We start from the raw sequence: 144,179 nt of genomic DNA on the forward strand, positions 1-144,179 counted from the left end.
CTGGTCTTATACACATGAGACCTAAGAACCTGGGGCTCTAATACCATTTTTCATGACCTGAATTTGGGTATGAGGGAACTTATCCTTTCCCACCAAATAAGTCAGCCTAAAATCCAATAATTACAAAAAATAAATGCGAAAACAGTTTAAATAGATAGATAAATATACAAAAGCAAAAGACTTAGTCAACTACAATAGCCCCAAAGGACTGGTTGTTACATGTACAAGTCGTTAATATAACAGAAATGAAAATAAGTACAAGTCGCAATGTCTTTGTCACTCAAATAGAACAAAGCATAAAAAAAGGGACAAAGAGATTGCCAGCATCGAACAATTACCTCTCAAGTCTCTTCAGAAGGCCTCAGCAAGCCAACTAACAAAATGAAATAAATCTAATATACACTAGAACTCCTTTCACCCCAAACTAAACCTCCTCAACTACAATCTATATAAAAATTAGCCCAATCTATACTACACAGGTTTATATAGCACATAGATCAACAATAGCTCATCAGCATCACCGAATAAGTTATATCATATCAAGCATATTAATCACAAAAATATAAGGGGCATATACACAACTTCACAATGACAGATAAGATGCAATATGATGTGATGTCACGTAAAGTGATGCATATCTGCTTTAATGATACACATCTGTTATATAGCAGGCCAAAACCAATGGGAGCGTACAAGGATCATGTATCCGTCGAAACTATTTTCCATTGACATCATCATTAATAGCCGGAACTATTTTCTATTGGCATCGCCGGAACCATTTCCCATTGACATAAGTATCAATCCACCAAAACCATTTTCCATCAGTATAAGTATCAATCCACCAAAACCATTTTCTATCGGGATAGCCATCAATCGAGTCTCATCACAGTGTTCTAGAACTAATACAAATAAACATATTCACACAAATAATGAGATAACTATAGTGTCCACAGTCACAACCCAACTCATATCAATGCAATTCATGTCACACTATCAATAGTATATCAACATCAACAACTATATTATTTATATCATTAAAAGTCATCAAGTCTCCATTTCATTACCTCTTTATCACAATTAGGATTAATCGGTGAGCAAGTATGTCCAAGTCAATTCCCTCCTTTCTTCCCTCTCGACAAGGAACTTATCTAGAGAAATTCATTTTCTCATACTTAAACTGCTATAGACAAGAAATAAAAGCCTACGAGCATAATGCTTATCGTTTAGCAGGTATGTAGACTCTTTTGAGAGGCAAAGAATAGCTATCTTTCAGAAAGAACAAGAGCAGCAAACCTTTTTAGTACTACCAGACTCAAGGCGAAGAGGGATATACTAGAAAGAATCAATAGGAGGGTTAAAGCACTTGCTTCGTCCATAGCCCGAAAATTTTTCCTAGCGTAGACTCTATGTCCATCTTTCTTATGTGGGGCTTGATATAAGACCTCTACAATTTGAAAGGCGCACCCAACTACTAAGCATAACATCATCCATTTTCGCTAGGCACAACACCTGCGGCTAATACAAAAATAACATAATCCCCAATCCTATAGCTCTGCAAATGACAGTTTCATCAAGTTCATAATCACATTTTGTCTATCATAGCATTTCATCAAGTTCAAGTCAAGGAGTTTACATTTCCGATCAACTTCATAGAACACATAGTCCTTTTATTACCCCGATCTTTCATTAAGCATAATTCATATGATTATAATCACAAGCCATATTCTTGTTATTCCCCAACACATACACGAAAGCAAGTTCAAGTAATCTACAAGATTTACAGAGTTTTAGAAGTTCACTTGCCTTAATCGATAATCGATCAATCACTAACTTGAGCCTTCCCTTTTCGAATAGAGTTTGAAATACCACAATCTATCCAAATAGGGATTCACAATCAAAATATAAAACAAACAACACCAAAAATATGAAATTCAGGTAAAACAGTCAAAATGGCTCAAAATTTTTATTCCAAAAATGGGGTTCAAATTCGGAAATTTTGGATGAAAATGATTCACAAAGAATTTGGAACTCATTAGCAAAACCATTTCAAAAATGGAGTACAAAACAGTCTGTAATCACCCTTTTAAGAAATTTGAAGTTCTCAAAGAAATTCCCAAAATTTGGGGTCCAAAATCCTTAATTCGAAGTCATAATCATCATATAAACGATGTGTAATGTATATTTTAGGTTAATAACACTTACCCAATCCAATAGCCTCAAAAAATTACTTCATAAATCGCCTAATCGAGTTTTCAAAGTCAAAATGGAGAAATGGACCAAAACCCCAACTAAGCCCTCTCAGATGTCGCAAAAGCAACACAGGCGTCATTTTTGCTACCATCATTTTTGCGACCACAGGGTCGCTTAAGCGAAGCCCGCAAAAATACTAAATTCAATATTTTGAACTGAAATCTCAGTAATTTTTCACAAGTCACAAAGTCTTTGAATCGACCCTCGGGATTCGTTCAGAATCCTTCACACACAAACCATATATGTTATCATACTAAATTCAATATTTTGAACTTACTAGAATCGTTGGAATTCAAATTTGAGTTCTCCTTGACCCAAAATCCAACAAGTCACCAAGAAACTAACTTTAAGACTAAAAGAGACCAAAATGCACTCAGAGCTTCCGAAAAATACACAGAAAATTTACCTAGACCTAAAATCATCCACCGAATCCAACGGAGTTGTTGTAATTCAATTCTGAGCATCTAGACGCCGAATGTTGACCAAAGTCAACTCTAAACTCAAAAACTCAATCATTTCCAACTTAGGACCTCAAATCCTCAATATAACCCCGAATATGATTCTGTCAACTCTCCTAGACTAAATTTCACATTTCAAAGCTGATGGAATTGACAGAATTATATTTCGAGTCTCAAAACTCTAAATGACATTGAATACCACTATTTGACAACTTAAGCCTTCAAAACTCAAATCTTTCCAAAAATCTTAACTTTTCACATAATTTCATGAAACCAATTTCAAATACTGATCAAACATAACTCGGGGCAACTAACGGGAGAGGTAAACTGATTATTTTATAAAAAATTATCAAAAATGACCATTAGGATCATTACATACTTTTACCATTTCTCATTATTTTTATTTTAATTTAAGTCATATTCTTGCATTCATTATCATCATCTTTTTTTGTATTTCTTTATTTCCTTTAGTTAATAGCTGTAAAGATTATACATGAATTATACATGATCAACAATTGACAATAAATTCTCCCCTTTTGATAATTCCTTGTGTTTCTGTTTCAGTTGAAAATTTTTTATTGAAAAATTTGACGAAATAAGCATGTTGACACCGGATGAAGTACAAAAAATAATTCAAGTTTTAAAAAAGATTATCAATGTCGACAAAAAAAGTTTTTATCATAATAAATCATCCAAATCAACGAAAAAGAATATAAACCAATGATTCATTTGTAAAAAAAGGTCAGGTGAGATACCAAACAATATTATTTTGAGATACAATATTTATTTATATCATTTAAATGGATATATCATTTTAACATCAATGGATACATTTTGATAAATCTGTTATTCATATATATAATTTTATTGATTGATGTGGGGCACACATGCAAAGCACGTATACTAAACTAGTATACTATATTAAAAGCATGTAGGTCCTTAGAAATATTGATTGAACTTTTTACCCTTCGTTAAAAAGATTCTACAATAGACAAAACTGCCAGTTACTATTTTCCTCAAATTATTAATTAATTATCTTTAAAATATTTAAAATTAAGGAGTCCTAAAATATATGGTAAGAGAAAAATATGTAGTCAAATGAATGGAATTTAGTTTTTGATTAAACTACACATATGATGATCAATCATGTTATAATTCAACTTTCTTGCCATAACACCTTGTTTGTACGGTTGTTACCCATTGTATTGTATTGCATTGTTAGCTTAAATACAATATTTATTTTGATTGTCAATGACCGATTCTGTGTGATCGCGTCGTTATTTTAATATTTCTTTTATCTTTATTTATTATATAATAATTTTATTTTAGACTTTACCTTACATTTTTAAAGTAGCTCTATCACGTTCCCTACTTTTATTGTAAGTTTATTATTCAAATTGTTGATGTGTGACATTATGTAACTATATAGAACGATACAATCTATCCAAACAGTGTATTCATTAAAAGATAACAGTACAATACAATACAACATAATACAATACAGTATGATAAATTATGAAACAATATGTAACAACCATCCTAACAGAGTGTACGAGTTTCAATTAAAATCGAAGTTGATTAACTTAATCATGATTTTACATATTCTTGAGTTTCAAAAACATTATACAATTTGACATGAAAAGGAACTCTTTAAACCACCTTTTATACATTGGCGTATTCACTGCCAATATATTTTCATTTAGCTATTCTTCAATTTTTCCTTTATATATATATATATATATATATATATATATAACATGCTTTACATGTTACTCTCTATCAATTATCATACAAAAAAGAACTTTGATGTCTAATTCATAGTCCAATCCCGACATCGACTCGAGACTCGACCCCGACAACCGACCTCAACATCCAACACCTGAATTGAGACTCTACTTTCAAACCAAGACTTGACCCTGACTCCCAACCCATTTCTCGATCCAACACTTGTTCCAAGACTCGACCCGAGATCCAACACTTGTTACTCCTAAAATATATTCTAAATAAATAAAATTTAGATTGGAAGGACTATAAAAGTGTCAGATTCAATACGTAACCAAAGATTTGAATTTAAAATTAAGAAAAAATTTAGATATAGAAAAGCTAAAACTTGTCTACTTTCTCCATGAAATAAGCCTCTCTAGGAGCATTACGATCTGCAGCTCAAATGGTCCCTTATGAAGTCTCCATTGGTTTTATTCTTTTGTGGAACATCAGAATTTAGGTGCATCTGAGCACATAGCCCCTCTCAATAAAATCCCAGAAATGGGAGGGTGGCTGAGAGGGTAGTTGCAGTCAGAGATTGGTTACCTCTTGCTACGAACACCCAGACTAGTTCTCCACCACGGAATAATGAGGTTTTTTCATTTATCGATACCTATTTTTGTTTCTTTCTTTCGAAAACTTATGAGATGCTATTTTTTCAGAAAGTCCGACTCTTCAATCGAAAAAAAGATGGTTGTGTGCTAGTTGAATGGTAAAACACAAGCTTAACATGTCTTTCTTTATCTTTTTCATATCTAAAAGTCTTTGTCGAGTTGATTGGCATCATTCGCTCCTTTCTGTCCTTTCATTGTCCGCCTCCGCCCAAACAGATACACACTAACCCACCTAAAATAAGGTAAAAGTCTTCTTTCTAACCATTTGTATTAGACTCCTTTCTTCATTCAAATGCTCGTAGACGAAAGAGACCTTTCTTTGCTCCTGTCGGCTGGATCAGTCAATGTCCCCATGTGTAAGGCCCTTTCCTAAAAGAGGTCGAATCATTCTTGTTCCATTCATACTACTGTTGGCTTATATGATATGTCTAGCGGCTGGTAAATCCTACCCAATATCGAAATTGGATTGAATATTTCCTCGATTTCCGAGAAGGGTTTCAATGGCGATCGAATTCCTTTCTTCTGCTAAACTGAACGAAGACTCTTTCTCCTACCTCTGTACCTATTGCACTGATATCTTCTCTTTCACTCTCTTTCTTCATTCAGTAAAGGTAAGATTGATTCATTTCTACGCAGTTTGAAATTATAACCTTCAAGCCCTTAAGCGAAAGACGATCTCATTTAGATCATGAGCTGGCACAAAAAAAGCAAGAAAATGACTTTTACAATATCAACGATTAGTACCGGTGAATGGGATGGGGATAGAAAAAAGAGAGGTTTTTGTCATTTGTGGATCAACGCAATAATTCACGAAAGTCGGTTTCTTACTTGTGCAAAGAAACTCTTTCTTGGCAACTTAGACAACTTGGAACTGTTCGGAACTGTTCTACCACTGCAGGGCCCAATCATACTCAAAAGAAGAGTTAACTTGGTATTCCAAAGGCGAATGTACTATACCTTTGTGTCCATTTATAGCTCTTGGATTGGAGGATATTTTTTGAAAAAATTGTTGCTCTAATTAATTTCTAGCCAATTTAGATAAATAATATTGAAGATGAGGATGTGGAGGTAGGATGTTAGATGGTGGGGATAAGGGCAATAGGGATGGGAGTGGGGGTGGGGTGGAGGTGAATATGAGATGTGTTGAGAGTTGGGGAGGACATAATCAATATAAAACTGTCTAAATTAATGTGCATACTCACACTCACTGAATTAAATAGTTTTTTTTATAAATTACTAAATTAGTAAGTGACTATATTCTTTGAGCAATTTTTTTCTTCCTATTATTGATTGATGCGACACAAATATATATATAATATAAAAGTATGAATATAAATGATGATTGATCAAAATATCCACTAAAAGCTGATTTACTTATTTGCCATTTTAAGTTAAAATTTCCTCCATCTAAGAAATTACTAATGGGTATAAATATAATTTTGTACTAGGATTAAACAAAACATATTTCTATTAGGACTAAGTTTATTGCAGGATACATATTATCCTATTAATACTAGAGGCTTAACATTAAATCTATTTCAAGTAAACTATGAATAGGGAAATTCTACACGTTTTATAATATTGGTTGACCAAAGTATCCATTAAATATTGAACGACTTTTAAATTCTTAATGAGTAAATATTTAGTAGTTATAACTTTAATTAATTTCAAAGTCCTATGTATTTGCATAATACTTAAATATAAATTCCCCTCCCCTCCCCCGAAGTTGTATCGAAAAATCAGTTACACACTTAAATTATCATGGCGACATATTACACACCTAAACTACCTAAAAGTGAATTTAACCCCTCCTCCCCGAAACGTCTAACACCACTCTCATTATATGTGGTGTATTACACTCGCTGTCATGTCAAAAATTATAATTTTTTCTTTTCTTTTCTTTATTAATTAACTTTTCTTTTATTAACTATATTTTATACTAATTAACTCATAACTAATTATTAACCACGCATTCGATTTTTTATATTCTTTTCTTTTCTTTTCTTTTATTAACTATATTTATACTAATTAACTCCTAATTAATTTTTAACCACCCATCCAAAATTTTTATATTTTTATTTTATTTTTTTTATTGATTAACTTTTCTTTTATTAACTATATTTTATACTAATTAACTCCTAATTAATTATTAACCACCCATCCGACCCCCGACCCCCCCCCCCCCCCTAACCCCAATCATCTTCTCCACCAAAATGGAGAGAAAAATTCTTCTTCTTCTTAATAGATTTTGAAAGGAAAGAAATCAAGATTCAAAATGGGGAGTAAATGGAGATGGGTGTGAAGAAGAAGAGGATAGGTGGGTGTGAAGAAGAAAGGACGTGGGGGTGGGGTGATTTTGTTTTTTTTAATTTTTTTACTTTAATGGGTTTTGAAAGAAAAAAAGTAAATGTGAAGAAGAAGAGAGTAGGTGGGTGTGAAGAAGAAAGGATGTGGGGGTGTGGCGATTTTATTTTTTTAATTTTTTTACTTTAATTTTAGTTGTCTGATGCGCCCTTTTTTTTATTTTTTTTGCCACGTCAGTTGTAGGGGGTAATAAATTCACTTTTATGTAGTTTAGGTGTGTAATAGGTCGCCATTATAGTTTAAATGTGTAGTTGACTTTTCGGTACAACTTCAGGGGGGAATTTTTGTCCTAGGTCTGAAGTTGGGATCGGATCCTAGATCGGAAGCAAGTCGGGTGTCAGGGTCAGATCTCGATTTGCAAGTTAGGTCTAAGGTCTAATGTCGGGGTCCAATATCTGAGTTAAAAGTCGGGTCGGGTCAGTAGTCGAAACTCGAGATTGAGTCTCGTGTCAAATGTCAGGATTGAGTGGGGTCAGATCCCCATTCGAAAGTCGAGTGTAGGGTTGAATCTCAGGTTGGAAGTCGAGTCCCGATTCGAAATTCGGTTTAGGTCCTAGGTCGGGAGTTGGTGTCAGAAGTTTTGTCCCAGATCAATGTCGGGTGTCAAGTGTCGAGGTAGAATGACGGGGTTGAGTTTCGAGTTGGGTCCAGGGTGGAATGTCGAATCGAATCTTGGTCAGAAGTCAGGTCTTGGATCAAGACTTAGGACAAGTGTTAGATCGGGTCCTGAGTTGGGAGTCGGGGTCGAATCTTGGTTCGAAAATTGAGTCCTGATACCAAACGTCCTGCGAGCCTCCGAGAAACCTAGTTGATTCAGGTTCCAATTCTTACCAATCTATCATCTTGCTCCTTCACCAAACTTTACCAAGCATGGTTCACAAGTTTAGGTAAGGAACCTTCTTTCAAATTTTGGCTAAATAAAAGTGTAATGTTCAATTATCTCAATATAATTAATTGATGATGTAACAAAAGAATTTCTATTTCTATTATACTAAAAGTGGGAAGCTTCAAAGTGTAAAGTTGAATTATCATTTTACCCTTATACTATATCAAAATGTTATAAAACATCTAATTAAATAAATATTAAATAGTAAAATTTCTATAGTATTTTTGAGTTAGTATACATGTGAGTAAATTAAATAGAAAAAAAATACAAAACAATAATTACCCCTTTGAATAGATACATGTACGTGTTTCATCTTCCAAAATTCATATTCATATTTAAAAAAATTGTCTTTAATTTATTTTAATACTTGACGTTTCAGTTTTGAATTTGAATCTTCATATTCCAAAACTGCATAATTCTTTCCCTACAAATTTCTCTTTTAAATGTCGCATATGGATGGATGGTAGTCAAAAAAAAATGTCACATATTGCTTATTTCACTTTGGTAATAGTATCCCCCCACAAATGTCACTTCTTTATTTTACTTTGGTAGTAGTATCCACCCACAGATGTCTTCCTTATGGTCAACGTTTCCCATTTTTTCTATTTAGAAAGAAAAGAAGAAAGATAAGACCTACCACATCTGAAGCAAACATATTATTGAAGTCCACACATTTTCTAGATAATAAAATCAAGCATCAGAGGTACAAAAGGAGGCTGTGGGGGTGGATCTGCATGTAACCATCTTCAGCACCTGATAAAATTTGATTTAAGTAAAAATAAAACAGTCATAATGGACATGTATAAATACACATACTCTTCTGACTTCTATTATCACTAATCAGAATCTTAAATTCAAGAAGAAAAGGAAAACAAAAGAAGATACAACACAAAATCAAACAGTTCCTTATCACAACTTTCTCCCCTTTTTTCCATCTGAATAAAGAAATTATTCCTCATAGATACACATGCCAGACTTTGGAATCACTTCTGCTTAGCCTTCCCAAATCCTTTAATCTTGCCCTTTACTTCCTACTGTTTCCTCTTTCCATATCAATCTGTAGTCATGGGTTGACTGATGCAGCACCTGAAACGGGCCTTTCTGACCTTTGTCAAGATCTCTGTTTCTGCAGCCTCGAGCATTCTGACCACCTGAGAGAAGGGTGGTCTATTGTCAGGGTTACCATCCCAGCAGCAAGTCATGATTTCACCCAGGACAGGCAAACAATCACTGGGGATAGTTGGACGGACACCTTTGTTGACAACTGCAAAAGCTGCCTGCACAGCAGTCATGTTCTGGAAGGGAAGCATCCCCGTTAGGAGCTCCCACAGAACAATGCCAAAACTATAAACATCAACTTTTTGTGTGTACGGTCGGTGCTGGATCATCTCCCTGCAAAACACAGTAAAATGCATTCAAATATCCCACAATAGCACACACATGCTAAACCACAACTAGGAGCATGATCTTTCTCTTTTGCAACAGGAATAATGAAGTCATATTGCAAGAAGAAACAAAAACATGCAATTCAGAAAGTATTGCTAAGATGTGAATACTGCCAAAAAAAATTGCTAAGATGTGAATATATAGTTTTTCAGGGGAAATGTGACAGATTGTTTCTTTTTCCAAATAACCTAAAATCAAATTTTGAATATACAAAAATTGGATGTGATTCCAAGGGTGGCCACACATGCCAAGATACGAGCCTTATTCGACATGAAGACTGCAACTTGGCAAGTTCCCATCTATTTTCCTCAAGTCATGCATGCTACTCATCTACACGCTACTCAGTCCTCTCACTGGAAATAATTGCATTGAAAAATCTTGTGCCATCAAAGCAAAGTGGTCCGTCTCAACTGCAACAGAACACTTATACATCACCAGAGACTATATACGTCCATTCTTATCACAAGCATTTTGACACTATCTTCTTCAACTAAATGTCGGAAAATATTGTCCAATTGGAAATGAAAAACTTCATCTGTCGTATTTCTTTGACAAATGCAAGCTTAATCACAGGCATTTGGTGAGTGTACTATAGGCACTGACAAACACCATCTTCTTTGACTAAATGTCGGAAAAAGGTTGTCCAATTGGAAATGAAAAACTTCATTTGTCAGATTTCTCAAACAAATGCATGCTTAATCTCCAATCTCCTTGGTTTTAAAAAAATGTAATTTCATCTCACAAGACAAATTTCATCACCTATATTGTGTAGAAAGCTAAGACCAAGGAAATTTAGCACACAATTGTATCCTATAGATATATTTATAGATACTCTTCTTAAAACTTAATGATGAAATGAATCTCCAGCCGATGGAAAAGGATACAACTCTATCTTTCAATCTCTTTTTGTAATGACCTTGAGGGTGATTTTCGTAAATTTGTACAAAACACGCGTGAACAGTAACACTCGTGAACAGTAACACGCGTGAACAGTAACTTTTTGGGCAGAAAATGCCCCTTTCTTCTCATTTCAATATTTTTCAACATTTGTTTGAGTTCTTGAACTCCTTGAGGTGATTTGAGAAGAGATTTTCGAGGCAAAGTGTTGGGTAAGTGATTTTTGACCTAAAACCTTCCTTTTTCATTAAGTTTTTGACGATTTTAACTCTTAAATTTTAGTTTCAAACCCCAAAAATCCTTGTTTCTTCCCTAATCCGAATTTAAGGAAAATTGTGATTTCCAACTCGTTTTGAGCTCTATTTTTATGGGTTTTTCAACCATGAGTTCCTTATTACCAATAGAATGGGATTGTTCAATAAATTTACAGATTTGACCCTTTTCGAAAATAGTTAATTTTTGGACCATTTTACCCCCGGTTCCGAAACCTATCAATATGGGTGTCATTGGACTCCTTGTGACGTGTATGTTTCATTGTTGATAGTGGGTTGTCATTCCGAGCGCTGAATTCGAGAGTTACTTGTCCGGTGGAGGTATTCGAGTGCGGTTTCGGCAATTGAGGTAGGTTTGGCTATCTTTCTTTGAGATTGAGATGGGGTAATTAATCATTCATATGTTATAGACTTTGGGATGGGGTTGTAGTATGAGTTGAGAATGTTATATATATTATGATGTCCGTGTGGAGGCTTATTTATTAATGTGTTGCCGTGACGGGGTTTATTTGTATTACATAGCCCGTGTGGGGGCCTTATTTGTTATCTTATTTGCTTTGAGAGCATGTGAATTATGATTTGCCTAAGAGAGAGGCTTGAGTATATTATTTGACTTGTGATGCCGCCTGAGAGATTGAGTTGGGGGTTTTGAGCATACTTGAGTATTGAAATATTGTTGAGAAAGGGGTGAATATTTAAATGAAAGTGTGTTCTTCCCGTTACTATTTATTGAGGGTGAATATCATGTGTAGGTTAAGTTTTGAGAACTTTGAACATTATACCACATGTGAGTTGATTATTACTTCCATGCATATGTGTTTTGATGCATTCATCCTCATTCATCACATCATGAAACATGGGAAGTTGAGAAATATGGAAATTCTTTTTGAGAAAGAAAATGAAACACCTTTAAACCTTTGTATCTTGAGTCCCTGACCGAGGCAGTTTTCCGGTAGGGTAGTGGATGCATTGTGATCCCAACCTTTGTATCTTGAGTCCCTGACCGAGGTAGTTTTCCGGCAGGGTAGTGGATGCATTGTGATCCCTTGACCACGAGGAGGTGGCAAGGATAATGAGATATTGTGATTGAGGTATATGGTCTGCGAGACCCCCATGGGTCCTGCTTGGTAGCACAGCTCAGCAGGTGTATACGACAGGCTGTGCGACAGTCTTGATTCCACCGTACCACCACATCATTGCATCATCATATTGCATTGCATTGCATTGACATTTGTGCTGCTTGAATTATTTGATTAATTGTGATTATGAGTTGTTATTATACTTTATTCGTGCCACTATATATATAAACTGGCGGCACCGATGCCGAAGTGGGACTTTTCTATATGCAGGTGGAAGCGTTCCTTAGTTTATTTCATAGGTTTGATTAATTCCTTATACTCAGTCAGCTAAAACCTACTGAGTACATGTGAATTGTACTCACCCCTACTTCTGTGTCCCTTTTTGATGCAGATACTAGTCGGGGTACCCCACGTGGCAGTTAATATTCTAGCGGATTGTGTAATTCTCAGATTAGTGGTGAGGTCCCAGAATTCGGATCGTCACTAGTCTATCTTTATTTTTCAGTCTTTTGTATCATTCAGAGACTTATGTTGTATCTTCAGATTCGAACCTTGTATTAGATGCTCTTTATACTTATGACACCAGGTTTTGGGATAATTTCTTCATTGTTTTTTTTCTTTTTATTTAAATCGTGGAATCACTTTCCCCTTTGGGAGTCTTGTATGAATTTTATTTTTAGGGTTACACATCAGATTGGGTTTTGAGATGTGTGCCATCATGACCTCAGTTTTTGGGTCGTGACAATTGGTATCAGAGCACTAGGTTCACCGGTCTTATAAGTTAAAGAGCAGGGTGTCTAGTAGAGTCTTGCGGATCGGTACGTAGACGTCCGTACTTATCTTCGAGAGGCTACAAGATACTTAATAGGAGAATTTTTTTCTTTTTACTCCCTTCGTGCGATTTATTCATATCAAGTGTTGTATACCTCTGATCTATTCCTTCTGCGCAGATGGTGAGGACTAGAGCCACAATTACTGAGGGTGAGGCTGCACCTGCTGCTCAAGCCCCAGTACGCGGGCGAGGTAGAGGACGTGGTGGAGTCAGGGGACGAGGCCGAGCAAGGGGAGCGGCACCTGCTCGTGGACGAGCTAGAGAGCTATCACCTGAGCCCATGTATGAGCATGAGGATGACTTAGAGCAGAAGACTGAGGAGGAGAGGCCATCCCAGCCTCCTGTGGTTCCCGATAGTACTCCGATGCTTCAAGAGCTATTGGTTCGATTATTGGCTAGACTGGATGGTGCTCCTACCTCTGGTATTATTTCAGGTACTATAGGTTCTCCTATCACAGTTGGTGCTACACCGCCAGTTCAGGGGCCTAGTGTAGGATTTCAGACTCCTGGTTCATCTTCAATGCCTTCTATTGCACCTCCGAGATTTGCAGCTCCGCCAGTTTCTGCTAATGCTGCCATGTCGGTAGCTGAGCAGAAGAGTTTTGAGAGGTTCGTTCGATTGGCACCTCCAAGGTTTGATGGTAAAGCCGGAGAGAAAGCCTATGACTTTTTGACTGAGTGTCAAGATAGGTTGTTCAACCTAGGCATTTTAGAGGCACATGGAGTTGCTTACACTTCATATCAATTTGCGGGAGTGGCCAAAGAATGGTGGAGGTCAGTTCTTGCTCGTAGACCTATTGGTTCTCCTATGATGAGTTGGGAACAGTTTACTGAGGTGTTCCTTGAGAGATTTGTGCCATATAGCCTTCGTGATCAGCGTAGGGATGAGTTTGACAGACTGGAGCAGGGCTCCTTATCTGTATCTGAGTACGAGACTCGCTTCCATGAGTTATCTCGTTATGCTATGTCGAGTATTCCCACCGAATTCGAGCGGATTCGCAAACTAGTGAAGGGATTCGCCGGTTATCTCCAGGAGGCTACAGCCTCTCTTGTATTGTCTGGGGGTACGTTTCAGAGTATTATTGATCATGCCAGGATGATAGAGAGTATCCGACGTGCTAGACAGGGCGGGGCCAAGAGGTTCCGTCGGCAGGGTCAATTCAGCGATCATTCCTCCAAGGGTAGAGAATATTCGGGTTCAGGAACCCATGGTTATCAGGGCAGACCAGTCCAGGCAGCTATTCAGGGTTCTTCGAGCTCCGGAGGTCGTTTTGACAATTCTAGTTATTCCCCACGGAGTTCAGGTCCTCGAGGTTGTTATGTGTGTGATGAGTTTGGGCATAAGGCCCAAGATTGCCCCAAACGTGCTCCTTCTAATGGACGGCCTGGGGCACCAGTTGTTCATTCTATAGATGCTCCAACTATTCGAGGTTCTTCGCAGAATACTAGAGGTGGCACCCATGGTGCTAGGGGTAGAGTACGAGGTGGTGCTCGTGGTGGTTCGCAGGCTAAGGGTGACCGTCAGTTATGCTATGCTATACCGGGTAGATATGAGGCAGAAGCCTCTGATGCAGTTATTACAGGTATTGTTCCAGTTTGCCATCGTTCTGCTTCAGTATTATTTGACCCAGGGTCTACCTATTCTTATGTGTCGAATTATTTTGATGTGGGTATTGATTATGTGAGTGAGTCCCTTATTGTGCCTATTACTATTTCTACCCCAATAGGTGAATCTTTAGTAGTGGATCGGGTATACAAGGGATGTTTGGTGATATTTTCGGGTAGAGAGACCCGTGCAGACTTGATTTTATTAGACATGCTTGATTTTGATGTGATACTGGGTATGGACTGGTTATCTCCTTATCATGCTATATTAGATTGTTATGCAAAGACCGTGACCTTAGCTTATCCCGGTTTACCTAGCTTAGTATGGAAGGGTAATTCGAGTTCATACCCTAAGGGGGTGATATCTTATATTCGTGCTCGTCGCTTGATGGATAAGGGTTGTTTGTCTTATTTGGCTCATGTACGTGATCTCACCACGGAGTCATCTCATATAGAGACTACGAGGGTGGTGAGAGAGTTTATGGATGTATTTCCTACAGACTTGCCGGGAGTTCCTCCTGATCGTGATATCGATTTTGTGATTGATTTGGAGCATGACACTAAACCCATCTCTATTTCTCCTTATCGGATGGCTCCGGCAGAATTGAAAGAGTTGAAAGAACAATTGGAAGATTTATTGAAGAAAGGGTTTATTAGACCTAGTGTATCACCGTGGGGTGCACCGGTTTTATTTGTGAAGAAGAAAGATGGTACTATGAGGATGTGTATTGACTATCGACAGTTGAACAAAGTCACTATCAAGAACAAGTATCCTCTCCCTCGCATTGATGATTTATTTGACCAGCTTCAAGGTGCATCGGTGTTCTCAAAGATTGATTTGAGGTCGGGTTACCATCAGTTGAGAGTTCGAGAATCTGACATCCCGAAGACTGCATTCAGGACTCGTTATGGGCATTATGAGTTTGTGGTTATGTCCTTCGGGTTGACTAATGCCCCGGCTGCTTTTATGGAGTTGATGAACCGGGTATTTCGACCTTATTTGGACTCGTTTGTGATTGTGTTTATTGATGACATCTTGGTTTATTCCAAGAATGAGGCGGATCATGTTAGGCACCTGAGGACAGTCCTTCAGAGATTGAGAGAGGAGAAGTTGTATGCAAAATTCTCCAAATGTGAGTTTTGGCTTGAGTCCGTGACATTCTTGGGTCATATAGTGACCAAGGATGGTATTATGGTTGATCCAGCCAAAGTTGCAGCGGTTCGTGATTGGGTTAGGCCTACTTCGGTTACCGAGATTCGGAGTTTTATTGGGTTGGCAGGCTACTATCGTCGGTTTGTTCAAGGATTCTCTTCTATTGCAGCCCCATTGACTAGGCTAACTCAAAAGACCGTGGCATTTCAGTGGACTGATGAGTGTGAGGCGAGCTTTCAAAAGCTCAAGGAATTATTGACTTCAGCACCTATTCTAGCCTTACCCGAGGAGGGCGTGGCATTTATTGTGTTTTGTGATGCTTCGGGAGTCGGCTTGGGTGGTGTATTGATGCAAAAAGGTAAGTTATAGCTTATGCTTCTCGACAGTTGAAGGTACATGAGAAGAACTATCCTACCCACGACTTAGAGTTAGCAGCAGTGGTGTTTGTTCTGAAGTTGTGGAGGCATTATCTCTATGGAGTGCATTGCGAGGTCTATACTGACCACCGTAGCCTTAAGTATATCTTTTCTCAGCCGAATCTGAACATGCGGCAGCGTAGGTGGTTAGAGTTATTGAAAGACTATGACATTACCATACTTTATCATCCGGGCAAAGCTAATGTGGTAGCGGATGCCCTGAGTCGCAAAGCATCTAGCATGGGTAGTTTGGCCTTTCTTAAGGCTGTGGAGAGGCCTTTGGCGTTGGAGGTTCAGTCATTGGCTAGACAGTTGGTCCGACTGGATATTTCTACACATCATGGTATTTTGGCATTTGTGGAGGCTAGGTCTACTTTGATGGACCAGATTCGTACACACCAGTTTGAAGATGAAAAGTTGAGGGCCATTCGAGACAAAGTGTTGAGTGGTGAAGCAAAATCAGCCTCTCTTGATCAGGAAGGAGTTTTGAGGATTAATGGTCGCATTTGTGTGCCCAAGGTTAGTGAATGGGTACGTATGATATTAGAGGAGGCTCATTGTTCCAAGTATTCGATTCACCCGGGAGTGGCAAAGATGTTTCATGACTTGAAACAACATTATTGGTGGTGTGGCATGAAGAGAGACATTATTGATTTTGTGGCTAAGTGTCTAAATTGCCAACAAGTGAAGTATGAGCATCAGAAACCGGGTGGTCCTATGCAAAGGATGCCCATTCCTGAGTGGAAATGGGAGCGTATCACTATGGACTTCGTGTCTGGATTACCCATGGCATTGGGTAAGTATGACTCTGTCTGGGTGATTGTGGATCGATTGACCAAATCAGCCCATTTCCTTCCGGTGAAGACTAGCTACAATGCGGATCAGTTAGCTAGGATCTATCTTCGTGAGATTGTTAGGCTGCATGGGGTGCCTATCTCTATTGTATCGGATCGGGGTTCAGTGTTCACCTCTCACTTTTGGAAGGCATTACAGCGTGGTTTGGGTACGCGACTAGAGATGAGTTCAGCATTTCATCCCCAAACCGATGGTCAGTCTGAACGGACTATTCAGGTGTTGGAGGATATGCTTAGGGCCTGTGTGATTGATTTTGGTGCCCGATGGGACCAACACTTGCCCTTAGCAGAGTTTGCCTATAATAACAGTTATCACTCCAGCATTCAAATGGCACCATTTGAGGCATTGTATGGTTGTAGGTGTCGATCACCCATTGGATGGTTTGATTCTGTTGCGGTTGATGCATTGGATACTGACTTACTTAGGGATGCTGTGGAGCGGGTACGTTTGATTCAGGATCGACTATTGACAGCTCAGAGTCGTCAGAAGAGTTATGCTGATAGGAGGGTTCGTCCCTTAGAGTTCATGGTGGGTGATTGCGTGTGGCTTAAAATATCGCCCATGAAGGGTGTGATGAGGTTCGGAAAGAAGGGCAAGCTTAGCCCAAGGTTTGTTGGCCCGTTTGAAATCCTGAGGAGAGTAGGTGGAGTGGCGTATAAGTTGGCCTTACCCCCTAAATTGTCAGCTGTCCATCCGGTGTTTCATGTTTCCATGCTTCGCAAGTACATACCGGATGAGTCTCATGTGATTTCTTATGATGCGGTAGAGTTGAGTCCGGATTTGACTTATGAGGAGGAGCCGACAGTTATTCTAGATAGGCGGCTTCGTAGACTCAGGACCAAGGAGGTCGCTTCGGTCAAGGTGCAGTGGCAGCATCGGCCTGCTGAGGAGGCGACTTGGGAGTTAGAGTCTGATATGCAGGCTCGATACCCTCAGCTTTTTGAGACCCCAGGTACTTTATTTTATCTTATGTTCGAGGACGAACATCCTTTTTAGTGGTGGATATTGTAATGACCTTGAGGGTGATTTTCGTAAATTTGTACAAAACACGCGTGAACAGTAACACTCGTGAACAGTAACACGCGTGAACAGTAACTTTTTGGGCAGAAAATGCCCCTTTCTTCTCATTTCAATATTTTTCAACATTTGTTTGAGTTCTTGAACTCCTTGAGGTGATTTGAGAAGAGATTTTCGAGGCAAAGTGTTGGGTAAGTGATTTTTGACCTAAAACCTTCCTTTTTCATTAAGTTTTTGACGATTTTAACTCTTAAATTTTAGTTTCAAACCCCAAAAATCCTTGTTTCTTCCCTAATCCGAATTTAAGGAAAATTGTGATTTCCAACTCGTTTTGAGCTCTATTTTTATGGGTTTTTCAACCATGAGTTCCTTATTACCAATAGAATGGGATTGTTCAATAAATTTACAGATTTGACCCTTTTCGAAAATAGTTAATTTTTGGACCATTTTACCCCCGGTTCCGAAACCTATCAATATGGGTGTCATTGGACTCCTTGTGACGTGTATGTTTCATTGTTGATAGTGGGTTGTCATTCCGAGCGCTGAATTCGAGAGTTACTTGTCCGGTGGAGGTATTCGAGTGCGGTTTCGGCAATTGAGGTAGGTTTGGCTATCTTTCTTTGAGATTGAGATGGGGTAATTAATCATTCATATGTTATAGACTTTGGGATGGGGTTGTAGTATGAGTTGAGAATGTTATATATATTATGATGTCCGTGTGGAGGCTTATTTATTAATGTGTTGCCGTGACGGGGTTTATTTGTATTACATAGCCCGTGTGGGGGCCTTATTTGTTATCTTATTTGCTTTGAGAGCATGTGAATTATGATTTGCCTAAGAGAGAGGCTTGAGTATATTATTTGACTTGTGATGCCGCCTGAGAGATTGAGTTGGGGGTTTTGAGCATACTTGAGTATTGAAATATTGTTGAGAAAGGGGTGAATATTTAAATGAAAGTGTGTTCTTCCCGTTACTATTTATTGAGGGTGAATATCATGTGTAGGTTAAGTTTTGAGAACTTTGAACATTATACCACATGTGAGTTGATTATTACTTCCATGCATATGTGTTTTGATGCATTCATCCTCATTCATCACATCATGAAACATGGGAAGTTGAGAAATATGGAAATTCTTTTTGAGAAAGAAAATGAAACACCTTTAAACCTTTGTATCTTGAGTCCCTGACCGAGGCAGTTTTCCGGTAGGGTAGTGGATGCATTGTGATCCCAACCTTTGTATCTTGAGTCCCTGACCGAGGTAGTTTTCCGGCAGGGTAGTGGATGCATTGTGATCCCTTGACCACGAGGAGGTGGCAAGGATAATGAGATATTGTGATTGAGGTATATGGTCTGCGAGACCCCCATGGGTCCTGCTTGGTAGCACAGCTCAGCAGGTGTATACGACAGGCTGTGCGACAGTCTTGATTCCACCGTACCACCACATCATTGCATCATCATATTGCATTGCATTGCATTGACATTTGTGCTGCTTGAATTATTTGATTAATTGTGATTATGAGTTGTTATTATACTTTATTCGTGCCACTATATATATAAACTGGCGGCACCGATGCCGAAGTGGGACTTTTCTATATGCAGGTGGAAGCGTTCCTTAGTTTATTTCATAGGTTTGATTAATTCCTTATACTCAGTCAGCTAAAACCTACTGAGTACATGTGAATTGTACTCACCCCTACTTCTGTGTCCCTTTTTGATGCAGATACTAGTCGGGGTACCCCACGTGGCAGTTAATATTCTAGCGGATTGTGTAATTCTCAGATTAGTGGTGAGGTCCCAGAATTCGGATCGTCACTAGTCTATCTTTATTTTTCAGTCTTTTGTATCATTCAGAGACTTATGTTGTATCTTCAGATTCGAACCTTGTATTAGATGCTCTTTATACTTATGACACCAGGTTTTGGGATAATTTCTTCATTGTTTTTTTTCTTTTTATTTAAATCGTGGAATCACTTTCCCCTTTGGGAGTCTTGTATGAATTTTATTTTTAGGGTTACACATCAGATTGGGTTTTGAGATGTGTGCCATCATGACCTCAGTTTTTGGGTCGTGACACTTTTCATCCTGGATTGCTCATCTAACTAAGGTGCACACCCTAACTGCCGCATCAAGCCCGAGAAAGAAAATAATAAGCTAACATAAGGAATATCTTTTTATTTTTTTGTAAAGGCTAATACGAATGATATTTTAAAGGCTCTAAACCATGATAAGTTCACATGTCTTCTGGTCTGTTAAAATATAGCAACATGTTAACTAAGTTTCCAATTGAAAAGGCACCTAAGTAGTACTGACCCCATAAACAATCAATCAAACAACTAGCTTAATCTCAAACAAAGATGGGTTGGCCATATGGATTGGCAACCACTATGCTCTATTGAGGCCCAAATTGAAGTGAACATTTTGTTTCTGTCATTAAAACTTTACCATAGTAATCAAACAGGGGTGTTAGTAATTTTACTTGTTCTTTATGTTCTAATTTCATGATTATAAAGTTCATCTGACAATGCTAAAGCTGTCAAGTACGCAAATGCATTAATCAACACATGACACTACAGTGTACCCATACATACAGAAGTGTAATTTCTTGGTAGACAAAGTTAGAATATTCTTACATATGTGCATCTGTACCTTCCATATTCTTGTCTGTTTTTCATATGAATGTACACGCATGCTAGATCAGCCTATCTAAATCCTTTAAAAGATTTGATGCATATGCTTTTAAGCATATGACACCAACCAAAAGTACTCTTTCGAAATCAGGTGAGTCAAAGGTCAGGAGCTCAATCAAAACTAGCTACACTTCTCTCTCAGCCTGCCTGCTATCCGGTGACAAACTTATTCTTCAGCAAATGGAGGTTGAGTGGATTTGTTCAGCTTTTCGTGTAAAATAATTTACCTTAGCCTACAAAAAATTGTCAACCGCAGAAGATGTCACCACCCTTTGACGGCCACAACCATGAACAAGAATGAAAAGTCTTGGCTACAAGGTCTCCTCTGCTGATTTCGGAGATGAACGCCAGGATGTGGTCATCAGCATTCCAGCATGTTTCCTGTCCCATCTACAGTTAGTACGCTGGTAAGAGCAAGAGCAACTAATGAAGGACTTCCTACAGGATGGAACAAATGGTGACAGGAAAAATATCCAAAAATGGATAGAGAAGATGACGACCACTTGGATGTACAAGGACCTGATGTTTGCAGGTTAAAAACCTTTTAACCAATCCTAATAAGGAGAAACTATGGAAAATGTGACCCTTGCAAGATATGACTGTTGTAGGCAATGATGGTTATCGGACAAGTAGTCCACCTCATATGGGTTAAGTGAGAGGATGGGATGACAAGATTCGAAGGAGTCGCCAAGATTTATTGTTTCTGCAACTGGAAATGGTAGATGAGATCTTTTTGGCTGCACGTACAGTGCAGAGGTTTTACTCTGAAGGAGAGTGCCCCAACTTACTCTCCACGCCACTACTGATATTATCACTACAAGAGCTGAAACTATCAAAAAGTGAGGCAGACCAAGTGTCCCGTGATGTACCTTTTAGGAGAGCTATCCAGTATTGCATTGGAATGACATTGATGGTTTCCTAAAGAAGTTAAGGAGCAAGCAATAAATATATTCCTCAATGAATCATAGTTAGATGTCTGCTTGCGGTGTAAGGGCAAAGCCAATATGGAAATAGTACACAAGTATAACGCACCTAATAAGGTGGCATTCTTTACATAATGTGCCATGTGAGTTTTGAAAAGTGGTAAGTGCAAAAAAGTGATATGGTCCATATGGCTTCAAGGGAAAAACTGAGAAATGAATCACATACTTCTTTGAAGTGATGTGCACAATTCACCAAAAAAATCAAAATACAAAATATATATAATTTAGTTATCATTTATCAAAGTGCAATTAAAGTAACTAATTTGAGCATCCTATGTACAATCATGTCAATGTTAATCTAACTACTCAAAGTTGAGATTCAATGAACCGATGGCTCCAGTTCCAAAAAAAAATAAAATGAACTGATGGCTTCTCATTGGGATTACTATGTGCATCATTGCTTGAATCACATACTTCTCTGAAGCGCATGGCTTCACCAATGATGCGACATTTGATTTCTAGACCTAATTATAAAAACTAAACATAGGTGCAGCTTCACCAGGTAAATCTGAAGCTGGTCACCCATATCCAGACACAGTTTGCACCTACTTTTGCCCATTCAGGAGCTTCCCACAAGCATTGGACCTTCTCAAAATCTTGAGAGAAAAAATATCCTAGAAAAGATCTACAAGGAATTACAGGCTCTATTTCAGTCATCCACATCCCCGTAACCTTCCATAAGTAGCATCAAAACCAGAAATTTCAATAGGACTTGAACTAAAAAACTCAATGTACTCTCAATAGCCATATTCAGGACACAATCTCAATGCAAAAGATAGTGGATAATGCTAGTCAATCTCAACGTGTTTGATCTTCTCATGAAATACTGGATTTGATGCATAATGTCAATAAAACTAGAGTGATAAATTCCTGAATTGCAGTGTTGAACTTCCCAACCCAAGCTTGAGAAGATTGTTTCAGACCATAGAGTGACTTACACAATCAACATACAAAGCTACCAAACTTCCCCTGAGCAACAAAACTAGGCGGTTGCTCCATGTAAACTTCTTCATAGTGCAGCGGTCGCCGAAAAGTGCTCAAAATATGGTATAAAATATATGGATCGTCTTGGAATCAATAGACAAGTCGGACATTAAACAAGAAAGTCACAGTAAAACTGGTCGGAACATACTCATGCGTCGGAGCATTAGATTTGATGGTTGAAAGTGGTCACAATCTAAGAAATAAAATTATATGGATAGGGTCAGAATGATGGCACGATCCTATTGAGAAAGAGAATTATATGGGTAGTGTCGAAATAATGGCACAACCCTATTGGAAAATAGAAATTATATGGGTAGGGTCGGAGTGATAGCACGACCCTACTGAAAAAGAGAAATTATATGGGTAGGGTCGGAATGATGGCACGACCCTACACAAACAAGAAAGTAGTCACCGAAAAGATGACACGGTGCTATGCAAATCGGATATGAAAAGGTCTTCAAGGGAGGGATGGAACGGTGCTACACAAATTGGATATGAGAAAGTAATCACTGAAAAGATGGCATGATGCTACACAAATAAGTTATGAGAAAGTAGTCATCGGAATGATGCATAGTGATTTCTTTGTTCCCTTATTTTCTCACCAATGCTCTGATACCATGTGAGAAATATTGGAGAAGAATATTATTGAATTGTGTATCTACATTATTACACATAATAGACACTACAATACAATCATTTACCAAGTAGGACACTATATACTATTCCTATTCCTATTACTATTACTATTTCTATTCTAAGTAGAATTGTATATACCTATTCCTATTCTAACAATTACACAAGTTGAATTTTTCCCAATCTACTCTTCTTATTGTTTGAAATAGGGCAAGGAGAACAAACTAACCTTGGAGCACAAGGTGTGGCCGACTGGTCAATGAAGTGGTGCAAAACTTGGAAACCAAGGTTTAGAAAAAAACACTATGTGATGTCTTCCTATTTGCATCTGCCTAAGCCTTAGTAGACCAAGTTATTTGGTACCTGTATTGGCGGGAGGTAGCAGGTACCTGGTGAATATTCGGGTGCGCTCTAGCTGGCCCGCTCACCACGTTATAAAAAGAAACACTAATTTTGGAGCTAATTTTGTCCAATTTTAAGTTAAGTATGAGGGATGATACACCAAAAGAATAAGTTGAATCACTTAAGCTGAAGTGGCTACAACTACCAAACAGAAATGGTTAACATTTCTCAGTTTGATTATTTATTGTCTGAGCACCATGAACAATTTATTATCAGATAGATCGGCCAGATGAAATAAAAGCCAAAGAATGGCATAGGAGGGAACAGAACATGAGAGAAAAATATATGGTTAAGCCAAAAAATATATGATTAACTTTAACCCTTTAAAATTTAAAACAAAGGTGAAAGGTGAGCTTCTGTATACTGTTCTAACTAGAACACTCCATAAATGCGCATGAGCGTGAATTATGGTTCATCTCTACACATCTTGAAAACAAATTCCATGAGCTAGACTGAGTTAAGCACACTAAAACCCACAAAAAAAGAGTCATTTTGACATTTCTAGCAAGAGGCTAAAATAACAAAGTTTAAGGATTGAACTTTTTGGAGGTAGCCAGCATTATGCTGAGGTAATACAGATCTTAAACCCATAACTTTTTTTCCCCAGGGGTTAGCTCAATTGGCAAAGGATGAGGGATTTGTGTCTTAGGACACAAGTATGAGCCCTTAGCTAAACGAATTAAGACCGATTTCTAAGAGGGGGAAGATAGAGCAGAGTGGTGGGTCCATGATCCCGTCATCACCGAGTTTCGAAAGCTCCGGTTGGCTCAAAGTTTTGGTGATGATAGGCTATAAATACTGTTTTTTAGTTATTCTTCGCCTACTATGTACTACATTTTAATTGATTTTGAGCTAATATATGATTAATTTATACTCATTACGTGTATTTTGTTGTGTAGGACGTATTCCCGAGCTAAAGAACGAGTTTTGAGCTAAAACAAGTCGCGTTCGAGGAGAGAAAGCACAAGCGAAAACACATGAAAATTGATGAACAAGTAGTTTTTGGCCGTGCGTGCCACACCGCGCGCTTGCCTTCCTACCGAGTTTGGGTGTCAACCCACCCAGAATCCAAGGTCCTCGAAATTTTTGTTGGCGCGACGCGCCACACCCTGCACTTGGCCAAAATTTGAGAGATTTTTCAGATTGTTTTGTTCGGGGATATTTTCATCCGAAACTTTCAAGAAATACTATAAATACTAAGACAACACGTTTTTTAGGACTTTTGCCCTAGCAAGCATTGGAGGAGCAGAGAAGAGTAGAAGCGCTCGAATTCATTACTTTCCATCACGATTTGATTCAATACAGAAGCTTGGATCAATCGGCAGTTGTAATGTTTTCTAGTTCTTATTCTTCGATGTTCTTTTATTCTATTATGGAGTAGTTTTCTTATAGGGTTTTGACAGACATGATGTATTGATTGATGTTTTTAGATTTGATTCTTGTTTAATATCTTGAACTCATGGATAGTAATTTTAATTGATTGTTGAGATATTCTTGAATGCTTTAATTGGAAGAGGAAGTGTTCTATGATTATCTTTATATAAACCTGATTTAGCTCAAGTTGAACGTTTCTATTGAGTAATCGAACGAGGCTCTTGAATAATTTATCCTAAGTTATAAGTTGACGATATTCGTGAGAAATCATCTGAAGATCTATTTATATCTATAGTTTTTGCACATTCTTGGGGCTTGCATTAGTTCAAACTTGTGGAATCTGAGTTAATTGCTAAAATCCTCCATTTGTCTTGTCTATTATCCTACTTCTCCTATTGATAGTAACCATTGCTTTCATTATAAATTGTCATTAATTATGTTTGTATGTTGATAATCGTGGTTTATAACCACAACAAACTCAAGTTTTTATCCCACAAATAATAGTTAGCAAACTCGGTTGATTCATTGTTTGTACCAATCCCAGTGGAGACGATCTAAATACTATACTACCTTTGAAAATTATGTTGTGTTTTGCGCTAGCCAATTGACTCCAGACAAGTTAAGAGGAGGAGGGTAGAGGGGTGGGCCCACCATCCCCAAGTTTCGAAAGTTCTATTGGCCCAAAGGTTTGAGGGTAGAGGGGCGGGGCGGTTCCATCATCCCTGATTTTGGAGAGCTCAGGTTGGCTCAAGACAGATTTCTCAATCATCAGGAAAAAAATTAAATCCATCACTTTTTCACTTTAAATTTTATCTTTAGGCAATGCAGGTGCAGTTATATTTAGATCATTAAATAGAAGATATAGTACCTGGAGTTATGTGCAAATTAGATATAGAAAAGGCATTTGACCACCTAAATTGGAGTTTCTTGTTGAACACTCACAGGCAATTGGGATTTAGAAGTGGGTGGCTTAAATGGATAGAATTTTGTATTAAAACTACCAGGTTCTCCATTCTGATAAACCTGCAAGTTTTTAAAGTGAAAATTAAATCCATCAATTTTTCACTACAATTTAGGTGACTCACTTATTATATGTTGATGACACTGTCGTTTTCTGTGAAGCTGAACAAGAACAAATTTGCTACCTAAGGGTGATTCTGGTGATCTTCGAAGCTTGCCCTGGGTTGAAGGTCAACCGGAGGAAAAGCAATATTTTTCCAGTTAAAGGGGTGCAGAAAATTCAGTCTCTGGCAGATATTTATTTTGAAGTGCAGGATAGAGGAGTTGCCCACAATTTATTTGGGAATGTCATTGGGTGCTTAACACAAAGCTGTGAATATATGGGATGGAATAAGAAAGAAAACAGAAAAAGACTAGCTCTTTGGAAATCACAATAACTTTCCCTGGGAGGTAAAGTTGTTTTGTTCAATGCAGTCCTAGATTCTTTGCCAACATATGTAATGCCTTTATTTCCCAATCCTGGTGAGGTGGTGAAAATCTTAGACAAGTTGAGGAGGGTTTTCTTGTGGCAAGGAAGCAAGACTGACAAGAGTTTTAACCTGGTAAAATGGAGAACAGTTCAGCAAAGCAAGAGTTTTGGAGGTCTGGAAGTGAGGAACCTAAAGCTTCAAAATAACAGTTTACTTATGAAATGACTATGGAGATTTAGTCAAGAAAATCAGTCCTTGTGAAGGAGATTATCCTTCATAAGTATGTTCCGGAGGGGCAGTGGTGCACTAATAAAGTGACTAATACCTGTAATACCCCGAAAGTTGAAAAGTTGGAAAACAGGGTTTAAAGGAAGTTTCCCAGAGTTGCAGCTTTTGGGGGCCCTTCACAAGCCGTGGAAGGGACCATGGGCCATGAAAGGTTGCCGTAGTGGAGCCCTAGAAGTTTGAGGATCAAGGGAAGGATCTACGACAGGGTTTACGGGGCGTGGTGGACTCCACAGACCGTAAACCCATCCGTGAACTCGACTCCCCAAGACCCATAAGTTGGGTGAGGACCACGACCCATGGAGAGAACCACGAGCCATAGTGGTCCCCGTGGAAACAACCCCTTCCAAGCCCAGTCGACACTCCTGACCACGACCATCACCACGGACCGTGGTGACTTTCACAGGTCGTGTTGACCTACCGTCCAGGTGACTTCATTCAGTTAAGTTGAGAGGTGTTTTAGAGCCCGTTTGGATGGACTTAAAAAAAGTAACTTTTATGTATGAAGTGCTTTTAGAACTTTGAAGTGCTGAAAGTTATTTTTATAAATAAGCAGTTGAGTGTTTGGATAAAATTGCTTATGATGTGAATTTTAGGGTTAAAAGAATAAAAAAAGGTAGTTTGGGAATTTAGTTAAAATATAAGGGATATAAAAGTAATTTCTATGGTCAAAGAAAATGACTTTAAGCACTTTGGAAAAAAAAAGTTAGAAATCCTAACTTTTCATTTTTGACTGACTTTAAGAACTTTATAGCTTAAAGTCAGCATTAGGCAAACACGTCCAAAAGCTAAAAAGGGACTTTAAGTTGGTTTTGACCAACTTAAAGTCAATCCAAACGGGCTCTTAGTCTTTTCCCTATTGTCTCATCAATGTATTTGGACAGTTTTGGGTTAAATCATGTTCTATTAACTACCCTAAACCCTCTTAACTCTCTCACTCTCACCCTAACACCCAAATCACAAAACCTTCTCTCTAAAGTTCTTTCTCAAAAGTTTTCTTCTTCCTCGAGCAAGTTTCAAGGGTTTCAAGCTCAAGTCTCCAATTCAAGTGCAATTTAGGGCTTCTAAAGTCTAAGGCATGTGGGAATTCATCCATGGATCCTTCCATCCATGGAGTCCCAAGGTTTTACTTCAATTCTCTTTATGAATTTTCCTTCTAAAGCCCTAATTCTTATGATATTGCGTTGGGTCTTCTCAACTATGATATATTTCATTGTTATTGATCTAATTATGCACAATTTACATTACATTGCATGATTTCAAGTTGATTTTCCTTAGCCCATGTCATATGTTATTTTCAAATATGATTTCACAGATTTATAATCATGATTTATAAAGAATTTCTATGACTGGTTATCAAGGACTTATTAATGTCTCATGAAAGTAATGAATGATGATGAACTATGATTCCAATGATGCTTCAAGCAAAGTATAAAGGTTGTGATAGATTTTCCTCACACACTCATGTTAATAATGATGAATGAGCTACTCTTATGATTATTTTATAATGTTGATTTTGGTATCTATTATAGCCTTTCCTAATGATGTTAGTGCCTATATTTCCATGATTCCGTTGAAATAATGACTAAGCACCGAAAGGACTTTAAAGTGGGGTTCCGTCCGGAAGCTCAAGTAGTTTCCCAAGGAAATCCTCGTAGCAACCTTTAGTCCCTAACTACGTTGCCCGCGTAGGTGTTTTTTCCAATATGACCAGGCTAGTGGATCCACAAATAGCTCAAAGTTAAAGAAATATTTATAACGGAGTCTACCTTGGCAAAGTAGCCTCCCCCTTCTCGGTGTGGAAGTACATCGGATTCTGTGTTATAGCTTGCACGGTCTTATATTTCGGTTAAAGGTCTTATCCCACACAAAGGTATATGATATGATATAAGTCCTCATTATGTTTTATGATGCATTGACCACATGATTATGATATTATTCAAATATTTTTAAGGTTTTACTCATGTTTTAAGATATTGGTCATGCATCCCACCTTCATATTGATTATGCCCTATTTTCATTGTTCATGCATACTTCTCACATGCTTAGTGCATTCCATGTACTAACACATACTTTTTGCCTACATTGTGTCATAATGTAGGGAATGATGATCACCGCGCACCTCCCACTCGTAGCTAGAGTTGAGCTTTACTTTCTCAGTGTTGGTGAGTTCTCATGTTTCGAGGACGAGACATTCATCTTTCATCATTCTTATGACTTTTATCTTTACTTTGGGTGAGTTAGGAGCTTGTTTTATGTCCCCATCTAGATTAGTAGAGGCATGTTCAATGTCCATAGAGTCTATGTCGTCTTTCCATTTGAAACTTATTATCTTTTTGAGACTATTCATGTTGAGACTTACTTCCGCATCTATGATTTTAGCTTTATTGCTTTGTTTACCTGATGAATACTCATGTACGATATGCTAAGAGGCTTGGTTGGGGTCATTCGGGATTCTAATCGTTGTGTCACACCTAGGGCCTAGCTTGGGTTGTGACAATACCTAAGGGGTTGGGGTTCGGAAATCTATCAGGAATCTCTGGATGACTCTCAAGTTTAACACTAAAGTTAGAGTTGGTAGGAGAGATAGGGTACTCTTTTGGAAAGAGGACTGGAGTGGTCATGGAATCCCTTTTCCCTGGACTGTTTTCAATAAGCTTGAATACTGGATGCAGCATACAAGAAATGTGGTCCCCTCGAGGGTGGAACCTGACTTTTAGAAGAATCCTAAATGATTGAAAAATACCATGGGTAGAAGAACTTCTAAGCCTAATAGGAAACTTCCCGAGCACTAATATGGATCCAGAAAAACTCATTTGGGGGGCCCACAATGATGGAATATTCACTATTAACAGGGTACACAAAAGGGGCTCGAGTGAAATTGCAGGCAGCTCAACTGGATCTTGGAATACTATATGGAAGAGTGTGGCTCCTAATAAAGTGAAATGCTTCACTTGGCCAGTAGCTAGGAAAGCATTCTTGACACATGAGGCATTACAAAAAAGGGGATTCAACATAGCATCCAGCTGCCTCCTATGCAAGTAGGCACTAGAAACCAACAAACACATCTTCATGCATTGCAACGTAACAACACAAGTTTGGACTATGTTCATTTCCATTGCTGGAATCAACTGGATCATGCCACACTGCAGACTTGCTTAGCTGTTGGACCAGAAGAGGGGGAAGCAAAATCCAGAAAAGATGGTGGAGGACAGTCCCAGCTTGCATCTACTGGACCATTTGGAAGGAGAGGAATCAGAGGATCTTTGAAGGTAAAGAATCATTTATTCAGAAGATTAAGTGGAAATTATTACTTCAATAGGTTTTTGGTGTAAATAACAGAGTATAGAAGAGGAAATCCAATTAGTGGATTTTATAGGCTCCTTGTAAGTATCTTTCTTTTCCTTTTCGGTAAACTTTTTGGAGGTGGCAATATAACCTTAATGCTGAAGAATACGATTTACCAATTTCAAAAAAAAAAAAGATATAGTGCAAAGCAAATGTTCAGTCAATATCATGTTGGAACATAAAAATATCTTACTGATACTATTTCTCTATTCTCTTTGATAAATTAAAGGGAATTGTATAGCAAACACAAGTATAGAAAACATTTGAATGTATTCTATGAAAAGAAGAAAACCAAAACCATAAAAGAATCTTGGAACAGCCGAAGTAGCTCCGTGTTATGGTTAATATTTAACATTTTGAAAAGAAAAAAAAAACTTTGTATTATGGTTTTGCCAAAAGACCAGGCTAGAATAAGACAGACACATTTTTTTTGAGAAAGGAAACAGTAAATAAGACAATCACATCTAATGAAGCTGCCAAAGGGTTAGAGGCTTACGGAGCCATCCAGCGGTATGTTCCAGTCTCTGGTGTCATTCCTTCTGTCTGCACCTCAATACGAGCAACCCCAAAGTCCGCAATCTTGATTGATTTATCAGCAGCAATTAGTAGGTTGTCAGATTTCAGGTCACGATGTATCAGATTCAGGCCATGCACATATTCCATACCCCTTGCCACATCCAAGGCCTGCTTCACTGCTAACTTCAAGGGCACAGATCGATTTTGTCGCCTAGTGAGAAATTGACGAACTGATCCTCCTTTAGCATATTCAGTGACAATACACCACACCATGGGTTTACGGCATGCACCAATAAACCGAACAATATTTGGATGTTTCAACCTTGCCAACATCATAACTTCCTGTTGAAACTGTTGCTCCATCAAGTGAGCCCTCTCAAGATCATTATCTGGCCTCTCTAGAAGCTTGATAGCAACATCCTCACCATTGTAAGTTCCCTTGTAGAGTTTCCCAAAAGCCCCTTGAGCAAAAGCTGGCCCCATGTTGAGCTTCCTCAAATCAATTGTCCACTCATCATAATTCTCAAGCCCATTGGTAGGAAATCGAGAATCCATTAAAGCTTTAGCTAGGGCATCGTCACTCAACCCATGAGAAGCTTTGCTCTTATTTACACTAGCTGCAACCGAATAGTTATTGTGGACACGCTTAAGACCCTGATGGTTTAAAATACGAGTGTGCGAATCATTTGATCCAACACTGCTGTTATCCATGGACATTGCAACTGAACCTCCACCATTGCTCATCTGCAAGCTCCCATAACTGTCAATTGACATGTTTGATCCCTCACCAAGTTTATGGTAAAAATTTTGTGTGAGGCCATAATGATCATGACTTTCATTCAAGTCTATAAGTCCTGCAAACTTCGGAGCCTCCAACATTTCCTGTCAAACCAACTGCAGCAAAAAAACTATAGGTTCTTTCGCATGAGGATTTGTAAGTCAAACTTTAACAGTCCACAACCCTGTAGAAAAAATATGAACTATCAGAACACAATAAAAAGAAGAGGAGAAAAAAACTAAACAAAAATTAATTTCAAATGAAGACATAGAAGAGAAGCTTGTTGAAAAAGGAAAATTGTCCTCAACGTTGGTTCGTTTGATGCCTTTAAATTAGCTAAATGACTCGGTAATTAAGATTACTTCCCTCTTGTCCTTTTTATCCGTCATTTAAAATCTGTAAATGTAATTAATGAGTACATGTTTTCATGGAGCAGTAAGGGTATAAACGGCAAAAAGAGATTACATTTGGACCATTATTTTGCTGTTTGGGGCTAAAGTGAATTTGTTGAGAAAGGAGAGAATAAAAACTTTGTTGAATTACAAGAAGAAAAACCTTGTGAAGCCTGAAACATCTGAAACAAAATTACCCACATATATATCAACTAAAAATTAACTGTAAAAAGAAGTGAATTTGTTGAGAAGAGAAGAAGAAAACACAGACAGACCCACCCAAATGTACGAAGTTCCATTTCTCCTTATCTCCCCAAAAGATGAGATGAAGGGGGTTTAATCGTAATTTACAAAAAAATAGCGTCGTCAATTTGTAGCTCAGGTTTGAAAGAAGACAAGGTAGATAGTTGAAGCAGAAGCAGGCAAAACAAAGCTATAGAATTTAGCAACCTGAAAAACCCCTAAAAATCAAGAAATTAGGTGATATATGTATAGGAAAAAAAAAAGAGTAAAATAACCTGGATCTAGTAGACTTGACTTTGATAATTTAGAGATATGGTATGGTATGGTATAAATTCCCAAAACAGACTGATCGACTGAAAAGATGTAAAAAAAAAAAAAAAAAAAGTCTCCGCAGCGGCAGCAGCAGTTGAGAAGGACGTCGAAGAGAAAGAGGGAGTAAATGAATGAATTGTTAGCCTTTTCCAGTCAATCTTGTTTGTTTGGTCTCTGGTTTTGTTTTGTTGTAGTATAGTTTTTCCAGCCCGAGGCGACTCTTACCTTCACTCTTCTGTCCTTGCATACCCATTTGCTTGGGGTCTACCTTCATCTAAACTCCAGCATTAAAAAAGTCATTCGATAATATTAAAATATGTTATATTACCTATCTTCACATTATTTCTTATATTTTGTTTCTATTTATATCATTATTACAAACTAAGTACGTTTTTTATTTTACTCTAATTTAATTTTTTTTGAAGTCAAATTTTTAATTAATGAACATGAATTAATTTATTTTGATTAATTAATTTCATCGATAGACATAAATTATTTACTTAGTTTCTCTATGTTGCTCAAATATATATATTTTCAAGGCTAATAACTCACAAGGATAAAATGGGAAGAATAATGTCATTTATGTATTGATTTTATGAAATGACAAATATTAAGAATCATCTATTTTTAGTCTAGACAACCTATAAATAGGAACGGATGGAGTATTTGATTTGATGTATTAAAAATAGCAAATCTTACATAACTTCTATAAAAAAAAAAATTGTGTACAAAAACACACTCTACATTCTTTAGCTTTGATAAATGAGAAATGTTTTTTCTAGTGGGATTTGAGGGATAGTTGTTTCATTAATCGATTTAATGCATGTTTTGAAATTTTTTGTATTATTAATGGGTTGTTTGTATTGGGTTTTTTTAAATAGCTTATAAGTTAAAAGTCATAAGTTTGGAATACCCAACTTTTGACTTTTCGCTTCTTCTTTTTTATACTTTTTTAGCTTTAAAGTACTTCTTGTCTTTCTCAAACACTTCCAAAAATAAGAGATTAAAAGTCAAAAGCTACTTGAAATAAGTCAATCCAAACATCCCTTAATACATGAAAACTCATGGTAATAGTAATATTGATGTGTCATGATTTTATGACACTTTCGATGCTTAAAGCTTGAAAATGATGTATGTTCTTTAGCGAGTTTTAGTAGATTTGATGTGTTTTTACTGTGCAAGAAACATTATTCGAAAGCTATGTAAAGAAAAGAAGAGGCAAAATGGGCAAATACATATTTTCACGTCTGTCATCCACAAGCTCGTGGATCTGATACTGCAAGAATGTTGAGTTCCACTGTAACACCCTGTGTGTGCAGAGTGTTAAATTATCCCGTTGGAGGCTTACTATCCTAATTTTAGAGTTTTACATTGTTTGTTTAGGCGAGGTCAATGAATTTATATAAAATTGAGAAAGTAAAGTTGAAAATGAGAATTGACTATAGTGAAATGTTTTTACAAAATGTTCCTAGATACTCTTCACATGAAGATATATCTAGGGTATTTACGGTTGTTCATTGTTTCATATCAAGAGCTTACGAGCTTAAAATTGAGAAGTTTTATTGTAACCTCGCTCTTGTTCAAAAACATCAAAAAAAAATAAATTTGATAAATATATAGTTTTAGTTTCTTCATAAAATGCCTCAAATACTTATTAAAAATTATTTAGTTATGATATATTTGTGCATGAATAATTTTATAGAATTTTTATAATTTATTGATATTTTAACAAAGATAATAAGTATAGTTATGTCACAAAATTATTATTATTATATAAGGTAGGTTTCATTCGAAATAATTTTCTATTAATTATGTTATATTCAAAAAGTTATATATATTTTATCACTAGTTTATGCAATTTCGAAATTGCTAGAAAGACCCTCTGTGAAGAGCATTGGAATGTCAGCTGATCTTGCTCCTCGACTTCATTGTATTATTATCGTGCTTATAGCATTGTGAAGTATGTTTGAAAGTTAAAGTTATTTTTCATCGAGTTTCATATTCCTGCTGTCTATTAGTGAGCTACTGTCCTAAAACATTTAGGCTGAAATGTGGAGAATTATTACATTATAGCTAAGGGATTGTTAAGCCATTATTTCTTGTCAAAAACTTTTACGAAAATGTTATTTGAAAATGATACTCATACTAAATTTTGTACTCTATTCTTTTGGTTATATACTTGTCCAACCACCTTGTTTCTAAAGGATCATACTATTACCAACTTGGAGTTGTTGATAATAAATCAAGTCAGGCACGTCAATCTCCTTTTGAGTTCCTAAATGATTAATGTTCTAAGTTGAAGTCGAGTCAAGAATTTCGAGTCTATTATGACTTTTATAGGCCTAAAAGTTCGTACGAAAGTTAAATAAAGTTATATTAAGATTCTTTAAGCACCTTAAGCACTTTATGAACATCTTCAAATTTAAGTTACCTTTCTAGTCGAGTTGAGTGTTCAACTCTATTTTGAAAGTATATGAGGTTCTACGAGGCATTAATATTCTATACGAAAGTGGTTACGATATAGTGAGAATAAGAGTACAAATGAGCCAAGAGTGGCTAAGTTCTTCTTATGGTCTACTATATGCATTCAAAGTTCATATCATACACGGCATGTTATGCATGGACTTCAAGCTATAATCGGAGGTAAGGAACCAATTTTTTTGGAAGACTGTATATATTGTACAGATGGCCACATGTTTGAAATATGATACCGAATAGCTATCGGAAGAGACCGCCATTGCTAGCATTTGGTTGGGTATGTCATGCATTTATATATATACATATATACATATATATATATATATATATATTCATGACATGCAATTATACGAGCATACCATGCATATTTGATTACTATGAGGCCAAATGTTAGTCATGGATACTATCAGAGTTTGAGTTTCAGTTGGTATCTCTATTACCCTTTTTTTACCGCAGCTATTTATAATTTCACTTTTCACCTTACATACTAGTACATTTTCATTCGTTCTGACGTCCTATTGCCTGGAGACGCTACATTCGTGCTGAAGGTTCAAACAGAGGTCCTGATCAGCCTTTGCAGTAGGGGTGTGGTCTCAGCTGAGGATTGGTAAACTTTATTCTTCCGAGAGTTATTGGTTGTCCGTAGATTTTGCATACTTGAGTTTTGTATATAATTTGTGGTATCATTGGGGCCTTTTTCCAACCAGTTGAGTTGCATTATTCATAGAGACTTGTGGACATACTTTGTTGGGTCTTTTCAGCTTTTATGTATAGCCTTGTCAGCTTATTATATATATGATTTTAAATGCAGCCTTGTCGACTTGCTAGTTCTTTATCAATCCAGTTGGCCTTGTCGGCCCTTTCAGTATATTATTGATGTTGTTGTGACCTCATCGATCCTATCATCTAATTGTTTCAATAGTTTATTATGGTGGCCTTGTCGGTCCTCGTTGTTCTCTTTCTTTTATGTTTCAGTGGCTAGCTCGGTCAAATAAGGTATCGGATACCAATTGCACTTCACCTAATTTGGGGCGTGACATCCACGATCGGCAGCCACGAGCCGTGGAATCATCCACGAGTCGTAGGTCCTGTTCGTGAAAAATAGATCAAATAAGAGGCAAAATATTTGAGTTTCACGAGTCACCTCTATGAATCATGGAGTCATCCATGGCCCATCAATTATGTCTATGAAAGTTTTCAAGTTCTCTTCTCCTTGTTTGATTAAGAAAGGTTTTGTAATGTCGGTAAATGTCCTTTTTATATTTTCTTTTACACTTTACGTTTTATTATTGACTACAGAAGTATTAGACAAGAAATTCATATTTTGTTCTTGATTTTTGAGAGGAAACACTTCATTGATTCTTGATTGTTGATTCTAATTTGTTAATTCAAGATTTCAAATTTTTAATGTTCATCTTGCCAGTACATGATCGTGATTTCTTCATTATTTCTTGATTTTTCTCGTACAAATATGAGTAGCTAAATCTACAACTATGATTGTGAGAATCATGACAAATTAACAAAGTAGATAAAGTATTTAGTGATTCTTGATTGTTGATTCTAATTTGTTAATTCAATATTTCAAATTTTTAATGTTCATCTTGCCAGTACATGATCGTGATTTCTTCATTATTTCTTGATTTTTCTCGTACAAATATGAGTAGCTAAATCTATAACTATGATTGTGAGAATCATGACAAATTAACAAAATAGATAAAGTATTTAGTGATTCTTGAATGGTGTTTATACATGTATTGTATCTCCCTTCAGATTGATTATTTTTTAATAGTTACAAATGTTAGAATTCGTCTTATTCTTATTTGTTAGACCAAAGAGATAACAAATAGATATGGAGATTATACAATAGAGAATTAAGGCTATCAACCCTCATCTAATAGCTTGATCTTATCCGAAAATAGATAATTGGGGATTAAAGGTACGTGTTAGTAAAGCAAACACCCGTAGTGTAATGACCCTCCAGGTCATTTTTGCCTTAATGCCTTCTTTTCATCATTTAGAGTTTTCCTGTAGCGACCTCAAGTCATTTATGACTTTCTAGCATAGACTGTTCAGTTGCATGGTCATTTATTTGGGTTTTAGACCCGTTTCCCTATTTTGGAACTTTTGAGATTTGAAAAATTGATTTTGGTCATAAAATTAGGTAAACGATCTCATAATGAAATTCTAATGGTTCCATCAACTCTGGAATGACCAAATTAGGCTGGTGGCATGGTCGGCATGAGTATCAAGGTATTTGGTGCGATTTTGGGGACATTTGGTGTTTTAGTCTTTGAAATTTGGCTTAAGATTGACTTTGGTCAACATTCTTAGAAATGCGATCGGTTGAAAATTCTTGAGCGCGGTTAGTTCATAAATGTCACGTTTGGTCTAGAATGACCATTCATTTGCCTCTCGAGACTTTCAGTCTAATCCTGAGGCCCATTGTTGAACTTAACTTAAAATGGAACTTGGTGTGGGACCTACTTTTCATTAAATGACCTCGTATAGAAATTTTGAATGCGCCATTGAATCCAGAATGTCAAATTTAGTGGCTCGCATAGAGTCGAGAACCTCATCAGAGACTTGGATAATGCCAAAATTCCATGTTGCAGCAATTGTTGGTACAGGTGACTTTCTTCATTTCTTTCGTAAAGAAGCCTTTCCAATTGCGAAGGGTCAATGTGCATGGTATTCGCGATCGTGTGGCCCTTGGCTGCGATCGCAAAGGAGAGTTGACTGAGAGTTAACCCAGTTGGTCATCGCGATCGCGAGACCTGACCTTCGCGCTTGCGATTGTCATTTTTGGGGACGGACATGATCGCGACATGTGTCCCCATGATCGCGAGCAATTGTGCCTGGTCTTTATATAAAAAACTAGACACAATCAACACTTAGTCCCAAACTTTAAATAGCCATATCTTTAGTTGTGGAGGTCCAGATAGAGTGATTCAAAGCTTGGAAGGTGAATAATTCCTAGAAGAATGTGTGGGTGACTTCCAAAAGAGTTGGAGACTCGTCTTTTGAGGTAAAAAGGGGCCTGTAACTACTGCCATAGTTGTAGTTGAGCTTAAAATTATAATTTTCTTGCATGTCTTGGTTCCCATTGTTTCGATCCTTGAATTATGTTCCATTTTGGAACACAAGCTCGAGGAAGTATTTAGAACCTTTTCACGGAGTCAATTCTAAAATTACTAAAGCGGGTCCCACATTCCCTTTTTACCTTCAAAATTGGTCCATTTTTTTAATTTGATAATTTTGATGTCAAAACAATCGTATTAACGTTGTGTACCTATATTTGATAGTGTTACATCGTTCAAAGGCTTTTGGGAAGGGGAATCCTCCAATTCTATGATTTTGAAGCATGCGTGATCGACCTACAGGTAGCCTACGACTTTCCATTCCTTAGATTGAGCTTTATTATGTGAATGTTTGTTAATTAGTTGGAATTTGGGTTGGGTAGCTATTGAATCATGTTTAGACGTTTAGAGATCATGTTTTAGTCTAATTCCGGGGTTTATCGGGTACTTGTGAGCATACTACTTGCATTTTATTAATCATCCATGCCTTGTGGTTTATGTGAATACATGGTTCTTGTTTATTTGGAGAATTTTTGGCCTTAGTCTAGGTTTGACTAGTGCTTGCCTTAGAAATACATGATTCGGACTTGATAGGCCTTAGTTTTTCCCCGACGTCGCTTCAGTCGTCTTAGGTCCTTGTAGACTAATGTATAGCAGTTATGACTCTGATAGTTTGAGCCTTAGCTAGGCGATATGTTTGCTCCGACGATATTCTGTTCTTACTATCCCAATTATATGGCTTTACGAGTTTTGACAACACCACAGTGTTTCATTTTGCGATTCAAGATTGGTTTGGGGTTTAACTTAGATGGGTTAATTGATTGGATAGGTGTGGGAGGCATTCCACGAAGATCAATGACTATTGACCATTGGGAGCACTTGTAGTAACTACATTGGCACTTTTGTCGGGTATCCGAATTCAAGCTCCGGCCTCGCCACATTGTCACTTTGAAAGAGCATCTGGTTAGAGGTCCGGCCTCGATCATTCGGATCCTTATAAAGAGCATCTAGTTAGAGGTATGGCCTCAATTACTTAACACTTCTGATCATTTACTTGATACTTTCGATGAGCATCTGGTTAGAGGTCCAACCTCTGTTTTGTCAGATTCTACTAGTTTGGTTGAGGTTCTGGTTCTACATTCTTTGGTCTGGGGTTCTCAAATTTAGTTCTTGGTATTATAGCTATTCTTTGTACTCGTCGGGCTTATGAGGGTCTGTTCGGGTTTTATTTAAACTTGCGCACGAGTTTACCTTCTGGGATTATGGGGGTCCAGCTAGGTGTAGTTATCTTGTAGTTTACTTTAGTTAGGATCTTTTCTACACTCGTGTGCATTTCAGTACTTTACTTTATACTTTTGATCTTGACCTTTGATCTGTCATATTCCTTCTTTTCATATTGCGTTTACTTTTCAAGCTCAGTCGATCTATGATGTCTACTGGGTGCCTATTGTCTTGGTACTCATACTATACTCTATATTTATTTTCGTGATGTAAGTCCAATCACGAGTGGCCAGCGTTGATTCGAGCTTGCAGTAGTCTAATTCGAAGATAGGGGTGACCACTTGGAAATTTGTATTGATCCAGTCTCTATCTATTTATATTTATATATATTTGACTAATTTTTTTGTTTTTGAGACAAGTCTTATTTTTGTGGTCCACTTTTGGGACCTGTACTATTTATATAGTTAGCTTTGTACTTGTGACTTCCAAGTTCTAGGAGGGATCATTTTTTATATATATTTTGGCTCATTTCTGTCTTGTATATGTTAGAATTGCTTATTCTTGTTTAGTTTCTACTCTTAAACTCATTACTTTCTATTATGGACTGGCTTACCTACTAGTAGGTTATAGTAGGTGCGATCATGACTCGAGAAATTAGGTCGTGACATTTTGACATTAAAATTATCAAATTCGGAGATGGGCCAATTTTGGACTCAAAAATAGGAATATGGGACCTGCTCTTATAATTCTGAAAATGACTCCATGAAAAGGTTCTAAATACTTCCCCGAACTTGTGTTCTAAAATGGAACACAATTTGGCGCTCGGAACAGCAGGAACCAAGACATGTAAGAAAATCACAATTTTAGGCTCAATTACAACTATGGCAGCAGTTATAGGCTGTTCGGAAGGGGAAATCTCTGGTTCTATGATTTTGTAGTGCGCATGATCGGGCTATAGGTAGGCTGGGGTTCCCATTCCTTAAATTGAGCTTGATTATGTGAATGTTTATTGTTTAGTTGGAATTTGGGTTGGGTAGCTATTGAATCGTGCTTAGACATTTAGAAATCATGTTTTAGGATAATTCCGGGTTTTATCGGGTACTTGTAAGGATGCTACTTGCCTTTGTTGATCATCTATGCCTTATGGTTTATGTGAATACGTTGTTTTTTTGTTTATTTGGAGCATGTTTGGCCTTAGTCTAGGTTTGACTAGTGCTTGCCTTAAAAATGCATAATTTAGACTCGATAGGCCTTAGCTTTGCCCTAGCGTCACTTCGACCGGCTTAGATCCTTGTAGATTGATGTAGCAGACTTGAATCTGATAGTTTGATCCTTATTTAGGTGGTACGCTTGATCCGATGATATGTTATTCTTACTTTCCTAATTCTACGGCTTTACGAGTTTCGATGACAACACCACATTCCATTTTGCGATTCAAGATTGGTTTGGGGTTAAGCTCAGATGGGTTAATATATTGGCTAGGTGTGGGCGGCGTTCCATGGATATCAGTGACTATTAACCATTGGGAGCACTTGCAGCAACTATATTGGCACTTTTGTCGGGCATCCAGATTCAAGCTTCAGCCTCAAGCACGTTGACCCTTCAAAAACAATCTGATTAAAGTCCTACCTTGATCATTCGAATCCTTATAAAGAGAATCCAATTAGAGGTCAGGCCTCAGTTACTTGACACTTCTGATCAGTTACTTGATACTTCTGGGGAGCATTCAATTAGAGGTCCGACCTCCGCTTTGTTTGATTCTACTAGTTCGATTGAGGTTCTGGTTCTATATTCTTTTATCTTGGGTTCTTAGATTCAGTTGTTGGTAGTTATAGCTATTCTATGTACTCATCGGGTTTATGGGGTTCTGTTCAGATTTTTGTTTGAACTTACGCACGAGTGTACCTTTTAGGGTTATGGGGGTCCAACTAGGTATAGTTAGCTTGTAATTTACTTTAGTTAGGATCTTTTCTACACTCGTGTGCATTTATTACTTTAGTTTAGACTTCTTCTCTTGAACTTTGTTCTATCCAATTCTTTTTTTTCATATTGCTTTTACTTTTCAAGGTCAGTCGGCCTATGATGCCTACTGGTGTCTATTGTCTTTGTACTCATACTACACTCTACTTCTGTTTTGTGATGTAGGTCCGAGCACGAGTAAACATCGTTGATTCGATCTTGAAGCAGTTTGATCCAGAGACTGGGTTAGCACTTAGCGTTTTATATTGATCCACTCTCCATATATATATATATATATATATATATATATATATATTTGACTAGTTTGTTTTTGAGAAAAGTCTTGTTTCTGTGGTCTACTTTTGGACTTGTACTCTTTATTTGGTCAGCTTTGTACTTGTGACTTCCAGGTTCTAGGAGGGATAAATATTTATATATATATATTATATATATATATATTGGCTCATTTTCGCTTATTTGTCTTGTATATCTTATAATTACTTATTCTTGTTTAGTTTCTACCCTTAAACTCATTACTTGTTGTTTCGGGTTATGAGTTGGCTTATCTACTAGTGGGTTATAGTATGTGCCATCATGACTCGACAAAATGGGTCATGACAAGTTGATATCAGAGCCCAGGTTCACCGGTCTCACTTGTACAGAGCTAACATCTAGTAGAGTCCTGCAGATCGGTGTAGAGATGTTCATAACTTATCCTCGGGAAGCTACAAGATGTCGTTAGGAAGATTTTCCTTCTTTGTCTCTCATAGTGTCTGTCTTATTTGTTCCTTGAAACCTTACTTGTTGCACTCAAGAGGAAGAAACTTATAATATCGTAGCCGCTCATGGTTATTTTGGCCGATTGATCTTCCAATATGCTAGTTTCAACAACTCTGGCTCGCACGCATGGCACAATGGCTAGGGATAATGCATCCGAGTTCGCTAATAGAGCCCTAGCTAGAGGTAGAGGCTGACCTAGAGGTCATGCGAGGGCTGAAGCACGGCCTATTAAAGAGAGGAGACTCCGAAGCCCAAAGAGGAGCCTTAGGCAACATTTGTACCTCCAAAGTTGGTGGGGACAGGACCAGCCCAGCCACCATCCACACCAGTTACAACTCTAAAGTTCATGTCATGTCCGCCCATATTTTAGCGTCATAAGTGAGATGAGGCAGACACCTGCTCAAGCTCTATCCCAGTACTGCAGGGTTAGCCTACAGTAGTGGCCCCAAGATTTTCAGCCACTACTAGCTCACGCGGTTGCACAATTGGATTTAAATAATAGGGTTATGCCACTGCGCAAGCAGAAGATGCTTGGGTATTTCAGAACTATCACCGCCGATGTTTACTAGGCTATTAAGGAGGACAACCATGAGTTCTTGACTATATTCCAAGAGCAGTTTCAGTCTTTACGCCTTGTGGAGTCGACAGAAGCCAACTTCACTGCACATCAGTTTGACAGGCTAGCTAGGTAGTGGTGGCGCTCGTACTTGCATTCTAGTCCAGCTGGGTCGCCTTCTATATATTAGGACGAGTTTTCAAAGGCTGTCTTAGCCTATTTCATACTACGGAGTATCAGGGACATGCTTTATGACCATTTCTCTAGGTTGGAGTAGGGCTCCATGACCATCTTAGAGTACGAGGTGAGGTTCTATGAGTTGTCCCATTATGCCATCATGATCTTACCCACAAAGGAGGAGAGAGTCTATTGCTTCGTGTATGGGTTCCGATACAGACTGAGGGTTGACACAGAGCATCTAGCTTCAGCAGGCCTTCATTTTTTGATATGGTCAACCATGCTCGATCCATGGATCATATTCATCATGAGGCCCAGGTGGTAGCGATAAGAGGGCTCGCTACCAGGACACTTACAGTGGGTCGCAGACTCAAGGAACTGACTCTTGTGATAGGTCCCACCAGAGATGCTCCAGCAGGGTCAGTCCAGCCGGCCTGTTCAGGTAGCATTACCTACTTTTAAGGGCAGCTTACATCAGTACGGTGGTCCTAGAACGGGTCAGAGTTAGAGGGGACCAAATGCGGGTTCTTCAGGATGTGGTGGCCATATTCTTACAGGTCGATCTTTTTATGGTTGTTATAACTGCGACACCTTAGACCATTGGTCCAAAGAGTGCCCCTGACAAGGGCGAGGGGCGATTGTACCAGCTCCCCCAGTAGCTAGACTAGTGACAGCAGTTCCTCCTCTATATAGAGGCGGTGGTCAGGACTAAGATCATCAGGGTAGCCTACAAAGTGCTAGAGTTAGAGTAAGAGGAGACAGGTCAGGTGGTAGATCAGAGGTACTAGGCATATGTGCTCAGGGTAATTTCTACGTACCCCCAGCAAGGGTAGAGGCTGAGGCATCCGATGATGTCATTATAGGCACATTTCAATTATGCCACCAGCCTGCCATATGTTTATTTGATCGAGGTTCCACATTTTCATATGTATCTGTCTATTATGCTCCAAGGTTGGGAATAAGGTCAGAGTCCTTGTTAGACCCTCTTCATGTTTTGACCCTGGTGGGTGAGTTTTTAGTAGTGGATCAGGTGTTGCGGTCTTGCTTAGTGACCATACAGGGTTATGATACTAGAGTTGATCTTTTTATGCTAGATATAGTAGATTTTGATGTGATTCTGGGCATGGACTGGTTATCTCCTTACCATGCGGTCTTGGATTGCTACGCTAAGATCGTTACCTTAGCCATGCCTAGTATTCCTCTGGTATTGTGGCAGGGTGCTTACAATCACACATAGATGGGGATTATCTCTTCTATGCAGGCTCGATAATTGGTTGCTTGGGTTTTAACTTACTTGGCCTATGTGCGAGATGTTAGTAGAGAGGGCCCTTTAGTTGACTCAGTCTATATGGTTAAAGATTATGCAGATGTGTTCCTTACGGATCTACCTGGCCTTCCCCTACAGCGTGATATTGATTTTTCCATAGACTTAGAGCTAGGCACCCGTCCTATTTCTATTCCACCCTATCAGATTACACCTGCAGAGCTCAAGGAGCTCATTGTTAAACTTGAGAACCTCTTAGGTAACCGAGTGTGTCTTCATGGGGTGCTCTTGTTCTGTTTGTGGAGAAAAAGGATGGGACTATAAGGATGTGCATTGACTACAAGCAACTGAACAAGGTGACAATGAAGAACCGTTACACCATGCCTCACATTGATGATTTATTTGATCAGCTTTAGGGTCCCGCGGTGTTTTCTAAGATTGAATTGAGATCCAGTTACGATCAGCTGAGGATTAGGGCAGCGGACATCCCTACGATCGCATTTAGGACTTATTACAGCCACTATGAGTTCCTTGTGATGTCTTTTAGCTTGACTAATTCCCCTACTGCCTTCATGGACTTGATGACTCAGGTATTCAGGCCATACCTTGATTCATTTGTCATTGTTTTCATTGATGACATATTGGTATAGTTGCGGAGCCAGAGTGAGCATGAGCAACATTTGAGGATAGTGCTTTAGACTTTGAGAGATCAACGACTTTATGCCAAGTTCACAAAGTGCAAGTTTTGGATTGAGTCCGTAGCACTCTTGGGGCACGTGGTGTCGAAGGAGGATATTATGGTTGATTCGGCAAATATTGAGGCTATTCGTGATTGGGACAAGCCCACTTCTATTACTGAGGTTCGTAACTTCGTCGGGTTAGCGAGTTACTACAAACGGTTTGTTGAGGGCTTTACTATTATTGCAACCCCATTGACTCGATTGAATCGCCAAGATGTTCCTTTTGTGTGGACGAAGGAGTGTGAGATAAGCTTTTGGATGCTCAAGGAGTTGCTTACCACCGCTCTTATTATGACTCTTCGAGTTGAGGGAGAGATATTCATTGTATATTGTGACACATTTGACGTTGCTTTAGGTTATGTATTGATGCAGCGAGGCTAGGTTATAGCTTATGCATCGAGGCAACTTAAGTTGTATGAGCGCAACTACCCCACCCAAACATTGGATTTGGCGACGGTATTTTTCGAGCTTAAGATCTGGAGGCACTATCTATATGGAGTTCGTTGTGAGATCTACACTAATCACAACAGCCTTCAGTACATTATGAGCTAGAGGGATTTGAGGCAGCGCCAATAGATTAAGCTCCTAAAGGACTATGTCCTCTCTATTCTCTACCATTCGGGCAAGGCAAATATAGTAGCAGATGCCTTAAGCCGAAAGGAAGTGAGTATGGGTAGCCTAGCCTTTCTTTCTATTTCAGAGCGACTGTTGGCTTTGGACATCCAGTTTTTATCTAATTGTATGATTCGACTTGATATTTCATATTCTAGATGGGTATTCGTGATGTGTCGTGTATTTACGACACTTTTGACGCTCAAAATAGTGAATTAGTGTGCTTTACAAGTATGTTTCTATAGATATGATGTGCATTTTGTTTGATTTGGAGAAAATTAGAGTTGCGTATGGTTTTTGGACTGATCGACAAGTTTGTTGTGAAAAGTGGTTCCTAGCTGTGTAATTATGTATTAGTTAATTTGTTAAAGGTTAGTTAGTTGGTTAGTTCCAAATGTTAGTTGAATGCAGTTTGTCACAAGTTTCTTAGTGATAATGGGAGGTGTCAATGACAGCTTGAGATGCCAGCTTGCACTCTGGATCGATTATATATATAGATGAGATATTTCTCATTCTTAGCTATGCTCAATGAATGAGATCAGAAAATTCCCAAATTCTATCCTCTTCAATTCTCTTACTGTTTTCATTATGGCATCAGAGCACTGAATCTATGTAATTCAGATTCATAGTTCCTTCGAAGCTTCCACCAATGACAGAGCTTGAGGAAGTATGGATCCAACATCAAGAGAAAATACTACAATTGGAGTTTCATCTGATACTCTTTGATGCGATAGAGAAAAATTACAATCATCCCCTGTATCTACATCCATCGGGCACTCCGGGTAGTGTACTGACTTCAATTCACCTCACAGGAACTAAAAACTACTTGTTATGAAGCAGATCCATGATGATCAATCTAAGTGCAAAAAGAAAGCTAGGTTTTGTCCTTGCAGCATGTCGCAGGTCTGATTATAAGCCTGAATTGGAAGAGCAATGGGAAAAATGCAATTTTTCCTTGCATGGATCATGAATACTATATCCAAGGAGCTACTGAGTGATATTGTATATTCTTCAGATGCAACAATGGTCTGGGGAGATCTGAATGAGCGATGCAATAAAGTTGATGGATCTGGGAGTTATCAACTTCATCCTAAAATCTGTACACTTCATCAAGGTAATTTGACAGTGTCAGGGTATTTAACTAAGCTACGTCTTCTATGGGATGAATTTGATGCATTAAACCTACTTGTAATTGTGACAAATCTAGGATTTATGTTGATCATTTACTATTCCTGCATTTATGTGCTTTTCTGATGGGGTTGAATGAAGTATATAGTCATGCACGCAGTCAGATTCTTATGATGAATCCTCTACCTAGTGGAAGTAAGGACTATGCCATGATAACCGCTGATGAAAGCCAGCATGTGACTGCTGGATCTAGAATTAGTGGAGATGTTCATGAGTCAAAGGCTTTGTATGCTGGAAAAAGCAATTATTATACGGAGAAGGAACTTAATTCATCTGGAAGAGACCAATCAATACATGGAGAAGGAAGCTAATTCAATGATGTATTTTTAGCAGAGGAAAAGGTACTTATGACAATACAGGAAGTAATTCTCATGATTCAATGACATTATACAATGGAAGAGGTGGATATACAAGTGCAGGAAATGGTAACTACAACTCAAAACAGAAGAAAATTTGGCATTTAGTTTGTGACTATTGCAAGCTGCATGGTCACACTAAAGATATATGCTACAGGCTTATTAGTTATTTAGCTGATTGGAAATTTAAGAAGGAGGTTAGACCAGGTCCAGGTGTGATGAATGCAGGGAGAGAGATGGCAAACCATGCCTATGCTGAAAGGGGCACTAGAGATGAATTTGGACCTATGAATGCAGTTCAAGGATCAACTGATGGATCTTGTAAATCTGATGGTATTATGCAGATGCAGCAAGGAGGATATGTATCCCAAATATTAACAACACAACTAACATTTACCCCTAATCAATACAATAAGATCCTGCAAATGATTGACAATAAGACACTGTAGAGAATGAGACAAGCACAGAAGGTACTCCTATCACTGTTTTATCAGTAAGTGACATTGAAACACAAGATTGTATCAATTTAAAAGGAAAAGAGGGATGGATAATTGATTTAGGAGCAGCATGCCATATGACTTCTAAACTTAGTAACTTAGATGACGTATCAAATTCTAATAAAAGTGTAGGCAGAAAAGTGCATCTTCCTAATGGTCAAACTACGTTAGTAACTCACACTGGTACTTCTAGGCTACCACCTGGTGATATCTTAAATAATGTGCTGGTGGTTTCTGATTTCAAATTTGATTTACTATTAGTGTCTCCATTGACTAGACAACTAAAATATTCTGTGAATTGTTTCCTTGAGTTTTTAGTGTGTTCAAGGCCTCTTCAATGGAAGGATGAAGGGGATTGGTAAGGAAAGGGAAGGCCTTTACTATTTTCCCAGTCATCTTCCATAAAAGGTCAGACATGTGGAACAAAGTTTTCTGGGGCATACTGTGGCACAAAGAGAATAACATTGCATAACAGACTTGGTCATCCCTAAGTGAAGGTATTAAGACAACTATCCTTGATTAGGAAACATGTAGATGAAGATATGTGTAATAAATGACCAGTTTGCCCTCTTGCTAAGCAAACTAGACTTCCTTTTCCTTTAAGCATGTCCAGACCTAGTGTTGTTTTTGACTTGATACATTTAGATGTATGGGGACCATATAGAGTTCCTATCCATGCTGGGTACGGATTCTTCTTGACAATTATTGATGATCATTCAAGAATGACTTGGCTGTTTCTAATGAAATTCAAAAGTGATGTGCTTATCATTCTTAAGTGTTTCCTTACTTTGGTTCAGAATCAATTTAATAAGTCTGTTAAGAAGATTAGATCATATAGATTGAATTTTTTAGTAAAGATTGTAGATCATTATTTGAGTCTTTGGAAATTGTTCATGAGAGTAGTTCATGGAGTGGTTGAAAGAAAATACAAAAAATATTCTTGAAGTGGCCAGGGCTCTTAGATTTCAAAGTTCTATCCCAATCATATTTTGGGGAGAATGTGTTCTAGCTGCTGTTTATCTGATCAATAGGATGCCTACTCCAGTCCTGCTAGGACAATCACCTTATGCAATTTTTCATGAACACCAACCTAGCCTGACTCGCCTAAGGACAATTGGCTGCTTATGTTATGCCACCAAAGCTGTCAAAGATGACAAGTTCTCACCAAGAGCTGATGCTTGTGTATTGATGGGATACCCACTTCTCAAAAGGGGTACATTGTCTATAGCTTGAGCCAAAGCAAGTTATTAGTGAACAGGGATGTTATCTTCAAGGAAGAGATCTATCAATTTGCTCAAAAAGTGAGGCACCCTGAAGCATTATTTTCCCAAATCCACTGTTGGATACAAGTGATTGTGGGGACACACCTCCTGTGGTTACAGAGAACACAAAAGCATTATCAGACCTTGTTCATCCAATGCATGAACATGAGGTTATGACTGAACAAGTTCTGCATGAACAAGAAGCTACTGCATTGGAAGATGCATCAAATCCTTTTGCAATCTTAACTGTCCAGAGAACTAGGCAGTCCACCAGTAGATCCAATCCACCAGTATGGCTGAAAGATTTTGTCACTCAGGTCACTGATTCTGACCATCCTTACTTTATGGAAAATTACATTTCTTATCATCGCTTATCTCCAAGTTATCAAGCTTTTATCAGTGGTTTCTCTAGGGAGATTGAACCTAAGTGCTATGAAGATGCTATTAAGGACCCTAGATGGGTAGTAGCCATGCAACATGAGATCAAAGCCTTGGAGGAAAATGGGACTAGGCAAATAGTGAAGTTACTTGAAAAGAAGTATGCAATAGGTTGCAAATGGGTATTTAAGATAAAGTACAAGGCTGATGGACAAATTGATAGATTCAAGGCTAGTCTTGTAGCCAAGGGTTATAGCCAAATAGAAGGTATTGATTACGAAGAAACCTTTGCCCCAGTAGTTAATATGGTCACTGTAAGATCTATTATTACCTTGGCAGCTGTTGAAAATTGGAAGATATTTTAAATGGATGTGTTTAATGCATTCCTACAAGGTGACTTATATGAAGAAATATATATGGAGATCCCTAAAGGATTTTTCAGTCCAGAGAAGCATCATGTATGCAATCTTGGCAAGTCCTTGTATGGCCTCAAACAAGCATCTAGACAGTGGAATGTCAAACTCACTAAAGCACTTTGCCATTCAGGCTATGTTCAAAGTCATTTGAACTATTCACTGTTTACTAAAAGAAGCACCACTGATTTGTCATTGTGTTAGTATATATTGATGATTTATTAATCACAGGGAGTGATCCTACACTAGTTCAGGCTACCAAACAAGTGTTACATAATAACTTCAAAATCAAAGACTTGGATGAAGTAAGATATTTTTTGGGGATTGAATTCTGCAGATCCAACACTGGTATAGTAATGAACCAGAAGAAGTATGCTTCTGAGCTTGTTTCAAAAGTTGGGCTTGCAGGGGCACAACCAGTTTTCACCCCTTTGGAATGCAATGTGAAACTTACCTTAGCAGCTTACGACAGTAGTAATGGTGATATGTTATTTCCTGATGTCAGCATCAAAGAATGGTTGGTAAACTGCTATATCTGACTAACACAAGGCCTGATATTGCCTTTGTTGTCCAGACATTGAGTTAGTACATGCAACAACCTAAGTTCTCACATTGACATGTAGCTTTGAGGGTGATTAAGTACATCAAGGGCAATCCAGGATTGGGATTACTTATGAGCTCAAAAATGGATCCCACTTTGACTGGCTATTGTGATGCAGATTAGGCTGCTTGTCCCAGCACAAGAAGGTCAGTTACTGGGTACCTACTCAAGTTTGGGGGTTTATTGATCTCTAGGAAATCCAAGAAACAAAACACAGTGTCCAAAAGTTCTACAGAAGCAGAATATAGAAGTTTGGCTACATTAACTGCAGACGTAGTACGGGTCACTAGTTTGTTTAAGGAGTTGAGGGTGGCTTTACACACACCTACTGTTATTCATTGTGACAGCAAAGCAGCCATCCAGATTGCTGCAAATCCTGTTTTCCATGAGAGGACCAAGCATATCGAGATTGATTGCCATTTCATTCGAGAAAAGATTCAACAAAGCCTAATCAAAACTAATTACATCAACACTAAAGACCAACAGGCTGATCTGCTAACTAAGGCTCTTGGTCAATCTCAACATGATTTTCTTCTAGCCAAGCTTGGAGTTCTGAATGTCTTCAGTATATCCATCTTGAAGGCGAGTATTGAAGATAGTGGTTCCTAGCTGTGTAATTATGTATTAGTTAATTTGTTAAAGGTTAGTTAGTTGGTTAGTTCCAAATGTTAGTTGAATGCAGTTTGTCACAAGTTTCTTAGTGATAATGGGAGGTGTCAATGACAGCTTGAGATGCCAGCTTGCACTCTGGATCGATTATATATATAGATGAGATATTTCTCATTCTTAGCTATGCTCAATGAATGAGATCAGAAAATTCCCAAATTCTATCCTCTTCAATTCTCTTACTATTTTCACTAGAATCTGCTAATGACCTTCCAGGACAGTCATTTTCGAGTCAATGAAGTCGCGTGAACAGTATGTACAAGGCACATTGGCAACAACTCCTCTTATGCAATTTGATTTTTTGAATAATCATCACATCAGACAATCAAATGCAAAAGGTAGGTACTCATCCATACTAAAAATGATATCAACTTCTTTTCCTCTACAATGTGTAGAGAAAACTTCAATACAAGTAAAATGAAATAATTGTCCAAACATTTAGACAACAAGAGTATCAATTAGTTCCCTACCCTTTGTCTCTACTGAGAAGAGCACAACACTGGCTGCTGATAAAACTACAACTGCTTCAAAAGATATGATTGCAGCAATCTGATGGCCACCCTCTTACCTATTGCACCACAACGATAGGAGAAAGCATGGCCCCTATTTTTCCCACAGAAGTTGAAACTCCAATACCAGTTGACCTTACAAACGTTGGATATATCTGCATACAAGACGTTAAAATGACAAACTGAAGTCTCTACAGGAATGGCATAGGTTTTGAGCAACATTTGCTTCTAGTGAGCCAATGGCAACTAAAATTCAGCTTAACTTTAGCAATTAAATATTAAAGAAGCATCTCGGAAAGTTACTCTGCACTAAAATTAGGAAATCAAGAATGGAACCTTATTATACAGTAAGTCTCAAATCACATTGCTAAAGTGGCAGAATCAACTTGTGTAGTAGTTGACAACATGTTTTGGTAGACTCTCCAAACGCCTATGGCATCACTTAGTAGAATTCTTACACCCCTTAGCCAATAAAAACTTGGCGAAGACGCCAAGAAGAAACTTTACGAAAGGATGTCAAAAAGTGGCCTTTACCTCATAACTTTTTCTTTTTCTTTTCTCTTCACTGATTAAGAAGCGGAAAACAAAAATGATTTACATGAACTAGATCCATTACAATATTATTTGTTTAATAATACACATACACACATTTCAACCTCGGCACCAATGCTAAGATTACTCAATTTAGAGCTTCATCTTTTGTCAAATTAGAACTCCCTTCTAGTCAATGAGATATAGTTGTTTAACAACTAAGAAGAGAGTTGCGTCCTAATTTGCTAACATTTCCACTCTTATCTCAAAATTCAATACATGCATCTGGCTTGCGTTCTAGATGTTAGAGGCCTAAGAGCAACGGGAAAGCTTTAAGCTTCTTCGAATAAATGAAACATAATCTTGAAGTTAACTTTCTTATATATACATCAAGTTTGACTGGATGGAAACAGGAATGAGTAAATATGTCTAGAAACTGCATTATTATAAGGAATGATATTTACCTCTCGACAATAGACGCTCACAATGACGAAGCTTCCCGAAATGGAAGTACGAGCACCAAATAACAAGGAAGTAGTCAAAGCAGGCGGTTGAGGAACAAGAAGAGCTAAAAGGAAAAGGAAGTTTAAAGTACACATAAGTGTCATACTGAATTTCCGACCAATTTTCTCCACCATTACAGATGCTAAAAGAGCTCCAGGGATCTCTGAGAGACAAAAATAAGATAACATAGATTTTACAACTTGTAACTTTTTGATTAGTTGAGACGAATTTGATGGAAGTAAAGGAAGATTGTTTTACCTGCAAGACTATTGATGAGCACATTCGTATAAAGGCTCTGATCATCGTTCGTGTGCAAATCAATTGATGAATGTTGACATCGTTTACCACTGAACAGAGAGGTCAGCAATATTATGCCATAATATGAGTAGCAATTTCCAATATAAACCACCCATATGAGGAGGGTATTTCTACATAATAAAAGGGCAGCCCGGTGCACTAAAGCTCTCGCTATGCGCGGGGTCCGGGGAAGAGTATTTCTACATAATGCGGGGGACAAAAGCACAAGTAAGGATAAGAAGCCTGATTTAACACTTGAGATTTTGTTTTTTCCAGGAGAAAGCAAATTCTCAGTCAGTTGAGAAGAGACAAGCTTTCCAGGGGGGAGTTGTGTCTTATTCACCACAGCTATTTTCTTCAAAATATCATAGGCATTGCTTGTTCTACCTATGGCACACAGATATCTAGGAGATTCTACTGTAAATACAAATTAAAAAAATGTTGCAAATGATGGTATGGATGATAAATCCAGTAACCACCTCCAACCCAATCTTGGCATAATCATCTGCAACGTAAACACAATGAGAATGCCATAAGTTTTTCAATGTTCCGTGATCTTGATAGTGGCACATGACCTCAGTGAAATTCTTAATTTAATGTCGTTTTCTTAGCAAGCACATTCATGTATGAGTATGTATAAATTAGCAGAAAATTACAAAATAATATATATTTTAGAAAAGAATTGTACATAGAAATTATACGAAGTGACTTACTTCCACGACAAAATGGGTTCAAGATTTCTTAGTTATAACTTCAAGCATAGACATACATGCTATATGTAGATTAAATATACATACTAGGATCTTGAACATGAGAATATAACATAAAATTGTCATTAGAACCCTACCTGACACGGAAGACATTATTGCAGGAGAGATGAACAAGGAATACTTTTGATAAATTGATTTCTTTCCCCTTTCCCTTTCTGACGTCACAGTGGCTTGAGTGATGGAAAAATCCTATGGAGGCAGTAACCCTATTGGATAGAGAGGACCAATTTATAAGGTTTTAATGTGGAAACAGAAGATTATCACATTATACAGTCGGGAGTATTTAGACGCGATGATTAAATGGAAAAACAAAAAGAGTTGCATTAGTAAAGATAAGAAGATGATTAGACTCTGTGTGCTGCAAAAGTACTAATACAAGCACTGCACATAGCCAGACTTAACACTAGTATTCTAGAAAGCAAGGCAAGTGAGCTAACATATGGTTGCACTAGAGACCAAATAAGGAAAAGAAAAGGATATATGTAATGTACCAGTGCTAATAAAGCCTCAAGTATTGTTCCAATTGTCCAAAAACCTGTACAGAGAATCATCCACATGCCCCTGTTTTGTGAAGGCATAAATTCAAGAAACCAAGATCCATAAACAGGTCCACCACCAACTCCAAATCCAACCATCATACGCACAGCAAGCAACCAATTATAATTTGGAGAAAAGGTACTGAGAGCTGCACATACTGCAGTCACTATTGCTATACTTAGAAGACTGTTCCTGTTAACAAATAATGAAACTAGATCAAAATTGAGTGTTCCCAGATTATTATTTCTTTGATAAAAAGCTTGTATATTTTGAATAAATTTTTGCCTTCTTCCATAACAGTCTATGATGAAGCCCCAAAAAATAGCTCCGATAAGCATGCCAGCAAAAACGACAGTAGTCATAAGACTTTCTTGAGTAGGAGAAAGAGCCCATTGGGACCTTAGAGCAGGTCCTACAAAAGAGAGAATCATAGTCTCCGCTGCTTCAGCAATAGAACCAAGACCTGCATAACACATGGTCATATACTGAAATTTACCAATTCCAACTGTTGTGAGTGCTTCATCCAATGTGTACACAGGAACATCTTCCACCTCTTTCTCTGTTGCCATCTCTATCCAGAAAAAAACTAGTGTTCGCGCGAGTGAAAGGAAAAAAAGGAACACAGCTCTTTTATTATGAATGATAAAAAATACAAGATTTTGTGAATACAAACATAACCAAAGTTCTGTATATCTCTTTTAGAAGATGTAAGACTTTATGGATACGGACATAATAAAAGATCAATGCAAGATTTTGTGGATACAGACAGATATACAAAAATTCGGAATACATACCTGTAAGATTTTGTGAATCTAGAAGGGTATTTTTTGACATATTTTTTGGTGCTCTAATAAATGAATACATAAATTACAAAAATCTGAATAGAAGTTGTATGTATAAATGAAGACAAGATTCTATGAATACATTGTATTTCTCTGCTCTTTAAAACAGTCATAGAATACACATCAACAAGAATTCTAATTCGTAGCTACTGTTCAATTATTACATGCTCGTATCACTTTATTCATCCGCTCTAATGACTATATTAACACATATAATCTTGATGGGTACAATCACGATAAGTTGTATGAACTCACTTAATTTCGTTGTATCAATGCATACAATCACGATAGACTGTATTCTCTCTCAAATTATGTGCAAGAAGAATTAGGCTTGTCTACACATGAAAAAGAGTTGCTGGCTCTTTTGATTGGACAATTACTTCTCAGGACGGAAAAGGAGAAAAAATATGCAACTATAAGGAAAAGGTTTAAAAATACTCTTTATCCATCTTTTGATTTAAAAATATCCTTCTACTCACCTTTTTGATCTAAAAATACCCTTTCATCCACCTTTTTAATTAACTATAACCCTAACAATCCTCTTTTTATTTTTTATTTTTTAAAAGTATTTATTATGTGTCATTTTTCTTATTTGATGAAATAAAAATCCCACCTCCTCTAATTTTTTATACCTCTTCAAATTTCAATACCCCCATTTTTTTTTAAAAATATCTAATAGTTTTTTATTTCTATAGCTTTTTCTTTTCATTTTTTTATAAAGTTTGTTTTGGGATTATGAAGAGAGATATTATTTTGATTTGGATAAATTATGAGAAAAACTATAAAAAATAGTTTTTTTATTTGCTTTAGTTTTTTTATGGTCATCAAGCATGTGTATTGTTTTGGTTTGAATAAATTATGACTAAACTCGAAAAACTGATTTAATTTTTTTTTACTTATATGTATTATTACAAGATAGTTTGACAATAACTATCTTGTAATAAAAAAAATTATTTATTTATTTTTAACTATCTTGTAATAACTAATTTAGTTTAAAATATTTTTTTACTATCTTGTAATAACTAAAAAATAATTTAGTTATACGTATAACTAATTTTTTTTAGTTATTTTATTTATATGTATTGTACAAAATAAGTATTATTAAACAACAAAGAAAAATCAAGTCAAGAACTAAAAAAAATCTATTTTTTTCTGGTTAACCGGATAAAAAAATCCTAGTCTTATTTGGAGGGGGGGGAGAGTCTTGAAGAGGTATACTGTTTTTGGCTTAAATTACACCTAATAGACCAATTGTGAAACTATTTACCCAAATTGGACCCAACCCAAGCTATTTATCCTTAATAGACTCATGACCCAAAATATTTACCCTTTTACCCCGCTATTTTTCTTTTAATTTCACGCATGACGTCATGTTGACGTCAATATCACTGGTTCTCTTTGATACCATTAGAGTATATTATATTCTAATGGTATCAAACAGTTTCTTCTTGATACTATGAGAGTATAATATACTCTGATGGTATCAAGTAGTTTTGCTAAAGCACTGTCTCTTCCTTCTTGATACCATGAGAGTATATATACTCTCATGGTATCAAACGTGTATTTATGTCAGTGCCCCTTCTCTTGTTCCTCTTTGATACCATCAGGGTATATTATACTCATATACTCTGATGGTATCAAACAATTTATCAAACAGTTTCTTGTTGATACCATCAGAGTATACTCTGATGGTATCAAGAAGGAAAAGACAGTGCTTCAGAACTGTCTGATACGATCAGAGTATATTATATACTCTCATGGTATCAAATGCATGAAATAGTTAAAAATAAGGGGTATGAAAGTAATGGGATATCCAATGGTAAATGGTTTCCTTTTTTGGGGGTATAACAATAATTATCCCTAGATAAATTATGAATTTTTTTTTAGTGGAGGTAGGATTTTTATTTCATCCAATAAGAAAATGACACATGATAAATAATTATAAAAAATGAAAAGAGGATTGTTAGTTTCAAGGGTTATAGTTAGCCAAAAAGGTGGATAGAAGGGTATTTTTAGATTAGAATGTTATTTTTAGACTAAAAGGTGGATGAAGGGTATTTTAAAACTTTTTTCTATTGTTCAGAGGTATTTTTGACCCTTTTCCGATCTCAGGACATATCACTTCAGTTTGGGAAAAATGAACTCGTGTTTTAATTCGCATGAACGTGACTACTTGGTCATCAATTCAAGACCAAGTTGTCGCAAATTATGGTGGCTGCTGCAGTAAACAAGGACCAGGAGGAGGAAGGTGAAGTACAGGACATGCTGAAGAGGAAAATGAGGTTATGGAGCAGGCAAAAGAGTCAATAAACATCGTGTTTTCCAGGGTTCCTATTTAGAAATTTTTAAAAGTGAACTTTTTGCACAATCTTTTGGTCACTGAACATTAAATATCACAGGATTGAAGTGCATCAACTGATTCATGCATGTGTAAATCCAAAAAGTGCAAGAAATATTTTCCAAACCAGACAATCACCAAGACTTTTTTGCAACAAAAACTAACATTTTATCTAGTAAAAGGCGTACTTCTATGCAAGTTGATTTTTTGAATAATAGCACATCACACTAGCGAAGGCAAAAGATAGGTACACATCCACACACCTGCAGCTCAAGCAACTTTGGCTTCTAATGAGCCAATGGTCCCTGAAAATCCCGCATAACTTTAGCACTTAACAATTAAAAAGATGCATCTCGGAAGGTTACTCTGCATCAAAATCACCTCATTATATAATAAGTCTCAATCAGATTTCCGAAGTAGCAGAATCAACATGTGTAGTAGTTAACAACATGCATTGATAGACTCTTCATGACAACAGAAAATTGGTGAAGAGGCCAACACAATACTTCATGACAAGATGTCACAAAAGAGTCCTTTACCTCATAATTTTCTTTTTTTCTTCACACTGATTAAGAACCAGAAAACGCAAATGATTCACATGAACTATATGCATTACAATATTAATTTGTTTAAGAGTACACACACACATTTCAACATCAGTACCAATGCTAAAATGAACCATTTTAGAACTCCATTGTCATTTGTCAAATTAGAAGAAGAGAGCTGCAGTCCTAATTCGCTCACATTTCCTCTTTTTTTTCTTCAAATTCAGTACATGAGCCTGGCTTCAGAGTGAGGTGGTTCCAAATATATACTACTCTATATGTTAGAAGAGTAAAAACAACTAGAAAGTTTTTAGGTTCTTCAAGCAAATGAAACATACTCTTGATATCTTGAGGTTGACTTTCTTATATATGCAATAAGTTTGATTGGATGGAAATACGGGTGTAAAAATGAGGCACAATACAGGTAACCCGCCCAAACTTTTATGAGTTGGACTCAAGATAATTTGTATTGGTCCAATCTCAACTCGTTCAAGTTTTAACCATTTTAAAAGAATCTTCAATTGAGTCCAACTTAATTTTCAATGTCAACCCGTTTTAAGACTCTTTATTTGCATTGGTGTAATGTATGTTCTCATATTAAATGTATGAATTACTATTTATTTTATATCTTTTAGTATTAATTTATCTATTTGTAAATTTTTATTTTTATTTTTTTGAGTTGAAATTCAAATTGTAGTTATAAAAAATAAATAATAATATGTTAAAATTATTGAGATTAAGAGGGTCAAATTGGGTGGGTCATGACCCAACCCGAATTTTAACTCATTTGAGCCCAAAGTAAATTTGGGCGGGTCATGGTCCAATTCAATTTTTATTTCAACCCATTTTAATATTTTTAATTTCAATCCAACCCGTCCATTTGACACCGCTAGATGGAATCATGAAAGAGTTTTCATGCCTAGAGAAGTTGTGTGATAATAAGAAATTGATGGCTACCTCTCGACAATAGACTTCCACAATGAGGAGTCTTCCCGAGATGAAAGCACGAGCACCAAATAGCAAGGCAGTACTCAAAGCAGGCAGTTGAGGTGCAAAAAGTGGTAAAAGGAATATCAAGTATAGAGCATACATAAGCGCCTACTGGATTTATGACCAACTTTCTCCACCATTATAGCTGATAAAAGAATCCTAGGGATCTCTGAAAACCAAATTAAGTAATTTAGATTTTACAACTTGTTATTGGATCAATGCTAAGTGAAAGACAATTATTTAATAATTAGTTGAGGCGAATATCATTAAAGCAAATGAAATTTGTTTTACCTGCAAGAATATTGATGAACACATTTGTATAAAGGCTCTGATCATCGTTCATGTGCAAAGCAATTGACGAGTGTTGACATTGTCCACTGCTAAACAGAGAGGTCAGCAATGTAAAGGAATTTCCAATATAAACCACCCATATGAGGAGGGTATTTCTACGTAATGCGGGGGGAAAAGCAATAGTAAGGATGAGAAGCCTGATATAACACTTGAGATTTTGTTTTTTCCAGGAGAAAGCAATTCCTCAGTCAGTTGAAAGAGACAAGCTTTCCAGGGGGGAGTTGCGTCTTATTCACCAAAGCTATTTTGTTCAAAATATCACAGGCGTCACTTGTTCTACCTATGACACACAGATATCTAGGAGATTCTATTGTAAATACAAATAACAGAAGTGCTGCAAATGATGGTATGGATGATAAAGCCAGCAGCCACCTCCAACCAAATATTGATAGTGGTACACAATTATATTATATGATATTATGGAAGAATTTTGATAACAACGATTACTGTTTTGTCTACACGGTACTATTTGAGAGGTCAATAATACCATCACACTCAATTGAGATCACACGGCCCTTAAAAGTTAGAACAAAGAAAAATGCTTACAGTGTGAAGAAGCGGATGGTAAATTGTGTTGGCTAAGATATGTCAATAGTCTTACCTGCTTGCAGTGAAGAATTCATACTAGTTACTTCGACTGCTCCTGTTTCTCAATGAGGAAAGAGAAGATTATTACATTATTGTATTGGTGAAATATGGTGAAAGGGTATTTCCGCCTTGGGTTATGGGAAGTAACTCATAAGTCGCCTTCAATCAGCCAGGTTACCAAAAAGACACTTTCTGGAGGGAGATGACCAGTTGTCAAAATGTTGGACACATTGCCACTCAGAATAGCTGCCACAGACATGATTCAAATGATCGGGGCAGTCGATGCCTTTGATAACGTTAAAGCTCTGAGATTTAAAGGATCACACTCAATCCCATTAAGAGTCCATGATCTCCACACAAATAACGATGGAAATGTGCATAGGGAGGGATAGGGAAGTCAGTTAATGTAACCTATCCTATAAGACCCCCATCATCCCCTGATTGTATCACATCTGATTTTTCACCCGAATACTGAAAGCTCTCTATTTTTGCTTGGTAAAGTGCAATCATCCAACGTTTTTCTTCAGCGATCTTTGTCACTGTTCTCAAGAGACTGAATAAGAATTTCTCTTTTGTTACTAACTTCTTCGATTATTGTTTATTAGTTCATTCATTATCTTTCTTACAGTTTCATTTACAGCTTCCTATTTTAATCACATAATAATCAGGGATTTCACTCCATTCCTTTAAAGATAATGGGACGTGTGTTTGTATAAATAAGGACATGTTTATGTATGGTTAGATAAATGCGATATCAGGAAATATTTTGATGTAAATGATCATTTGGTCATGTAGTTTGAGTACATCACAAATATTGTGGTGTATTTTATTATGAACTATCCAAGGAGAGAAGAAAGGAATATTATCATGCGTATTGTAAATCAAGCTCAGAACAATATAAATATAAAGAGAAAGAGGCAAGAAATGTAGATGAAGGAGATAACTTAGCTTCTATTCAAGTGACAATCCTATTTATAGTTTGACAAATCAGTCCAAAAAGTCACTATATTAAATGTTATACATTCTTATCCAAAAACCTAGGAAATATGTATAAGATTAACTAAATAGACAATCCACACATTTAATGTATTTATAACACAAACATAACTAATACAAATATTATTAATACAAGTATTATTTAGGACCTCTAATTCTAGTCACATACTATTTTCAATGAAGCGGACGAAACTTGAATGAATGAAAAGTCTTTGTTAGAGCCCGTTTGGATTGGCTTAAAAAAATAACTTTAATGTATGAAGTGCTGAAAGTTATTTTTATAAATAAGCAGTTGAGTGTTTGGATAAAAGTGCTTATGATGTGAATTTTAGGGTTAAAAGAATAAAAAAGGTAGTTTGAGAATTTAGTTAAAATATAAGGGATATAAAGGTAATTTCCATGGTAAAAAAAATGACTTTAAGCATTTTGAAAAAAAACTAAAAAGGGGTTTAAGTTGGTTTTGACCAACTTAAATTCAATCCGGGCAAGTTGCAACTGCTAATGCCACCCACAATTTGCCAACACCTCCTTTTTTTGTGGTCAATCAGATTTCTTCTTTTTCTTTTTTCCATTATTAATGGCTGGGTAAGGACCCCATGAGCAGGAACAGGTGTCTTATTAAATTCAAACACGAAACTGAAATTAACTATTCTGATTTGTCTCCATGAAAGAAGATACAACAGAAGGAATTAAACGTGTTTATTTGAACTCACATGGAGGCAACATCCTAGATTTACGAAGAAAACCCATATTTCATTGACTCGAATTTGGTGGGCTGGAGATGGCATACACACTGGATGAAGCTCTTACAGCTTTGGGTTTTGGCAAATTCCAATATTTGGTATTGGGTTATGCAGGTCTTGGATCCATGGTGGATGCTGTTGAAGTTATGATTCTTTCTTTTATTGGACCAGCTGTTAAGTCTCAATGGGGACTTTCTTCTACACAAGAAACTCTTATTACTACTGTTGTTTTTGCTGGCATGCTTATCGGAGCTTACTTCTGGGGCATTCTTGCTGACAACTATGGAAGAAGGCAACCCCTATTTTCCCTTTTATCGGATTTACTGAAAAACTTTATGCTTTTCTTGTGAATAATCCTATTGAGCTGTAGATTCCTTAATTGTTCTTTGGTTTAAGTTTGTCATATTTCGATGATTATACACTTTGATTTTCCATCACCAGGAAATGTCTTCTGATTGTGGCAATAGTGACAACTCTATGTGCATTTCTGAGTTCCTTTTCTCCAAACTATATATCACTGCTCATTCTTCGTATGCTGGTTGGAACTGGTTTGGGTGGTGGGCCTGTATATGGATCTTGGTTTCTAGAATTCGTGCCTTCTCAAAATAGGGGCATATGGATGGTTATCTATTCGACTTTTTGGACAATTGGAACAATACTTGAGGCTTTATTGGCTATGGTACATCCTTTGCTTGTGTATTTACCTTACAAAGAAAAGTAGAAACTGGTACATCCTTTGCTGTTCTTATGCCCTATCTATTGTGAAATCGTTCTCCTCTTCTCGGGATTTTAACAAGATATGATTTGTGAATAAAATAAGAATTAGAAGACACTGAAACTTGTTTCTATATTTAATTCTTGTCTATTACATGCTACTAAGTTGGACTTATACACAGAGATATTGTGTTCTACATGGATTGTATATGTAACAATCCTTCTAGCTCTCTTACACGTACAGGTTAATTGTTAGGTTTAGACTAGAGAATTGCTAATTAACCTGGGTTTCTTACATCCCCTCTCAAGCTGGTGGTTGGATGAGCAATTACACCCAGCTTGGTTCGAAGTAGCTGAAACTGATGTTTGGGCAGTGGTTTGGTGAAGATATGTCGGCAATTTGCTGATGCAACGGAACAAACTTGGTTCTCACCTAGCTCCCTAGACGACTTTCTCGTGGATAAAGTGATAATCAAGCTCGACATACTTCGTACGAGTGTGCAACACTGGATTAGCCGATAAATGCAAGGCACTAATGTTGTCCGTGAACAACATGGGAGGTCGAGGCAGGGAAATGCCAATGTCTTGCAATAAGTAACTGATCCAAGTTAGGTTGGCATCTAAAGAGGCCAACGAGCGATATTCAACTTCGGCGCTTGACTTGGCAGTGCGTTGCTTCTTTAATGACCAGAGAAAACAGAAATGCCAGTAGTAGAGCGCCTAGTGATGGGACAACCAGCCCAATCTGCATCAGAGAAGCCGACCAAGTTAAGAGAGGATTGAGCAGAAATTCGCAGACCTAGGTGTGAAGTTCCAAAAATGTAGCGAAGTATGAGTTTAATCCCAGCCCAATGAACCTCAGTAAGATGCTGCATGAATGGCAAAACAAGTTCACTGCATGGGAGATTTCTGGTCGAGTTAATGTGAGGTGCTTAAGTGCACCAACAATGCTGCAATAGTCATAGGGATCAACCGGATTACCACCCTAGCCATGAAGCTGATGCTTTTACTTTTGAGATAGAGGAGTGGGATGAGCCTGAGAAGCTAGCATATTTGTGCGTTGAAGTATGAAAGTAGCATACTTATGCTGACTAAGGAAAAGCCATCCTTGTCATGATGAACTTCAGGCCAAGGGAAAAAACGAAGGAGCCCCAAGTCTTTCATAGAAAAATGTGATTGTAGCTTGCAATTGTTGCAAATAAGAGCAGACAACATGAAGGAGTTACTGCCATTTAAAATGTCATCCATGTAGAGGAGCAAGATTGTACCTTCGAACCGAATGAAGAACAAATAGTGAAAATATGATTTGCTGTAAAGAAAGACAACATGTAATAGATACGAGCTGAACTTGTGCTTAGATGAGCTTCAATTAGGATGGAATAGCAAGTCTTAGGATCCGTCTTCTTACTTTCCCCTATGTCTATGTACAGACTTCCACAATGACTAGAAGCCTATCATCTGTATGTGGAACATATAGACAATGTCTTTAGATTAAGGAATGTATCAGTAACCATTCTCAAATGCATGTAGGAACACGTTTATAAGTGAGTAAGATCCATTTTGTGCATAATAAAGTGAATATTACACTTTTCGAAAGTATAAAGCGGAAAGAATAATATATCTCTCTTTTTAATAAGTGAAATAGGAGTAGGATGATCGTGTGACTCATCTAATACTTGGTGGAAGTCAATGGAAGCTGAACAGAGAATAACAGAGGAAAAAGGAACAATGTCAAGTCACAAAAAGTCTTTTTTCTGTCCACTGTTACTTTTCATCTTCTTTTAAATATGAATAATTGACACTATGCCTTTTGGGTGCCTCATTGACACTTTGCCACTAATATCCATGGGTCAAGTAAGATTTAAGAGATTTTGGAATCAAGGTATAAGCATCTTCTGAATGGAAATCTTCACTTGCAAAGACAGTCCATATAAAACAATAACTTGTCCATATCTGTTTGCATTCTTTTGAAGGGTTTGCTTAAAAAAATGAGATACACACCTACATTTATATATACAAGGTATATGCATTTCACTTCTTTTTTCTTGTTTTTTTTCCTCTTTCATCTTTGATTTATTTGAAGTATTTTCTAGTAACAGTTCTAATCTTATCTCAATTTCCAGTTCTCTAAAAACTTCTTGTAAAATTGTTCTGTCGTCTCAATAGGACTTAAAAAAAGAAAAAAACAGGTCTCAAATCCCTAACAGAACTTAATTCAAAGAAACGACAAGGGGGGTTGAGAAAAGTTTCACTCAGATTACTTTAGAACATTTCTCCTAAATTGGTCTGACTGCCCTAGAATTCGAGGAGCTCAACCAGAACATAGACGACTGGAAGTGCATAGAAGGTGATGGACCAGATAAGCTGTGATTGGTCACTTACTCCCACTCATTTTTCGTGGTTCTGTAGTCTTCAGTAAAGAATGATTAGGTTATAACTAAGAATTCTCTTACTTGATTATTATCTCACTTCATCGGATATCATTTTCTGTAGTTTTTTATCGTTGATAGTTTGTAGCGCTCCCTAACAGTTAGTAATTAATGAGAAAAATAAAAAACAAAGTAGAGTCTGTATCTTACCATATTTGTAAATATTGGAAAAACTTATGTTGGTATTTCTTACAGATTATCATGCCAAGATTAGGTTGGAGGTGGTTATTGGCTTTATCGTCTATACCATCATTTGCAGCACTTCTCTTGTACATTTTTACAGTAGAGTCTCCTAGATATCTATGTGCCGAAGGTAGAATAAGTGATGCACATGATATTTTGAGGAAAATAGCTGTTGTCAATCAGACAAAACTTCCCCCTGGAGTGCTTGTTTCTGATCAAGTGATGGAGCTGGATGAGGAAGAGGAATTGCTTGGGCCAAGAGCAAACAAAATCTTCAATTTTAAGACAGGATTGTCTTCATCCCTGATGCTACTATCCCCAAATTTACTACGAATTACCCTCCTCATGTGGATGGTTTATTTTGGAAATTCGTTCGCCTATTATGGCATTATATTGCTGACATCACAGTTTAGCACTGGGGAAAATAGATGCTTCTCAGTTGCTTTGCATGTGAAAAATGATACAAGCCTCTATACAGACGTGTTCATCACTAGCCTTGCTGGTACTTTTACTTTCATTTTCTTGTGCAAATTGCGATTCAATTATTTCTTCTCAGCTCCCATTGACTTAATTACAATTTGTAAATCTAAGTTTTTCTTTGTCTTTCAGAGCTCCCTGGGCTTCTTATTTCAGCTGTAGTGGTGGAGAAAGTTGGTCGGAAAGTTTCAATGGCACTGATGTATGTCTTGGGGTCCCTATTCCTTTTTCCGCTTGTTGTACCTCAGAATGAGGCCTTAACAACAGCATTGCTATTTGGAGCTCGTATCTGGTTCATAGGGACCTTCACCCTTGCTGGCGTCTATTGTCCAGAGGTGTCACTCCTTACCTTCTTGAAGCACTTCTTTCTTCTTTCATTCTTAGCTTCATCGCACTGACTTGTTCAATTTCTTGACATGGCAACTTATTTTGGTCCTTTCCAGTCAAAACTTGATAGATATTCCTTGTCTTTCATGTATTCAATTGAACAGAGAATTTTGACTTCTACCTTTCACATATTAAAAAGTTGACTTTGTAAGATTTCTTTCTCCACTGAAACTTTTTATTTGTTTGACATGGCAAACAACATTTATGTTCATTATTGGGCATCTTAAACTGTTAACTGCATGTATCTTCTTTATGTCTCCATTCCCCTCTCCCTCCCCCTCCCCCCCTCTCTCTTTTGCGCATCGTCTTGTTTTATATGGGTGCATAGCCTTGCAAACCAAATTAATTTTTGGACATTAGGGCTGGCTTCCTTATTTATGTAGCCGTTGCATGTATTTTTACAGATATTTGATTGAATTAGCATAGAGTTCTAAAGAGACAACTGAATATGGTTTGCTAAAGCTGATCAGTTTTAGCAATCTTGTCACAATTTAAGAACCATTCACCTTTTCATATATAAACTATCAATATCATAGTGGATCTTCTTCTGGTAAATACATTGAGTTTTCAGGTTTGTAATGAGGAATAAAATGTAGATTAGTCCAATTTCCAAGCACTTTTAGCTTTGAGGTTCTCTTGTCCTGTTCTACCTGTTCTTCTTTGGTGGCTGAGATACATTTGATAGGGTGAGAGGATCAAGTTACTCCTTCCATAGCCTTGTTTGGAGTGTCAGTATAAAGATGTTAAACATCTAATTTTGGCATTTTAGCATAACAAAGTAGATTCTTGTCTAAAATAGTAGATTGGAACAAATTGACCCTTGGGACAAAAATACAGCTGGGAGAATTTTATATTGGGAGGCTAAAGTTGTCATTTTGACATCTTTTCTGCAGATTTATCCAACTTCAGTGAGATCAACTGGTTGTGGAGTTGCAAGTGCTGTGGGGAGAATTGCAGGGATGGTATCTCCTATAGTTGCAGTGCAATTGGTTAGAGGTTGCCACCAGATGGCTGCAATCATTTTATTTGAAGTGGTTATAATTTTATCAGCAATTAATGTTCTGCTCTTTCCAGTTGAGACAAAGGGGCGTGAACTTGTTGATCATGTCTCTTTGTAGGAAACTGTACACCAATTAGTAGTAGTTATGTTAATGTGCTCTCCACATTGGAGAGAAATCTATTGAAGATGCAGCTCTCTAAGTCATGTTGGTACAGCATGCATGTTAGAACTACAGTGTAAAGGTAATTTCAACTTTAACGTGGCAAATTCCGTTAATCATGTAAGATCTTATATTATTGATATATATATAAGCTAAAACTGTTAGTAATATTAATTGCCAAAACAAATCTCCATCCAAGGAAAGCTTACCATTATTTATCGTAGACTAAATAACTTTGAACCTTCCATCTCTTCATCAGTGGAAACTGAAAAATTAATTAAATGAAATGACCTTGATCTTAGCAAGATAAATTCTAGATTAGCTATGGCTGGAATCAGATTATCAAATGGGAACAATAAACCTTCAAGAGAGAGGTAGGCAGATAACATTTAAAGAAATTATGGAATAGGATATGGGAAAAACTGGTTAAACTGCATTAACTCATCAAATTTACCCAAAAGAAAAGAATGGTTCGAGTGTTTTCCTCCAGTTATACGAAGGGCTCTTCATAGGAGCCAACATGGACTGCATCAGGCAGCCTTTGCTATCATCTAAAGGGAGTAAAGTTCACATTGCTTTTGTAAATTGTAATCAATGGTATCATTTGTTGATATGCACACAGTATTAAGGCATGCACTGAGCACAATCACAACAGTTATTAGCTACTAACAAGAAAAAATAAGACTTGATGGTCCAGAGCAAAATCTCAGCTGTAATAATACTGGTAGGTGAAAATTTACAAGCAAAGACAGTACCATATGATTTAGACCTAGCTATTCTACCTATCTTGCCTATGCTCTCTAGTCCAGTGTTGCATAAGACAGCTCCATTGGCTCAACAGAGTTCTTTTTGTTTGGCTCAGCAGATTTTCCCGCCATCTAAGGGGTTATCATACTTGACGAAACTAACTCGCATTTTCAAGGCACGCCACCACAAAACTCTCAGTTGATCTTAGGCTTGGCTCTTCTAGGCTTTAGCACAAACCAAAGAACAACGAAAACAACTAGGAAAGCAGGTATTGTTGTCATGTCAAACTCGACCTTAACTTCCCTTTGACGGGTGCAATGTATTGGATGGAGACTGGCTAGAGTTGTATCAACATAATTTACAAACCTGCATAAGAGGAGACTTTTAGCAAACAGATTTATAAAACAAATATGTTAAGTGAAAAGTGAAACTTTTGGATGCCAAATGCAAGTTGCTTAATACTCCAAATGCAGTGAAACACAGTATTCTATTATCTCAAATTGGTTTTCACATGTACAAGTGCAACACCAACAATAAGGGTGTCTAGTGATTATCGTCACAATATCAGCCACATAACAAATGACAGATGCTAACCCTTTTGATGCATCCTCTAAGGTATAGAGAAGTCTCAAGGCATCCAGATAATGCAGCTCCCCACTGACAGTTGATATCTGCGAGGGACCCATAATATGGAATAAATTGGTCTGGAAAATGTTTCATAAACAAGCTGAATTTAAGACAACAAAAGCCAACACATATCAAACTAATTCTTGCAAATATCATTCTAGCTTAAGCAGAAAATGCAGATCAATGAGATTGAAATAAGAAACAAATCATTCTACCAAGCTTAAAATGATAGTGCACTAGGTGTTATTTATCTGGAAAAAAGATAGTGCAACAGGTGTTTGGCAAAAATATTTGTGTATATAGTACTTATTAAGAATTGGTGAAAACTGTAAAGCACTTACTCTTCTCCACAAGCTAACAACATAGTTGTATTTGTTCACCAACTCACGCTCGTGGGTTTTAAAGAGCTTAAAAGTCTGTTCAGCTGTTCCAGATTAAGGATCCACAGAGAATCTGATAAATGGCCAATTACCAAACTTATATGAAAAAACATCAGCAACAAATGAAGAAAGTTTGAAACTAGTGGTCCACTGTCCAAACCAACGAAAAAGAAAAGCTAAAACCTATTATACCCAAAGGACCTATTGACCAACCTGAAATTTTAGACAGACATTTCCATCTTCAAATATTGAGATAAGTTCCCATGTCGTGAGACGGCTAGGACCAAAGAAGTATTCGCAATGACAGTCGCCATTCAAAAAGAGAAATAAATCTTTTATGCACTCTGCCGAAGACAATTTACAAAACCTTCTCGTGGAATATATTCAATGAGACAACTCACAAAAGTGACAAATTCTGCAATCAAAATAATCTTTTACTTGTAGTTATGAAAGTAGAACATTCATAAAGGATACATGTCCGCTCCATAACAAGGCGATTAATCGCCGAATTGACCAATTGAACAGACTCTTCAAGAGCTGTCAATACATAACTTCGAGCAACAGTATCTGAATGGAATTTGGAGATATGCCAGCCTTGGGAAGTGGTGGATAGAGGATTGCATCCAACTGACCAAATCCAGTCCTGTTTAAAGTGTAATGAGACGAACAGAGGTGACTTGGAGAAACCAAACTTAAATTACCAGCTTTTATCTCAACGTAACACGTTAAACCAGAAACATGTTATCACTTCTGTCTCAAGGAAAAGAATCAAGTAAAGCATATGTAACACATAAAAGAGTGTGAAGTACTCTCTTATTATCTATATTGCATTCTTATTAATGCATTTTTTAAAAGGGGCACCCGGAAATAAAACAGAAACTTTAAATTAATGAAAGTCACAATATAAGCTTCAACAGAATTACAAGTAGAAGAAAGCATTCACTAAAATCTATTGATCTCTCACAAGAATGAAACAAATTACTAAAATAATTAGCATCATAAAAGTGTAACAAACTTCTTAGATCTTAAAACTTGGGTTCCAAGGAGGAGGGAAAGAAAGAGAGAGAGAAAACTCTCGAGTAGTGTTCTTGTTTTTGGAGAGCTTGTCCTGCCTCACTACCAAAGGAAATAATTTGTTGAGCGAGAAGAGAAAAAGGCGCAGAGGAGAAGTGTGTGAGACACTCAAGAAATTAGTAAGCCCTTAGAAGAAGTTAATTACATGCAAGAAATTATAAACTTTCAGGTTACAAGTCTATAGACACCTAACATAAAGAAGTTACAAATCTCTATAGTCAAAGTGATATCATTGTAAGATTCACATTCATGTCTTCCAATACCTCAATTGCAGTTTCATGGGCTTGACTATAAACAAGATGAAGGGGAAGCATTCCTGCTAGATGTTCTGACACAGCAGCCAAAGCAGCTTTGATAGGCTTCCTGTATTAACAGATGAGAAAGCAAATGCCAGATCAGCATTGTCCATTTCCATAATATCTTAGAAAATCATCAAATCCCTCTCAACAGAGAGTACTTTTGTGATGAGAATTCAGGTAAGCTAAAGAAAGAACAACAAACCTGAAATCACATAGAGGGAAGTTGTCTCAAAATTCAAAAGATCAACAATATCTCTAAATCAACCCGGAATTAACTAACACAATACAAGGAAAGGAAAAGGTCCATACATGTGAAACCATTGGGAATTAAGACTTTATTGTTATTGTACGCCTATATTAGGTCTAGTATTTGCCACGAGCCTTTTTAGTCCAACTAAAGACCATATGTTAGTGTCAATATAAGTGTGAGAGTCAGGAAATCTAGTCTTATAGAACACCTAGTTTGCCTTGAGAGAAATTTATTTACCAACATTGGAATGAAATTGACCTGAATGAAGAGGAATGGATAGAGGATATATGTAGCCGACCCAAGTAGTTAGGTTCAATTGATATATTGAGATCAAAGATGAGCTAATTTATAGTAAATGGGTGTCATGAGTTATGCTTCAGTCTTGACATGTGATAAGAGAGAATATGCATGATGCATTGCACAAGATTACTAAAGGTAAAAGAGTTATCAGAAAGTTACTCGCGGAGAGAAACTCCTGGAACAATTCAATTCATTGGAAATAGCAGCTTTTATTCCTTTGTGAAGTTTAGTCATAGTTCTGGTCATTTGTGTTTGCTCGGCCTAAAGACCGTAGATAATAGAGTTCATCCTCTTTTCGTCAAAATTATCACTTTCACCTTAGCCTGCCCCAATTCGCATGCTTAAACCATTGCTAGGCCATTGCCACTCTGATCTTTCCTCCAACAAATTTCCTTATCATTTTCAGCCCATAATATGTGCTTAGTTTCAAGTGAGGAACTACAGAACATCTCTACGAGCCCACCCAACGGAAAAACAAAGAGAGATTGCCTACTATTTTTGCTTACTTTCTTTACATAAAACTAACAAAACATAAGCCTAAAGCATCTAAAAGTGCAAGTTTTTACAAATTCCTAAGGTAAATGTTTGAGAAAGAAAATTTATGTAATAAGTTGTATAATCAAAACTCATCTTAAATGCATTAACATAATAACCTCAAATCCCACAGGAGAGACCGCCCATTACACTGCAAATGACTCTCCCAGGATGGTTCTTCTGACTGCACCACAATGACCATATCGGAAAGTGCTTTGGCTTGATAATGCTTGTCAACTAACAAGGGATCACTGTAAATAAACCAAAAGATAGGCACTTCAAGGGTAGATCTGCTATGTGCATGTGAACCTGCAGTATGAAGGAAGTCAAAGCACTATAATTTGCAAAACACAAGGCCTAACCAGCTTAAAAACCAAAAAAAGGGGGGGGGGGGGGGAGAGAGAAGATGGCAGACATGAATGAGCATTTAAAGGCTCTTGAACCATCATATAAAACAAATAACAAGATTATACAATTGGCCTTAAGCCTCATTTGTTTGCACCTACTGAAGGTCTGATCAAGTCTTAGAGCCTGTTTGGATAGACTTATTTTAAGTACTTTTTAAATTAAAATAGCTTTTAAGCTCTTTTATGGTGTTTGGGTAAATGAAGAAAGTGCTTTTGAACACTCATTTTAAGGCAAAACAACTTTAAAAAGGCTGAAAATGGAAATCTGGAATTTCCAACTTAAAAGAAGCTTATCCAAACAGGCTCTTAATCCTTTAGATCTAAGTCAGCCATTAAGTGTGTTTGTTTTTTAGATTTGAATCTTAATCATTAAGTACATTTCTATTTTTCTTCTACAACCACTTAATGGATCTGAATATATTTGAATAGTTGAGATCTATAATAAAATATTAATATCATTAAGATGCTATGCATTCAAGTAATTCTGTAAAGATGGCATTTCACCACTACTTCATCCATTTCATTGTTAATCATCATCGCCCACCTTTATCAACTACCACTGCCACCAATCATCACAATTAACTGACACCACCACTAGCCACAATTTACAATGATCACCACCCACCACTATTATCACAATAACCACCAATCACTATTGACAATCACCACCATCAACCACCACTATTTGTCGTCTCCACGACCATTAGCTACAACTATACTCCACCATAATTATCAACCGCCCCCAACATTAACTACTATTGTCAGTCACCATCACCATGTAATGACTTAAAGAACTGGGCTTGGCCCATTTAAAATAACTAACCAATTAAAATACCTAACCCAAGCCATTAAACAACTTAAGTCCTAAGTTAAAAACCCACCTCCATAATAATTTTAAATAGTAATCAACAGAGAGGAAAGGCAGCTTTGGAAAAAAAAGGAGAAGAGGCGGTCAACAAAGAATAAAAGTAGCACTGCTGGTTTCAAACCAAGCTGTCCAACAGCAGTGATTTTCAGAAGGAAAAAAAAGAGAGGAAAGGAGAGATACAGAAGAGAGAAGGGGAAAAGAGAGGAACATTGCAGAGACAATTAGTATTGAGGAGACCCAATCACTTTCCTCCAGAGATACAGAAGAGAGAAGGGGAAAAGAAAGTTAGAATGCAGAGACAACTAGTATTCAGGAGACCCAATCACTTTCCTCCATTCTTGACTTTTACAAGTAAGTTCTTGACTTACATATTCACCGTGAATTCATACTCTGGTTGGGAGAAGTAGTAATAACAACTGGGATTTAGGATTAAATAAAATCTGAAATTTTCTTTTAAGAGTTCCAACTTTGGGAAAACAACCTGAAAAGCTGATTTTGGTATCAAAACTGGGGGATAATAACTTTCTCGTAAATTTGAAGTTCCACATCATAACCTGTTGATAAAGATTGTTGAAATCATGTTCTTAAGCTAGAAAATTTAGGTTGAAGCAGTAATGGTGGTGGTGGTCTATTAAAGAAATGAAAGATGGTATTATGCCTAGAAATATTTAGAGTTCATGAGTTTTTCAGATAAATAACATCTAATCAGTATGTTGTGAATTTAAATTATTGAAACTTTTGCGACATCATCATTGGAAGCAAAGTTGGAGCTATTTCGGTGGAAGTGCAGTGAGTGATAATTCCTCCATAGTTGATTTTCAACTATAGCATGTTTTTGATTTGTATTTGCATTGAAATGATATATCCAAAAATTGATTTTTCTCGCAGACAAGCGATAATATGATCAAATATTTGAAAATGTACTACGTCACTTTTACCATGAGTTTACATACTGATTACTCTTGAATCTATGATATTTCCGACTTATTATATATTGTTGGATTCAAAGTTGACAGAAGAAGAAGATGAATATATGTGGCATTATGAATAAACTGTTTCAGGAAGTTAACTTTGTCAGTTTCATCATTATCTAACGTCGGAATTGTTAGACCTGGTGCACCTTGTAGGAAAAACTAATGTTGTATAAAGACCCTCTAGAAGGGAACCTAACTGACAGGGTAGTCAGACGGCTATGCTAAATCCGTAGTGTCAAATAGTATACTCGATACTGGCATAGGATCCTCCAAATAAATAACGATGTGATTATTTAAACAACTTGAATACAGGTTTCATACATGAATTTACTAAGTTGATTGAAACAAGCTATCGTTGATGATTCATACACTGAATGATTTCTTATATATGGTTGTTCCAGGTAAATAGCTATGATCGAGGTTATTACTCACCCAGTCACACTGACTGACCCCTCTCCTTCTTGCTTTCTCCTTACAGATAATTTAGCTGAAGGCTCGCCTTTGACTCTGACAGAGTGATAGACAGAGCTGACACTGAATCCAGTAAGGCCGCCGCACTTTATTCTTTTGTTTAGACTAATGTTGCATATTAGTTTATTTAGTTCCTAGAGTCTTGCTCCTTGAGTCGGTCCTGTAAATTTGGTTTTGGCTTGTGTAAGTAAAGATGTGCCTTGAAACTTCTAAAGTTTTGTGAAAGTCACTAACTTCTGATTTGGATATTCTCTTAGACTAAATATGTTGGTATTGTAGGGTGTTGTTTATTGAGTGCTGACAGGTTTGGATTTATGGATTGCTCCTGGTACAGAGAAAACTCGGCCAAATTTTTAGCATGAAAATGGTCCAGGCTTGCTCGGTAGGCCTAGGCTTACTGAGCATCGGTCATGGCCTAACTGGGTCGTGACACACCACTAGGCTACAACGTACCCACCCCATCAACCAACAGCAACACTAACCACCACCATAAGTCATTGCTACTACCAACCACCATGTAATATTTTAAAAATATTTTGTTGATATAGTATTAGATAAATTAGTATTTTATATTATATTTATTAATTTTTAAAGAAAAATAAGTTTTTTTTTTGCATTTTGATGTTGAGAAAATAAACCGTCTTAATTATTTAATATTTCATACTTAATACAACATCTTAATATTAAGATGTATATTTAGTTCCAAACGTCTTAAATTTTAATATACATCTTAATATTCAGATGTGTGCATTCAGATTCAGATGTCTTAACTTAAATAAATACAAATGAGGCCTTACCTTCAGAAACTCCATATCAAGGTAAAACGCAGGTTGTACTTACTCGATGCGACTACTCCATTTACTTATTAATCACTTTGTAAATTGACAATCATATCTAGTATTCAGTTCACTTCAAGTGGCTATAAGAACATACAAAGAATAACCATATTGTTATTACATGGTTTTTAGGAATGAATACTTGGGGGTTGTCTAGCATGGGGGATTGGATAGACAAAATTATCCCATGGGATTGGATATCCCACCATGTATATGGGATAACTTATCCCATCATTATAGTACAAATGATGGAATAAATAATCTCGGGACTAACTAATACCCCTAACCAAATGCAGGATAAAATAATCCTGCATTTTATCCTGGAATTATTATCTCCTATCCCTCAGATCAAACGACCCCTTAAAGTACAAGCTGAAACAAAACAAATAACTACTAAGATAATTATTATCCATATAAGATTTACTTATTATCCTCCAGACCACCCCAAATATAAATCTACAGGGGGGCACACAAAGACTTCGATTTTCTAATTAATCACCCTAGTTATCTCTCCTTTCCCTCTCAAATGATGTCGGACTTAAGGACAGTTGGCAGCGTGCTTTTTCTACCTCAACAAGCAGTACTATAAACCTGTGATCACAAAAAGCTCACCTTTCAAAGAACCATGATCATTCATTCTCTGCAACTGATGCTGGAGAATGGAGGAATCCAGATAGGAACGAACAGTTTTCCTATACGTTCCATTCACAAGCAACAAGGGAACAGCTGCCGCTCTCCGGGCTACTGAAAAAGCCATGGCCAAAGCAGGATCCTCTGACAGAGGCAACCTGTGAAACAGAACAGACTAAAATAAAAAGGGGCACATATCCAGAGAGTATATTTAGAACAAAATCACATAATTAAAGACGAGAGTAAGCTAAATCCATGAAGCGGAAATAAAATATACACTCACGTGGACAATCATTTCATACAATATCTGTATTTAACACTCGTACCTTTACACCTCAACATATAACTAACCTACATTTAGTTTGAGACAAATATAGAGAACAATATTTATCTGGAAGGATCAATGAATAAGAGAATGAACCAAACGCTTACATGTGGGTACTGAACATCACTTGCTGAGAAGATAGCACCAATGATGAAAGACCATTCGTGATCGTCTTGAGGTCAACAGGTAACTGCTCAATATTTCTAAATTTCTGCACAAATGCATAGAATACATAAGTACTAAGCAATGTCGTTAGTTTAAATTCAAATTAACATCATACCTCCTGTGTGATAAAGAACAACTGAAAAGATATTTTCTCATAGTAGTGGAATGCCCCATCAGCAAGTGATGGAGAAATGATGTGTCTCATTGACCCCCATAAGGTTGCCCCCAAATGTGCAAGGAAAGTGTCACGAGCAACTGTATAATTTTTGTAATCCTGCATGACCACGGTTTTAATCACTGATGATCAATATCATTCTCATGTCTTATCATCATCCCATGTGAAAGAAACAATGCAACTATAAGCACTGGCAATTTTTTCGGACAAAAGAACAATATCAAAACAGCAACAATAATTTAGCCTTCTCGTAGAAGTTACTGAATACGACTTAGCAAAAATAAGATACCTCATAAGATTCACTAAACAGGTTCCAGTTCTCCATCCTTTTCAGTGCATCTACAGCCTTTCTCCTATGGCTTTCATCAGACCCCTCACCCTCAAAAGATTGCAGCTCATTTTTCAAATCTTGCATTCTCTCGTCAAGCTCTGGTATGATGATTTACACTCATGAATTTCCTCAAAATAAAGATAAACTTATGAAAAACAATTTGAAACTTTTCAAAAAGAACAGGGAAAACCTAGACAAAACCAACACGTATACCTAGATAGTCAGATACCAAGCTTTAACAGAAAGCAAACTAAACGGCAAAACAACGATTTTCATATAAACCATGCAGGATTCTACAACAAATGACTAGGGGTTACCTTCACAAAGAACAAGCTTGACCTTCCTTCCCTTGCAATGATTGAAAGCAAATAGTTCATATATATCTATTTCAGCTAAAAGAATGTCAATGGCTTGATGATCTTTCTGGACCTACATAACAGAACAGCCAATATCAGACTTTAGCACCGTACATTCAATGACAAAACATAATCACCCCCAAATCAGAAGGAAAAGAGAGGGAAAAAGAAACGCGGACAATAGAAAGGGGAGTTCATAAAAGTTTCTAGTTTCAAAAGTAGAAAGGAGTAGAAGATAAACAAGAAAAAAATTAGATGACAAGTGAGAATCAGTAACCAGTTTTTCTTTGTTTGCAGAAGCAGAGTAATCAGATTTTGAATTTCCAAGAACTTAGGCTCCAAAAATTCAGCCCATTCTACTTGACTGAGTACTCATAATATTCTTTATCCTCGAAGAAATCTACGGACTGTTGAACCTATATTATTCCTAAGTTGAAATTTCATGCCTAAGACAACTCTTTTCTAGGTAGAGAAAAGTAAAATGAAGATCATGTACAGTAAGTGATTGTGATGCATCTCTTTCTACTTTTGTTTACTTAAATCTTGCTTTTCGTACATCAAAATGTATCTTGATCTAGCACATCCTTGTTCCGTCTATGAAATATTTCGACTAGTTTTTAATCAAACAAAAACCTTCACCTTTTTTCAATCTACCTCATCACTACTTATGTGGAAAACTAATCAACTTTTCTTTCCCAGAAGGTAACTTAGAGAGAAGACATGGCCATGTCCTTTGTTAGATCAGCTATTCCACCTGGGGCTTTTCTGCCCAAAAGAAAACTTCTATTCTCCATAGTAACTCCTAAGATATCTCTTGACCAATTAATTAACTAACAAGATTGAAAAGCAGAACTCACTGACATGAAAATGGAAAATTAACTATTTAAGTAACTGTTTTGTATATACAAAATTAACTATTTTGTATATCATACATCACCAAACACAGCAAACTTCTCTTGAATAGCCTCTTGCAATAGATTTTCAGCTTCGTCTTCTGAAATTTCTGAAAGCAAACAAAGAAGCACAAAATGAGAATGCATAAACGACTGTGTTTTGAGATAGAGTAAACCTGAAAAGATTTTAAACAGAAATTGAGAAGGGGAAGACTCCTATTTTTTGAGAATGAAGACTCGTATTTTCATTAACTAAAATGGAGTGAGACCTTTCCGTGGAACTGAATGGATTGCTTCAAAGAAGCCTGCTGAACAGTTATAACTTATACCGTTGAAAATGATTTCTTTGTTTTTTGATAGATCATTTACTAACTTTTTTAACGCACTGAGAAAATGGAAAAAGTATACAACGTAAGTAATCAATACGAAAAAGAACTATCTCTTTAACAATTACACCAAAAGTATTTAATACAATTAAAACTATTTTCTAATACTTTTCATATCATGCTGTATGCTATGAAGCAATCTGCTAACTCATTCTATCTTGCCCAGAAAAGGCAAACAGGTGCTGCCTCCTAGCCTATATCCTCTCCCCCAATCTTTTGTAACTTCCAGCTTGCAATTATGCCCAGCACAATCTGTGCTAACACCCTACTGATGATAAACAGCTAAAAGATTAGCTAGCTCCAATTCCTTCAACCCTGCAGTACACTGGTAGATACTCTGTATCTTCTCCATACAGGGAGAAAAAACAATCTCGTCTAAAACATCCCCTGTCAACTTAATAAATACAATCTAAAGTGTATAGATCTATCTACGAAGTCTCAGCAATGAACAAAAACATGTGTCTACTGCTTTGTACCTGCAACTGCACCGATGGTTTTCTCCACGTTTGGTAAACTTAGTTCTGTGCGCACACCTTCTCCACCCACAGCAGGTCCCCAGGAAAAAGGGCCCGCAGTCAAATCAATAAAAGCCCACCTGATACGAAATAAAACAAAAATCATAAATATGAAAGACACTGAGTACGGGGAAGTAAGTAAGATTCTAACCTGTGATTTCCAATCCAAGTATCAGTGATACACTCAGCATGAAAACCGCTAAACTGCCCAGCTTTTAACTCTCTCTCAAAACGAAGCTTCAATTCTCCATTTCTCCCATTCAGAAACTTGAAAGGAACAGAGTATCATAATAACTAGAGTCAAATGGAGGATTCAGATAGTCCAACATGTAATGTTCAAAGAAATAGTTAGCGCAGTATTAGCCATACTTCTCTTCTATAATGATCAATTAGCGGGACATATCCAGGGGGAAGGGGGAGAGAAAAAGTGGTGTAAAGTAATACCTGCATAACCTTGTTCTGAACAACTTCAGCCATGTCCTTTCCTTGAGATACCTTCTCAACATTGTTTAATACATCTACGCATCTACTGTACCATTCTGCCTGGTTTTGTTAAAGAAAGTAAACAGTTCAGAACAAACACACATCAGAACAATGGGAGTACGAGAACCACAGTTTTAGTCAGGGGTGTACTTAACCGGGTTGGTTCGAGTTCTTCAAATACCAAATCAAACCATTTGTGTCGGGTTTTTAAATCTATAAACCAAACCAAACTAATTAAACTCGGGTTTTTCAACCTCAGGTTTTTTCGGGTTTTCGGATTTTTCCGGTAAAGTACTCATACCAACATATACTTAACTTGTGCTTCGAATATTTCTTTAGTCATATCAAAATATAACTATCTAAGGTGTTTCTTACGAAAATAACACAAATATGAGATGAATGATGACACTAAAATATTCAACAAAAAATAATAATGAAATCACATAAAATAAATATCGCAAATTAATGTCATAATGAAAATGATCATAATTTAAAAGTATTAAATCATGCTAAAATAAGTCTTATAAGTACTAATTACATGACCAAACATTAAAAATAAACTAAACTTTGGTTATATATTTTTAATTGTCTAAACCAATGTAAACTTTAAGGGCAGCCCGGTGCACTAAAGCTCCCGCTATGGGCGGGGTCCGGGGAAGGGCCTGACCACAAGGGTCTATTGTACGCAGCCTTGCCTTGCATTTCTGCCAGAGGCTGTTTCCAAGGCTTGAACCCGTGACCTCCTGGTCACATGGCAGCAACTTTACCAGTTAACCAATGTAAACTAAAGAACAAATATTCAAAACATTATTCTCATTCCTAGTGTTGAATAATTATTATTTTTGTTAGCATTAGTATTGATTTGATTTTGATGCAAGTTTTATTAGAGTTAGTAATATCTATGGACTATAACCTTCATTGGACCACTTAAAATTCTAAGTTTCAAACTTGAAATTATACGTTAAAAGATAAAAACTATGAAAAAGTATAATAAATATTTATAAATTTTATCAAAGTAAATACTTTTATGCATAAAATAAATTTTAAAAATTATATATATAATGTCGGGTTGGTTGGTCTCGGGTTGACTTTTTTTACTTTAACCAAACCAACCCAAGAATAGTCGGGTTTTGTCTTCCAATACCAAACCAAGTCAAACCAAACCACTTGTCAAGCTTTTATTCCGGTTTGACTCAATCTGCGGTGTGGTTAGGTTTTCGGTTCAGTTTTGTACACCCCTATTACTATGCATCTCTAGGGCAATTATGTGTCCCATTTAACTGACTAAGAAATGCCTTTGATCACCAGAAAGAAGCACATTGAAAGATCAGTCAAGTTAAAAGAATGGTACAAAATTAAAACATGGATGATACAGAAAACTAAGAGAAACAAGTATGTGGACTGAAATTATTTGACAAACCTAATGTACTAGAGCTTATAATACCAAGAATGAGCATTTGTCACAGTGATGCTCTTTCAAGTTTCGACATACTCACTTCAACCTTGTCAAAAAAAGGAAAAAGAAAAAAAAAAAAACCAGCTTCACTAATTCATGAAATACATGGGAAGAAAGGGGAGCTTTTGATGCATAACTGTAAGTTGTTGCTAGCACATTGGATTTTTAAAAACTAAGAAAACTTATGTTGCTCGACAACAAAAACAAGCAGCCCACATAGCATGATGATACTGATTGCACCAGACACAATATATAAAGGAGAATAAGATAAGACACCAGTAGGTTATTCCCAGGCACTGATATAGTTCAATGAATTACAACGAATAAAAAATTTCCCTGATCAGACAGCTGGTATCATTCACTCTACCTGAACAACATCTTTACATCCAGTAAAAGCAGTATCTGCTTCATTTATAACTCTAGAGCATTGGCATGTACTCTAGAATAAAATATTCAATGCAAGCCCCTCTAATAAATTACACAATAAATTGCATCAGCAAGACATTTCGTATTTAAATTCCTTGCTCATCTATTTCTAACAAGAATTTAACTTTGTTCTTAACTAGATACTGAAGAGCATCATATTTTTGTGCGACAAGTAATAGGCACATACACAACCAATAAATCTACACTGGGTCTCTATAAATACCATCTCCAATGACATGCTTGAAATTTAAGGTCCCCAGTGATATTAAGGGAGCCAAGAGGAGAGATAACTTACTGTATCTGTATCTTCTGTGACAGTCCAGGAAAACTTTGTCATTGGATGTTTGGCATACAATGGTCTCGTCATCTTTTCGAGAGCTGTCACAGTTTTTGTACAAATAAGCATCAGTCTTAGTTAATGCTTCTCAGAGGACATACAAATACCAATCATGCTACAGTTGAAAAAATCTGAACACACGTTTACCTACCAAGAATACTTTCTGATGCTCTTCCTGAGTGAAGAATTTTCGATTGTACCTCCTTATTCTGTAAGAAGCATCAAATCAGTGAAAACATTACCCAAAAATAGATATTGACAAATCAAGAAGTATAAGATCAAAAAACATGAAGCTGATGATCCATGTCCAACTAATATAAAGGGGTATTGAAATTACAATTTTACCTCCCTAAGAAAGTTAATTTCGCTTTCGGATAACCCTTGCCTACATGATTAAAGGAACAGCAGATACGGACGAATCAGAAAATAGAAATAAAGAGACATGTGAACAAGCAAAGATATTATGTGATCAGAAATAATCAGATGCAGCAAATGCACAGAATATCTCTGCAAGAATACATTCTTCACATTGGAGTGCTTGTGTTTTCTTATTTTCTAAATCAGCTTGAGGACAACCTTTTCTCTCTTTTACTCTTCATTGTACTCATTTGCATGAAATACCCATAAAAAGGACCTAAGCAGAAAATTCAAAGGCAGTTGATGCAAAAGCACATTGCAAAACATAAATGCTGCTAATAAGATGACTTGACCAAGTAAATTTCCAGTTACCAGGGAAGTACCGTAAGGACTAAGAACCACATGTGTTAAACTTCACGGATTTTAGTCCAACTCCAGGTTTACAAAGCTTTTTACATACTTCTTAATAAGCAAGTAGAAGAGATAGTAGAGAACCAAGTTTCTAAGTAATGTAAGATTGATTAAAACAAGAATGGCTTAAGACACAGAGAGGCCAGTTTTAGATTTCCAAAACCCTTATATGCCCATACGATAGAGAACTGACATGGGCCTGCAATGTATTAGATTGGAGTTCTGCATAAAGCCAGATTTTATACATTTTACTTGCTCTAATACTTTAGTTTCAAATCTGACTAAACCTTCAGAAAGATTCCGTCAGTTCCAAAACATTGCTCAACCTACCTTTCTTTTTGCCAAGTCAAACAAGACAAACAAATTGAAACGGAGGGTATAATGAGGATAACTATTTGTATAAGTTCTACAAAAGAAAATTTCCACTTCAATTTGCTCTTTTCCGATTGAATGATAATTTTTAGTTTAAACTACGTCAAAATACTGTCTATCTTCCAAAAATATAATATTTCACATGAAACCATGTAAAAGTGCAACCTTTTACACTACAAAAAACTTGAACAAAATGAAATTTGTGCATACTTTAACTCCAGCAATCAATTGAACCAAGTAGATGTTCTCTGAACAAGTGAGCATGGTCACTTAGTATAGGTTTACTTCCATATAAGAGGTGTAACACAAAATGATTCAGTATTGACAACAGCTTTGATGACTCAATATTTAAAATTATAAGAAGTAAATAGGTCAACCATGCACCTTACACAGCAAAAGAAGAGTTGTCAACCCTAATAAATAGAGCATCATGTAACACAAGGTTTCAACCTTCAGCATGACAATACTTGTCATGGAAGAGCAGATTGTTCCACACCTCAAAAACGTAAGCTCAAGGTAAAGAAAGAGAAACATACACAAGAGCACAATGTTGACCATTATCCAATATTAATTCAATTGTCAAACCTAATCCTACATGCACAAATCATCTAAATGTGTAGATAGAAAGACTAGCAAATATGTATATTGCACATCCATGCATGTGTGCATGGTGTTACTGTAGTAATCAATGCTTGATCATTTTGCCCTTGTTGCTACAACTTCAAAATATGAATAGACTTGTCCTACTTTACTAAATTCCAACACATTCTTCTGATAGTTAAATACAACAACATCATACCCAGTGTAATCCCACAAGTGGGGTATGGGGAAGGTAGAGAGAGAGGCTGCTTCCGATAGTTAAATATGGACTTTTAATCATCTTTGTATAATTTAATAACTGAAACCTTAGTAACTACTCTGCATCCATATTTTACTATTGGAAAGAACGTACAGTTTTAGATTGCACAAATCTCTTCAGATTTCCCTGATCCTCTGCTGTAGTGAGCAAAGAGGAGGCAATTTGCACCTTTACTTCTGATTCTCATTGCACTAGTGCAACACACATGTAAAAATAGTATAAAAAGTTCAATTTTCACAAGAAAAACCTGTATCCATATTTGACTCTTTTTCCATTGCGCTTGGGATTTAAAACAAAGATGTTATAGGCATCTTCCAGTTGTAAATACTCCACGAGGCTGGTATAGAGAACATCCATCATATCCACATCAACTTGCCATAGAACAGTTCCATCATCCCTGCAACCACACATTTATATAGAGGAACCGAAGAAACACAGCTAAGAAATAATAATTGAGTCGCAGAAAGTTACGCAGAGAAAAACATTAATTCTCTAATATTAGAGAGAACACCAAGTACCTGTTATCAGACATATCATCCTTACGGCCAAAGACATCAATGGCACGCTCAAAGATGGATGTGACCTTTTCACCCATTTGAATGGCATGAACGGAGAAACTGCACAAAGATTTGAATACCTTATCACATCAGTCTATAATGCATTAACTATTTTATATTCACGCAGATTGTATGGTTGTTTCGGGGAAGGGAAACAAAAAGTACTTGTAGTTTATGTGGCTGATAAGAGGCAGATGGTGACGCTGTTCTCTGTCAATGCTAGTTTTGTAAAATGGTGTCAAAACTTCTCCTACTCGAGGAATCCTTGTATGTTCAAGGATGTGATCAATCTTTGTAAACCAGCGCTCTAGTTCCTCAGGCTGTAGCTTAAATTCTGAGCAGAAACCACATCGCAGTAGTAAAGAATAATATAGTCAATATTTACCATGTAGAAATATAACAAAGAGAACAGTCATCTTCAATTGTGAAGGGACAATTAGATACCTTTTTTTAGAAGGTAAAGTAAAGGAATAATACATACCTTGATTACCCTTCCCTTCAAATCCAACAAAAATGAAATTCACAGGTACTGGAAGGTACATGGAATCAACTTCCAGCAGCTTCAAATAATTTGCTATATTACCTGCGGTACCAGAGAACAATATTTTATTTTACTCCACTTATTAGAAGATATACTGCCCCTCTATTCCATCTTAGAATGTACTAATAGTATATTCTAGAGCACGTCAAACATAAGTTCTTCAAGGCTTTTAGGAATATACACTAATATGATGGCTCATTCGAGTTTTATTTGACTTACACGGTTATCCCAAATGGGTAGTGCAAAAGAATCCAAATGGGCTTATAAAAGCCTTATGCCACTCCACCTATTGTCTTTGGCCACGTTTCATTAGATGTATTGAACAGAATAATCATGGTATATACATTGTTTATCCAATGTTTGGTAACATTTTTTCAATTCCAGTATGATTAATATATGTATAGCTTATAAGATATTTCCTGTATTATTTTTTATTTTTTTAATCAAGTAAAAGATTTCATTGATGATAACAAGGTCATTATGACCGTATATATTAAAAAATGAGACCTACAAACTATGGCTCTCCCCAAAAAAAAAAAAAAACCTTTATACAAAGAGGAACTTCATGGGTGCACCAAAAGAAAATGAGGGATCGGGGACTACTTCTCAACTGAGCAAAGCTCATTTCCACCCCTTAATAAGCTCTTCTATTCCTTTCCTCTCAAATGACCCACAAAAAAGCAAGAGAAGTAACACTCCAAGCGTTTCGCCTTCTTATCTTAGCTCCACTCTTTCAGCTGAGCATCAACTCCTTCACGGATTGTGGCATAACCCAAGAAACACCAAACAACTAAACATATCCCACCATAACCACATGGCTAGTTTGTAATGTAACAGAATATGATCCACGTCCTCACATGTCTCCTTACATAAGGAAAGATCATCTTATGCAAACCTTTCTTTTCCTACAATTCTCCGTCGTTTATACCACCCCCAGTCGCAACCATGTGAAGAAGCACACCTTCCTCGACACCTTTGGTATCCAAACCATATCATAAGAGAAACTAACATTCACCCTAACCAAAAGTTTCTCATAGATAGACTTGACAAATAACACACTATTATTTCTCAACTCCCAACTCAAAGCATCGGGTCTATCGATGGGCTCACATTGTTAGTGAGGTAAAGCTGGCAATCTCTAAAGCCTTGGAAATTCCTCCTGAACCTCAAATCCCTAAAAGTCGCATCCCCTTGTGGCCCCCTAACTTGCTGGACAAACAATTCCCTTTGGCAAGAGGCCTTATACAACACAGGGAAATCATCTTCTAGCACCAAAGAACCACACCACTTTTGCCGCGAAAACCAACTCTATTCCCAACCACTACCTTAAAAGCAATATCTTCGTTAAAGGTTTCCCGCCCCTTCAAAATATTCCTCCACACCACACCCAAAAGGCATAGTGACCAATTCCCCCCCCCCCTCATGCGCACACACATCCCCCCCATTCCAGTACTCCATATTTATCTGCTATCACCTCTCTCCCTAAAGCTTCTCCCCTAAATCTCCACAATCACTTGCCCAAAAGTGGCTTGTTAAAAAACTTCAATTCTTTAACCCCAAGCCCTTCCCATCGTTTTGACATTGTCATTGTCTCCCAACGAACTAAGTGAAACTTCTTAGCCCCATCCACCGCATCCCAAAGAAAATTTCTTTGCAACCTTTCCAACATTCCTATCACAAAGGTGCATTGAACAAGGACATACAATAAGTAGGAATACTGGATAAAGTGCTCTTGATAAGCATAATTTTCCTCCTTTGGACAAATATCTCTTCTGCCACCCTGCTAGCCTCCACTCTACCCTTTGGATAAATGGATTCCAAACGTTCAAATCATTGCTCGATGCACCTAGAAGTAATCCAAGGTTTGTAGGGAGAACCCCTACCCTGCAATGCAAAACTTGAGTGAGCACATCAATGTTGTCTATTGAACCAATGGGAAAGATCTCACATTTTCGGAGATTAATTTTGAGCCCTAATACCACCTAGAACAAAGTCAACACTTGTCCATGGTAGTCTAACTAAATCCCGTCTGCAAAACACAGAACACCAAAATATCATCCGCAAATAAAAGATGGGAAACCGACAAGGTCCCACCCACCACCAACCGCAATCTCAAAACCCTTAATAAGATTGCCTAACATCTTATCCATCATCCTACTCAGAGCTTCCACCGCCAAGATAAAAGACATGGGTGATAGATGATCTCCCTGCCTCTAATCCCTCAAACTACCAAAGAAACCACAAGGATTTCCATTCACCAATATCAAGTATCGCATAGAAGAGATACCAAAACTGATCTACTTCCTCCATTTCTCCCCAACATTTCTTCAGCTTAATAAATCGAGGAAATTTCAGTTAACATGTTCATAAGCTTTATTGAGATCTAACTTGCACAAGACACATGGCACACCCTGTTTCTTCCTCGAATCTACCACTGTAATAGCCACCAAAGTTGCATCCCTAATCTGTCTTCCTTCACTTAAAGCATTTTGCGAAAAGGACACAGTCTCATCTAATACTCTCTTAAGTCTATTAGAAAGCACGTTAGAAAATATCTTATAAATGCTTCCCACTAGACTAATAGGTTTGTAGTCCCCAATGCTAGTGGCCCCTTCCTTCTTAGGAATAATGACAATAAAAGAAGCATTTAAGCTCTTTTCAAATTCGCCCCTCAAGAAACTCATTAATATGCACAAAACATCAGTTTAATCGTGCTCCAAAAATGCTGAAAGAAGGCCAATGTGAAGCCATCTAGACCTGGAGCCTTGTCACCCGCACAACACTCTATCGCAACATACACCTCCTCCTCAATAGCCCTCTCTAACTAAACACTATTATCCCCTCATTGAAATCCACCACCACCACTCCTAAATTTGGCCACCACTACACTTCCTCCTTGAACAACCGCTCGTAGAAGTGAACGTGACAACCACTGTCTAGACTCTTCCCTTTCTTTTCAAATCCAATAGTATATCCTCAGTCCACCTATGGAAATTATCGTCCATCCACCTCCTATGTTGCGCGGACTCTTCGTTTTTACCGTCAAACCCGTCTTGACACAACACTGGTGCAGGCACGAGTGCATGGTGCGTCTCAAATTCGATCAACCCCATCCAGATACTTTGACCAGAGTCAAGAACAACTTTTTCTCCGACGAAGCTGATAAATGAATAGCTAATAGAAGTTGCAAAGACCATAGAGGAGTGAAAGAGGTTTCAAGAAAGGAGAAAGAGAGGATAGATTTCTTGGAAGAAGAAATAGAAAAACAAATTACTTTAATTATAAATTGTCTTGGAAAGAAGTAGAGACTAGAGAGAAGTGTAAAAGGTTTCTTGGAAGAAGAAAGAGAGGACAGATTTCTTGGAAGAAGAAAGAGACAAACAAACTACTTTAATTACAAATTGTACCGTGTTCACTATATATAACCCTTTTATTTCTCTGAGTTGTGACACTGACACATAAATAATCAAATTTTATTCAAATATCTAGGTTATGCTATTTATAACTATTTTTTCTTATAAAATGAGTGATAATTTTTAAATTAATTAGTAGCATGTTAACTTTTTTGATAATTTAGAATATTTTTATAATGTTGATTTTTTTAGCCGAATCCCCGCACCAGTATCCATACTTAAATTTGTATCCTCAAATCTTAAAATTTATATTTTGCTGAATCCGACTCTCGGATTCGCACTCATCTCGGATACCCGCACCCGAGTCCAAACAACTTAGTCCACCTCCCACCTTCTTGAAAAACACAACAAGGCTCTTGCTCGCTAAGAAACCTGCACAAGAACACAAACTCTCCCATGGAAGTCACCTTAATCCATGACTTCACAGCCCAAACCTTGAAAGCCCAAGAAGCTACTGGGTCTGGCAAAGTTCCCTTTTTCGGATCTTCCCACTAAACACAAAGCAAGGAAAGCTTTGCTCTCCGAGATGTGGCCCATCGATAACCTAACCCTTGGTTCAAGATCACCCTTTAGCCTTCTGCAACCCCTATCCAGAATCAAAGATGTGGAAGACAACATCTCCTCATAGTTGATCTTTCTTGCTTTTAGAGAGAAGAAGGTTTCTCTCTATAACCCATGTACCAATGCACATAAGCAACACTATATACATGGATAAAACATTCAAAATAGCAAAACTACCCCTTGAGGGTATCCTCAAACCCTATGTTGAGCCCTTACACAGTTTTAAATCAAATACAAGTTTAAATCATACACTGCATATACAATTTTTAATATGATGAAACAAACGTCCAATAAAAAATCATCCATCCATTATTAATATACATACTACAATTCTGCATAACTTGTGTCTGAACCAAAAAACAACCCTTAAGAGTTTCAAGTAGAATGCTCATATTCTTCCACAAAACATTAGGGGGAAAGCTAAGGTCATGGATTCAAGCATCATCCCCTAAGGAGAGTATTCCCACTATCTTGGTCACCCCCAAAAAAAGCTCACATATTACGGGGCATCGTAGACAAATAAATAAAAAGTATCATACAATTTGATGAGCTCATTCACACTCTAGAAAATCACATGTATCGAAAATCATACTACACACGCAAGATGTTGAGTTATGTCTTGCATGGGTGAGTGTGCAAGGGAATTTAATGGTATTAGACTACTTCCCCATTGCCTTAAGATTTTTGGTTGGATGATTAAATTATTTCTAAGTGTCTTTACAAAATAATTCATTCACCTTGTTAAATTATATAATTGTCTCATATAGGTTGTGGAAGTGCTTTCAAGAGATTAACAAAAGTCTTACGAGGATCCATTGCCTTAAAATGTGTAGGTTGGATGCTCGATCCTTTCACATAATATCAAAGCCAACCAGTCATAAGTCATCACACAACAGTGAGTCTACATTAAAATTCATATGTGAACTATAAAATTAAGTTACACATATTCGAGGGTATTGAGTTATATAGTCATAGTTGTCGTAATAGGTTTAAGAAAGAAACGAAGACTTATAAAATTTGTGGTCTAAAATAAACCTTAGACAATTAGGTGACTATAAATCATTTCATTGAGTATAAAAAGGATTTAAAGTTAAGTTGTTTCTAATTATAGAAATGTGATATTCTTTTTGGGACAAACAAAAAAGGAAAGTGTCACAAAAATTGGGACAGAGGGAGTATAAGACTAGCAATGTTACAATAAAGTCGATTGAGCACCATGAGGTCTCAGGTTCAATTCCCTGTAGAGACAAAAACACTAGGTGATTTCTTCCTATTTGTTCTAGTTTTGGTGGACAAAGTTACCTCATACTTGTTGTTTGTGGGAGGTGACAGATATCCCGTGAAATTAGTCAAGGTATGCACAAGCTGCCCGGATACCAAAGTATCAAAAAAAAACTTGCACTGTTGCATGGGTGTGAATGTCAGGCCGCTAAAGTCTAACATATCCACATGATGAGTGCGGATGCTAAGATAGCTTTGTGGTGGTCATACAAGATTATATAAGATTAAAAATGACCATATTTGGCGGAAGGTTCAAGTAGATCACACAATGATAAAGTAAAAGAAGGTCATTTAAAATGGTTTAATCATGTCACACTCGATCTGCAAATGTATCCATCCGTAAGTATGAAATCATTGTAAGTAAAGGTGTTAATCAGAAACAAGATAGATCTAAAATCACATGGAGGGAAGTTATCTTGAAAGACCTACAATCTCTTGAAATCCATGCAAACCCAACAAAAAATAGGGTACAATGGAAGTAAAGGATGTATATAGGCGATACCAAACAATTGAAAATATGTTTTAGTCATATTAGTACATTTACTTTAGGTCTTATGTTTCTAGAAGTCTTTCAGTCATATCGGATATTTATATGCTAGTAAGAATATAGAGAACATCTAGCACTTTAATTTTTATTTTTTATTTAGTATAATATTGTCGATGAGACTCGTAGTGGAGTTAACGCTAAACTGGAAGATTGGAGACGCACCTTGGAGTCTAAGGGGTTTAAGCTGAGTAGAACCAAGACAGAGTACCTAGAGTGCAAGTTCAGTGAGACACCTCAAGAGGTTGGCGCGGAAGTTAGGCTAGGGGACCAAGCCATCCAAAAGAGAAGTAGTTTTAAGTACCTTGGTTCTATCATGCAAGACAGCGGAGAGATCGACGAGGATGTCACACACCGTATTGGGGCAGGATGGATGAAATGGAGGCTTGCCTCCGGTGTGTTATGTGACAAGAAGGTGCCACCACAACTTAAGGGCAAGTTCTACAAAGTGGTTGTTAGACCAGCTATGTTATATGGGGCAGAGTGTTGGCCAGTTAAGGTCTCCCACGTGCAAAAGATGAAGGTTGCCGAGATGAGAATGTTGAGATGGATGTGTGGGCATACCAGGAGTGACAGGATTAGAAATGAGGCTATTCGAGAAAAGGTAGGAGTGTCCTCGGTAGAAGACAAGATGCGGGAAACGCGACTGAGATGGTTTGGACATGTGAAGAGGAGAGTCCCAGAGGCACCAGTGCGGAGATGTGAGAGGCTGGCCATGGATGGTTTCAGAAGAGGTAGGGGTAGGCCGAAGAAATATTGGGGAGAGGTGATCAGACAGGACATGGCGCATTTACGACTTACCGAGGACATGACCCTGGATAGGAGGGTGTGGAGGACACACATTAGGGTAGAGGGCTAGTACATATTGGTTTTATTCTCCCTTATTCGTAGGCGTATTAACGCACTATGATTTCTTGTACTCTGCTGTATGTTATTTATGGTATTTATGTTATTATCCAATAATAATATGTACTGTTTTTTGTGCTTTGATTATACTATTGTTTGAACCGTTTTCGTTATCTACTTATTTACTCTAATATTCTTGTCTGACCTTGTTCTATGTTTTTATTGAGCCGAGGGTCTTTCGGAAACAGCCGTCCTACATTGGTAGGAGTCAGGTCTGCGTACACTCTACCCTCCCCAGACCCCACGATGTGGGATTTCACTGGGTTGTTGTTGTTGTTGTATTTAGTATAATATTGATTTGATGAGCTTAAATGGAGTGACATGACCCATGATAAACCATATAGCCGACTCAAACTTGCTTGGGATTGAGGCATTGTAGTGCTTGACACTCCTCAGATTTCAAAATCCTCAGCCCTTCCCTTCCACCTAACATTGAGCTTCAAGGTATAATGGAGATGCAGTTCTTTTAAAATCTCCTACCGCATTTTCATCCAAAGTTGCATAATGAACATGTCAAAAGAGGAATACATAGGATGAATGAAAAGCACAAAGATCCTACTAAGATATAAAGAAACATATATCCTCAACTAGAATGCAAATTTTTATTTGACTTTCTAAAAAAGGATAGTTCATGGGTACCCAATGGAGTAGTCGAGGTGCGCAAAAGTTGGTTTGGACACCACCGTCATGACAAAGAAAAGGGTAGTTCATGGGCAAATCCTCACGATAAGAGTCCCTAATTCTATCCATTATATAAGTTTTACAATGTGATGTACAAACTAATTGCATCGTCTAGAACACTATTAGCTTCAATAGATAAATAGAAAGTAAATGCATGAAAAAAGGTTGTTCAATTGTCTCGGTGCTAAAGTTAAAAAAGATTAATCTTATGAAGATCTGATATAGAAAATTGAAAAGGGAGTATAATACACATCAAAGGCAAATATAAAAGAAAGTGAAAATTAATCCTTGTCAAAAAATAAAAGAAAGTGAAAATTTTGGAGAAACACAAGTACCTGCCTGAGTGTAATTGAGAACACTCATTTTTTGCAGTTTAGATGCTTCCAGATCATCAAAATCTGTACCCATACATCATAACCTTAGTGGAAGTTGAGCAAGTAAAGTCATCTTTACAACCAAGTATTCAAAAAAAACATGTATTACAAGAACTTACCACCACCATGGATAACAGACTCACTCCAGAATTTGCTCCTATCTTTAAGGTTAAACAACGAAAATACCGATGACTTCCCTGTTTTACGATTTCCACCCGTAGAACCAAATGAACTATGACTCAGCAACTGACAAATATTATTGCAATAATCAGTACCCTTTCTACAGTTTCTCTTTGCATTGCAAGTGGGATTAAAAGGCTTTGAGAAAATCATTGGTGCAAAGTTGACACGAACTAGCACAGAAGTCTGAAAATACTTCCCAGAGTAATGATACACAAAAAAGAAAAATAAAGGAAATAATTTAATCAAAAGCTATTGATTCTACGATTCCCAAGAAAGTGCCAAATTTTTAAGCTTGTCAATATTCTGCTCCCACAACCATCCGTACCACGAGTAAGTTGTTACATAAATATATTGTGACAGTGTGACTAGGCGACATGGCGAGAAAAAACAAAGAAACAAAGAAGAAAAATCATTATACAATAAAGACGTTCAGAATTTAGACAAACTAAAGTCCACGGAAATGCAATACTAGTGTCTCAAATTAACACACAATGAATGCTCCTGGAACCAATAAGCTCATAATCCCACATATGGTTCCATAAAATCAAACCCCTAATCTCAAAACGGAAGAATATAATAGTCTGTATGGGAAATCATTATATTCACTTGTAACCTAAAGACTCGACAATGAAGTGTGTCATTAGAATATCAATTTACTATTCACCCTCTCAAAGCACCCAAGGGTGTGGGCGTGACCAACTGTTCAATGAAGTGGGAGGTGAACCGGTCTTAGGTTCAAATCAGTAGAAGGCAAAAAAACAAAAATATAGGTGATTTCTTCTAATCTACCAAGCCTTGGCGAGCAAACTTAACCACCCTGTGTCATTTGAGGGGTGGCAGGTACAAGGTGGAATAGTCGAGGTGCACACAAGCTGGCCCCACTATTAATATATATATATACACATACACACACCCCCTTTCAGATGAACTTTCCCCATCATAACCTATTTTGCAACAAGTGGAGGAGCTTCTAGAACCATTGGGAGTTCATTCACTCAGAGATTTTACTCATAATATGATCATGTAAAACAAGGGGATATAAACATTCCATTCACTGGTATCCCACACAAATATTCTTGAGAGTGTAAACAACTTTAGAACAAAAACCCATAATCAAATAATCAAAAAAAAACATCTCATCCAAACATTCAATTCGCAAGACATAACGAGATTCAATGCAAACCCATTAAAGGAAAAAACAAAATTAATCTGGTCTTAGAACATGAAAAGAAAAAATGATTTTTTGACAATTCAAGATTACAAGGATATGTTTACCAAAATGAAGAGGAACAGTAAAGAGAAGGAGCGAGCAAAGTGAGGACGCAACATGACTGGAGCCTCCAGATCTTCACGGGAAATGAATCGAAAATAAAGGGAAAAGTTTCAATTGGAAGTGTGATAATCCACCAAGCAGCAGATTCATCAACTACGAGGGGGGGGGGGGAGTGGAGAGACTGAGGAAGACGGGAATCGACCGTTTTGACTCTATATTGGGGTGTCTTAACAATGATATGAACCTAATCGAACCAAATCCGTTTTGTAACATATTGGTTCATTTGTGACCCGTTTTTCAACCTATCTTTATTTGTTCTTTCTTTTTTTTAATTAATGACCGTAGTATTTTAGTTTGCTTTCGCGCACTTCAATTAGCTTTACGGAATATCTATTATCTTTCACCAGTAATAGATATTAAATAACTAAGTTCACCAAGGCTAGGACACATAAAAAGAATCACCTAATATTTTTTTATTAATAGTATTTCAACCTGTCTTTGTTACAAATTAAAATTTCAATTAATAGTCATAATTGAGAGAAAATAAATTTTTATGACTACTTACAATTGAATAAAAAGAAAAAATATTTTTTAAAATTCCTTGTGTAAAAATAAAAAAAGACATAAAAATAAAAATAAATTTATAAAGAGGTATAAATCAATTCTCCTCATAATCAATTTATTGATTCCATCTGTTTTTAACATGTTCAAATTGGGATATTAGCACATATAAGATCATTTGAGGCTTTTGTTTAAATTTTGTCCCCGTTTAATAAAGTTTTACAAAATATTCCTACTTTACGCAATTGGAAATTTAAAAAAACTTTAATTTGTTTACAAATATTATCGCGTGAGGCATTATTTTGGTATTATCTTTATTCTATATATCTCAATACATTGTTTATGAGTTTTGCTCTTGGGGAAGAACTTCGATACTATCTTTTATATATATATTGTTAAACTGCTCACAAATTTAGCCCATCCGACAAAATGTAAATATGTTGTTCATGAGTTTCGCCAGTCGAGAAGATTTGATTAAATCTTCACTCTACCTATCTTGTTAAACAATTCACAAATTTTGTCAAATGAAAAATAAAATGAAATTATTGTTACTCCTTATGTATTTAATTTATGTGATGTAAAAAAAATTGTTTGTCCAAAAAATAATATCTTCTTATGCTTAGAAACAATTCTACTTTAAACTTCTCATTCTACTCGCAATGAAATGATTTATACCCACATTAATGTTTATGGCTTATATTGGCCTAAAAAGTTTCAAAAGTCTTTCTATGTTTTTTAAACTGCATACCTTGTCAAAGTGCACACATAATTTGCTTAAACAATGAAAATTTCCTTCTCCTTCAAGTCAATGATTGAGTTATACTTTTGTTCATGCAAAATTTTGACTATGTTACAAATGACAATTAAATAATTGATTTTAGCATTTGTTCTGCATTGACCTAAATGAACTATATACGTAATACACATAATTTTGATTAAGTAAGATGATTTAAAGAGCGCTAATGAATATGAGAAATAAGTCGCTCAAAGAGAAAATCGCAAATAGAAATATGATTATTTTTTAAAAAAACAAAACAAAATAGGTTGACAGGTTTGCCTCGTGTGGCTAGTGCACAACATTCAATCAATGCACAAGTGTCACGATCCAACCCCGTAGGCCGTGACTGGGGTCCGACCTGGACTCCGTATACATACCTATCAGTTGTAGCCAAATTAAACTATGAATAAAGTGATACTACTCACAAAAACCCCAATGAGTTAAAAACCATTTTCGTGTACGTGTGGCCTCTTTCATTCGTGTCATATCATGAAAGGGCACGCAAGCCGACAAAGCTGCTGTAACATAAAAACATTTACAACGTGCCGCATAGGCACAATCGAAACGAACTCACAACCAACCCATATACATATGTCTACAGACCTTTGAGAATAGTAACAACAACATATGGCAGGACAGGGCCCCGCCGTACCCCTGGACCAATAAATATATATATATTAAATGACCAGTATCAAAAGTTAGGCTCCAAAACAGTGGAGCGCACCCAACATCACTGAGTGGAAACCCTGAGCTGGCGGATCTCCAAAATGAACATCTGTACCTGCGGGCATAAACGTAGCCCCCCGGAGAATGGGAGGTCAGTACGATATATGTACTGAGTATATAAAGCATAACACAACATAACTGAGATAACAATTGAAATAGGGATACAGGAAACAAGTATGACAGTTAACAATTCACTATACGTGCATCTTATGAAAATAGGGCATGTATATCATCCTCACGTATCACTCCCGGCCCGCTGTGGGACTCGGGGTTACCATATCATCGTATATGGAATCATACCCTCGTATACGACATCATTTTATACATTACAAGTGCATCACTATGTCTTTATATGTATGCCTATCTATCATATTCGTTCCTTTAGTGAGGATCTCAGTGAAAGAGTGGTGTACATGTCGTACCGCACCTGACCCGCTATGGAACTCGGTGCCATTATCATATAGTAAAATATACCGAAGAACGTTTGGCCCGATCCATACTTTAAAATAGTGCTGAGGAACATACGGCCCGATCCATATTTTAAAATAATGTCGAGGAACGTAAGGCCCGATCCACATTTTGCATCATATCATCATGTACATACCCGGACCGGGACGCAGTGACGAGCATCATCACATACGGCATCATCGTATGCTTCACTTCATCGTATACGATATTTTATCATCGTATACTTCTACATATATATATATAGCCGGCCCGAGACTCGGTGAATAAAGAGTAAAGCTAGGCACGACCGCATTCCCGGCCCCTCTATGGGACTCGGAGGAAGATGGGTTACAACGAGCACGAGTAGAGTAGTCAGAAATCATATGCAATTTACATCATCATCAGAGACTCGATGAAACAGTCAAGTGAACCGTCACTTGAAGACCAAAGTAGTAATCGTCTTAAGTACCTTCTAAATATCGTTAAGGATCATATCAACTGGAGTTTCAAGAATCATAGACATGTGTCGCAACAAGGTTAAACAACTTGTCGAAGTAGAGATGTTTGTCGTCGTAGATATCTTAGGAATAGGGTCTTATGCATTTAATTATTATTCATCAGATAGGAGACTCGAGGGTAGTAGCTCAACTAATTTAAGAATTCTAATATCAAGTAATGGATAAAAGTCACAAGTTATACCCGGAGCTTCTAATGGGAACTACATCCACCTCATATCATATGCCATTGCATTTATACTTAAGACATTCCAAAAGAAAGAAGAGACAGGCCTTACATATACTACTGTTCATGATCTAGCGGCCTTAAAAGGCAATAACCCAACTATTACAGGAGCCTTAACATCACAAAGTGAATAAAGTTTATGAATTACACTTGGAGTCTCACGAGTGGAATTATACCCACATTTCATATACAAACCATTCCTAACTTATACCTAAGACATGCCAAAAGAAAAGGAGAATAGCTCTACATACTTATGCCAAAATATGCCAAGAGAAAGTTTCACATACCTCTTACGAGTTACTATTTATCACGTTTGCCTCGTAGTCCTTTGAACCTATTCAACACAGAAGCAATACAAATATCAACCATCCCTAACTTTTCAGCATCTTAAGTTGCACATGAGTATTCATAGAACTCATTTCCTCGCTCGTCTTCTCGACTAGTTCTTTAGCTAGTTAAGGAGTTAACGAAAATCGGGCAGCACCTCCCCTATAACATGCCCTATCTAAATTTCCAATTAGATCCCTAATCACTACATCCAACCAACAACAACAACCTTCAGCTCATATACAAATAAAACATGGCAACATTACACAACATAAGCTCCAAACAACTTGCTGAAAATTACGATACCAAAATAGGGTTTCTAGTCTTTATTTCGCAAAACCTTTAATTATACGAAATGAGGGGTCGTATGGCTGAAAACAGAAGCCCCCACACCTATTTTAGAATACTTTTAGGCCCTACAACACACCACCACACACCTTCAGCAGCACACCACAAGCACAACACCTTGCTTCGACCATAATTTAACTATAGCGACTCCAATTTAGTTTGTTTCGAACGTCAAGCATATTTATGGGATTTTCATATTTCCAGCCACTTACACAACGTGTAATACACTTCATAACAACACCATAAACTCCAAATTGAAGGAAAAGGTCTTACCTTACCCGAAATTGGCCAAAACTCGCCAAACTAGCCTCGGAAGTTCCTTGTTGTGCTGAAACTTTAACAAACTATTTGTATCACTTATTCGCTGTCCCGAATTGAAATTTCTTGTTATTAAACACCGTCATATCACCGTGGGATACCCTAAATAATTAATTTGCGGAATGAAATCGGGCCTTACCCCTCTTCTTGCTCAAACCCGTAGGTCCCTCTTCTTGCTCTTCAAGTTTTTTCTTCAACTTTCTCTTGTTTGTTCCAAGTGTAAAGCTGAAGATATTGTTCCGTAGGCATCATAAGATACATATATATATCTCCACGTGGTTGAGGAACACCGTAGATAATTAATTCGCGAAGAAAAATTGGAAACTTACCTTAGTTTCTTAGCTGCCGTAGGTATTCTCTTTCTCTCACGTTTTCTCTCTTCTTTTGGATTTCTTTTTGGCTGAAAAATGACTTAAGAGTCATTAACATACATATATATGTCTCCTCAAGAGGTGACATGTGTCATCCTCTAAGGGTGATACGTGTCCATCCCCTATTGGGCCAACACATTCATGCAGCCAATTAGGGACTGCCACATAGCAGTGGGGTCCATCTCCCCCCAAGAAGGTGGGTCACCTACTTGACCCCAAGCAGGTGGGTCACCTTTTTCCACGTTTCACTTCCCTACGCTGCCATGTGGCGCCTCCTCTTGCTGCCATGTGTCATTCTCTCCTTTTCCCCGTGGGTTCGTAATCTCGTCTTATTTTAAGAGCCTATGTAATCTTTTCTACGTAAGCTTGGTATGTACTCAAGTAGATTAGGTATGCAAGACTTCTAAATTAGTAGCTTACGTAGGTAAATCGAGTCCTATGACTCGTTACTTGGCCCCCAATTCCTTCCGGGTTCTCCTAGCCCTATTTCCAACCTTCTCTCTCACGGGGTGTCGCATTCTTCTTTCCGTAGAGTTGTTTGATAGCGTAGTAGATTATCCGACTCACTTGATAACTTCTAAGAAGATTGAGAGACATTTTGAGCTTAAGAGTGTGGGGTGTAACAGCAAGAGCAAGACCTAACAAAGAAAATATAGGGACAAGATACGTCCGATGAAGAATAGTCTAAGCATGTTGTGGCCATGCAACACACACAAGACTCACACGGGTAAAGGGCTATAGGTACGACTAATACAGAATACACACATATGTTTATTAAGAGGTTATCAAGAACGAAATGTGACGTCTACGTGCTAACAAGAGCGAATAATTTAGAGAACATCCTCTGAATATAAAGTTTGGAATAAAATATTTTAAATTGGAAAAAATAGTTTGGAATAAGTTGAAAATGTTAGGAGAAAAAGATGTCCAAGGTGAAACGACGACAAATTTTTTCAAAAAAAAAAGTGTCTCATGTTATATAAAGAATTTGGTCATGGTTCTTTATTGAAAATTGAAGTCCATCGAAATTAAATTTTAAGTTTCAAATTGTTTGTCATTTGGATATTCATAGAAAAAGTTAATTATGACTATTTTATCAAAAATTAACAGTACAATTATAAATTGTGAGATAGTTGCGCGATACATGAATAAAACCATTTCAGAACATATTGAACTTCAGACTAAGGAGACAATTTTGAGCTATAATCCAAGCCTACAAGTCAATGTGAATTTTTTTTATATATTCTATATGGATTAACACTATGATATATTGCCCCCAACATTATTATCTATACTATATTAAAAGCATGAAGTTCCTTAGAAACGTTGTTTGAACTTTTTGTCCTTTATTAAAAGATTCTAATTTAGACAAAATCGTCTTTTCATCTTTTTTTCTCAAATTTTTATTTAAATTATCTTTACAATATTATATATTAAAATATATAAAAAGACTCCTAAAACACATTGGAATGAGAATTAATGTTGGTAAATATATATGAGGTTTCACATGAAAAATACTCCTAAAAATATGTTAGGTTTTCTTTTAACTTTCTTTTGATAAATTGATTGAACTTTTTGTCCTTCATTAAAAGACCCTACAATAGACAAATTCATAAAATTATTATTTAATTATTTAGTAAAAAATAAAATTCCACATGTCAAAAAAGGAAAGAAAAAAAGAACAAGTTAATAGACAATTTAAATAAAGAATTTAAAGATGCGTACATGTGGTTGTGTTGTGTTGTGAGCTAACAAAATATCATTCCTAAATTATAATGTCTCAATTCTTGAGAAATTACTTTTTCGTGTTAAATGACCATTTTTCCTTCCCCCTTAGCAGTTTCATGTTTTATTTGTATTTTGGGAATGGTTTGTGTAGTCCCTGATGCGATCGAGAGAGATTTGAACGATTTTGAGACTTTGGTTGAAATTTTAATGGGATAGTTGACTTTGGTCAATATTCCGAGATCCGAGCGTCGGATGTTGATTCTGTCATTTTTGTTGTGTCCAAAACGTCGATTTTGGTCTAGTAGTGTGGTTTGTCAGAGCTCCAAATCTTAGAGTTCATTTTTAGTATTTAGGCTAAAAGCTGAGTTTTAAGTCTAAGAGAGGTCTGTGGGGGTATTTTGCTCATAACAACCTTTTTTAGGAAATCCGACGATTTCATTGGCTTTGAAACATGTTTCATGACCAATTTGCACTATTACTTCATGTTTATAGGGTTTTAGAAGAGTTCTGAGGGTCAAAACCATGCTTTGAAGTGCTGGTGCAAGTTGACCGCGATCAACAAACCCTCTTTGGCTGAAAATAACCCAATTTGGGTTTCTTCCTCCTTTCTCAAAGTCAAAAGTTGGGTTGGCCAAAAGTTGGCAACTTTTGACAGAAAGAAAAAGTTAGCAACTTTTAGTTGGCAAAAACGAAAGTGGCTTCCAACTTTTTGATAGGAATTTACACGCTTTGTTGAAATACAAAACGCGTAAAAAAATTACGCGTTTTGCCTCTTATAAATAGAGGGCCTAATGCCCTCATTTAAATCATCCAAAAAAGAGAGAGTAAGAATACAAAGAGAGTTATACACCAAGATAAATATTGTAGTCTTGAGTGTTCTCATTATTTTATAAACTTGATATGGTATCAGAGCAGTGTTGATTTGATTTTTAATTTTTTGCGAAATTATAGTGTTCTTCGAGTCTGAGATTTATCCATGACAGAACTAACTGTAGCAACACTTCAGCATAATCATCCACTATACTTGCAGACTTCAGATGCACCTGGTGTAGCACTTATTACGACTAAGCTCATAGTGCCTGAGAATTATGACCTTTGTAGTAGATCGATGAGGCTAGCACTGTTGGTGAAGAGTAATATAGGTTTCATAGATGGAACTTGCTTGAAGAGCATGTATAAGGATGAACTAGAATCCCAATGGAAAAGGTGCAATGCAGTTGTACTTTTATGGATAAGCAGTATAGTAGTGTCATGACCCAACCCCGTAGACCGTGACGGGTGCTCGAACCGGACACACACGCGTACCCCTGCCATCTATACATAACCTGTCTCCTGTTTATACCCAAAATGCATCAATATGTACGAAAACATACAAGCCGACAAGGCTGTAGTACTATATATAGGGTCGTTCCATAACACACATATACGCAAGCCGAGAAGGCTGCCACAATACAGAGAACGCCCTAAATCACAGGTCATATCAATACAGCTGTACATACATATATATATAACTCAGATCCCACTCATATACAACTTATATACAACCTATATACGGCTCATACACCACTCATATACAGGCACAACCCACATACGTATCCACAGACCTCTAAGAGTAAGAAAACAGTAACATAAGGCGGGACAGGGCCCCCACCGTACCCGTAACCAAACGAATATATACACTACGTTTAGTACCAAAATCAGGCTCCAGCACAATGGAGCACTTCTGGACTGCTGAGTGGGACTCCTATGCTGGCGGATCCCCAAACTGTGTACCTGTACCTGCGGGCATGAACGCAGCCCCCCAGAGAAGGGGGTCAGTACGACATATGTACTGAGTATGTAAAACATAATATAGCACAACTGAACACATATCTGAAACAGCAAAGCAGGGGATAACATATCATATGAAAACTTATACCTGTACCCTGTGAAGTATCAAAGTATGCATGTTCAAATTATATCGTATAGCCGGCCCTATCAGGGGTCCGGTGGATACCTCTGTAATATCATCACAGCCCAATGCCATCACCACCTTATTACCACACATCATCATATATATATATATACGTATCCCGGCCCTCTAGTGAGGGACTCGAGGAATAATGCAGTGAGTTGCGCATGAGAACATATCCTGGCCCGGGACTCAGGGAAAGATGGGTCACAGTATACACGAGTAGATTAATGAGCAACTATATGCAATTTAAATCATTATCGAAGACTCAACCGTAGAAGAAAATTAAGCTATTGTCTGAGAATCAGAATTGTAATGTAATCACCTTAAACGCCCTTTAAATGCCATTAGGGGCTATACTAGTTAGTGTTTCGGGGTCCTTAGACACGTACTAAGATAATGCTAACTGCTTAAGGACTCCAGAATACATGTTTTTATATAGTACTTACAACTATGAGCCCGTATATTCATTAAGTCCTTAGTATAGGTAAGGCTCAAGGAAAGTAGCTTAACTGTTATAAAAGCTCATTATCCAGAAGTGAATAAAAGACTTAGAAATGGAATTACTTCAGAGATCACATCATTGTTTACTTACCTCTATGACATGCCAAAAGAAGAGAAAGAATAGGCTTTACCTACCTCTTATGGATTTTCCGTAATCGTGTCCATGTCGTTGTCCTCGAAACCTATTTAACATGGAAGTAAGGCAAGTATTAACAGCCTTAGACTTTTCAGCAACTTAGACTACCTACGAGTATTCATCGAGCTCGTCCCCTCGCTCGCACCCTCGACTAGTTCCTTAACCAGTTAAGAAGTTAACGAAAATCGGACAGCACCTCCCCTATAACGTGCCCTATCCGAATACACAACCATGTCCTTAGAACCTGCAGCTAACCAACAATACAACCAGCAGCCCAAAAATATACATATTACGACAACATTACACAATATAAACCCTTAACAGTTCACTCAAAACTAAGATACCAAAACTAGAGTTTTTAATCTTTCTTTCACGAATTCTTTAATTGCAAAGCGGAGGGTCGTGTGGCTGAAACCAGCAGACAGCCATTCCCTTAGCAACACACCAGCACCCTAACAACTCATCACACGACCAGCATTCACATACCACAAGTACGAGGCATTATTCGATTACAATTAACTATAGCGATTCTAATTTCGCTTATTTCGAACGTCGAACTTTTGAAGCCTTTTCCCTAACTTCCAGCAGATCCTAAGGTGTATAATACACTCTAGTTTAACATCATAAACTTCAAATTAGAGGGGAAGAACTTACCTTTCCCGAAATTGGTTAAAACTAGCCGAAATTGTGCCTCGGAACTTCTTCAACGTGCTGAAATTGAGCGGGCTGCTTGTGGTACTTCCTCGCTGCCCCAAATTGAATTTTTAGGTTATAAAACACTAATATACAACTTAGGTACACGTCAAATAATTAATTCACGGAACGAAACCCGGAAGCTTACCCAACAAGGGTCAAATCCGTAGCCCTCTCCCTTGCCCCTTTTCACGTTTTTTCCCTTTTTTCCTTCCAAATTTCAGTTGCAACGCTGGAGTTTTAGTTCCATCAGTGTCTTAAAACACATATATACGTATCCACGTACTTAATATACACCGTATATAATTAATTCACGGAAGAAAGTTGAGAAACTCACCTTTAATCTTCAAGAACCAAAACTGCCTCTCTTTTCTCTCTTCTCACGTTTGTTTTCTAAGTGCAGCTGCTGTTTTGGATAACTTAACAGCTGAAGTAATACATATTCATATATATATGAGGTGACATGTGTCATCCCCTAAGGGTGACATGTGTCAGGCCATCATTGGGCCACCTCAACCATGCGGCCAATGGGGTGCTGCCACGTGGCAGCGGGGTCCACCTCCCCCAAGCAGGTGGGTCACCTACTTGACCCTAAGTAGGTGGGTCACCTACTTGCTTAGGGCTGCCACGTGTCACCCTCCTATTGGCTGCCCCACGAATTTTTTTTTCTCTTCCTCGTGGGTTCGTAATCTCGTCTTAGTTTAAGAGCCTATGTCATTCATGCTATGGAAGCTTGGTGTGTACTCAAATAGCTTTAGGTAAGTAAAACTTCTAAGTTAGAGGCGTACGTAAGCAAATCAAGTCCTACGACTCATCGCTTGGCCTCCAACTTCCTCCGACTTCTCTTGACCTTATCTCCAATCTTCCCTACTATGGAGTGTCACATTCTCCCTTCTTAGAATTGTTTAATAGTGTCGTAACTTAGGCGGCTCACATGATAGCTTCTAAGTAGCTTTAGGAACCTTTCGGGTTCAAGAATGTGGGGTGTAACATCCTTCCCCCCTTTAGAACATTCGTCCCCGAATGTTGAATAAAACTTCTCTTAAGACTTTATGCCGATTATAGGGAGGTTTTTTTCTACTATGATAACATACATTATTATCTAAATAATTAATATACCAGTTCTAAGAGTTGGGGTTACCTGTAGATGTCAAAAATAGGTACGGATATTTGTTTTTCATGTCCTCATCAGCTTCCCAGGTCATTTCTTCCCGATTCCTATTTCGCCACAACACCTTGACAGAAGCTACGTCCTTAGTCCGCAGTCTTCTGATTTGCCGATCCAGGATGGCGATAGGTTTCTCTTCATAGGCTAACTCCTTTGTGACCTGGATATCGTCTACGGGATGTACCCGGGATGGATCACCCACACATTTACGAAGCATTGACACGTGAAAGACTGGATGTACAGCTTCTAGATCCGCTGGTAAGTTTAGTTCGTACGCCACTTTGCCTATTCGGCGAAGAATCAGGTAAGGGCCAATGTATCTCGGACTCAGCTTCCCTTTCTTGCCGAACCTCATTACCCCTTTCATGGGCGATACTTTTAAGAACACCCAATCACCTACTTGAAATTCCAAGGGTCGACGTCGATTATCTGCATATGATTTTTGTCGACTCTGGGCTGCTAATAATCTTTCCCGAATAAGCCTTACTTTATCTACTGCCTGTTGGACCATGTCTGGGCCTATTAGTTGTTTTCACCAACCTCAAACCAACCGATAGGCGACCTGCACTTCCTGCCGTATAAAGCCTCATACGGCACCATCTGGATGCTAGAGTGATAACTCTTATTGTAGGCAAACTCAATAAGGGGTACATGATCATCCCAGCTACCTTTGAACTCAATTATGCAGGCCCGCAACATGTCCTCTAACGTTTGAATCGTACGCTCCGCTTGCCCATCAGTTTGAGGATGAAATGCTGTACTAAGGCTTACCTGTGTCCCCAAGCCTTCCTGGAATGACTTCCAAAAGTGGGCTGTGAACTAAGCTCTTCTGTCTGAAATAATGGATGTGGGAACTCCATGAAGTCGTACTATTTCCTTAATGTACAACTTTGCATAGTCCTCGGCTGAGTAAGTGGTCCGAACTGGAAGGAAGTGGGCTGATTTTGTCAGCCTATCCACGATAACCCATATGGAATCCTGCTTTCGAAGAGTCCGAGGCAAACCTGTAATGAAGTCCATATTAATCGCTTCCCATTTCCAAGTTGGAATCTCCATCTACTGTAGTAGCCCATCCGGTTTCTGATGTTCAACTTTAACTTGTTGGCAGTTTGGGCATTGGGCTATGAACTCTACTATATCCCTTTTCATACCATCCCACCAATACAGACATCTGAGGTCGTGATACATCTTGGTTGACCCTGGATGAATAGAATAGCGAGCGTAATGTGCCTCTCCCAGTACTTTCTGTCGTAGTCCTGCAACCTCCGGTACACAGACTCTGCCTTGGTATCGTAATATTCCACCGGCCGTAAGGTCAAATGGAGTCTTTTTCTTTCAGAGAATTTCATCTCTATACTTCGTTAGAACAGGGTCCTGGTATTGAGAACCACTTACTATGATGGAAAGTAAGGAACATGGTTTCAAAGGAAGGAAGTTAAATCCAGGACATACAGGATGTGAGATTTATGGCTTTAAAAATCATGTGACAGAAAAGTGTTATTGTCACGCCCCGAGAGGGTACCCTAGATGTGACCGGCACTCGAAAGCCATTTCTGACCTTCAAGCGAACCATCTGATTTAGTCACACTATCATTCAATCACATTCACTCAAAGGAGGATTCAATCATAACATACTATTCACAATATGGGGGTCGAAGGTCAAACATTATCAACTCAACAAAACAAGTATAATAAGACTTCTCAAAAATAGCAGTCCAACCTCCCCACACTCTAGTCTATGATGCCTCTATCAAAGTCTAGGAGGTGCCAATGACAAGCCCATGGCTACCAACAATCAAATTAAAGGAAACAACGACAAAACTATACAAGAAAGCTCAACATCCTCCGGAAACTAGGAGGACTCACCAATTGGCTGGGAGTATATGTAGATCTTCAATGGAGCGCCGGTTGATAATCTCTAGTACCTGTCGCTGCATCATGAAACGATGCAGGCCAAATAGCGTCAGTATATGGAATTTACGAGTATGTAAAATGGCTGAATGAAACAACATCAGAAGGAACCAAATCAACTTGGAATCTCAACTCAAGAGAAACAACAACTCAATCAAGTGTCCTAAGTCTAAACAAGAATATGGTTTAGATAGGACCAACCACATACCATTCAACTCAATCCAACTCAGAGTACTATTACGACCTATATAGGAGTTTCTCTTATCCGACAACCATCACTTATAAGCCAATGAAAGTACAACAAGCCGACGTTGTTGCCGCATCTGTTCATACTTTGCCAGGGTATGAACGAATCAACCAATCATGGATCCAATCCAACTAAGTCCTATAATGTCAGGACAATAAGTTTGGAGAAGCATCCGACTTTAACGGTTCAATCCCCTCCTTTGTTTGGCGAAATAGTTATTGGGTTTGAGCATGGACTATACTCTTGCCCAATTCGGTGCTCGATACTCCTTCCAAGACTCAATGCTCATAAAACTCCATCCAATCAACTCAATCAAAACATATCGACAAGTCTCATTACAACCTTATCAACTTATCAACTCTATCACAATCAAACCTCTCCCAATCATACAATCCGGTCAATCTCAATCATATTATTCAAAGTAAATTTAAATGCACATTTATAGCAACATGTAAACATAACCAAACTTTTCCTCTATCCATTTAATCAATCTTTGATACTCAACATAATTTCAAGGCTTTAAATCAACAATTTAAGGTAAGCAATGTTATTAGGAAAGTAACATTTATTTATCAAAATCAACATAGTTTGGAAATTAACAAAACATGCTAGACACCTCATCTCAATCAACTCATAACAACATGTAGCATATCACTTTCTTGACTCCACAACATCATCATAAAGGGAATTAGGATAATAGATGAAAAAGGACCTATTTGGACATACCTCTACCAATAAACTTCATTCTTATGGACAATAACTCAAAAGAAGATGTAGGGCACATGGGTGGACTCAACCCATATTTTGGTTTGCCTTACATACCTTAGAATAGATTCTCGAAGAAACCTTGTTGTTGGGTCTTCATTGGCAACTTGAATCTTGAAGCTCTTGGAATAACTCTTTGTTAGAAATGGAGAAGAAGAAGAGAGAGAGACTTCTAGGGCTTTTAGAGAGAGAGAGAGGGGGATAAAAAAAATGTTCCCAAAATGTTCAAGGATGATACATATATAATATGGGATGAATTCCCAAATTGCCCCTTCTCAAAAGTTCTGAAAAATAGGCTAAAACGCTCCTGGCGCGATAGTGGCGCGTCGCGCAATTGCAGCGCCAGGCCGATTACGCCTAAAAACCTGCACAACTTTTAGTGGCGCGTCGCGCCAAGGACCAAACTACTGAGGCATGTTTTTGGCGCAATAGTGGTGCGTCGCGCCCTTATAGCGCCAAGGCCATATTTTCTGGGTTCTGGAAATTTGGCTTGAAAACCCTGCACACCTCGCAGTGGCGCGCCGCGCTAGAGGCCAAACTACTGAGGCTTGTTCCTGGCGTGATAGTGGTGCATCGCGCCATTGTGGCGCCAAGCCCAATTTTTTAGCAATTGCAACCCAGGCCTGAAATCCCTATCGTGCTAGTTTGTCTTAGGATCGCCATATCTTTTAACTCCGAACTTCAAAATTTACATTCTTGGTGGAATTGGAAAGAAAACTTGATGACCGTTAATTTAATAGGTCATGGGCCACCCAGATTGTCGTCCTTCAAAAGATAGGGTCATTAGAAGTCAACCCCTTATGCGAACTCCTCCTCAAACTTAGGCACGACGAATCTTTTGGATTTGATTTGGTCCTAGGGGTCCTTCATGACCCCACATCACCTTTAACGCTGCTCAATTTCTCAAAGACTCATCTTAACTCATGCAAATGCTCTACAACACTCGAGTTTGACCCTACCCGAATATAAGAATGGTCTGAATCTTAGGAAATATTTTGAGGGGTGTTACAGTTATAGGTTGGTAGGATATCCTCCTGACTTCAAGAGTAAAAGGAAGTAGTTAGGATCAAATGGATCTTATCAGAATAACAATGATAGTTTCAGATCTAATTCTCACAATCAAACTGGAAATTTTACACCTCGGGCTAACAATGCTGTAGTGGAGAGACAAAAACAAGTGTATGAACTCACAGAGGAAAAGCACAGTCAAGTAAGGAACTTACTACACAATAAGGAACCAAGTGAATGCAAAGCTAACTTGGCAGATAATGTTTCTTTAATGATTGAATCCTCTGCATATGATTGGATAATAGAATCAGGAGCAACTCATCACATAACTTCATATGAAGATTTACTGAATGAGTTGAAAAATATGACAGGAGAATAATCTAGTACTGTGCAATTGCCAGCAGGAAATAGAGCTCAAATAAAAAGCACAAGAAACTCAGTCATTTTTAGGAACTTGACAGTGAAAAATGTCCTTCATGTACCTGATTTCAAATTTAATTTATTATCAGTAGCAAGACTCACCAAGTATCTATTTACAATCTAAGTTTTTTCCTATATTTTTGCGTGTTGCAGGATCTTTACAGTGGCAAGGTGATTGGAATTGGTAGAGAGACTGATGGCCTATAAATACTGAAGAATCAAGTTAGAGCAATGGTGAATTCATCATCAATAAAGAATACTAGTCTAACTGAGTTGTGGCATTTCAGGCTAGGACATCCATCCATCAAAGCAATGGAACATATCTCCTGTCTCAAGAAGCACCTAGGTACTAAAGCACACCATGACTATGAAATATGTCCAATAGCAAAACAAAGTAGGCTAAGCTTTCCTGATAGTATAACTAAGTCAGATCATGCTTTCCAGCTTTTGCATATTGATGTATGGGGACACTACAAAATTCCTGCCTATGATAGAAAGAAATACTTTGTGACAATTATTGATAATTACAGTAGGTTTACTTGGCTATGTCTAATTCAGTACAAAACTGATGTACATATGGTGTTGAAAGATTTCTTAATGCTAGTTAATACACAATTTGGTGTCAAGGTGAAAATTGTAAGGTCTAATAATGGTACTGAATTTTTTAATTCCAAATGCAATACCTTGTTCACTTCTTTGGATAGTTCATCAAAGTTGCTATGCATTACTCCTCTACAGAATGGCATAATTGAGAGAAAACACAAACATATATTGAACACAACCAAAGCCTTAAGGTTTTTCAATGGAGTACCTACTAGATTTTGGGGAAATTGTGTTAAAACAACAACCTATCTAATTACCATGATTCCTACAACAATTTTACAAGGGAAAACACCATTTGAGATGTTATATGGAAAGGAACCTAAAATAGATCACATGAAAGTGTTTGGGTGCCTATGTTTTGCCTTAGTCTTGCCAAAGTTGGATAAGTTTGGTCCAAGAGCTACGAGGCCTGTCTTCATGGGTTATTCAGAAACACAAAAAGGGTATAAAATCATGGATCTGGATACTCACATTTTTTCTGTGAGCAGAGAGGTCACATTCATGGAACATGTATTTCCATTCAAGGAGGGAACAGTCAGCCCTGTAGCTGCACCATCTCCATCTTATGACTCTAGTATGCACACTAACATGTTTGTTCCTGATACTATTAATGACCAGGTAGAGGCTCTTCATGGTGATCAACCTCCAGAGGTTATGGATCATGTAGAGGATCCTGAAGATCACATAGCACCACCAAATCCTATACCTCACTCTTTGGATCTTGGAAATGAACCAACTACTTTGATCTGTTGACACCCAATTTTGAACAACCCATAACTGCTTTTCAGATTGCTATCTTAATAAATAATTATTTTTTCAAAATTATTTCTTTATTAAATAAATAAATTTATATTTAGTTTTACCCAATAAACCATATATTTGACATTCGTAATTTATAATATTTTTGTTATTTATTAATATTATAGCTATTATCTTTATTATTATTTTTTAAATAACGAGCTTCATACGTTCGAATATTTTTACATGTATATTTAGTATATGCTATATATGTGTATTTTTTCTTTATATAAAAAATATTACTTAACTAAGTTTATTTTATAATTTTCTTATTCATATTAATATGTACATATTACATATCTATTTTAATACGTTTTATATACATGTGCATATAAAGTTATTTCTTAATTAAGTTTATTATATATTTTAGTTAACTATATTAATTATAGCTCCATTTTAGTACATACTCTATACATACATACATTATATATATACACATATATTTACATAGTATATATATAAGTTGTCATTTTATGTACAAAAATATTACTACTTTTTAGAATTTTACTTATTCAACATATATATTATAGTTATTATTTACATAAGTAATCTATTTAATTTTTCTCCATTTTACTTTTAAGTGTAGTCTTCTTTATCCAATTTGTTAAAATTCTAGCCAAATAAGATTCAAATTCATCTCAATTGTAGCCTATTTTGAACAAAATGTGGTTAGTTTAAAATCCTATTTTAAAAGATTTAATCACATCCACCCATTTCATCTCCATCAAATACCAAGATCCAATTCCAACCACTCATCAAAATCGATCAACGGTCCAGATCAAAAGGCCATTTATTTCCTATTTTAATCCCAAAAGTCCCAAAACCCTAAAACTAAAATTATTTTTTCCTTTTTCCATTATCAAAAAGACTCACTGTCTCTCCACTCTTCATCTTCTCCAAAGAGAAGAGAAGAAAACAATCGCCGCCGCACACCCTAGCTCCGACGAGATCGTCGCCGCCATCATCATCTCCCTCACAATACTCTTCTCCTCATCTCCTCCCAAACTCACATCACTCTCTCCGTTGAAGATGGTTGGACGAGCAGCCATCGCTGCTGCACCACCACGCCTCCTCTCTTTATTTCTCTCCACGACGTCACCCTTCTCCCTCCTCCATCTCCAGCGAACTGCAGCAGCAACCAGCAACATGAGCTGCAGCAGTCTGCATCTCCTTCTCCAGCTGCAACAACACGCATAGATGCTGACGAGATGGACAACAACAGCAACTCTGGCGAGTTGGACGGCAACAAGTATTGGAAATATTAATAATATGTTTGCTGAAAGACAGATCTTAATAGATCTGTCCACGGTTCATTTTTCCTATTTATTCAAGTTCTTATCTCGTTCTTTAACAAGTTTTCTAATTTACTTGTGGTTTTTCAATATAAGATTCATTATTTCAATTGCATGCTTGTTTATGTTTGAAGTAATTAGTAGTTGTGAAGTTCTTTTGGGCGAAATTCTTTGTGATTATACTTAAGTCTTGTTAAGCATTTGTTTGGATGAGTCTGAATACGATCCGTTCCTTTGGTAATGAGTATTAGCAGATTCTCCAATTTTTCTTTTATACTGTTGGAATTGTTGGCCTCATATTTCTGATTATTCAATTCAATTGCTTTTCCTTAATTAGTTTTAAAGAATAAAAATTATGTCGTTAATTTTTGAGTCAGTCTTCTGGTAGAATAGTTTTCATTTTCCGTTACTCATCTCTTTGTGGTTAATTTGCTATAATTTGGGATGCTAAATACTTTGGTGAATTAACTTAGCATATTTTATAAGTTTCTTCCTTTATTTGAATGACTTTGGTGTTGCCATTACTCATACGTTAATACACTAATTTGACCTTACCCTTAATGAATCTGATTGCTTCATTTGTTTTATTATGGTAAATCTCAATATATGTTAGTAAACGTTAACTTTAGGTTTATTTTTGTTTATAATTTGACTATTTCTCTCATTATGTTTGAATAATTTCTGTACAATTAATGATAGTAGGTCCCTTTTGGGCATAGCCTTTTGACTCTTGAGGCACCCTTGTTGAAAAATTGGACCAAATCTTAGAAAGAATATATTAAGAAGATTTTGCTCATAAATGTTGAAGTTTGGCCACCTCTTTTGAAATATAATATGTTGCAAAAGTCTAGCCTAGCCGTTTTTCTTTTGGATTTTCTTGTTTTTTTTCTTGATTGCTTTCACCACTATAAGACCCATCCTCATTTGAGGAGAGGAGACAGACAGAAAGAGAGGAGCAAAAACAAAGAAAAGAAAAAGAAAGAAAAGAAAACATTTTTTACTTCATATTATAACACCTCCAACAAAAACAAAAGAGTTTTTAGCATACTTTGATATTCTGTTTCTAACTTGTCTTCACGGTTCAGATTTTTATATACTTATTTCTCCTAACTAAAGTATCCAGGTTAGTTCCAACCTTTCTTTATATGGTAGCTTATTATTTTAAAAATGTTCTTGCCTTGTTTGTTTGCATTATTGAAGTAAAATCATATGATCATGTTATCCATCTATATTATTTGTATACTGCTTGTATTTTTTTTTTATGATTTAGCAGGGTTTGAATTTTAAAGTTAAGACATGAAGACTTCATTTGGAACAGGATTCAGATAGTTCTAGTTCCTGTTTTATTATTTCTATCTGTATATTATTCTTTCTTGATTATTTTGGCATGTAATAATAAACTCTGTATATAATAAAAAGGGAAAAATACATGGGGAGGGAATATACTTGCTACTTGCTTATTTTATTTTATTTTTTAGTTTATCATAAATTTATGTGTGCTCAAAATATATGTGATCTAGTTATAATAGTCATATCCACATGCTTAGGTTCATTTGTTCATGATATAAATATTTTATTTTTACAAAATGTTTGCTTTAATCAAAAATTCAAAAAATAAAAATAAAAACAAATAAAATGATCTAAGGATAGTTTGTTAAATATCGTTTATCATCATAATATGTTTCAAAATAATTTATCTATTTTATGTGCTATCTTTGTTTATTAAATTTTAAATCTCATTAGAATAATTACTTTGATGATATTTCTGCATTATAACTTGTCTTTTAAACTTAAAACCATGTTTATAGTTTCAAACAATAACTTTGTCATATTAACTATTTAGACATTATATATGTAGGATCTATTAAATAATTTTGAATATGATGATAATCATATTTAGATCTAAATGTCATTTCATATAGACATCATGCCCATAAGATTTTATAATTTTAATACATCATGTTTATATATTTTAATTAATATTTTTTTAACATACCATTTTGTATGAATATCATGTCCATAGGATTTACAATTTTAATATATCATGTCTATATATATTTTAATTAATATTTTTAACATGCTAATCATTTAGAAATCACGTGTATAAGATTTTATGTCAAATGTCATTAGCAAATCATGTTTATAGGACTTAATGAATATTTAAGTATTTATAGTGTTATTGGCCTTATTGAATATTTTTTAAAACTCGTTATATGGATGTAATAAATATTGGCAAATATTATTAGGTAGTTTCAATATGAAATAATCCTAGCTTGAAAGCATGCCATTGGGTATAGAAATTGTAGGTAGGTTTTAATAAGGTAAAAATATTTTGAGCCCATTAAATTAATGAGACCTAACAATATTTTTAGCATATTTTATCATATAACAATCATGTTTATAGGTATTATAATTTTAACATGATAATTAAATAGATATTAGGCCTTCATAAATATTTTTTATAATATTGTGTGTAGAAGCCATGCCTATAGGGTTCTAATGAATATTTATTATGTTATTCTATTTTAAGATCGTGTCTATATTTTAATAAATCTTCAGCATATCAATATTTAGAAATCATATATATAATATTTTTATAAATTCTCAGCACGCTGCTAACTAAGAATCATGTTGATAGAATTTCATAAACACTATTAGTTAATAAGTAAAATTATCAAGCATGCTTCTTTTATTATAATCACCTTAAGTAATAAAATTTGCCCTTCATATTATTCAAGTTTTTATCTTTACGATACCTACGTCTGATTGTATGCACATACATAATCATTATAACTTTTGTTATGTCGAAAAATGAACGTTGTTTAAAATTAATTTCATCCTTATAAGAAAAAATCAATTTTTAGTAAAAGATGAGTCGCCACTTAATTTTTTTAAAGAAATTAAGAAAACTTAATTTAAAAGACCCTAACAGATTTAAGTCTTAAAAATTTAGAGAAAAGGGTACGAGGTTCATATTACTATTTTAAGAAGGTTTTAGCAATTAAAATAGCCGCTAACATGTAGTTGTCCGATGATTTGAAATTTATTTGACTAACTTTGTGAAAATGTGTTTTAACAATAATCAAGGTATTAAACAATTTTGAGAAAATATAAATTTTAAAACATTCAAGATAATTTATAATAAATATAGACTTAGTATATAAATCAATTAAATAAAAGCAATCGATCATAAAAAATGGCTTCTCTTCGAGGGATTTAATTAGGTTAAACTAAACAATTAATGTTAGAACTAATACGTGACAAATAAATATTGTTGCCTAATTAAATAAAGTGAAGACAATAAGAATTAGTGATACCTGAAAGGAAACATTTTAGTTTTTAACATCAAACTACCCAAAATATATACCAAACAAAATATATAAGCAAGATAAAATATTTATGTATTCACATTCTTCGGATCAGCGCGGCTTATTAATCTAAAGACAAAAATATAGTATTTTATCATTTTCTGCTCGGGTCGATTTCCATCATTTCCGAAGGGGCTATCTACCCCTACCCCTCCTAAATTTATTTGTTAGTATAACCCTAAGGCGATATAAAAGAAATATTAAAAACTAACGTCTTAAAAGGTGTCTAACGTCCCGACTGAATATCCAAGAGGCATTGGACGTACTATTAGAATAAGTGTTAGACTAAAGAAAATATAGGTTTCTTAATTAGACATATCGTCAAACAAAACAAATAAGACATCATTTAGCACATAAAATCTAAAGTAAGCCTCTACATAAATTAATTAGCATGCTTGAAAAAACATACAAGTTGTGAAAGGCCTGATAAATATTAAGTGTGTGTGAATGTCAAGCCAAGATAACATAGAAGTAGAGTTTAATTAATTAAACATATAAGAGCAATCTAAAGACCTTAATGAAATTATATAAATGAGAATCATATTTAATAGCATACTGAAAATTTATAAAGAATACTATAGGCATGGTTCAGAAATGAAATGATATGCTGAAAATTTACTAAGATGTTACAAGCATGATTTCAATGATATGATGTTTAAAATTTGTATCAAGTATTATAGGCATGATCCTTAGGTAAATTGACAATGAAAATGTATTAAATTTTTGTAGACATGGCTTCAATATGAAATCACATGTTAAAACATTTATTAGATCCTATAGGCATGATCTCTATAACACAATAGAAGTATTTATTAAATCTAAGATATGATTTCTATATAAATTAACATGTTGAGAATTAGTTATTACATCCTATGGGCATGATTTCTACATAACACAACATTCTTAAAATATTTTTTACATCAAAATTACATGCTGAAACTATTATCAAAACATATAGACATGATTTCTAGATAATTTTAACATGCTAAAAGAATATTAAATAAATCCTATAAAAAATATGATTTCTAAGTAATGTGACATGTTGAAAATATTTATGAAGATCTTATAGGCATGATTTCTATACGAATAGATATACTAAAATATGAAAACCTCTAAGCATGATTTCTATAACATAATTTACTCAAAATATAATTAAATTAAATTGGTATAATTTCTATATAATTTTGACATGATAAAAATCCTATTAGCGTAATTTATAATTAAAGATACGTTCTAATATAAATTAACATTAAACACTCATTTTAAAGACATGAGAGGGAGACTTTAAACTAGATAAGGATAAACACATAGATTAGGCTACACATGACAATAGGCAATATTAAGATTGAACTAGTTTTATTAATTTCAGACCGATTTCAATTAAGAAAACAAATATCCGTAGAACAAAAATTAAAATCATAGTTGAAATTAACCTAAACATGATGACTATGATCAAACAAATAACTCTTATATCACATACACACAAATTAGGGTGAAAAATAAAAATACAAATACAAGTAGCACATAGTTCCCCTCCCCTTAGATAGTCCCCAAATATTTTATTATTGTAGAGAATTTACATACATGGATTATTACAGAGCCAAAATAATTAAGAAAAATAACTAACTAACTAAATAGAAATAACAAAACAAGAAACTAAAACCATTTGAATCTTGTTCCAAACGAAATCTTCGCATCTTGAACTTTAAAGTCCAAACCCTGCTAAATTATAAGGAAAAACACGAGCAGCATACAAATGGTATAGAGGCATAACATGATTATATTTTAAATAAAATAATTAAACAAAAATAAGAATACATTCAAAATAATAGACTCACATAGAAAATATTAAGACTAACTTGGATGATTCAGTTAGAGAGAATAAGCAGATAAATCTAACTTGCGATGTGGAGAACAAACAAAGTAATATTAAAGCATGTAAGACAACTTCTCCTTATTTGTTTTGTTTTTGTTTGTTAGAAATGTAAGAACTGTAAATAATTTCTCTTGTCTCCCCCCTTCCTTAAGTGAGTCTCCAATATATATCCGAAAAAATAAGGAATGGAGGATCATTAGAATAATGTAGAGTGGGCCATTTCATAAAATAATGCGGAATCGACATGCTATTTAAGTAATTAGTATATATATGGGGAAATGGGGGATGGGACAAATATGGGCATATTATATTTATATATGTATTCTAAAAAGAGAGGGGACAAGCATGAGTGTATTATATTTATATATATATGGGAAAATGGGAAAGGGACAAGCATAGTTATATTATATATATATATATTGGGAAATGGGGGGATAAACATGAGCATATTATTTTTATATATATATTCTGAAAAAGGGAGGAAACAAGCATGTGTGTATTATATTTATATATATAGTATGGGGTACTAATTTTATTTCATAAAGAGGTAAGATTAAATATGATGAATGCCAAAATAATGTTATATGCTAGCAAATTAAGAAGATGTTAATTAGTAATTATTTTCCAACAACAAACATTTCAATCAATCATATCATAATCAATAAAACACTAAACCTTCTTCTTAAATTCAGAAAATCAAATTATCAAGTCATCAATTAGCTAATCAAATTGATACCCAAATTAAAGGATATGCATTTAGACAATGACAAATAATAACAATCTTATCGTAATAGTCCTCAACTATACTTGTCCATAATTAAATACAAGAATGTAAAATGTGGACAGAAAACAACAACACAAACATGTATAATAATCTTAATCGACTAAAAAAACAAATAACCGTCTAAAAACGATCTACATTTGTGCATAATTAAAATGTAAGACTATGAACATGTACATGAATAAGAACAAGAACAAGAACAAGAACAAAACAATATAGTATGCTTTGTAATCTTAATTGATTATTAATGAACAAAATTTTTGAATCTTGAGTTTATTAAATCGTTTGGAGCAAAAATAATAAACTAAAGTGAGGTAGCAACATGTGAACAATATGAATCTTATAAACAAGAAAATAACAATAATGGTAGTTAATCAGCCCAATAATTTTTAGGATAATAAATGAAAGATCTAAATCTTCCAAGCAAGGAACTTATCAAGAATATCGAATACAAAAATATAATCAGCCCAACATCAATCAATTATCATAAATGGAGCATGAACAATACATAGAAATGAAAACGTACCAAGATCAAACTAAAAATGAAATTTACCTTAATAAGAATAAGCAAGAATCAGTCAACAAAATCAATCATAGGATATTATGCTCTACTAAATTTAACTCCAAAATTAACTAATCCATTAGTCAGTCGAGTTGTACAAATTAAGCCAAATATACAAAGTAATAGCTACTCTTAATCAATTAACGTAAAGGGGATTTTAGTAAACATAATCATCATACTAAGGATGAACAATCAGTTGAGCCAAGTGATTCAAGATACAACGTAGTTTCGACAACAAAGATGGAGTTTTTCACATAAAGCATAGATCGTTGGATATTAACAATTATCAGGAAATAACACCAAACATGAGATTATTTCAGAGGAAGAAGATTCTTAAGCATGTAAGATTTAGAACAAATAAGAACTAAAAATAATGAACGAACCTAGATAGATCTGTTTAGATCCATCTTCAACACGCCAAAGTCCGTTGTTATTTTTGAGCTTCGCCGAAGTTAGTTGTTTGTGTTGCTGCCGTTATTGCGTCGTTGCTGGAAGTCGTTTGGTTTGTTGTTGTTCACTACAGCTGGTGGCTGCTGCGGCTCGCCGCCGGTGGTTCGCTGAGCTGCATGTTGTTGTTGTCGTAGAGCTGCTGCCGATTTGGTGGCTGCTGCTCGCTGCAGCTCGAAGGAGAAAGAGATGCGTCGTGGCTGCTGCATTGCAGCTGGCGGCGTTCATGGTGAGGTGTGATGGTGGCGCAGTAATGAAGAGGAGAGGGAGAGATCGGCGGTATGGTGGTGTTTTCACGTGGGAGGGGTTGTGGCGACTTCTCTTCTCTTCTTCTCCTTGGAGAAGATGGCCAAAAAAGACCCCCCAGAAAAAGTTTAGGTTAGGGTTTGGTATTAGAAATAGGAAATGTAATCTCAGCCGTTCATCAATTTTGATGAGCGGTCCGGATTAGATCTTGATATTTGATAAAGATGAGATGGATGGTTGTGATTAAAAGTTGGATTTAAGATTTAAAAATGGGCGATATATGAATTTAATTTAGGAAAAAGTCTACACTTAGAATAAAAATAGAGAAAAATTAAATAGATTGCTATCTAATTAATAAATATAATATATCATAAATTTTATTTAAGTAGTAGTATATATATATATATAACATACGTATGTACATACTAAAATGTGTGCGTAATTAATATAAAAATATATAATAAACTTCATGAAATAATAATTTTAATGCACGTGTATAAAATGTATTAAGATAGATATGCAATATAATTATAAAATAAATTTAGTTAAGAAATATTTTTTATATAGATAAAATACACACGTACATAATATATGCTAAATAGACACGTAAAATATATTCGAACATATGAGGCTCGTTATTAAAAATAAAAATAGTAAAGATAATAGTTATAATATTAATAAATAGCAAAAATATTATAAATTACTAACATAAAACTATGTGTTTTATTGGGTAAAATTAAATATAAATTATTTATTTAATAAAGAAATAATTTTGAAAATGCCTATTTATTAAAATAACAATCCAAAAAATGGTTGTGGGTTGGTCAAAATTGAGTATCAACAATTGTCCCTTTCTTTGAGTAGGGTCGATAAAAGAGATTCTGGTCAAAAAAAATTGACAAATTGAATATTGACCGACCACATCTTCCTCTTTCTGAAAGGAGGTTTGGTTTGGTATTGAGTTTCCTACGTATCTTAGGTTAAATGAGAAGTCAATTCACTTATAGTTCAATACGCTTGATTTAGCGCACGAATTTGAAAGAATTCAGAGCTATCACGGAGTCGAATTATGGAGAAACCAGAAAACTTGTGAACTGGATGAGGAGGTTTGTTGGAGTACAGTCGAGTTTTCAACATCGAGCTCGCCTACATATCCTTAGACTTAGGAATCAGACTGCTTGTAGTTCGACTCAATCGATTGAAAAGGAAATCTTTTATGCTAAGATCACCTTCGGTTGTGAGGAGTGACAAATGAATCGAGTATGAAAAAGTGACTTGTAACCCCTTAGCCATGAATGTGGTGCACTTCACGCACATAACTAAGAACTTATACGGACTTAATTTCCAAAGCTCTCGGTGTTTTGTCACTCAGATTGAAAGTTGTTTTTGGTGATGAGTTGAAGTTTTTCGGAGCGAAATCGAAACTAACAAACTCAAAGAGATACCACATGCCTTCTGGGGTCGTGGTGCGGTGGAAGTTATTCTTTGACTCGTGTCATAATTTGCTACTAAGACAAGTTCCACATTGTGCTGTGTTCTTTTGATGTCGTTCGTACCTGTGGTTTAATTGAGAATTCATTCCCTTGGATGCTCTCTCCAAAGACTAAGATAAAACTCATTAGTAGAAAAATATAACTCAAAGAAAAGGATAGCATTATTACTGTGTCGGCATGTCAACCCCCTCCGATTCTGACGTAGAGCAAACAAAACATACTGTCTAAGTTGATGTGATATGCAATGAAATGATATGATGATGAATTGATATGATTTAAAGATGGCCTATCGGCAATGACATGATAATGATGACCCTCTTGGCAATGCTAAATGATGAATGATGGCCCTCTTGGCAATGCTAAATGATGAATGATGGCCCTCTTGGCAGTGATAAATGATGACCCTCTTGGCAATGATGAATGATGAATGATGGCCCTCTTGGCAATGATGAATGATGAATGATGGCCCTCTTGGCAATGATAAATGATGAATGATGGCCCTCTTGGCAATGATATGATAAATGATGGCCCTCTCGGCAATGATATGATAAATAATGGCCCTCTTGGCAATGATATGATAAATGATGGCCCTCTTGGTAATGATATGATAAATGATGACCCTCTTGGCAATGATAAATGATGGCTCTCTTGGCAATGATATGATAAATGATGGCCCTCTTGGCAATGATATGATAAATGATGGCCCTCTTGGCAATGATATGATAAATGATGGCCCTCTTGGCAATGATATGATAAATGATGGCCCTCTTGGCAATGATATGATAAATGATGGCCCTCTTGGCAATGATATTACCACATCTGATAATATAATATGAATAAAATAATATCATCGTATACGATATTAGATCATTGTATACGGCATTACATCATCGTATACGGCATCGTATATGGCATTATATCATCATATACGGTATTATAACATAAATGGCCGTCTTGACAAATGATATTACCATTTTCGGTGATATAATATGAATAACGAAATAATATGAATGACCCTTTTGACAAATGATATTACCACTTCCGGTAATATAATATGAATAAAGAAATAATATGAATGACCCTCTTGGCAAATGATATTACCACTTCCGATAATATAATATGAATAAAGAAATAATATGAATGGCCCTCTTGGCAAATGATATTACCACCTTCAATAATAATATGAATAATAAAAATATGAATGACCCTCTTGGCAATGATATTACCACCTCCGGTAATATAATACGAATAATAAAATAGAATGGCCCTCTTGGCAATGATATTACCACCTCCGGTAATATAATACAAATAAAATATGAATGGCCCTCCTGGCGATAATATTACCACCTCCGATAATATAATATAAAAAATAAGATATGAATGGTCCTCTTAGCGATGATACTACCACCTCCTGTAATATAATATGAAGAATAAGATATGAATGGCCCTCTTGGCGATGATACTACCACCTCCGGTAATATAATATGAAGAATAAAATATGAATGACCCTTTTGGCGATGATACTATCACCTTCGGTAATATAATATGAAGAATAAAATATGAATGGCCCTCTTGGCGATGATACTACCACCTTCGGTAATATAATATGAAGAATAAAATATGAATGACCCTCTTGGCGATGATACTACCACCTCTGGTAAATAATATGAAGAATAAAAAATGAATGGCCCTCTTGGCGATGATACTACCACCTCCAATAATATAATATGAAGAATAAAATATGAATGACTCTCTTGTCAAATGATATTACCACCTCCGGTAATATAATATGAATAAAGTAATATCATCATATACGAGATTAGATCATCGTATACAACATCATATTATTGTATACGACATTATATCATCATAATATGGCATTGTATCATCATTCAGCATTATACATGCTCATTATACTTCTTTGAGGATGGAAAATATAAATTGACGTTATTATGGACGCTTGCGTTGAAAGTAGCTCCTTTGCATTTTCCTGCACTCAAAATAAAACAAGTAATAGACACATTGTCGTTTTAGCTAACGACTGAGCAAAAATCTTTAGGAAAAATTCTTGAAAATATGTACAAAGTGCCTGATCACTTTGACATTAGTGTGCGAATATCGTGCTCATTTTCGAATACTTTATATTCATTTTGGCTCGTGTCTTGCTGGAGATTTGGACGAGGCATTGTTGTTCATTTTTTGGACGTCTCCTTTTCGTCTGATGAATCCTGGTGAAAAAATTATCACTTTGGAAACTCTTTGTTCTTTTAACTTCTTTGTACTTGCTGAAAAGAGGGATATGGTGATCCTTTACAAATCTGCGACCACAGAAAAATTGTTAGTTTTTAATGAACTAATTTGTGTTGAATTCTCTATTTGTTTTCTTCTTGTCTTGCTATCTTCGATGACTTGCTCTGATTCCCCACTTCTTTGGTAGATATAAGATAAAAATATATCTATGTAAAAAATGTTTGACGTATTAAAATCTTTAAGAAAGATGAGTTTTTGAAAAGTAATTTGGAAAGGGTTACTACCAGATGTCATGTCACACATAACTCAAATGAACGTCCTTGATTCGAAACTTTGAGCATGTTTGATAGCTTGTTCAAAAATTTGAGGATTCTTGAAGGTTGAAGTTGCGAAGTTCTGACATAAATAGAAAGTTTTGTAGTTGACTCTGAACTCTGATGGTGCTGGAGATTATTGAGGTTGACATTGACCTTCCAACAATGTCACGGATCATTTGAGTCCAACCTTGAACTTTGAAGTTGAGCAAGACCTTTTGATGATGTTAGATAAAAAATTTGAGGTCATCCTCAAAAATTTATGTCCCAGTTAGATGTCTTGGTAAATATCATACTACCAATAAGAGATTTGCAGAACTTTTAGATCCTATCAAAAATTCTATCCAGTTACTTTTCTGATGCACCTCAGTCTTGTTTTCTCTTGTGAAAAGATCTTCTTTGAAATTTTGAGTCCCTCTCAAAATTTCTGTCCCAGTTTCTATCATAAATAGAGAACTTACGGGAGATATGACCGAACCGTTGTGGCGCCTATGTATCCCATTAAGGAAGGAATCAGGTCAAACATAGTTCCCCTCTCGGGAGATAACTGAGGAATAGGGATTTTTAATAAAAATGTGACCAAAGCCGACATAGGCCGCCTACGTATCTCATTCTTGAGAATTCAGGTCAGACGTAGTTCATTACAAATAGGAGGGCTAATTTTAAAATAAACCAACATAGAAACGATTACAAGCAAACGACACAGCTATAAAATATTGAACCTTCAAACATAGTATCTTTTGACGGCATCTGAGTTGATTGGTTTCGACCATTCTTGTCCATCCATCTCGGATAATATTAAGGCACCTCCAGACAACACTTTGCGCACCATGTATGGTCCTTGCCAATTTGGCGCGAACTTTCCCTTATATTCATTTTGATATGGAAAAATGCATTTAAGAACCAATTGGCCAACTTCAAACGTTCTTGGTCTCACTCGTTTGTTAAAAGCATGAAACATTCTTTGTTGGTACAGTTGACCATGGTAAACGATAGCCATTCTCTTTTCATCAATCAAAGCCAAATGTTCAATTCGATTGCGAACCCAATCAGCATTACTCAACTCAGCTTCTTGCATGATTCTCAACGAAGGTATTTCCACTTCGGCAGGAATTATGGCTTCCGTCCCATAAACTAGCAAGTATGGGGTTGCCCCAATTGATGTTCTGATAGTCGTTCGGTAACCTAACAAAGCATATGGCAACATCTCATGCCACCCTCTGTGGTTATCAATCATTTTCCTCATGATCTTTTTGATGTTCTTGTTGGCAGCTTCTACGGCTCCATTCATTTGAGGACGATACGCAGTTGAATTTCTGTGAATAATATTGAATTATTCACATATCTCATTCATCAAATGACTATTGAGATTTGCTCCATTATCAGTGATGATAGAATCTGGTATTCCAAATCTATATATTAAATTAGTACAGACGAAGTCTGCTACTACCTTCTTCGTAACTGATTTATACGAGGCTGCTTCCACCCACTTGGTGAAATAATCAATAGCGACTAAAATGAACCTATGTCCATTAGAGGCGGCTGGCTCTATTGGACCTATGACATCCATGCCCCAAGCTACAAACGGTCAAGGAGAACTCACAGCATGGAGTTCGTGAGGAGGTACTTGAATTAAATCACCGTGCACTTGACATTGATGACATTTTTGCACATACTTACAATAATCATGCTCCATAGTCATCCAAAAATAGCTGACTCGAAGGATTTTCTTTGCCAATATAAGTCCATTCATGTGAGTTCCACAAACTCCCGCATGAATCTGTTCGAGAAGCTTCGTAGCTTCAATGGCATCGACATATCTGAGAAGTCCCAAATCTGGCGTTCTCCTATAAAGTTTTTCTCCACTTGGAAAGAAATTGTTAGCCATTCGACGTATTGCTTTCTTCTGATTGAAAATTACATTATCTGGATAAGTTTCGGTTTCTAGATACTTTTTTATGTCAAAATACCAAGGTCTCCCATCTGGTTTTGCTTTGACATACGAACAGTGAGCGGGTCATTCTTTCAAATATATCTCCACGGGGTCAATGTAACTTGTATCCGGATGTTTGATCATCGAGGAGATAGTAGCAAGAGCATCAGCGAATTTATTCTGCGACCTTGGGGTATACCTAAACTCGATCTTACGAAACCTCTTACACAACCTTTGCACTAACCTCACGTACGGTCTTCGAATTATTCATGGCCCATTCCCCTTGAACCTGATGAATTAGTAAATCCGAATCTCCGATTACTAGCAACTCTTGAATATCCTTATCGACAACTATCTTTATACCTATGATGCATGCTTCATACTCTGCCATGTTGTTTGTGCAATGAAATCAAAGTTTGGCTGCCATAGGATAATGTTGTCCAGATTCTGATATTAGGACTGCTCCGATTCCATTTCCTTCATGATTCACTGCCCCATTGAAAAACACTCTCCAACCAGGGTATGCTTCAAAGATGTCTTCGCCTGCAAATGATACCTCTTCATCGGGAAAATAAGTTTTGAGTGGCTCATATGCTTCATCTACTAGATTTTCTGCGAGATGATCCGCTAAGGCTTGTGCTTTTATTGCCTTGTGGGTCACATACACAATATCAAATTCACTTAACAACATTTGCCATTTTGCCAACTTCCCAGTCGGCATCGCTTTCTGAAAGATATACTTCAATGGATCCATCTTGGAAATGAGATATGTAGTATACGAAGATAAGTAATGTCTCAACTTTTGAGCGACCCATGTTAAGGCACAACAAGTTTTCTCCAAAAGAGTATAACGAGCTTCGTATGGAGTAAACTTCTTGCTTAAATAGTAGATTGATCATTCCTTTTTTCCAGTCTCATCATGTTGACCTAGCACGTATCCAAATGCATTATCTGAGACAGACAGATATAGCAATAATAGAACTCCTTCCCTCGGAGGAACTAGCACCGGTGGATTAGATAAGTAACTTTTGATAGCATCAAAAGCTGTCTGACATTCTTTCGTCCATTCTGTCAAAGCATCTTTTTTCAATAGCCTAAAGATAGGCTCACAAATCAATGTGGACTGAGCTATGAATCGACTGATGTAGTTCAATCATCCCAGGAAGCTCATCACTTCTTTCTTGGTCTTTGGTGGAGGTAATTCTTGAATCGCCTTGATTTTAGTAGGATCAAGCTTGATACCCCTTTTACTGACTATAAACCCCAATAACTTGCCGGCTGGCACTCAGAAACACATTTAGCGGGGTTTAATTTCAAGTTGTATTTGTGCAAACGATCAAAAAACCTCTTCAAATGCATTGAATAATCTGCACTCTTGCGGGATTTGATAATGACATCATCCACGTACACTTTAATTTCCTTGTGAATCATATCATGAAAAATGGTTGTCATGGCTCTCATGTAAGTGGCCCCAGCATTCTTGAGACCAAATGGCATTACCCGATAATGATACATGCCCCATGGTGTGATAAAAACTGTCTTTTCTTCATCTTCTTCATCTATTAGAATCTGGTGATAACCCGCATAGCTATCCACGAACGATTGCATCTCGTGCTTGGCACAATTATCAATGAGAATATGGATATTCGGCAACGGGAAGTTATCTTTAGGGCTAGCCTTATTCAGATCTCTATAATCAACACAGATTCTAATCTTTCCATCCTTTTTTGGCACCGAAATGATATTTGCTAACCAAGTCAGATACTGCATCACTTCCACAACTTTGGATTGAATCTGCTTAGTAACCTCCTTCTTGATCCTCAAGCTCAAAGTTGGCTTGAATTTTCGAGTCTTTTGTTTCACCGGACTGCAATCCGAGCTGATCGACAATTTATGAGAAATGATGTCTTTGCTGAAACCTGACACGTCATCATAAGACCAAGCAAATATATCTATGTACTCTCTAAGCAGATTGATAAGTTCCATCCTCTGAGCCTTTGCTAAATGGACACTAATTCTGGTTTCCTTGATACACTCATCGTTTCCCAGATTCACAGCCTCAGTTTTCTCTTGATTTGGTTTGCATTGCTCCTCAAATTGTTTCAACTCCTCGGTGAGGTGTTCAGGTATCACAGCTTCTTCATCATAATCCTTGAACTCATCACCCTCTACCTTATTTTGTTCATTTAGCTTGTGACATGACATGATATTAGCAGGTTTTAAGTTATTTTTACTGAAATCATAAGCAAACAAAGTTAGTAAAATAGACCAATAAGTAAATAAGTAAATTTCGCAATAAAGGAGATTTTCATTTAAACCAAAAGAAATACAAATTTTGGTTTCAAATACCACAAAGGTAATCTTGAAGCATAATCAAAATAGAACAACATAAATGGTGGGTCTCGGACTTCCTCCGGACTACCACCGATTTAAAAGCAAGGAGATAATATGTCTTTATCTACCAAGACGAGTGAGGGGCTAAGAGCAGTGCGGACGTCCAATTAGATAATTGCTCCTCTAGCTTTGCATCACGGATGCCCGACGTCCCCGTTTCTTCCTCCAAGATTATGTCAACTTCCTCAAAAAGATTCCAAATTCCTTCCCTAAGATCGCCATCGTTTACATGATCCCGCACGGGAAATGACAGATACAAATGAGGTATTGGCCTGGACAACACCTGAATAATACTCCTGCCTGTCACATCTATCTCGTCATCCTCTGTGGGGACATATCTCAAACCATACTTCAAACCTCTATCGGGAATCTAAATAGGCTCGATGATTCCTTGGAAGTGCTTCCCCAATTCGAATCCTGGCTCAAAACTGCTTTGGAGCATGACAGTGGCTATCATTTTATAAACAGAAGGCATAAGAGGTTGTGGAGCAGAATCGTTATCAATGGCATTCACCAGCTCAACTGTATAGAAATCAATACCTCTGGCAATATCATCAATAATTGATGCGCAACTGTTTGAATGCCTCCCCTCACCGTAAATAACCACCTCACGGTCATTCTTCACGAACTTTATCATCTGGTGGAGAGTAGAGGGAACGGCTCCAGCCATATGGATCCACGGTCTTCCTAACAGTAGGTTGTAGCTGGCGGTGATGTCCATCACCTGGCACTCTATAATGAAATCAACAGGCCCTACTTGAATATCCAAATTCACAGCACCTAACGTATTTCTTTGACCCCCATCGAAAGCCCTTACATTAACTTGGTTTTGTCGGACTTTCCCTAAATCAAAGTTCAACTATTTAAGAGTCGACAAAGGACAAATGTTAAGACCCGATCCATCATCGATCAATATATGATTCATGATCTTTTCCTGACACATAATAGTGACATGAATAGCTTTGTTATGCATCACACCTTCAAATGGTAACTCTTCATTGCTAAAACTGATGTGGTGTCCTTGAACAACTCGACTCACCATAGCAGCCAGATTATCTCCATCTGTACCTACGGGTACATAAGTGTCATCCAAAGCTTTCATCAAAGCATGTCTGTGCTGTTGTGATCTCATCAACAATGCCCACACTAAGATTTGGGCAAGTACTTTCTCCAGATACTTTACTATAGAATACTTTTTTGGCTGCATTTTCCGCCAAAACTCTTCAGCCTCAGCTTCACTGATCGGTCTTTTTTGTTGATCTTTCTTATTCCATATTTGAGCCAATTCTTCTGGGGTGTAACACCTACCAGAATGCGTCATTCCCTGAGTTGCCACAGTCTCGATCACGAACTTCTTTTGGTTAGGAACTTCTTTCGGCACCAAAGCAACAACACTTTGAGGTGTCAAAATCATAAAATTCGATTTCTCTTTTATGCTTAGTGAAGCCACAGCCATTTCAAGGCTGTTAGTATAGGTTGGGACTATGGCCTTTATTACACACCAATCTTCTTCCATCTCAATCATGTTAATATTAACCCCTCCATGATTTGGCAAAGGATTACTATTGACATTAGGGGCGACAGTTTGGAGAGTGATGACCTCACGATTAATCAAATCCTGAATCTTGTGCTTCAAATTAATGCAAGTTTCAATATCATGCCCAACACTATTGGAATGATACGCAAATGTTTTGTCAGCTCTGAAGAATCTAGAGCTTGTATCAGCCAGTTTAGGTACAATGGGGTGAATAATGCCCGCGTCTCTCAATCTTTCAAACAGCTGAGTCCGACTTTCCACCAGAGGATTGAAATTCTTGGCGAGCCTATTTTTAAAATTGGGTTGGGAAAGGTTGTAGTTATTTTGTGGGGGTGGTGGCATATGGCGATAACTCAGACGATTTTGGCGAGAAGGTGCGGGAGTTTGGAATCTTGGGTACAATTGGGTCTCGTAATTTGGTTGTGGAGTTCGGTAGTTTGGCGGGGTGTTTTGGTAATGTGGAGCTGGGTAATTAGAAGGTGGAGTTTGATAACTGTTAAACTGGACTTGGTCATTTGGGTATGGGGTTTGGTAATTGGAAGGTGGGGTTTGGTAATTCGATTGAGTGTAGTAAACTTGATGTGAATTTTGTGGACCTCGTGAATAGGTATTGAAAGGTGTGGGTTTTCTTGGCTTGCTGTTGGCGAACCCCCTCCCTTCAGGTGTGTAGGAGATGGTAGATACATCCTCTCTCTTCTTTTTAACCAACCCTGATGACCCAATTGAGGAGGCTACACGAGCTACCTTTCCGGTCTTGAGTCCATCCTCGATAGTCTCACCTACGTTGACTATCTCAGCAAATTTTGCTCCAACAAGCAACATTAATCTTTCATAGTATTCGGGCTCTTGCATGCGTACAAATACTTCCATGATCTCTTTCTCTATCATGGGAGGTCGAACTCTGGCTGCCTCTTTCCTCCACCTGTATGCATACTCGCGATAACTTTTAGTGGATTTCTGTTCGATCTTCTCCAAAGAATATCGATCGAGAACGATTTCCACGTTGTATGCGAACCTCGATAAAATCTCTGGCCAAAGCATTCCAATTAGACCATTGTTTTATTTCTTGAGCGCTGAACCATTCTAAGGCCTCTCCACTTAAACTTCGGCTAAAGAGCTGCATTAACAAAGCTTCGTTCTTCCCAACTCCTACTAGTTGATCACAGTATGCTCTCAGATAAGCCAAAGGATTTCCAGTTCCTCCAAAAGTATCAAATTTTGGCACTTTGAACCTTTCGGGAAGGTCCAAATTCGGATGGATACACAAATCTTCATAATTTAGTCCTGCAACATCCGGAGTGTAATGAAACTCCTTTATAGATTTCATGATCTCCTCTTTCATATTCCATTTGGATGTCTCTTCTTTCGCCCTCCACTCCCGTTCCTGTTCCTCATAGTGATCGAGTTCAGAACCGTTGGCATAGGGTTCATTTGGGATTGGAATTTGGAAAGGTGTTTTTTGAGGCAAGGGAGGGGTGAATAGGGGATTTTGTGTATTTTGAGGAGCTTGGTAATTTTGGGGAAATGTCTGACGGTCAGTGTGCTGATTTTGATGATGGGGAAAGGTCTACGGATTGTTAACATTTTGGCTTTGTGGGGGAGGACAAGCTTGAAGGTTGGTATTTTGTGGGGGAGGGAAGGTTGGAGGGTTGGTACTTTGAGGATGAGGTGGCGCTTGGTAGAAAGTGGAGGCATGATGGGGATTTGAGGCTGTGAGGTCAACAATGAATGTATTTTGAGCGGGGTTTAGGGATGGGTTTTGAATATGTTCCGTACTTGAATTTGGAGAAGGGAAATGGAATGGAGGCCTTCCCTCGCCTGGAACCGGCGTGTTGGAGGCGATAGCCAATTTTGACAACTCTCGATTTTTTGTATCTCAACTCTCATCTCAGCGATTTGTTGCACCAACTGTGCAATCAACTTATTTTGTTCAGCGACGACAGGGTCTGTCACGACAATATCCGTCAAACCGGTGTTGTCATTATTGCCAGTCATTTTCCTTTTCCGTACTAACAGATTTTGATCGGGGAAGGAATCCTTAGAAGCCTTTGATCTCGTGAAATAAGGGTGCTCGGCCAGTTTATCAACACAGATCAATATTAAATACCTGGATAAGAGAAAAACAACTGAACAACATGTCACGCCCCGAGAGGGTACCCTAGGCGTAGCCGGCACTCAGAAACTATCTCTGGCTTCCGAGAGAACCACTTGGTCTCATTACTCATTTGTTCATCAGCGGAAGACTTAAGAATACCAATGTGGGCTTGTCATAATCAAAGGAAAAATAGATAATTCTTAGAAGAAGTAGTTTCTAAGGAGAACTACTCCAATTACATCATCAAACTCTGTCTATGAAGCCTCTAATACTCTTAGATGGTGCCAATAACATGTCCATGGCTACCTTAAAAGAAACATCACACTCAACAATAATAAAAGGATAAGGAGTTCCTTCGAATACAAGAAGGACTCACCAAATAACCGAAAAGAAATGATCTTCAACGATGCGCCTGTTGAGGATCTCTAACACCTGTATCTGCATCATAAAACGATGCAGGTCGAATGACATCAATACGTAGAATGTACGAGTATGTAAAATGGCAGGAAGGTAAGGACAGATATCAAGATACTCCTCTCAATAAAACTCAGCTCAGAACTCAACATCAATATGTAATGCAAGTTTAAAATATAATAATAAAAATAATAGTAATAAGCAATGCTTACTCAGTTGGGAGTTTCTCTAACCGACAACCATCACTTATGAGCTAGCGATGATACAACGAAGCGATGTCGTTGCCACATCCATCCAATACCTTGCCAGGGTAAAGGACATCACCATCTTGGATCCACTCATCAAAGTCATCTTTTTGGGACTTAAGAGGCATAGCCTCCATCCTACGCTGGCTACGTAGTTCTAGGGTTTGAGTCAATTAAACTCTTACCCAACTCGGTGCTCAATACTACTCCCAAAATATGTGCTCATATTAAACTCATCATCTAGTCTCATTGGACTTTAATTTAAATCATCAAACTCATCTCATTTCATGTTCATCAATCATTATACTTCCAAAAACATCATTTATATCTCATCAAATCATCTTGCTCAAAATATCATTTGCTCAAATTCATTCAAACTCAACTCTTTTGCTCTTTCAAAACTCAATAAAATACATATATAGTATTAATTGATATAACTTTCTTTTTATCAATGAAAATAATAAAAATCCAACATTTTTACTCAAAACATGTATAAAAATATTCATGAATATCAAATCAATTAGGATTCATGGGAAAGTAGCCATGAATAATAATTCCAATAATATGAGAGATAACAATAATAATATTAATGCATAAATATATCAAACTCAATAGAAGAAGAATTAATTTATTTAGAATTCAAGATTTGGATAAAACTCAACTATAACTCAATTATAATGAATTTAAATATTAGGCGCATGGACAAACTCAATCCAATGCTATGAAAGCCTTACATACCTTAAATCCAAAGGTTTACTCCGAATTGGACACTCTTGGACCCCTAGCCTTTTCTTCTCGCTGGAGCGTTTTGTGTACTACCCGGAGTATAAGAATAACCGGAGTAGTATTTTTATACTACTAAAACTAAAACTATATTTGAGAAGAAGTATATAGAGAGAAGAAATGCTTAAGAAAGCTTGATGAATAAAATGAGGAAATAAGGTGGGTATTTATAGGTGGGAAAGAGGGACCTAACAATAAATAAAATAATTATAAAGAAAAATCTGAAAATTTAATGGAATATATTTATGTCATGGATGATGTTAAATGGAGGACAATTTATGTCATGCATGATGTCAAATGTATCTAGATCTTTCCATGGTAGGTAAGATGAGTTCTTTTTAACAGAATACTCTTTTTCGGAGCTGCGTTTGAATAAGATAAATTCCTTATTAGGATTTGGTGTCTATAATAATTGTAGATATGGAAGTCTAGTTTCATATCGTTCAAGAATCAACCAATTTGGAGCAACCTACAGTGAGATATGAATTTTCTTCTATAAACACTCAATTCCGTTACAGTGCTATATCTTGTAAAGATTAATTTATTTGACCTACTTATACTCCGAATCTTAAGATATGTTCTTCATCAAAATTGTAGGTAAGGATGTTTTGGTTACCCAGAAATATGAATCACCTAATTTGGTCAAACCTATGAAAAGTTATGTCCAAAATACAGAGACTATATTTTTTTCATCGAGAATTGAAATACCGACATACAACTTTTTAGGAGTTGTTACACAACAAATATGTTATTCTTTGTTCATAACATGTAATGCAAAATATCACATATAATAAGACAAATAAACACATAAGACACATAAACGGTTATTGCGCGTCCTAAAAAAATAGGTTGCCCTTTTATGCCAAAGGGTAGGCCTAGCGGATTTGAAAGATATATGTGAACATTTAAACCATTCTATTACCCCAAGATACAAAAGAGGGCAAAAATAAAAATGGGATTTTAAGAGGGATACAAAAAGCAAAAGAGGCCCACGCAGGGGTCATTTCAGAAAAGTGCGTCAAAATAAAATATGTAAAGGAAAACCCACGCAAGGGTGAATAATTGAAAATACATGGAACGAAACCCACGCAGGGGCGAAACTACCGAGGTGTTCCCAACGGTCTTTCTTCTCCTCAGATCTTCTTTGTTTGACCCATAGCTTGACGAAGCGTGTACTGAGCTATTAACCAATAATCATCATACCAACGCCCCTTTTCCTCCCAAGTTTGAGACCTTGTGCTCTCTTTCCACGTTTCCATCCAAGTATCCAAATCTCTAAGATTGCCCCTTAAGTCTTCCAATTCTTGGGTTAGGCTTTCTATAGTGTATTGCTGGATTTCTATGGTATGCGTGTCCTCTTTTTGTTTTTGGAGGAACGCCTTGTGCATTCCCCATGCTTCATTATTGACTTGTTCGAATTCAATCTTTGCTTCTGACTCTTTATCTTCAATACTGCGATAAATATTTGGAACTAAAAATGAAAGACCTTGCACGTTGTTGCTTAGCCAACTTTTGTATCCTTCCACGTATCCGGCGTTGAATCGGTTTTCAGCAAGAGTACCTTCAACCAATTTTGGGGGATTATTCCATTCTCTCAATATATTTCCCGCATTTGGGACTTTTTCATCTCCATGGTCGAACACATAAATACTGGGATGCACTGTTGGAGGTATGATCTGCTTTCTCCCAAATTGACTCATAACCCTGATACTTGCATATGGACGAATGCCTCGGATGCCCGAAAGCGGCAAAAAGGGATGTTTATGGCCTCGTATCACGATTTCCTTTGAAATGAACCTACTGAACATCCATTGTATGTCATCGTCTTTTAACCCGTAGAATATTTGAGCCCATTCTGCTTCGATTCTTCTCCTATCGAGATCCCCCTAATACAGCTCATGTTTAAAACACAAGAGATGGTCCCTATTGTCCAGAATAGTGAGTTCTTGAGCTCCTTGTACCTTGAGTAAGTGACTCATTATTCACCATTGGAGGAGCATATTACATCCTTGAAAGTAATGATGCCTGTTCCTGTACCTTCCCAAGGCGCTGTATATATCAGCTAAGATAGTAGGTGCAAGCGGGTAATAGTTCACTACCCCTTGACTAATAAGCCCATAGAAGGTGGTGTGAGCAAACATGATAATCCTAGTGTTGATAGAGAGGCTCGGACCCTGAGGAAATACTATGGTCCCTAACAATGCAATGGCAAATGCTAGCGGTCGTGTCTCATCCCATTTTTTATATGACTGAAAATCCTGATTAAAAGTTACGTAGAAATCTATATGTCCAAATCGATTGTACAGATCCCTGAAAGCAATACTTGATCTATGAACCCAATCGGCCCGATCCCTTTTTAGCTTGAAGTATTTTATAATATCTTCAGCGGTTGGCTTATTGGGAATCAGAATGTTCTCTTCTTTTTTGACCCTTCTCTTTAATCCTGTGCCGACAGTGTCTATAGCATCTCAAATTTCCTCAGTTGTTGGGGTGATTTCTACGGTCCCAAAACGAAATACCATTTTTTCATTATCCCAGTATTCTGTGAGGGCTTAGATCAATTTAGGCCAAGCGGGCATTTCCCAGAGTGAAGGCAACATGTGCCGATTAAGCGTCTTTTTGTGATCTCTATTGAGATTGTTCCACCACATTTTAAGATTCAAAGGCGCTTCTATGACCATATCGAATTTGAGAGAATTAGCCATACCTACAAACAAGATACTATTAGCATCCCCGCCCCCATGGGTAACAGTTTGGTTGCGCACATACATCTTTCAAATGTCACATAAGAATGATATGTCTTTAGGTTATGGACCTTTAGACATGATTTGACGGTTTGCTAATGGACTTAATACACCTTGGGTATTAAGACATCTTAGGCTAATGTTAGAACTAATACGTGACAAATAAATATTGTTGCCTAATTAAATAAAGTGAAGACAATAGGAATTAGTGATACCTGAAAGGAAACATTTTAGTTTTTAACATCAAACTACCCAAAATATATAAGCAAGATAAAATATTTATGTATTCACATTCTTCGGATCAGCGCCGGCTTATTAATCAGAAGACAAAAATATAGTATTTTGTCGTTTTCTGCTCGGGTCGATTTCCATCATTTCCGAAGGGCCTATCTACCCCTACCCCTCCTAAATTTATTTGTTAGTATAACCCTAAGGCGATATAAAAGAAATATTAAAAACTAACGTCTTAAAAGGTGTCTAACGTCCCAACTGAATATCCAAGAGGCATTGGACGTACTATTAGAATAGGTGTTAGACTAAAGAAAATATAGGTTTCTTAATTAGACATATCGTCAAACAAAACAAATAAGACATCATTTAGCACATAAAATCTAAAGTAAGCCTCTACATAAATTAATTAGCATGCTTGAAAAAACATACAATTTGTGAAAGGCCTGATAAATATTAAGTGTGTGTGAATGTCAAGCCAAGATAACATAGAAGTAAAGTTTAATTAATTAAACATATAAGAGCAATCTAAAGACCTTAATGAAATTATATAAATGAGAATCATATTTAATAGCATACTGAAAATTTATAAAGAATACTATAGGCATGGTTCAGAAATGAAATGATATGCTGAAAATTTACTAAGATGTTACAAGCATGATTTCAATGATATGATGTTTAAAATTTGTATCAAGTATTATAGGCATGATCCTTAGGTAAATTGACAATGAAAATGTATTAAAATTTTGTAGACATGGCTTCAATATGAAATCACATGTTAAAACATTTATTAGATCCTATAGGCATGATCTCTATAACACAATAGAAGTATTTATTAAATCTAAGATATGATTTCTATATAAATTAACATGTTGAGAATTAGTTATTACATCCTATGGGCATGATTTCTACATAACACAACATTCTTAAAATATTTTTTACATCAAAATTACATGCTGAAACTATTATCAAAACATATAGACATGATTTCTAGATAATTTTAACATGCTAAAAGAATATTAAATAAATCCTATAAAAAATATGATTTCTAAGTAATGTGACATGTTGAAAATATTTATGAAGATCTTATAGGCATGATTTCTATACGAATAGATATACTAAAATATGAAAACCTGTAAGCATGATTTCTGAAACATAATTTACTCAAAATATAATTAAATTAAATTGGTATAATTTCTATATAATTTTGACATGATAAAAATCCTATTAGCGTAATTTATAATTAAAGATACGTTCTAATATAAATTAACATTAAACACTCATTTTAAAAACATGAGAGGGAGACTTTAAACTAGATAAGGATAAACACATATAGATTAGGCTACACATGACAATAGGCAATATTAAGATTGAACTAGTTTTATTAATTTCAGACCGATTTCAATTAAGAAAACAAATATCCGTAGAACAAAAATTAAAATCATAGTTGAAATTAACCTAAACATGATGACTATGATCAAACAAATAACTCTTATATCACATACACACAAAATTAGGGTGAAAAATAAAAATACAAATACAAGTAGCACATAGTTCCCCTCCCCTTAGATAGTCCCCAAATATTTTATTATTGTAGAGAATTTACATACATGGATTATTACAGAGCCAAAATAATTAAGAAAAATAACTAACTAACTAAATAGAAATAACAAAACAAGAAACTAAAACCATTTGAATCTTGTTCCAAACGAAATCTTCGCATCTTGAACTTTAAAGTCCAAACCCTGCTAAATCATAAGAAAAAACACGAGCATCATACAAATGGTATAGAGGCATAACATGATTATATTTTAAACAAAACAGTTAAAAAAAATAAGAATACATTCAAAATAATAGACTCACAAAGAAAAGATTAAAACTAACCTGGATGATTCAGTTAGAGAGAATAAGCAGAGTGTTGGCCAGTTAAGGTCTCCCACGTGCAAAAGATGAAAGTTGCCGAGATGAGAATGTTGAGATGGATGTGTGGGCATACTAGGAGCGACAAGATTAGAAATGAGGCTATTCGAGACAAGGTAGGAGTGGCCTCGGTGGAAGACAAGATGCGGGAGACGCGACTGAGATGGTTTGGGCATGTAAAGAGGAGAGTCCCAGATGCACCAGTGCGGAGATGTGAGAGGTTGGCCATGGATGGTTTCAGAAGAGGTAGGGGTAGGCCGAAGAAATACTGGGGAGAGGTGATCAGACAGGACTTGACGCATTTACGACTTACCGAGGACATGACCTTAGATAGGAGGGTGTGGAGAACACATATTAGGGTAGAAGGCTAGCACATAGTGGCATTTCTCCCTCTTAGTCGCAGGCGTATTAATGCACTATGATTCCTTGTACTTTGATTTACGGTATTTATGTTACTATCTAATAATACTTACTGCTTTTTGTGCTTTGATTATTTCGTTATCTATTTATCTACTTTTAATACTCTTGTCTGACCTTTTTTTTATGCATCTACTGAGCCGAGGGTCTTTCGGAAACAGCCGTCCTACATTGGTAGGAGTCAGGTCTGCGTACACTTTACCCTCCCCAGACCCTACGATGTGGGATTGCACTGGGTTGTTGTTGTTGTTGTTGTTGTTGATGTGGAGAACAAACAAAGTAACATTAAAGCATGTAAGACAACTTCTCCTTATTTGTTTTGTTTTTGTTTGTTAGAGATGTAAGAACTGTAAATAATTTCTCTTGTCTCCCCCTTCTTCCTTAAGTGAGTCTCCAATATATATCTAAAAAAATAAGGAATGGAGGATCATTAGAATAATGCAGAGTGGGCCATTTCATAAAATAATGCAGAATCGGCATGCTATTTAAGTAATTAGTATATATATATGGGGAAATGGGGGAGGGGACAAACATGAGCATATTATATATATATATATATATATATATATATATATATATTCTGAAAAAGGGAGGGGACAAGCATGGGTGTATTATATTTATAAATATATGGGAAAATGAAAAAGGGACAAGCATGGTTATATTATATATATATATATATTGGGAAATGGGGGGGGGGACAAACATGAGCATATTATTTTATATATATATTCTGAAAAAAGGGAGGGGACAAGCATGAGTGTATTATATTTATATATATAGTATGGGGTACTAATTTTATTTCATAAAGAGGTAAGATTAAATATGATGAATGTCAAAATAATGTTATATGCTAGCAAATTAAGAAGATGCTAATTAGTAATTATTTTCCAACAACAAATATTTCAATCAATCATGTCATAATCAATAAAACACTAAACCTTCTTCTTAAATTCAGAAAATCAAAATATCAAGTCATCAATTAGCTAATTAAATTGATACCCAAATTAAAGGATATGCATTTAGACAATGACAAATAATAACAATCTTATCGTAAGAGTTCTCAACTATACTTGTCCATAATTAAATACAAGAATGTAAAATGTGGACAGAAAACAACAACACAAACATGTATAATAATCTTAATCGACTAAAAAAACAAATAACTGTCTAAAAACGATCTACATTTGTGCATAATTAAAATGTAAGGCTATGAACATGTACATGAATAAGAACAAGAACAAGAACAAAACAATATAGTATGCTTTGTAATTTTAATCGATTATTAATGAACAAATTTTTTTGAATCTTGAGTTTATTAAATCGTTTGGAGCAAAAATAATAAACTAAAGTGAGGTAGCAACATGTGAACAATATGAATCTTATAAGTAAGAAAATAACAATAATGGTAGTTAATCAGCCCAATATTTTTTAGGATAATAAATGAAAGATCTAAATCTTCCAAACAAGGAACTTATCAAGAATATCGAATACAAAAATATAATCATCCCAACATCAATCAATAATCATAAATGGAGCATGAACAATACATAGAAATGAAAACGTACCAAGATCAAACTAAAAATGAAATTTACCTTAATAAGAATAAGCAAGAATCAGTCAACAAAATCAATCATAGGATATTATGCTCTACTAAATTTAACTCCAAAATTAACTAATCCATTAGTCAGTCGAGTTGTACAAATTAAGCCAAATATATAAAGTAATAGCTACTCTTAATCAATTAACGTAAAGGGGATTTTAGTAAACATAATCATCACACTAAGGATGAACAATCAGTTGAGCCAAGTGATTCAAGATAAAACGTAGTTTCAACAACAAAGATGGAGTTTTTCACATAAAGCATAGATCATTGGATATTAACAATTATCAAGAAATAACACCAAACATGAGATTATTTCAGAGGAAGAAGATTCTGAAGCATGTAATAATCCAAAGATTTAGAACAAATAAGAACTAAAAATAATGAACGAACCTAGATGGATCTGTTTAGATCCATCTTCAACACGCCAAGGTCCGTTGTCATTTTTGAGCTTCGCCGGAGTTAGTTGTTCGTGTTGCTGCCGTTGTCACTGCTGCTACGGGCCATCCATGCTGAAGGAGACAAGAATGATCCAAAAACGCCAAGTACTCACCCTAGTCTCCGAAGTTGACTGCAACAGGATCGATTTATCCACGGCGATAGCTGGTGCTCGGTCTTGCATCACGAAAGTAGATGCAGAGTGTAGTATGAGTACCAAGACAACAGGTACCCAGTAGGCATCACAGGCCGACTGAGCAGAAAAGGTAAAAACAATATGAAAAAGAAGAATAGCCTAAATAGGAGTCAACATAAGCATCAAAAGGGAAAAGAGTACTACCTATGAAAACTACAGCTAACTATACCCAATTGGGCCCCCATAAGCCCAACCGGGACACTCGTGCGCAAGTTAAATAAAAACTCAGAAGAACCCCCATAAGCCCGCCGAGTACACAGAATAGCTACAACTACCAAGGCTAGGAACCAAGAATCTGCGATGTTAGGAGCTGAAGTATTATATAATTTCCAAACTCAGAATCTCTAAGAGTCAATCGATCTAGTGGTGACTTAGGGGTCGAGGCTGGGACTGGGACCCAGAGGCTCACCCAAATGTTCAAAGTAGTCAAGGCCGGGACTGGGTACCCGGATGCTTGCCATAATATATAAGTGCGGTCGAGGCCGGGACTGGGTACCCGGATGCTCGCCGTAACACATCGATATAATCGAGGCCAGGACTGGATACCAAGATGCTCGTCATACTAGCAAGTTGGCGGAGGCCGGGGCTGGGTACCCGGATGCTCCTCGATAATTTAGAATGGAGGCCGGGACTGGGTACCCGGATACTCACAGATATTTTATCCTATGGTGCCGAATATTCTCCTTTCCAACTAAACAATAATAGTACCGAGAATCTCCTTTCCAATGAGTCAACCAATATGCCGCCAAAACTAAAACCAGAGCCAAAGTCAACGATCACGAAATCTAGTGCTGCCGACGCCTCACAAAAGTCATGATTATATCGAGTTATGGATGATGGTATTTTTAAGATCAAGAGTAACGCCTAGCTAAGGCCAAACTACCAGGCACTAGCCCGCTACACCATTCTACAAAGATCTAAGTCTACCGGAGCGACGCCGGGACATCTAAAGCAAATTTACATCCTATACTAAGGCCAACATACCCCACCGTATCAACAACATGCTCATTCAACTCTACTTATAATACTTAACAAATAACGACAAGATACACATGCTTCTAAATATCCGAAAACCCGATAATAAGCCTAAAGCATGATTTCTAACACCTAAGATATACAATCAGACTACCCAACCCAAATTCCAACTATTTCAACATGCTTTCACACATTTCGGCTCAATCTAAAGAAAGGTAAACCGTAGCCTACCTATAGGCCAAACACGCGGGCTCCAAATCACTGTGCTAGAGCTTTTCCCTTTTAAACGGCCTCGGAACGCTGCCAAGCTGTCAAAAATAGAACCACAATGTCGATACAGTCGTTTAGACACTAATTTCATAATTTTTGGAGATGGACCAATTTTTGGGTCGAAAACGGGAATTGTGGGACCCACATACGAAATTCTGGATTTGACCCCCAAAACAGGTTCTAAATGTCACCCCAAGCTCAAAAATTAGATTTATAATACAATTTGGGGTGAGAAATTACGCAAGACGATCAAACAACCAAAACTCATAAATTCGGACTAAAGGACCAAAAATGGCAGCATCGAAATCAGTAGATTTTGGAAATACAAGACTCTTTCAACCCAAACAAATTGCACTATGATGATCCTTATGAAAACCCCCACAATCTAGCCTCAAGAATCACTCAAAATGGAGTTATATTGACCAAGATACACTTTTTCAAAATTCCACAAAATTTCATTCCGAAAATGACTAAATTAGTAACTAAAAATGCATTTTTACCTCAAACGAAGATTCTCCTAGCATTTCTGAGATTACCACGAGATTCCTCACGAAATTCTATTGAATTTAGACCCTTGAATCACCAAAATCGGATTTATATTGGTCAAGATATAACTTGTCAAAGTTCTTCAAAAATCCATTCCGAAAATGGATACTGCTGCAAATAAAATTATGATTTTTACCTGAATCGAATGCTCCAAATCAGTTTTCAATCTCTCCAATGCGTTCTCCACGAAAAACCTCACAATTTTGCCTTTTGAATAACCCAATTTGGAGCTCTAGAACTCAAGAAATGAGGGTTCAAAGTTGAGGAGAAAATCTGAAAAAAAATCTGCACTCTTGCTGCAGATTTTCTGATTTTTGCCACAATTTAAAGTCTCCGAACGAACTTTCGGAATTCGTTCGGAACCCGATAAAAATAAAATGAATATGCTAACACACTAAATTCGACGTTCTGGACTCAATGGCGTATTCAGAATTCCCATACGAGATCATTTTAATAAAAAGTGGGTCCCACACCCAAGAGTCATTTTCCACAACGGGTCTCGATATTAGCTCGGGAGCCTCGGGAAGCGAACGAAAGGTCGTTCCTAACCAAAATTGACATTCCAGAACTAACCGCGCTGTCAGAATTTTTATTCGAGTGCGTTTTCCAAGAATGTTGACCAAAGTCAACTATAGGCTAAGTTTCAAAGTCAAAAGCGCCAAATGGCCCCAAACTCGTATCAATTGCCTCGATAGTCATTCCAACAGTGTTACTAGCCTAATTTGGTCATTCCGGAGCTGATGGAACCATCAGAATTTGAATCCGAGATCTCGTTGACCTAAAACTCGAAAAGTCGCAACTAAACTAACTTAGGCCTTTAAAATACCAAAATGGACTCGGGACCTCTAAAAATTCAAGCAACACTTCTTCTAGACCAAAAACTATCTCCTGAATCCAATGGAGTTGTCGGAATTCCATTCCGAGCATCGGAACTCCAAAAGTTGACCAAAGTCAAACCTTGGATTAAAGTTCCTCAAATTCTCAACTCAAGGCCTCAAATCTTCGTTACAGCTCCAAAACTGATTCCGTAAAGTCTCCTAAGCCTATTTCGACATTTTGGAACTGCTGGAATTGATGGAATTCCATTCTGAGACCTGTAGCTCCAATTAACCCCAAATACCACTTTTTAACGCTTAAAGCTTATGAAACTCAAAATTTTCAAAGACTTAACTTTTCATAGGATTTTCTAAAAGTCAACACCCGGTAACAATTAGAAATGACTCGGGGCATCTAAAGGGATGGGTAAAATGGTCATTTTACAAAAATTCCAAAAAAATAACCTTGAGGGTCATTACAATATCCACTACTAAAAGAACTTTCGTCCGCGAAAGTAAGGACAAGAGTATACCTGGAGGGTCCAATAAGCTGGGGAATTGCTCCCGCATCTCCTGTTCGGTCTCCCATGTAGCCTCCTCGATCGGACGATGGCGCCACTGGACCTTAATCACAGGGATGGACTTAGAACGAAACTGGCGAACATCTCTGGCTAAAATAGCAACTGGCTCCTCAACAAAAGTCAGGTGATCATCCAACTCAACAAAGTCATACTGAAGCACATGAGACTCTTCTGGAATGTACCGGCGCAGCATAGAAACGTGAAAAACAGGGTGTATACCTGGGGCTAAGCAACTCATAAGCAACCTCTCCAACTCTCCTCAGAATCTCAAATGGCCCAATATACCTGGGGCTAAGTTTACCCCTCCTGCCGAATCTCATCACGCCCTTTAAGGGCGACACCCGCAAGAACACCTGATCTCCTACCTCGAAGCGCAAGGGCCGACGCCTGCGATCAGCATAACTCTGGTGCCTACTCTGAGCTGTCCTTAACCTATCCTGAATAACCCGAACTTTGGCTATGGCATCCTGAAGTAAATCAGTACTGTGTGGCTGTCACGCCCCGAGAGGGTACCCTAGGCGTGGCCGGCACTCAGAAACCATCTCTGGCTTCCGAGAGAACCACTTGGTCTCATTACTCATTTGTTCATCAGCGGAAGACTTAATAATACTAATGTGGGATTGTCATAATCAAAGGAAAAATATATAATTCTTAGAAGAAGTAGTTTCTAAGGAGAACTACTCCGATTACATCATCAGACTCTGTCTATGAAGCCTCTAATACTCTTAGATGGTGCCAATGACATGTCCATGGCTACCTCAAAAGAAACATCACACTCAACAATAATAAAAGGATAAGGAGTTCCTTCGAATACAAGAAGGACTCACCAAATAGCTGAAAAGAAATGATCTTCAACGATGCGCCTGTTGAGGATCTCTAACACCTGTATCTGCATCATAAAATGATGCAGGTCGAATGACGTCAGTACGTGGAATGTACGAGTATGTAAAATGGCAGGAAGGTAAGGACAGATATCAAGAAACTCCTCTCAAGAAAACTCAGCTCAGAACTCAACATCATCTCAACATGAATATGTAATGCAAGTTTAAAATATAATAATAAAAATAATAGTAATAAGCAATGCTTACTCAGTTGGGAGTTTCTCTAACCGACAACCATCACTTATGAGCTAGCGATGATACAACGAAGCGATGTCGTTGCCACATCCATCCAATACCTTGCCAGGGTAAAGGACATCACCATCTTGGATCCATTCATCAAAGTCCTCTTTTTGGGACTTAAGAGGCATAGCCTCCATCCTACGCTGGCTACGTAGTTCTGGGGTTTGAGTCAATTAAACTCTTACCCAACTCGGTGCTCAATACTACTCCCAAAATATGTGCTCATATTAAACTCATCATCTAGTCTCATTGGACTTTAATTTAAATCATCAAACTCATCTCATTTCATGTTCATCAATCATTATACTTCCAAAAACATCATTTACATCTCATCAAAACATCTTGCTCAAAATATCATTTTTCTCAAATTCATTCAAATTCAACTCTTTTACTCTTTCAAAACTCAATAAAATACATATATAGTATTAATTCATATAACTCTCTTTTTATCAATAAAAATAATAAAAAGCCAACATCTTTACTCAAAACATATGTAAAAATATTCATGAACATCAAATCAATTAGAATTCATGGGAAAGTAGCCATGAACAATAATTCCAATAATATGAGAGATAACAATAATAATAATATTAATGCATAAATATATCAAACTCAATAGAAGAAGAATTAATTCATCTAGAATTCAAGATTTGAATAAAACTCAACTATAACTCAATTATAATAAATTTAAATATTGGGCGCATGGACGAACTCAATCCAATGCTATGAAAGCCTTACATACCTTAAATCCGAAGGTTTACTCCGAATTGGAATACTCTTGGATCCCTAGCCTTTTCTT

General features: G+C 36.6%; 6 protein-coding genes and 1 pseudogene across 10 annotated transcripts; 1 reads left to right on the forward strand and 6 right to left on the reverse strand.

Moving 5' to 3' along the window:
* Positions 1-9,067: 9,067 nt before the first annotated feature.
* Positions 9,068-32,576, reverse strand: LOC129892528 (serine/threonine-protein kinase STY13-like). Of its 4 annotated transcripts, XR_008767339.1 has the most exons (5): positions 32,240-32,495; positions 30,532-31,513; positions 20,824-20,977; positions 20,556-20,743; positions 9,641-9,728 (listed from the first exon to the last, which is right to left on the reverse strand). XR_008767339.1 is itself a non-coding variant. In XM_055968114.1 (3 exons), exons 2-3 carry the CDS (start codon positions 31,428-31,430, stop codon positions 9,389-9,391), a joined length of 1,239 nt encoding a protein of 412 aa, XP_055824089.1. In that variant the 5' UTR covers positions 31,431-31,513; positions 32,502-32,576; the 3' UTR covers positions 9,068-9,388. The 4 variants fall into 4 exon arrangements, 3 of the variants coding, with proteins under 3 accessions (XP_055824089.1, XP_055824088.1, XP_055824090.1); XM_055968114.1 differs by lacking the exons at positions 20,556-20,743; positions 20,824-20,977; positions 32,240-32,495 and adding an exon at positions 32,502-32,576 and having other exon boundaries at positions 9,068-9,728; XM_055968113.1 differs by lacking the exons at positions 20,556-20,743; positions 20,824-20,977 and having other exon boundaries at positions 9,068-9,728.
* An 18,269-nt stretch (positions 32,577-50,845) lies between these two features.
* On the reverse strand, positions 50,846-54,826 carry LOC129892196 (organic cation/carnitine transporter 7-like). Of its 2 annotated transcripts, XR_008767281.1 has the most exons (5): positions 53,604-54,826; positions 53,190-53,318; positions 52,304-52,392; positions 52,006-52,208; positions 50,846-51,165 (listed from the first exon to the last, which is right to left on the reverse strand). XR_008767281.1 is itself a non-coding variant. In XM_055967751.1 (4 exons), exons 1-2 carry the CDS (start codon positions 54,216-54,218, stop codon positions 52,387-52,389), a joined length of 621 nt encoding a protein of 206 aa, XP_055823726.1. In that variant the 5' UTR covers positions 54,219-54,826; the 3' UTR covers positions 50,846-51,165; positions 52,006-52,208; positions 52,304-52,386. The 2 variants fall into 2 exon arrangements, 1 of the variants encoding a protein (XP_055823726.1); XM_055967751.1 differs by lacking the exon at positions 53,190-53,318.
* A 5,985-nt stretch (positions 54,827-60,811) lies between these two features.
* On the forward strand, positions 60,812-66,560 carry LOC129892533 (organic cation/carnitine transporter 7-like). Its single transcript, XM_055968120.1, has 5 exons — positions 60,812-61,334; positions 61,484-61,721; positions 64,381-64,870; positions 64,978-65,180; positions 66,126-66,560. Exons 1-5 carry the CDS (start codon positions 61,081-61,083, stop codon positions 66,348-66,350), a joined length of 1,410 nt encoding a protein of 469 aa, XP_055824095.1. The 5' UTR covers positions 60,812-61,080; the 3' UTR covers positions 66,351-66,560.
* Positions 66,561-66,977: 417 nt separating this feature from the next.
* LOC129892535 (uncharacterized) lies at positions 66,978-93,202 on the reverse strand. Its single transcript, XM_055968122.1, has 25 exons — positions 92,953-93,202; positions 91,614-91,740; positions 91,456-91,518; positions 83,675-83,776; positions 83,359-83,527; positions 83,155-83,253; positions 82,884-83,033; positions 80,983-81,022; positions 80,789-80,846; positions 80,596-80,678; positions 78,380-78,478; positions 78,087-78,202; positions 77,897-78,015; positions 77,074-77,144; positions 76,103-76,214; positions 75,744-75,883; positions 75,395-75,553; positions 75,222-75,325; positions 74,772-74,947; positions 70,723-70,912; positions 69,484-69,583; positions 68,621-68,789; positions 68,108-68,190; positions 67,734-67,810; positions 66,978-67,505 (listed from the first exon to the last, which is right to left on the reverse strand). The coding sequence occupies exons 1-25, from the start codon at positions 93,004-93,006 to the stop codon at positions 67,334-67,336; spliced, it is 2,832 nt and encodes a 943-aa protein (XP_055824097.1). The 5' UTR covers positions 93,007-93,202; the 3' UTR covers positions 66,978-67,333.
* Positions 93,203-122,852: 29,650 nt separating this feature from the next.
* Positions 122,853-124,452, reverse strand: LOC129892752 (uncharacterized). The gene is made up of 4 exons (XM_055968312.1): positions 124,306-124,452; positions 123,809-124,034; positions 123,601-123,706; positions 122,853-123,444 (listed from the first exon to the last, which is right to left on the reverse strand). The coding sequence occupies exons 1-4, from the start codon at positions 124,450-124,452 to the stop codon at positions 122,853-122,855; spliced, it is 1,071 nt and encodes a 356-aa protein (XP_055824287.1).
* A 504-nt stretch (positions 124,453-124,956) lies between these two features.
* Positions 124,957-129,987, reverse strand: LOC129892753 (uncharacterized). The gene is made up of 7 exons (XM_055968313.1): positions 129,769-129,987; positions 129,008-129,376; positions 127,434-128,958; positions 126,885-127,298; positions 126,524-126,779; positions 125,407-126,294; positions 124,957-125,155 (listed from the first exon to the last, which is right to left on the reverse strand). The coding sequence occupies exons 1-7, from the start codon at positions 129,985-129,987 to the stop codon at positions 124,957-124,959; spliced, it is 3,870 nt and encodes a 1,289-aa protein (XP_055824288.1).
* A 2,675-nt stretch (positions 129,988-132,662) lies between these two features.
* LOC129892754 (uncharacterized) overlaps positions 132,663-144,179 on the reverse strand; it is a 19,615-nt pseudogene continuing 8,098 nt past the window's right edge.

This window comes from Solanum dulcamara, chromosome 6 (genome assembly GCF_947179165.1).
Source record: "Solanum dulcamara chromosome 6, daSolDulc1.2, whole genome shotgun sequence".
Lineage (NCBI taxonomy): Eukaryota > Viridiplantae > Streptophyta > Magnoliopsida > Solanales > Solanaceae > Solanum > Solanum dulcamara.

Coding starts and splice junctions, on each gene's coding strand:
- LOC129892528 (XM_055968114.1), bottom strand. CDS start 31,430: ATGTTGGAGGCTCCGAAGTTTGCAGGACTTATAGACTTGAATGAAAGT. Junction 9,729..30,531: donor ACATACCGCTGGATGGCTCC/GTAAGCCTCTAA, acceptor TGTGTTTTGCAG/GGAGATGATCCAGCACCGAC.
- LOC129892196 (XM_055967751.1), bottom strand. CDS start 54,218: ATGGCAACAGAGAAAGAGGTGGAAGATGTTCCTGTGTACACATTGGAT.
- LOC129892533 (XM_055968120.1), top strand. CDS start 61,081: ATGGCATACACACTGGATGAAGCTCTTACAGCTTTGGGTTTTGGCAAA. Junction 61,722..64,380: donor TTGAGGCTTTATTGGCTATG/GTACATCCTTTG, acceptor TATTTCTTACAG/ATTATCATGCCAAGATTAGG. Junction 65,181..66,125: donor CTGGCGTCTATTGTCCAGAG/GTGTCACTCCTT, acceptor TCTTTTCTGCAG/ATTTATCCAACTTCAGTGAG.
- LOC129892535 (XM_055968122.1), bottom strand. CDS start 93,006: ATGTTGCGTCCTCACTTTGCTCGCTCCTTCTCTTTACTGTTCCTCTTC. Junction 75,326..75,394: donor TGTTCTTTATCACACAGGAG/GTATGATGTTAA, acceptor GCATTTGTGCAG/AAATTTAGAAATATTGAGCA. Junction 68,191..68,620: donor CCTTGTTATGGAGCGGACAT/GTATCCTTTATG, acceptor AATCTGGAACAG/CTGAACAGACTTTTAAGCTC.
- LOC129892752 (XM_055968312.1), bottom strand. CDS start 124,452: ATGGCAGAGTATGAAGCATGCATCATAGGTATAAAGATAGTTGTCGAT. Junction 124,035..124,305: donor ATTCGAAGACCGTACGTGAG/GTTAGTGCAAAG, acceptor ATTTTCAATCAG/AAGAAAGCAATACGTCGAAT. Junction 123,707..123,808: donor GACTATGGAGCATGATTATT/GTAAGTATGTGC, acceptor GACCGTTTGTAG/CTTGGGGCATGGATGTCATA.
- LOC129892753 (XM_055968313.1), bottom strand. CDS start 129,987: ATGACTGGCAATAATGACAACACCGGTTTGACGGATATTGTCGTGACA. Junction 126,780..126,884: donor CACTGTCATGCTCCAAAGCA/GTTTTGAGCCAG, acceptor ATGTCCCCACAG/AGGATGACGAGATAGATGTG. Junction 126,295..126,523: donor TTAGCCCCTCACTCGTCTTG/GTAGATAAAGAC, acceptor TTATGATTTCAG/TAAAAATAACTTAAAACCTG.